This window comes from Carya illinoinensis, chromosome 1 (assembly GCF_018687715.1).
Source record: "Carya illinoinensis cultivar Pawnee chromosome 1, C.illinoinensisPawnee_v1, whole genome shotgun sequence".
In the NCBI taxonomy this organism is placed as follows: Eukaryota; Viridiplantae; Streptophyta; class Magnoliopsida; order Fagales; family Juglandaceae; genus Carya; species Carya illinoinensis.
In genome coordinates this window covers 47,044,295-47,186,365 of record NC_056752.1, presented here as the reverse complement: position 1 = coordinate 47,186,365, position 142,071 = coordinate 47,044,295, and the positions used below count along the sequence as shown (strand labels likewise).

Sequence of the window (142,071 nt, the reverse complement as noted above, 5' to 3'; positions counted from 1 at the left end):
CATGAGCAATGAAGATTGGAGTTTCCTTGATAGACAAGTGTTGGGAGTCATTCGACTAACACTGTCAAGATCAGTTGCACACAATGTGGGAAAGGAAAAGATCACAGCGGATTTGATGAAAGCTCTATCAGACATGTACGAGCAGCCATCAGTCAATAACAAAGTGTATTTGATGTACAAGCTATTCTACTTGAGAATGGCAGAAGGAACTCCAGTTATTCAGCATCTGAATGAGTTCAACACCATCATCAATCAATTAGCTTCAGTGGGGATTGAATTTGATAATGAAGTACGTGCACTGATTGCTCTGGCTCAATTTTCAAAAAGCTGGGAGGCCATGAGAACAGCTGTTAGCAATTCTCATGGCAAAACAAAGATGAAGTATCAAGATATCCGGGACCATATTCTTAGCAAGGAAGTTCGCAGAAGAGATACAGGAGAAGCATCAACTTCCAGTTTTGCCTTAAACCTCGAGACGAGAGGTAGAGGAGCTAGTAGAAGTTCAAATCGGGGCAGGTCAAAGTCCCGAAGAGGCAGAAGTAAATCTAGATCCAGAAAACAAGTACAGTGCTGGAATTGTGGCAAAATTGGTCACTTCAAAAATAATTGTAAGGAAGCAAAGAAGAAGAATGAGCATGACTCTGCTAATGCCATAACAGAAGATCTCCAAGATGCCTTACTCCTTTCAGTCGACAACCAAATTGAATCTTGGGTGTTAGATTCAGGAGCCTCATTCCACACTACAGCACACCGAGAAATCATGCAGAATTATGTCACTGGTGATTTCGGGAAGGTGTACTTAACAGATGGTGAAGCGTTGGAAATCGAAGGCATGGGAGATGTACCAATCAATCTGTCCAATGGAAGTGCATGGTTACTACAGAAAGTGCGACATGTTCCCAAGCTCATGAGGAACCTGATTTCTGTAGGACAACTTGATGCTGATGGGCATTCAGTACTATTTACCGGTGGCACGTGAAAGATAACAAAAGGAGTTATGGTAGTAGCTCGAGGCACAAAAACAGGTACTCTATACATGACTTCAAGCATTAGAGATACTGTTGCAATTGCTGACGCAAATGCCAACCTATGGCATCAAAGGCTTGGTCACATGAGTGAGAAAGGAATGAAAGTACTATTATCCAAGGGGAAGTTACCAAAGTTGGAATCAACTGATTTCGACATGTGTGAAGGTTGCATTTTTGGGAATCAGAAAAAGGTTAGTTTCTTAAAAAATGGCAGAACTCCAAAATCTACAAAGTTGGAGTTGGTGCACACATATTTGTGAGGGCCATCCCCAGTCGCTTCTCTTGGAGGATCGCGATACTATGTTTCCTTTATTGATGACTCAAGTAAGAAAGTATGGGTTTATTTTTTTAAAAAAAAATCTGACACATTTGATACTTTCAAGAAGTGGAGAACCATGGTTGAAAATGAAACAGGCTTGAAGTTAAAATGTCTGAGGTCAGACAATGCAGAGAGTACATCGACAGAGGGTTCAAAGAATTCTGTGCTGCAAATGGGATTAGATTTCAGAAGACTATTCCCGGGACACCGCAGTAGAATGGCGTAGCTGAACGCATGAATAGAACTCTCAACGAACGTGCCAGAAGCATGAGGCTGAATTCAGGATTGCCTGAATGTTTTTGGGCTGATGCAGTTAACACTGCAGCTTATTTGATTAATCGGGGACCTTCAGTTCCCTTAAAGTTCGATCTACCAGAGGAAGTCTGGAGCGGAAAGAAGGTAAATCTTTCCCATTTGAAAGTTTTTGGCTGTGTATCATATGTTCACATAGATTCTACTGATCGTAACAAGTTAGAAGCCAAATCTAGAAAATATTTTTTCATCAGTTATGGTGATGAAGACTTTGGCTATCGATTTTGGGATGATAAAAGTCGCAAAATCATCAGAAGTAGAAATGTGATATTTAATGAGCAGATTCTGTACAAAACTAAGTCACAAGCTGAACCTGAGGAGTAGCCAAAGAAACCTGAGGTTGTTGACTTTGATGTTACTCGAGTCAAGATTGATCAGAACGAGGATCAAGAAAATGATGATACACAGATCGAACAACGTACACCACTCACTGTTATTCGAAGATCTTCAAGGACAATCAGGCCACCATAGCGGTTCTCACCATCTCTATACTACATCTTGCTAACAGATAGTGGTGAACCGGAAAGTTATGATAAAACTCTACGAATTGAAGATTCGATCAAGTGGGAGAAAGCCATGCAAGATGAGATGGAGTCACTGATGTCAAATCAAACATGGGAGCTAACTAAGTTTCCAAAAGGCAATAAGGCTTTGCACAACAAATGGGTGTACAGAATTAAGGAAGAGTACAATGGTAGCAAGCGCTACAAAGCCAGAATGGTCGTGAAGGGGTTTCAACAAAAGGAAGGTGTCGACTATACAGACATTTTCTTTCCAGTTATAAAATTGACCACGATCAGGCTAGTGTTGGCAATTGTGACTGCAGAGAATCTACATCTTGAGCAGTTAGATGTGAAGACTGCATTCCTTCATGGTGATTTGGAGGAAGACATCTATATGCACCAACCACAAGGATTCTCAGTAAAGGGAAAAGAGAATCTAGTTTGCAAACTGAAGAAGAGCTTGTATGGCCTAAAACAAGCTCCACGACAATGGTACCGAAAGTTTGATAATTTCATGTGCAGTAATGGATTTACAAGACTGCAGGCTGACCATTGTTGCTATATGAAGAGCTTTGACAACTCTTATATTATCCTACTATTGTATGTGGATGATATGCTCGTTGCAGGGTCAAGCATCGAGGAGATCAATAAACTGAAGAAGCAGTTGTCAAAGCGGTTTGAGATGAAGGATTTGGGTGCTGCAAAACAAATCCTTGGTATGAGAATTATTAGAGACATGTCTAATGATACTCTTAAGCTCTCGCAAGAGGAGTATGTGAAAAAGGTGCTCAGAAGGTTTAACATGGACAAGGCGAAACCAGTGAGCACACCCTTAGCTAGTCACTTTCGACTAACTAAGGATCAGTCGCCAAAGACGGAGGAAGAGCAAGAATGCATGAACAAAATACCTTATGCATTTGCTATTGGTAGTCTTATGTACGCCATGGTCTGTACAAGACCAGATATTGCATAAGCAGTGGGAGCTGTGAGTAGGTACATGAGTAATCCAGGAAAGCAGCATTGGGAAGCAGTCAAGTGGATTTTAAGATATTTACAAGGCTCTTCAGATACGTCACTATGCTTTACAAAAGCAGGTTTAAAACTACAGGGATATGTAGATGCTGATTTAGCAGGTGACGTTGACAGCAGAAAAAGTACTACTGGATTTGTGTATACGCTGGGTGGTACAGCTGTATCGTGGGCTTCTAAGTTACAGAAGATTGTTGCTCTCTCAACTACAGAAGCGGAATACGTTGCTATAACTGAAGCAGAGAAGGAAATGGTTTAGTTGCAGTCATTCTTGGAAGAATTGGAAAAGAAGAATGAAAAAGGTATTCTGCACAGTGATAGTCAGAGTGCTATTTTTCTTGCAAAGAATCCAGTCTTTCATTCCAGAACAAAACACATACAGTTGCGATACCATTTTATCCGATCTCTTCTCGATAGTGGACAGCTGATACTTGAAAAGATTCGAGGAACAGAGAACCCAGCAGACATGTTCATAAAAGTAGTTACTGCTGACAAACTGAAACTGTGTGTAGCTTCAGTTGGCCTTCGTACTTAAAGGCATGACTTGAAGTTGCTGTGATGGTTGCTATGAAGATATGTAGACTCATTTGTCTCTAAGTGAGAGATTGTTGTGAATGGAGACAAGAGTGGTGGGTCATGCATTGCGTGTGCTCGTTTAATGCACCGAAAGACACCGAATGCACCGAATTCAAAAGGTGTGGCTGCACCTTCTCTCAATTGCACCTTCTCATCGACGACTCCCCATCAGTATTATAAATAGAAGTGTTGTGATGAGGTGAGTGTGTGTGTGTGCAGACAAGTGTAGAGAAGATAGAAAGAGAGTTGGTGAGTAGAGAGAGTTTACAAGAGAGGTTTTTGTAAAAATTATTTCATAGTGAAATTACAGCACCTGTGGACGTAGGTAATTGCCGAACCACGTTAAATTTCGTCTTTCCTTTATTTATAATCATCTCTGTCTCCGACCAGCTCTCAACAGTGATCAACCAATTTTAATATCTATCCATCATCTTCATGAGACGCATGATGATCTGCCGATATATTCCCAGTAAACAATCAGATCTTACGTACTAACCTAGTTAGTGTGGTCGCTCACCTAGATCATGAGCATTCTTCGAAACTGCATCCTGAGTCGTTTTACCCTGCATGCCCAACAGATCTAGTTATCAAATTTATATAAATCATCGAAGAAGGCATTCGATTATATATATATATATATATATTAATTTTGAAACATTTTAGGGTGGATATTCCATCTGTGCATGCAAACTTGAGAACACTTCAGGTAGCTAGCGGGGATATATATTTTCAAATCAAAGCTAACTGAGTGTGGAAAAATAGTTAAGCAGAACACAAACTTTGTTTTATTTATATGCATAGTACTCATGATCATCATCCGCATGATACAAAAGTACTTCACTCCATAAGGTTGCTTACAAACTTTAATTAACACAGCGCCTCACTTGCGCATCCATCTCTGCTATCTTAGGTTATTATGACATCATTACATAACAAAACATCAAAGCATTGCTCTCCATGATCTTCTTCGCATGATATGGATTTGGAACATACTTGCTAGCAAGCTACTTAGAAGAAACCTGCAAAGTCCAAAATTGATGCCAATGGGTGGTCTCTCCCTTGGCCACGTCGGCTCTGCCTTTCCATGGGCACAAAATAAGATTCCACCTGTCTTTCAAATATCTCTTCTATCTCTTCTCGTGGCATGTTGAACGACAGCTCCTTTGCTTCTCTCTCTAACTGGTTAATTATGTTGTTTTGCCCTGCATATATAACAAATAACAAACAATATTATTAAGTCTTCTAAATTATATAGATGTAGCATGCATGCATGTAATTCATGAGCTTCTATTTGTGTTGCTTTCAAAAGCTGACACTCACCGGCAAGGAAGTTTCTCTGGTTGTTCTTGCCATTAATGCCGAAGCCGACTAGGCGCAGATTCTCATTCTGAGAAGCAGTTATCGCAATCGGATGCCCTGCCGGGATTACAAATATATCTCCACGTGCCAAACGAGCTGTTACCTTCTGGAATTGCCCAGTACTGCTCTCTTCCTCCTCTTGTTCTCTTCTCCCTTTGTATTCGTAGCTCTGGCTTGAAACATCATGTGGGCAGGCCATTTCAAAGCGTCCAGTCCCTTCTACCACATACACTACAACTGTGGCTTTAGAATTGTAGTGGGGCACCATCATAGCTCCCTGCATAAACAACCAAGAATTTTTCTCGAGTATCAGGGTAAAGAAAGCGGAGAATAACTACCGGTACCATGTTATTTAAGGTCTTTTGCCTTACTCGTTTGATTTCGGCGTAATTGACAAGGACATCCATCTCTTGCAGTTGCCTGTGCTCCTCGGGGCAAGCCTCGAAGAACTGCCCGAACTGATTCGAGTAGGACGACCTTTGGCTTTTTAGACTGATAGGACCCCCAGAGGAGCGGCGGCCCCATGGCCTCTGGCCGGCAGACATGGCGTGTTGGCTCAATGCCCTTAGCTTCTCTTGTGAGGCTCTGATGATTACTCCTTCCCTCTGCTCCTGCTGGTCGAAGAACCTCTCTAGCCTGTCCCTTGGAGTCTGTCAAGATCACGACGTCCAATTTTAGTAGGTTAACCAAGTTTTTTCTCTGTTTTTTTTTTTTTTGGTTTGGGTCTATTGAATGAAAAAGAAGAAGCCTACATTTAAAGCTGCCACGAGAATATCATTGCTGAATACCCTGAGATATGATTCAGTACTTTGAGCACCAGCTGCATAGTATTCCTGCAGTACAACAAATTCAAACTTGAGTACCAAAAATGATTAAAGGAATTGTGAGAAGACCAAGAGGAGCAGAAATAAGGAGTAGAAAATATGCTAGTAAATACCCTAAATTGGCCAGGATTGTTGACGGGCTGGAGGAGTTTCACCATCTCTAGCCTCTCGTTACTGTCTTGGTTAATCACATACTCGGTAGCACCCGCTGGAACCCTAATAACATCTCCATACTCGAGGTTGAATGACTCTCTTCTCTCTTGAGATACAAAGGTGAGGGTCGCCCTTCCTGTATTTTTTTATTTATTTTCCAAAAACATGCAATTCAAATGTCTCCAAATTGAAGAATTATAATATATCGTCACTACAAGTATAAAAAATCATTATATCCTAAACATTACGATGTATCCGTATCCTTTTTAACTCTGAAAATGCAACAAAAAACAAAACTATATATTAAAGATCAGTAAATTAACAAAACTATATAGTAAAGATTAGTAAGTTCAATGATCTATTTAATACTTACGTCGTTTTCATATTAATAAGTAAGATATATGGTAAGAGATTTTTTTTACCTCTTGTGACCACGATAACCGATTCCGCATCTTTGTGATATGGAAGCACAAAGGTGTTAGGATTTGCTTCCAAGATGACCACACGGTAATTCTCAATGCCACGAAGGAGCTCGGTTCTCTCCGTGAACCTCTCAAGATATTTAACTTCACCTTCCCCGGACTCATGTCTCGACCTGAGTCCCTGGGAGTGAAAGTAGTAGGGATTGTGCCTCTGTTGCTCCTCTTCCCGGCCTCTGCTTTCTCTTCGCGGGCTTGCCTGATCTGGTCCCCATTCTCTGCCTTGCTGCTCCTTGTATTGTCGTTCGCATCGTTGCTGGCATTGCCTTTGCCTTTCCGGGCTTTGCTCTTGTGTCTGGCATCGGCGTTGGCATCTGTGGTACTGTTGTTGGGGATCTTGTCGGTCTCTCCCGCGTTGGCGCTCTCTTTCTTCTTGCTGTCTCTGTTGCTCACACCTTCTCCGGCATAGTTGTTGCTCCTGACCCCTTCGTTGCCTTTCACACTGTTGCTGACACTGCTCATACCGCTGTTCTGGGTCTCGCGGATTCTGGTCGTCTTCGTCTCTGCCGCGTCGGCGCTCCCTTTCTTCTTGCTTTCTTTGCTCCTCTTCTAACCGCTCCTCGCACCTGCTTTGGCATTGCTGCTGTTGACGCTGTCCTTGCCCTTGCCTCCGGCAGTGCTCCTGGCATTGGCGATACTGTTCTCGTGGGTCACGCGGATTCTCCTCGTCATCGTTGTCTCTGCCGCGTCGGCGCTCCCTTTCTTCTTGCCTTCTTTGCTCCTCTTCGAAGCGCTCCTCGCACCTGCTTTGGCATTGCTGCTGTTGACGCTGTCCTTGCCCTTGCCTCCGGCAGTGCTCTTCGCATTGGCGATACTGTTCTCGTGGGTCTCGCGGATTCTCCTTGTCATCGTCGTCTCTGCCGCGTCGTCGCTCCCTTCTTTCTCGTTCTTGTTGTTCTTGAAATTGCCGCTCGCATCTTCTCTCGCATTGTGGCTGTTGTCGAGGGTCCTGCTTCTCGCAGGTTTCCCGGCACTGCTCATATTGTTTTCGTGGTTCCCGTGGGTCGACAATCTCCTCACGCTCCCTTTCCCTTTCACGCTCCCTCAATTGCTCCTCGCAGCGCCGCTGACACTGTTGCGCCTGTCTCTGTCCACGCTCTTCATGTTGGCACCGCTCCTGGCACTGCTGGAACTCCCACCTATGGCTTTCAGGGTCATGATGAGGGTTGAGTTCATTACTTAGGTCCTCAGTCTCGAGAGCGAGAGACGAGCATACTAAGGCGAGGAAAAGAGCTGAAAGGAACAGGAACAAAGGAATCTTGGCTTTGGTCACCATGATAGTTCTGGTTTTAGCTTCCTTCAATGGTATAGATGGCAGAGACGGGGATCACGTATTTATACTGCTACGGCTTAGACATGCAAGGGCATTTGGCTTGGCACGTTAATTTACATGCAAAGTGACCAGTGTCCTACGTGACAAATCGACGTGGCCCGCTAGCTACTACTTCAAACACCCGCGTCACGAGTCACGACGTACGTATCAGTCCCTAGCCTCTGTTCGATCTGTTCATCACGTGGTACGAAAATACGGAGCAAAAATCAGTGCCAGCTAGCTCGAAATCAATGGCATTGTTCTGCATGCATGCTAATTGATTATATATGCAGCGGATAGAAATCTGTGAAGTACTTCGGAGTCCAGATATTGCTGGGTGAAATTGATCTCTCCATGAAAACTGTAGAAGGAAATCATCTGTCGGACTCAGCAATGAGGGCCCTGCCCGAGGTCCACCTCAAGGTGTTTACGTGTTTGTGTGCATGCGAGGTTTCGTCCAGCTAGGGCATGCGTTTTGGTTAGTGGACGCGGCGATGCTCATCCGGGAAGTAAAATATAGACAAGCACGCGACGCAGAAAGACACAGCGAATTTGGAGTTTTGTTCATGCAAGCTAGCTACGAAAGGATCAAAAGTTTGTAGCATGTTTATTGTTTAAAGTAATAAATTTAATGATCTATTACAACTATATATATATATATAAAAGAATTAGAATACTATATATTGTTTAACGACACAGATCTACACATTTTCCTATATCACTAATATATATATCTTAATATATTAAAATATAATATTATAAATAGCTTTTTTTTTTAGAAAGATTACGACACAAAAGAGTATTTAATTAGGATCTTTTTTTATAAATTAGTTTGCCTTAATTAATAAAGCTCATAAAAAATTAAAAACTTTGGAGACTTCTTCAAACTTGGGCTGAAGCCCCAAAGTTATATCTAGTGAGATATTAAATAATTGATAAATGAGTAAAAAATAACTAATGATCATTAAGAGGTTATAATTAGTTAAAATGATAATAAATAATATTATTTTTATATTTTAACATTTTTAAGGATTGTAATAAGTCAAACAATAAATTGTGTTTTTATCCATTAGGGCGGTTGGTTTGAAATTTGGAAGATACTGAAATTAATTTAATTCAGTTTAATTTTAAATTGATCGACATATGTGTGCGCTGACATCCTCAAGCCCACTTATTCTAAACTAACAAAATAAGTTATTTTAATGAAATGAATAAGTTCAAAACCTTCAATAACAATAGGTCCAAATCGTGTCTTCCATAGCTTAGTTCAAGTGGATCAAAATTGATTCTCTTTCTTTCAAGCCCATCATGAGTGTCGGGCTCTTGCTAGTTTCATCCCAATTGAATTGTACCAATTCTTGTATTGCTCCCGAGTTTAACATCCAAACACCCAACTCCTAAATCACTACATCACACAACTCAAAATCTCTTTATATGTAGGACTCACAATCTTTTTTAACTTCCCATAAATATATCTAAATTCATCTTAACATCTAAATACATTTAAAACTCATTTTAGGTAAGCTCTACAAAATTTATTTTATCATCTCAACTCATTGCTATTTATAAATAACTCAACTCATTTCAACTTAGTTCAGCATTCAAATAAGGTTAACCGCATACATAAAAAATGTACTTACTGTTGCATTCTCAATAATTTTTTAGGAAAATATTGTTAGTATGATTCTCAAATATTTTGTCCATTTTGTTAGATTCCTTTGAAACTAATTGAAAAATAACATGCAAAGAATTTAGAAGATCATAAATTCATACGTGGGCAGCAAATTGCGGTAGACTTGGTGCATGGCAACCGGCGATCAAGTCCTTTGCCAAAAGGCTGGCCGTACGTGCTAATTCTTGTTTGGATGGCAAAATCCCCCAACTTATCACATTTAATCTTAATATCTAAATATTACAAACATAAATAATTTTAAATTTTAAATTTTAAATTTTTTAAATTTTCATTTAATCATTACCTAATCTATCATTATAATTTTTCTAAAATTTTAAACAAAATATAAAAAAATAATTCAATTTTTTCAAATCTCAAAATAAAAATAATATTATAATAATATTTTAATTTTATAATATTTTTATTCAATTTTTTTTCTAAATTTCCAAAACTACTCTATAAAATATATTAACTTGAACCATATTACTACTATTCATAAATCATATATCTATCTTATTTTACTTTACAAATCATGCCTAAATGGGCTTCTACGGACTTTTTTGGTTAAATAAAAAAGAAATTTGAGGAAATTACATTTTTAATTTATCTCTCTAAATTAGCATGCACCCATTTTATAATTTAATATGATCGTTAAACTACCATACTTGAAATTTACCTCTTCATTAATATGTCTATATTAATTACCCGATCGACTATATATATATATATACACACTACTGCATATCGAACTGCGTTCTTGTTGCTTATACAGCCCCAGGAAGCCGCTCTTCCCCCGTTTTTCATTTCGCATCGTTTCCACAACAACAACAAGAGCGCATACCCTGAAAACGTCCGCTCCAAAACCCTAACTCTTTTCATGCACCTATCATGCCATCCAAACGCTCTCGCAATGCTCGCATCGTTCGGCCTTCGAGCCAGGGAGACACCGGGCTGCTCGGCCATGTCCAGCCCATCGAATCCTCTGAGGATCTCTGCCTGAAGAAGCGCGCCATCAACGGTCGTCCGAAGCCGGCTCCAAACCCTGTAGCCAAGAAGTCGAACTCGCGTCCTCTTCTGAAACAGAAGCAAGTACAACCTTGTTGAATCAACCCAAGTATGAAGGGCTGCACATGTGCACCGTTTCTTCCTTTGTTGTATTAGGCACCGTAATTCTGCAGCAAATGTGGACCAAGAGAGCTCTTGATCAAGCTGCACCGAAATACACCTCCCTCTTGGTCAAGAAACGTGGGAGCTTTGTCCCCCATAATTTCTCCTATAAAAGGAGATGAATTCTGAAGAGAAACCCATCCTCACTGCGGTGAGAGATCAAGGGCAGTGGGTGAGGAAAGGAAGAGGGACGTGAGAGAGAGAAATAGAATTTTGTAGATTTTCTGAAAATCTTGTACAAATTCTATAAAAGAGGCTCCAGTGGACGTAAGCATTTTGTTGAACCACTTTAAAATTGTTTTGTGTGATTTTCGGACAGGTTAGAGGTTCAACAAGTGGTATCAGAGCTCTGGTTCGATCTGTCCGAAAATTCAAGTTGCTCAAAATCAATTTTTGATCACACCACAATGTTCCTCTCATCAAGACGAATCCGTAGCCGCAAACGGCGTCGAAAACGGATGTCGGAGGTGCCCGTACGCGCCCCTGGAAGTCGGAGAGTGCGATGCACGCGCCTCAGTCGCACTGGAGGAAGAAGACGAAGTGGGATACACGCGCCACGCGCTCCCACGCGCGGCTGGAGGTTGAAGACGCGTGAGGGACACGCGCTCACGCGCCCCCACGCGCCCTACAGAGGCTCGGCGCGTGACCGCCACGCGCCTCACGCGCTCCACACGCGCACAAGCTGCTGCGGCGCGTGTACAACACGCGCCAGACGCCCTACTGCGGCGCGTGTACCACACGCGCCAGAGAGATCTGGACCGTCCGATTTTCAGATCTTTGTTGAGCTAGATCTAAGCCATCCGGAGTCCGATTTCAACGATCAAATAGTGCTTTCCAACTATTTTGATTATTCCGGACTCATCCGTACGGTTAGAATATTGAGATTCACTATCGGTACTGTCGATCTGAACTATCGAGGTGTTGCAGATCATTTTGGGCTAGATCTACGCCAGTTGGAGTTCCATCGCGATGATCAAATAGTGGTGGCAAACTATTTGGATCATTCCGGACTCATCTGTACGGTGGGAATGTTGAGATTCGCCATCGGTACAGTCGATCTGAACTGTCGAGGTGTTGCAGATCATTTTGGGCTTGATCATAGCCAGTTGGAGTTCTATCGCGATGATCAAATAGTGGTGGTAAACTATTTGGATCATTCCGGACTCATCGGTACGGTGGGAATGTTGAGATTCGCCATCAGTACATTTGATCTGAACCGTCCACGTGTTGCAGATCAGTTGTGGGCTTGATCGTAGCCAGTTGGAGTCATGATGGACTCATTGGTTTTGGGATTAATTTAAGCCAATTGGGATCGTGAAATTTGATAGAGCAAATTTCAGATCATTGGACAATGCTGATTAACTTGTTATATCAGCAGGTTTTGGCAGTCATACAACTCATGGAGCATATTGTTATTAAGAGGAGAACCGCATCGGATCTCGTTGTGGCTTTCTTTGAAAAGCCAGTTGCAAATAACAAAGTGCAGATGAAGCTTTGGTGTGGTAGTGTGGATACGTACAGTCTAAGGAGGTTCTGTCTAGGAGATTGGAAATTTTAAGTGTGTCCATTGTGACCCTCCAATCTTTCCTGGGAACTGACTTAATGAGGTACTATTCATTTCTACGGTAAATTCATTAAAGCAATGTCAGGAAGTAAGGTTTCAAATCTTGTCAGATTTGAGGTGGAGAAACGGTTCAATTTCAGATAAGGCAGAAGGTACTATTGTTGCCCAATAGCATTTGGCGTTGTGGTCAAAAGGTTGGGAGGTCATGAGAATGATTATGAGTAATTCTGCAAAGAAGTCAAAGTTGAAGTTTCTCAATGTAAGAGATCTTATCCTGGATGAGGAAGTGCTGGCAAGATTTCGAGTTGTTGGTCCTGAATGTTGATTGTAAGGACAGAGGCAAGTCAAGATCTGGACAACAGATGACTCGCTAGAAATTGTGGCAAGATAGGCCACAAGAGACTGCTAAAATCAGGAGAAAATTAAGAATGATGCTGTGAATATGGTGACTGAAGAAATACATGGCGTTGCATTTCTTGCAGTGCACAATGCTATTAAAGACAGCCTGAAGACAGCAGTCATTCAGTAGTGTTTTCTCAAAGGCGTTGAAGGGCAAATCAATTCCTGAAGTCAACAGTGATACTAGCGACTGGTGAAACGGCTAGTACAAGGAGCAGTTTCGGCAAGTGACTCCAAGTCAGTAAATGGAGATACTGGTATTGATGCTAATGTTGTGTCTCTCTCCATGAAAAAAGAGACATGTATATCCTCATGGCATGAGTTGCCATGATAGAGGATGTGTTAATGTTAGCAGGTCCACAAGTTTACACATAGGCATTGGTTTGGCATTAATGCAGGGTGTGTGGTGGAAATTCATGTCGATGGCTGATGAACTTCCAGGAGAGCCAAACGTGGAAGTTACACCATAGTTTTCAGCAAGGTTATTTTCGACATGGGCCGAAGTGAAATGCTTGGAATTAGTTTATTCTGAGTGGATAGGCTTTTATGGTGAAGCATGATAGCGGGAGCTGGTAAATCTCCTCTGAAGAAAATCCCTTGCAAGCTCCGTGGATGTAGACTATGCTGATGCATTTGAAGATGCATTTGGAGAGGCATCTGGATATCCATTTGAAGACGTACCTGAAGATGCATGTGATAGCGGATCTCTCATGGCTGACAAGCATTCAAAGAAAGAGGTGAATTCATTTGAATAATGAATCAGTTTACAAGCAGCCTGGTATGGCATACTTGGGTGGAGGGGGTGATTGTTGAATCAACCCAAGTATGAAGGGCTGCACATGTGCACCGTTTCTTCCTTTGTTGTATTAGGCACCGTAATTCTGCAGCAAATGTGGACCAAGAGAGCTCTTGATCAAGCTGCACCGAAATACACCTCCCTCTTGGTCAAGAAACGTGGGAGCTTTGTCCCCCATAATTTCTCCTATAAAAGGAGATGAATTCTGAAGAGAAACCCATCCTCACTGCGGTGAGAGATCAAGGGCAGTGGGTGAGGAAAGGAAGAGGGACGTGAGAGAGAGAAATAGAATTTTGTAGATTTTCTGAAAATCTTGTACAAATTCTATAAAAGAGGCTCCAGTGGACGTAAGCATTTTGTTGAACCACTTTAAAATTGTTTTGTGTGATTTTCGGACAGGTTAGAGGCTCAACACAACCTCTCAAGAGTGTTTTAACGCTGGGGTCGCCGACGATTTGTGATGACGAAGGATCCAAGAACAAGAAGCCCGCTGATGAAGGATTCGGGGATTTTCTTAAAGCTTGTTCTCTATGCAAGAAGAAGCTCCTGGTGGAGAAGGATGTGTACATGTATGGGTACGTACGCAAGTCGTGATTTCTTGAATTTCGTTTTCTCTTCGCCTAATCAACGTCTTATAAAGAGACAAATGAAAGGTTAATTACAATGATCTCTCTCCGTTCTTCGACGTTCAGTACTACTCGATCAGTTTTTTTTTGAGTTGGAAATTAATTAAGATCATCCATCCATCTTTGATAACGTGAACGCGGTTCATTTTATTGACTACTTCATGTGTCAGTACTGCATATATATAAATATATATATGTATATATATATATATATATATATTTGCACGTATATACATGTTTATTTATATATATGCATGAGAATTTTATGTAACCGGTTTGGATGATTAACTAAATCCATTTTCTTTTCTTTGCTTTGTGTCTTAATTAAATCTATTTTAATTTAGAATTGATCTAATTATTTATACATTCTAATTTGAAAGAATGTATAAATTAGAATCTGATCTATATCTATAATTATAATAAATAAGTAATATTGTAATGTAGAATAAGATTCTAATCGAATTAGAATTATTAGATTCTTTTTAGAGTATTAATCTTTATATTCTGTAATTTATTGTACATGATTAATCATGAATTAGTGGCTATATATGTATGTGCATGCATCTTAGGTAACGTAGCTTAAGTTACGTGCGTATTGTTTCTCTTTCTTTCGCTAGCTGTACATGCATATAGAATCATTTGTGAATTTATTAGTACCTGTGTGGTATATATGGAATTACATTAACATTGATGGTTCAGATACCTAAATGCATTTTGCTCCGCTGAATGCCGAGACTATCGGATTGCTTTGGATGGATTTGAGAAACAAGTTTCTTTGGAATCAACAAAGTTAATTGATGACGGGACGATGGGAAAGACACGCTCCTCCGGCCGGGGTTTGTCTCTAAAGGCTAAGCCAAATGCTGCTATAGTAGTTAACTTGCCAAATATTGCAGATCGATTAGGTGCACATGCAGCTGTATAATTTTTGCAGTCAGCTGCTTGCATTTTTGTATACATACGCGCGATTGTTGATGGATCTTGTGCGGTTCCAGTTTTGAATTGATTCTGAGAATTAACAACGGTTTTGTTTCATGTTTTACTTCTCACTAATTTTTTTTTTTTAACTTCTCACTAACTTGCAAGCTCAAAGCTGGCATGTAAGACCAGATATTGACTTGACTTCAATTAATGCAGCCTCAATTTTCAAAGAATATGGTTAGATATATACCTTCATATTTCGATCATCGAATGGTCTAATTAATGTAAAAAGATCATGTGAGGTTTCCAGTACTATACCAAAATTTAATAGAGAAAACCTTAAGACCGACCGGTTGGACTTATAACCACAAAAAACAAAAGAAAAAAGAAGAAGACGATGATGATGGTGATCTCCTGGAAAATTGATCAATTTCTCTGTTTCTATTTTGATGGATTGAAGTATTAGGGTTTATGTTGGAGGTATGAAGGTTGGCTGTTTGTTTCAAGGAAAAGGATGATGGAAATGTAGAAGATCTGCTGCGATGGATATCGTAGTGTGCATACAAGATGTTTGCTAAAATGTGGAAGAGAAAATCACAAGTGTATTGTATTGCGCGCTAAGAGAACTGGAAATGCCATCGATTATCTTCCCCTTCCAATATCACAAGTGTAGAAGCAAGACTTGGTCTTCTCTTCCCATTCCAATATCAGTCCCATCGATTATCTTTTCCTTTTACAGATGATGTAAATGCAAGTTCACAAAGAAGAAAATGAAGCAAAAACAGAACACAGAAGATGGAAAGGAAGTCGTCATGATTTTAAAGGAGAAGGAGACCGAGTCTCGTACAAAAAGGCTTCAACCTGAACTACAAAATCACATAAATTTGTGAAGGGCTTTGTGTGGGTGCATCCATTCTCTATTTTGTGTGATGTCTAATGTGGCAACTGATAACAGGTGGGCTGCTTCTATAGGAAAACCAGCCGGATCGCTTAGAAGCGGTTCTGAATTTAATATGCACATCATAAAATATAGCTAATAAGGGGTGTCAGGCTAAGGTAATGGCCTTGAATACGTATCAGTAATTTAGGAAGCAAAGCACCAGCCATCATACTTATTTACTTATTAATCTGCATTAGATATTTAGAATAAGAGGGGATCGAACACCAATTATCTGTGCAAAAGGAAAAGCGTCTAAATAACGACTTCCCAGTAAAAGTACTGCCAGATCTGTAAAAGGGTAAGACAAACAACCCTTTTCAGATGAATCATTGGCTAAAAAACAAAAAACTTGAATTGTTTGCTAAAAAACGAAAAGTTTCAGGCTTCCATTATCATAAATTCTTCCAGGGTCGATCGTCATAACTTTCAAAATGAATTACTTCATCGATCAGTAATGATGAACACCTAAGTAATAAAAAATCTTATCTACTCCATCTTCTAATTTTGGTCTTATAACTAAAAATTACTCAAATGATTATGTTTGCCACCTTCGGTCTTCTTTCAGTCTATCTTTTATACCTTTTATTTTCTTTTTCTTCAGCGCGCACACAAAAGCAAAAATTCACTTTTCAAAGTAAACCTTCTCCGCCCGTTTGGAACTGCTTGATTAGTTCATCAGGGTTCATATATCCTTGAAAACATAAATATTTCTTTTCAATATTGAAATGATCAGCAAGAGTTCACTAACAATTAGATAATTAGTTAGTAGGACAGATAAGGTTCGTTTTTCTCTCTCTGCATAGCATTTCTCTTCCGTGTCTACATCGCCCCCACCTAGAAAGTTTTTTCGTTCACCAAGTGGAGGGGGGTTGGTGCTTTGCTCCACCCACCTCCCCTCCTCGCCAGCCACGCCTTTATTTCCATTTATTTTTATTTTTTCTTTTGCTTTTTCAGTTTTTTTTTTTTTTGTAGGATCACTCAACTTTGCTGATCTGCTGTTTTCTGCCAACCTAGGGTGGTCACAGGTCCCTTTTTAAGCTTCTCCAAGTGCCGATTGTCAAGTTGCGGAAGAAATTAACCCATCCGTGCGGTGCATTCTCCTCACTCGCAGCGTCGCCGCCGCGCCTCGAAAGGCTCTTTGCCACCACGCGCGGCAATTTTGGGATCTACGGCATCAGGTCTTCCATATCAGACTGGTCTCCTCTCTCCAAATGTGGCGCGTGGCCTGCCCGCGCTGTCACCGCTAATAACACTCTATCTCCTGCGATTCATCACAATTTTCGGATTCTATATTATGTTTCTGTTGTTCCTAATCAATGATCAAGTGAAAAGTGGATGTGATAATTCCTTTCGGCCAATCTAGACCAACACGTTACAGCACAACCCTTTGTACTGCCGCTTCTAGTTACAGTTTAATAATTTGTTTATTATACTATTTAAAAACTGTCACCAAACAGTCTTTCCTTGTAGGAATCAGGTGGGAGTCAATCTTTTGGCTCCGATCACGCTTTTTATTTTTTTACTTTTGTGTTGTAATGTGTGTTGGTTTTGGAAAGACAGTAAGGAACTCCTACCCCATTAAACTTATATATTGTAACTCTAGTTTATATATAAATGTCCTATTTGAAGAAAAAAAAAATTAGATAATTAGTTGCATCAGCAATTAATAGATCAGGAACATCACCCACTTATTATGTGCAGAACTGCAAATGTAAAGATCAACTTAATTATAAAGTTGTCCCTCAAATTGGTATTCTACAGGCATTTTAAGATTACCTTGACAGAATCTGTGGACTTGAGGTCATACAAAGTTCACGCTCCACTCTTCAGGGGTTTGACTCTCCAAGTCCGAGGTGGTTCCTGCATCTGCTCGGCCAGCTGCATCCACATTTGGAAAAAGCTAGAGAAATTATGAAGTAAGCCTTACAATCATTCTATACTGGCATCCACGCCCACGCCATGCGTGCAGAATCCTCGATGATAAACAAAAACAAAAAATCATGCTTTAGTATCTTCAAAAGCATATAAAAAGAAAAAGTTGACAAAATTCTTAAAGGGGTCTATTTCTCATGGTATATAGCGACTGGCGAGGATACCGACTAGCTAGAGCTTCTTTTTCCATTTTCTGAAAGTACACATGTAAATTGTCTTCAATTATAGATAATGGCAGTTCGAGCATTAACTTGTACGTAGGTGATTCAAAATACCAAGTCGCAGAGTTAATTGACAAAAATACAATGTTCGTCGAGAACAATATCCCTCTTAGAAGCTTTCAGCTCAGATACTTGATCATTACAAATTATAAATTTTCAGGTATCATCATGAATCATGTCAATGAGAGCTGGTAAGGTTTAAAAAAGAAAAGAAAAGAAAAGAAATTGTGACGTACTGATTCTTCTGACGCCCTTGTAACATAATGAGATCAGAAAAAGGTCGGATTAAGCCGGACACCATCTAATGATGTTATAATGTCGTGCAGACCGTAGCAGACCCCTTTGAGTATAAATAAAGTAAAATACAAGCAGGTCATTAACATCGGCATCCCAAAAAAAACAAAGGTCAGAATGTTTCCCATGCTCCTGTTCCTGCGTGGAAATGCAGGGAGAAGCCAGAGGGAATGCGCATGCGTTAACAAATAGAGCAGCTGACAAGCCGTACCTCCCAACATTTTACAGTTTTTGAAGGCTAAGCCAGTCCTGCGTCCACTTATACTGCGCCTTTTTCTTAGTTTTTACCATATTGTATTATTGCCTTCGCTGTTTTCGTGGGTATCTTAAAGTGAAAGAAATTATTGCGCGTACAGTTTAGAGCAAACAGCAAAAGACAAACGTGGAGTAAGAAGACTCTCTTGAAGAGCAGTCTCTAAATCATAGCTTCTGGTACTGCCAAAGCTGTAAATCTGTCTTGTGCTTTTCTGGTTTGTCATTTTCCTCAAGAGTGAAAAGAAAAAGCCAAAAGAAGTGGAGATGGGACAGTATCAAGAAAACGAACTTTTGCGTTAGAATCATTGACAAGAGCAGAGATTGCAAGAGGCTCCAGATTTCTATCATCAACTTCATTTCTTTTTTCCTTTACATTTTGTACATTGCTTTAGCATTGAGTATCCGTCAGATCTTTCTTTACTTCTTTGTGCATTTAAAGTTAGCACCCAAATGATTATTTTGACGATCTTTCACCTACATTAATCAGCCATCTATATATATTCCCTGAACAAACTAAAGAATCAAGAATAAAAAAATTGTCATCTACCCACATGGCACTTCTTTTTAGGTTGAGTTCATCATCCTGCAGAAACAAAAGTTTCGATCATAAGCACATGGACAACTTATTTTAGTTAAGTATAGAAGTAAGCACCAGGTAACACATATATAGTACCTGATCATTATGCATGACTTTGAGATGCCCGAAAGGTGGGTGCTTGTCAATCAGGTAATGGAAAATGCATCGTACTGGGACTGTTACGTAGTTAGCTAACAAGAAATGATGATCAAAGCTACAATATGTTGGCGAAAGAACTACAGAACTAACACCTGCCAGGAGAAAGTAAAGGTAAAATTAGACAAACAACTGTGAACTTCAGCAAAACCAATAAAAGTTAGGGAAAAAAAAAAGGTAGAGGGAGACCAACCTTTCTCGGTTTGTGGGCAACGGAATGTCTCCATCACCAGTCAAGGATGAATTCTTCAAAGTGATTCCCGCCTGCAACTGGGGACCAAATGCTAAGTAAGAATAGGAACAAGTAAGAGATCTACTACTCCACAAAACTTCCAAAAGAAAAGAGAGAATGTAAATGTTAAAACACTTTCAAATCATGCAAAGTGAATGTTCTCGGAAATAGGCATGATTCGGCTCCTCGTGGGATATCAACCAAAGTATATCCTCCAGGCTTATTATACATGCGCTGGGTTGCAGAAGCCTGGGAACTTGCTGTCATCAGTATTATAAGACTTACATACCAAGACATTTCTGTACTTCCAGGATGCTTTAAGGAAAATATAAATCAGAGACAGAGAGAAAGAACTGAAAGAAGGGTATCCACCTGATTGACTGAGGATGCGAATACTCGATATGCAGAAACAAGTGATATTCTTCAACAGGTTATTGGCCATGGTAATCTCTCAATCGTGGGCAAGAGGAAAGATCTGCGATTATATAGATTAATATATCTCCTCTTCAGGTAGATGTCAGGATGACTAGGGTAAGTGCAGTCCAAGGACAAGTGTCTGCTATAAAAACAGGTAAAATAGTTGGTGTGGGCATGTGTGTGTGTGAGAGAGAGAGAGAGAGAGAGAGAGAGAGCATACTTGAGCACAGATTAATGTAGATCCTAATTATTCTTCTTTCCTTCAGAAAAAATTTAGTTCAGTATATCCACGTGAGTTAGGCAGAAGCTCCTCCACTTCAATCTTGGAACTAGAGCAACTCATGCTTTTCCTCAGCCGGCTATGGCTTGACTCAACCTCCGCCCAAAATATGCCATAAACCGGTCTATGATCCGAAAATCTAGATTCTCCACGGACATAAGATAATTGCTGGAGACCTTCTCCATACCACAAAATTCGATCACACCTTCACACAAAATTAACTAAATCAACACCATGCCCAGGGGGAAGAGAAGAACCACCAGAACCCACATTCTATTCTTTATATTATTAGTCTACAATTCATACGAGAAAGAAAAAAAAAAAAAAAATACTTTTTGGTATATTTTCCATCTCTTCAATATCTCTATATTGCATTTGGGCTACGATTATGCATACTTTTTACCCACAAGGTATAGGAGGGATCATGTTACCAAGCAGGTGTTCTACGTTTCTCCTTTGGATGCATATCATCCCCTGCATATCTGTCTGAATTAGTTGAGTACTTGTAAGTTGGTGGAAAATAAATCCTCCCTTCGTTCCACCCCACAAAGACACGACCATGTCTCTGCTCTCTACGTAACTGCCAAGAAAACCATCAATACTTTAGACTAGAAAGCTTCTTCATATAAGTAATATAACAGACAAAAAAAATAACAAAGAAAAGAAATAGATAGAAGGACTCTGGCAGAGAGAACATGCCTGGTCATTCTCTAACAGTGCCCTCCAGTTTTGCATCTCCACAAGTGCCGTGGCAGAGCGGTAAGAGAGGGCAATACGATAATTCAAATCCCCAAGCCAAATAATTCGACTGGATCAAGAAAAAGAGATACGTAATTAGAATCCTCAAGAAAATTTTTTATAGAACAATAACAATTATATAGGGTTGTGAGCCACCAAGAAACAGAAGCTTTGTCCATATGATCTGCATACAAGTTGATGTAATTCCTCGGGTTTCAAGAGGGGGAAGCTTAGGTGAAAAAAGGAAGACTTAATTTGAATTATACCAGAATACTATTGGTATACTTGCTTTTAGAAAAAATGATCGGTCTCTATAAAATATAATACATAAATTGAAATTCCAATGGGACCAAGCAGTCAAATTTTTCATATTTTTTTCCCCACTTGTCTGCATGTTCCCTTAATACCCCCTACAATATCTGTTCACGGTACAACAATAGATAGATCGTAGCTAATAGATAGAGAATGAGTAAGGATCTTACTCATGCTCAAGGATGGTTTCTGGGGACTTCTCATCGCCAGAGCCATGAACTCGGGGAAATCTTGTCTTCCTAAGGATCTCCATGACATCAGAGTTCCTTCTTAGCTCATCACCCTCCTTCTGTCCTGAGGTCAAATGGCTACAGATGAAACAGAATGTTGTTTGGTGTAAAGACATACTGACTGAAATTGATCCCTGCAAATAAAAGCAAAATAGTACTCGTTTTTCAGTTAATACTGACGGAGTTCCTTCTTAGCAAGTAACAAGCATATTTACATGCTAACTAACACCATTAGCTAATGAGATACCTTATTTCCAAGGTAACCCATCAATCCTCGGCCAACACAAGAAACTTTCATGTTCCGGACATGATCCCTCAATTCACTTCTCACCCATATTGTGAGAAATATGCCAACCATCTGTTTACTTGCAACTAAGCAGTATCTTGAATGCCCTGGCATTCTATATCCATCTTCATTAGATGCCAATCCACCATGGGCTATTGGTGAATGTAATACAGTACTTGGTGAATCCCCTGGCACATTATCATCATCTGATGAACCCCATCTAGAATAGTCGCTAGGCCTGGAATAGTCACTGGCCCTGGAATAGTCACTCGGTCTGGAATAATCACTCGGCCTGTGACCCCATCTGAAACTGGGGTCATAGTCACTTGGCCGATGGCCAAAGATTACTCTATCACAAACACTGAATCGACGATCAAGTCTTGGATGTGGAATCGAAGGTTCATTGTCAACTCTCCAGCTGTGGGTTGTCTGGAATGATCGACGATGGAAGAAAGATGAGTTCTTCTGCCTTGCAGATCCCTCGAAATCGGCATTTATTTCTACAATTGGCTCCGGAATGGGAGACGGTGTATAGCATCCACCCCCTCCACTGGTCCCGGGAAGATTGTTGAGACTCTTTCGAATGAGAGCCAACCACTTTTTGGCAGGGCCGTTGTCTTCTGCACCCAGAACATTGCCGGCATTCAATGGCACAATTTCTTGAAATCTGATGTGCAAGGAAGAGAATGGCGTCCATTAGCAATGGCTAATTTCATAGTACCCAAAGCATACCCAAGAACACATATGGTGAAAATATGCGGTACCCAAAACATACCCAAGAACATAAATGTCAGCAGGAGGTGAGGCATGCAGCCAGGCATCTAGATTCAAATTACTTGTTGGGGATCTTCCAGCCACATTCCATGTAGTCACGAATATGCTGCCCCAAAATTAAAAAGACAAGCTCTCAAAATCAATACAATAACAATCGTAATAAGAAGTAAAAGAGTAAGTAAAGGAAAGAAATCGATACCTATAGTTCTGCACATCTATTATTCGAGGATGGTCGAGATTCATTCTTCTTCGCCGAACCTGCTCTGTGTTCCGGCAAAACTTTTCTGCGCATTGAAGTGAGAAAAAGAATTAAGGAAAGATAACAGCTTACAAATTGAATATGAAGTCTCGAATGTGTTCTGATTAAACTAAACCTGTTTTGCTTTTTTTGATCGTGCATGGCTCCCTCTCTGAGAAGCTGGTCCTATATTCCGTATCACCCCCTGAAAGAGGAATCATTGTTAATGCATCGAACCTACTTTTAAAACAAATTGGATGCAGATAATAAAAATATATATATATATTAGATGCAGATATAAAAACAAGAATGTCTTAAATCGGTATTAGATGCAGATAATATATATATATATATATTCCATTGACTGGTCAAAATAAAAAAGAATTAATGCTTTGTTTGGTTGCTGAGAATACGAAGAAAGAGATACGGAATTTATAATTTTTATTCATAGGTATAATTTAGCACCTCGAGATCATTCATTTACTTATGATGCGGGAAACAGAAGCCTCCATCCAATTGAGCCTAGTTCAATATTTGGCCAAGTTCTAAAAACCACGAGGATATTAAAGTTCAAACTACATATTCGTTCCTTTCTTCAACTTTCTTAGTAACCAACCAGCAGGCGAGAATTATGTAATAGATTCTATACTAGGGGAGGAAAAAGCATGTTCTTTTTCTATTATATCATTGAGGTTATGAGTAACTCCCAAAATCCAAAAAAAAAAAATCAACTAATAATCCAGAGAGAACAAAGATACCTACCACGGCAATTAACATCATCTGCCTGAAAATCCTCAGTTTTGCTCTTGATATTGAACCACTTCCTGACCATTTTCTTTGACCACGAGAGCTTCAACAAACAAAAAACAGAGAATCAGCTGACATCGTCCAATGATTAGAAATGAAAGGGATGCCAGAAACAAATTTTATATAATTTTCTCAAACATTGATTTCTTTTCTGGCAGAAGAAAGTGAAAAACCTTGCTTTTCTTGGAATTACCATCTCTCATTGTTTCACTACCACTTCATACAGCTCTCCTAGTATTCTCTGCTATTCTGGATATCTGGGTTTTACTTAGAATCGACCAAAGATGTCAGGAATACAAGGAATGGGACCTTAGTACCGGAGATTCTCCTTCCCCAGTTCCCGGGTTTTCTCTATTTTGAGCTTTGAAACGAGAACAAGCGCAGTTGAACCTCAGTAGACTGTGTGGTTCCCAGAACTACCAAAACAAGCTCAAGAGCTCAAGCAAAAAGACCAAGCAACAAAAGGGTTTTATGGTTTCCTTCTTATGGCTCTATTAACTGCACCATATGAAAGTTTTATGGCGCAAAGAAGCAAAAACAGGGGCAATACGAAATCACCTCGACTGGAAAGAGAGAGAACGAGAGACAACGCTTTAATGCGTGGGAGTGAGATGAGATTCTGAAGCATAACAAGACAATGCGGCAGAGAGAGAGAGTAAGGGATAGAAGTATAGCCCGAGGCTCTCTTTCTCTCTCTCCTTGAAAGGATCTCGGTCTGAGTTACAACAGCGAAGTATCGCATTTGAACAGAATAAAGTGCAGAAGAGAGAGGGAGAGAGAATTCAGCGGACTTTTTAGTTTTTAGTTTTGATTATTTTTGTTAGATTATTAATTTTACTCCAAAGCACAAGAGATGCCAACGCATGAACGGGCAACGGGCAGGCTGTTTGGCTATTAACTTCTGCACCTGGCAGGCTGTTTGGCTATTAACTTCTGCACCTAAAACGACTCGGGCAGCCGGACAAAGACTGCCCTTGGTCAGCAAAGTGGAGGTAAGGATGAGATCTGTAGCAGACCGACCCTATTACTGTGCACCTGTGTCCTCCCTCCTTCCTCCCGTTTAGTCTTCCTTCAAAGTAAAAGCAGTTTAAAGAGAGGAAAAGAGAGAGAGAGAGAGAGAGAGAGAGAGAGAGAGAGAGAGAGAGAGAGAGAGAGAGAGAGATATATAAAAGGGAATGTATGTGTGTGTTGTAGTACAAGATTTTATTTTTATTTCTCCTTTTATTTTGTTTCTTCTTCCGTTGGACAAAGAATGTTTGCAGGAGAGGGTACAGTGTTGGGTTTTGTGAGGCTTTAACTTGTTATGTTCTTTGGGATTTTGCATTTTCGTGGAGTTTTTCTTTTTTAATCTTTAGTAGTCATGAATAATTCATATACATTATATGGCTCAAGATCTTCATTTTTGTCATTTTTTTCCCCTCTACCAACTTAGGTATTGTGAAGCAATGTGTATGTCTCTTCTATAGATTAGGCAAACTTTTGTATATGTTTAGTGAATGACAAAAAAATAATGAGCTGACGGCGGAGTTGTCCAAGTTGGGGCCAGGGCACCACAATAAAATATAAATACATGTTAATTCATGATCTTAATATCTAAATACATCGAAATTCATTTTAAGTAGATTTTATAAAACTCACTGCACTATCTCAACTCATTACTATTTATAAATAACTCAACTTAACTCAACATTTAATATATGAATAATATCACCACAAACATAGGGAGTTACTATTCACATCCTAAACCTATACCTTAAAATATAGAATTAGATGGAGTGTCGATTGTATCAAAAAGTTAACTTGACTCTCTAAATTATAGAGATAACAGTATTTTAAGGCATCAGATGACAATGCTCTAAATGGGGCATAAATTGACATCTTTGCTAACCACTAACGAGTGTATGTCTTGCAATTTTTATTTTTGGCTAGTTGGTCCCAATTAGAAATGATTGAGATTTTCTCAAATCTCTTTTGATTTTATCCCGTTATATTTAAAATAATAAGAAAAAAAATACAGCGGTTGGCTGGTTTTACTGTCTTTTTCTAATATAAAAACTCACATGTGTTACGAGTAGGTCAAATTATCTGAAAGTTAAAATGCTAGCACTTTTTTATATTAATTGACAGTGGTGATGTATTGATCCTAAAAATTTTTATTATGGAATTCAAGGCTTTCTGAAAAATACCACTTGGTAGACAGGATCATATTGCACATGATGTACGTATAGATAAGTGTTGAGAAAAAATCTTTGGAGAATATCCTTTGGAGGTGACAACTCGCTCGTTCAGAAAATGTCTGTACGCCTGCATATTGGTATATTCTCCATGGTCATGGGGGGTTGAACTACATACACAGAGGACAAGATCATCAGCTAAGGATATGGGAGACCGATTAAAATGCTTTGCCTCGTGTCTATTTTCTGTACATGTATAGTGATCAGTGGACTTCCATGATCTTTTTGATCAAATCAACCCTATCTAATCAGCATCAAACGATTTTCCTTGAGAAAAAAAAAAATATATATATATTATTGTTTGGTCACGACGATGTCGTTTTCCCTTTTTGTTATTATAAAAAATTTATTTATTTGTTATCAGTTATTTTTTATAAAAAATAACTATATTCTATTAAAATAATCAATTTATTTTTATAGTAAATAGTTATTCTCGTCACAAATAATCCTTCACAAATTCTCTTTTCTGTTTACTTATAAGGACGAGTAGATGGCTACATTTAAATTTGCTTCATCTAATGTGGGTCGACTTTGGGAATGATTTGAAGCAATAAAGGCCAAATAAAATATAAAGTGAACATTGAATAATACAAAGAAACTTGTAAAGTTGGGAATTGTAGCATGTACTACCAAAGACTAAAGAGGTAGCAAGAGGAAATAATGGGGGGGCCCTATTGGTATATTTGGATATAATCTAAAGGGCACAGAGATGTGGACCTACACATGATCTTGGAAATTAATATAATTTATTTTTTTCTCTCTCCCAACCTCTTTTGACAACCTTGATGCAGTATTTCATGGATGGCATTAGAATGTGTTTGGATTCAACGAGTTCATGATGAAGAAAGGATGTTTGGATGCGCATCTTGATCTTCTTGATCAAGTGTCTGTCAATATTGTAAGGAGGGGGGGAGAATCTGTCAGAAGAGAATGTTTGTGCCCTTTGTGCCCTCTTGATTAATTTGGTTTGGCTGTATGCATATAAATAAAAATGAAATAATTTATATAAGTTTTAAATAGATAAGTCTCGACTAAATCTTTATAAAAAAGTGAATCACAAATTAAAAAAATGAAAAAAAAAATAATATTATTTATTAGTGGAACCCATTGTTTTAAGTTTTCTAATTAACACGACATATGTGTTTATTGTTATGGAATTATATCATGATGTGTAAATTAATAAAAACATATAAAACTCAATTATTAAAAATCTAATGGATTCTGAAAAAAATAGAATTTAAAATAAGTTTTGATATTTAGGGAAAAAAATGTAAGTTATATTGAGTTAGATAAAAAAATTAAAAAAAAAATAATTTTTGAAAAATGGAAAGTTCTTTCAAATCTAGAGGGTGATGGGGTCCGTTTGAGAAATGAATATGACTTGATCCAAATTGCAAGGGTTGCAAAGAGGGAAGAGCCACCTTGAATTGAAAACTGATGAATTTTCAACGGAACATTAGTAGTCCGATATCAGAGTGGGTATCAAAGGGAACACCGCCGGCCATGGATTCAACCAATCCATTATGAGTTTTGGAATCTAATTATTTTCAGTAAGAAAAAAAAAAGATTTAAATGGTATCTAGCTAGAATTTACCACCGTCTATCCTCCTTGTCTTTACAAGTTGACTATCAATATATATACACATATCACATACTCTTTGGAACGGAAGCTTCGCTCTCATGCATTTAACGGTCATAAATAAACTAATAACACATCAGCAATCCATATAGAAGTCACATAAGCGGCATCACATGATAGTAAAATCAAAACTAAAGAAACTCGTGTGATCTATTTTCTTCTGAAAACAAACAGCTCGCTCATCCACTCTACCCACACCTCCACAAGCCTTTCGACCTTCATACCCACACAGGAGCTCTAAACTAGGGCACCCCTACAGACCATTGCACTTCCGGACCAAGAGATCTCTTCAGACCATCAGTCTCATAAACACCATCCAGATTCAATGCATTGTTGCCCTCCAGACCGCCACACACCATCATCCGTTGTCCTCCTTGTTCATCGACGTCTTCGTATCTACAATTTATATGATTTGTATAAAGATAAGGCACATAGTACTGAATTAAGGTATGGTCGGAACTCCGGCCCGAATGCACTCTATTCATCATAGCAATTCCAAAGGTCTCCCTAAAGTGAAATATTCAACTATTTCTCTCTCCCATAGATGCCATAGGCGATTAAGGTTTTTAATCTCAATCTGTGACTAGGGGTATAAAAAAAGGGGTAAATCAGACCGAATCGAACCAAACATGTGGGATCGGTCCAGTCCCGAGTTTGGTTCAGTCTGATACCAGCTTTATTTTTTTTTAAAACCAGTCAAAATCGGTTCAGTTCTTATTTTTCTTTTTCTAAAACCGGACCAGACCAAACCGATTTATGTATATTTTTTAGTTTTTTTCTATTGTATATAATATTTATATATAATATATAACTATATTAAAAATAGTTTTGTATCATATGATAAATTACTAATTAATATAATATTAAATTTTAAAATCTTATATCATTTTATTTATTGATTAATAGTTATATTGATACTATATCACTATATATTATAATATATCATTATATTATATTATATTATATCATTATAGTCTATAATACAATTATAATATACTATAATATATTATCACTATAGTATTATATATTATAATATACTATATATATTATAATATAGTACATTAAAACCAGAAAATTGAACCGAACTGAACCAGAAACCGATAAAATTGGAGTACCAGTTTAGGAAAATAATATGTACGTAATCAGTTTTGAAAAATATAAAACTGGTGCATATCGATTCGATCCTAAATTTTATCTAAAACCGAACTGAACCAGACCGGATATACCCTTATCTGCGACCAACAAATAAGAATGATAATACACGTAACATTATAACTGAAAGTGATCACTTGAAAACCTTGGAGAAAACTGAAAATTGAAGGAAAACACTCATTAACCGAAAAAAGAAGAAGAAAGAATTGGACATACCTTGGGAAGGGAAGCGATTGGGATGCGACAACGAGGGTTGTGCAATGGAGGAAACAATCAAGGTTTGACTGCATTGATACTTTCTCACAGACCATGGTTTTGTACACGGATTAGAGAGAATTGGATACAGAAAAGGAGAGCGAAGGTGTTCTCTCCCCGGCCCTAACCCTGCAAACGGAGGAAACACAAAAAATAGAGAGAGAAAATGAGGAGAGAGGGGGGGGGGGGGGGGTGACAAAAATTTTTGTCCCTCTACAGTGTGGTCATGATACGGTTGCTAATACGTGGTCTTTAATTACGTGGCACGTACACCTCCATTAGAAGCTGTTATTGATTGGGGGAAGATCGATCGCTTCAATCGGCTATAAGTTATTCTCCATATATATATAAATCTATACTCAATCTACAAAAAAATAATTATAAATTAATGTGACTCATTTTAAGTAAGTTTATATATCGATTGACGACTTAATTCAAATGTTGTTTAAAACACGATACATTATTTGACTCAGACTAGATCAAGATGAAGATTCAACATTTCTCTTATTTCAAAATATAAACACTTTTCTTGCCCTCTCAAAGACAATGCCAAACAAGCATGCAGTAGTACTTATTCCCTGAGAATGAGTTCAAATTACATAATATTCCGGAAAAGCATCAAGCTGCATGGATTCTTGTCTTTTAAAGATCCTAACCACAGCTGTAATGTTTCAGCACAAGTACTAGTGCTACTGGATGACTAATTAAGATCGCGTGATTAATGAAGGTACACATGAATCATGGACCATTAATGGGTCATCTTTCACAGAATAAGAGACAAACTCGTCATGATTAATTAATTAAGTAGGTCAAAAACATAAAAGAACTCCCAAGAAGATTTGTTTGTCGCTTTTACTTTTTCTTCCCCCCGAAACCAGCCACCTTTGGTGAATCCAATAGGGCAAGCTAACGCCTAAACATGATTTAGGAGGCATGCAGTCAAAGGAAACAGCAAGCCAGCCAACTGCAATTTTTTTTTTTTTTTTCATTTTTTTTTTCTCTCAGATACTTTATTGCCAGCTTTTTCCGGCTTGGAGAGACCCCATTGTTTGATCTTTTTCTTTACAGAGGTATTGTATCTGTTTCAAGGCATGGTTTTGGGTCCTTTGGTTTTTCAAAATGCGACAAAAGCTTTGCTCACTTGTCCTTCTCTTTAGCATCTACCACAGTAAAGTGAATTATATATGTGCCTATCTATTGATGTGGACCACTCTCTCACATGCACATATACATCTGCTAATATTTCTTCTAGGGTTTGTGTGTTTTTATTTTTTTCCACAGAATCATGCATGCTGAACCCTAAATATTTGATATGCATGCATCGATCCCACAAAGACCGGATCATTAAATTATAGAACTAAATGATCAAATTAAAAGAGTCAAGAAAGCTTGGCTGTGAGTTTTGGTAGCAATATAATAAATATATATATATATATATATAGGTTTTACCATGCATGACGATGACCATGTTGTTGTGCTTGAGCTTAGGGATGACGACCAAGGTGAAAAAGGTTGTTATAACTAGTAGAACATTTTGAAGTAAATGATGTTGTTGTAATGTTTGCTTGAATATGAAAAACAAGCTGGGAATTCTCAACTGAGATTATATCCGATCTGCTATCATTACTGTACATAATTTGATGATGATGATCATGTTGGAATTTTTTATGTCATTTTTTTTCCTTAATATTTCTCCCAAAGTTTTAAGGAGGGAATATCTTTTATGTGATATTGTAGGACGGACATGTCATGACCCAACTATATATTATGGGGGAATTAAGCACAACCAACGATCGAGCAAGAATTGTGGGTGAAAATGATTTGAGTACTCTATTATATATTTTGAATTATGAACTTTTATTTGATTTGGTTGGATGAGAGTGATTTGAGCATTATTTTCTTGTTTAGTGATTTGAGCATTATTTTCTTGTTTATCAGTATATATGCTCTTTTAGATCTTAGTCATTTTTAGAAGAGTACATCTCTTACATACAGTTAGCACTTTTTATATTTTTTTTACGTATTTTACTGATATGATTAGTTAAAATAATTATTTTATATTAAAAAAATGATACAGATAATTACATTAACAAAATGTATAAAAAATACGTAAAAATAACTACTAATAGAATATATTTTTGTTTTCTCAGAATTTACTTCTTTGACTCGTTGACTCAGGACTGATTGCCTAATAAATTACAGGGTCTCTAGTGGAATATTTTAAGGTCTAGATCAAGGTTTTAAAAGTTGCTAACTGTCGTTTATATGTTATAGCTCAATAAAATAAAAATAAAAACAAAAGTCAAATAATTGCTAAAAAATCGAAGAAATAAGGTGTCGATTCCCACATAATCGACCTTGATTCATGTTGGGTATATTTAATTTCCAAGTATATTTGGATGATCACTTGTCGTGATCAGAGATGGTTTATGCTCCGGATTCAAGCCGGCCATGACTGTACGTGAGGGCCACATGAATTTTTTTTACTTTTTAAAAAGAAAATTGGGATTGAAGAAAAAGATTTTGACCCGATGCTCCCTTTTGATTGAGAAATAAAATTTTATGACAGGGACTTCAAGGAATTTTTTGAACCAATATTATTGCAACCTGTCCCCATTAAGAGGAGAATAATTTGGAATAATTTAAAAAAAAAAAATCAAAATCTCAATAATTTTTTAACGATGCGATGAATTTGTCAATAAATAGACTTATAAATTGATTTTTTTCATTAATATTGGAAGGAATCTCCTTTTTCCCCATGATATCCCTTGATTTGAACTCATTGGATTCACCTGATCATAATTATCACCAAAGCAATTCAACCAAGTATATATAGGTCAGATTCTCCTACTGAGTTCATGATGGGTGGATCAATTTAACATGAAATGGGATAAAACTTTATATTTATATTGAATGATTTTATTCTCATGAATACTACCTACAATGAATTCAAGTTCTAAAATTACCTAGTTTTTTAGACTCTAGCTACAAATCAACATCAGATCAAAGTCCCTTATTGAGAAAAGGATGGATGGATGGATGGATGGATGGTTGGTTGAGTGTTGAATTGGCAAAGCCTAGCTCTTGCTGCTGGATACAAACCTAGCCAGAAAGGCTAGAATCGAATAATCTTAATTACATAAAACAGACAAGGATTAATTCAAAGAATAAAATCTCATGTTAACTGTGAGAATATTAGAAAAACCACCACACTTTGAGTGGTGAGAGTTTTGCATATATATATATTCAATTACAGATTGTATATAATAATTACAATAAAGAGTGATTACAAAATAAATGGAAAGAATGAGCTAAACAAGCTCCTATAATTGAGGGTCAATGGTTACAAATGGAAAGCCATAGATTAGGATAAAGGATCCTCAACACCCCCCCGCAAGCTAAGCGTCGGATTGGAACAGACGTGTAGCTTGGATCGAAAAAATTGAAAGAGGGGCCGAGAGACACTTTTGGTGAAGAGATCAGCAATCTGCAAGTGTGAGGGTACATACTGTGTCCGAAGTTTACCAGCAACAACAAGTTCGCGAAGAAAGTGGTAGTCTAATTCAACATGCTTGGCCCGCTTATGAGAAACAGGATTGGAGCTCAAAAAAATTGCACTTTTGTTGTCGCATAATAGAAGAGGCCGCTGTGGAAGAGAAACTTTGAGATCACGAAGGAGATGTGTGAGCCAAAGAAGTTCTGCGGCAGTGAGAGCAAGGGCACGATACTCAGACTCACAGCTGGAGCGAGAAACTGTAGGTTGCTTCTTGGCACTCCAGGAAACCAAGTTGCCACCAAGAAAAATGGAATAACCAGAGGTAGAGCGACGCGTGTCAGGACAGCCCGCCCAATCAGCATCAGAATAAGCAACCAAAGTACCAGGAGCAGCAGATGGACGAAAGGAGAGACCAAAATGTAGAGTACCCTTGACATAGCGAAGAATGCGCTTGACAGCAAGAAAGTGGTCATCAGTCGGAGAGTGTAGAAACTGACTGACGGAGTTGACAGCATGAGCAATATCAGGTCGCGTGATGGTCAAATACTGAAGAGCACCAACAAGAGATCGGTAGAGAGTGGGATCTGAAAATAAAGAACCATCAGAAGACAGATGCTGAGAAACAACCATCGGCGTGTGAACAGGCTTGCTGTCAAGTAATTGAGCACGAGCGAGAATATCACGTGCATATTTCAACTGACTGAGAAAAAGACCATCAGTGGTTGGTGTAGCTTCAAGACCAAGAAAGTAACTGAGAGAACCCAAATCCTTAGTAGCAAACTCAGAGTGAAGCTTACGAGTGAAGCTGTCAAGAAGAGAGGAGTTGTTGCCTGTAATAATAATGTCATCAACATAAAGAAGCAAATAAATAATGTCAGATTGCTTGTGAAAGACAAAGAGCGAGGTGTCCGCACGACTGCAATAAAAACCAAGATGAATGAGAAAAGAGCTAAATCGCTCAAACCAGGCACGGGGTGCTTGTTTGAGGCCATAAAGAGCCTTCTTCAACTGACAAACATGATTAGGAAAGCGAGGATCGATGTACCCAGGATGTTGTTCCATATAGACTTGTTCAGTAAGATGTCCATTGAGAAAGGCATTTTTGACATCAAGTTGGCGAAGAGGCCATCGATTAGTCACAGCAAGAGAGAGGACAACACGGACAGTGGTAGCCTTGATGACAGGGCTAAAGGTATCTGTGTAGTCAAGACCAGGTACCTGTGTATATCCCTTAGCAACGAGGCGGGCTTTGAGGCGTTCGATAGATCCATCAGGCAAATATTTGGTGCGAAACACCCATTTGGAGCCCACAATGTTGGTATTGGCAGGACGAGGGACCAAAATCCAGGTACGATTGGTTTGCAGAGCTTGTAATTCTTCATCCATGGCAGCAAGCCAAGCAGGATTCTTGGCAGCAGATTTGAACCCTTTGGGCTCAGTGGAAGCCAAAAGAGCATAAAGAAGACCAGAGGATCCCAAAAAAGCAAGATTCGCCGGATGACGAGGTTTGAAAATACCAGCCTTGGCTCGTGTGAGCATAGGATGAGAACCCATCTGAATGGCAGTAATAGGAGTAGCAGAGGGCAGCTCAGTGGGCGCAATAGAAGATGAACCAGAATCTGAGAGCTGGAGAGATGGACCTACAAGAGAATCATCCGCCTGCAAAGACTCATCCACGGGATCAGTACAAAGAACACACGGACGGGATCCAGATTGAGCAATGTGCCGGGAATGGGGCGCAGGGGAAGATGGGGTTATGGAGGTGGAAGGTAGACTTGGCTCCAAAAAATTTGAAAAGTGGAGCGAGGGTAACGGTTGGGCCTGAGAGGTACTCATGGAGGGAAAGTAAGTCTCATCAAACTGAGCATGTCGGGTGATATATAGCCTAGAGGTAGTGGGATCAAGACAACGAAAACCTTTATAAGATGAGTGGTATCCCATGAAAATGCAAGGAATACTACGAGGGGAAAATTTATTAGGCATATAATCACGCAAACATGGATAAACACGACAACCAAAAGGATGAAAATTTTCATAATTTGGAGGGGAACCATATAGAAGCTCAAAAGGGGACTTACCTCCGAGAAGTGGTGTGGGCAAGCGGTTGATGATGTAAGCCGCAGTGCTAAAGGCGTCAACCCAGAAGCGAGGAGAAGTGTGAGAATGGAAAAGTAGAGCCAAACCAGTTTCAGTCACATGACGGTGTTTTCGTTCGGCGCGACCGTTTTGGGCAGGAGTATATGGACAAGATAGTTGATGATGAATGCCAGAAGTACGAAGGTGATCTTTAAAGCAATTGCTAGTAAATTCGGCACCACCGTCACTTTGAAAAATTTTGATACGAGCAGAATGTTGGTTTTCCACAAATTTTTGAAATTGAATAAAGATATCATAGAAATCAGATTTCAATTTCAATGGATAAAGCCAAGTGAAACGAGAATAATCATCGATAAACAAAACATAGTAAATAAAACCCAAATTGGATTTTACTGGTGAAGGACCCCATATATCGCAGTGAATAAGATCTAACACATTAGACGACCTACATTCATTACGAGAATAAGGCAAACGATGACTTTTCGCAAGTTGGCATGTATCACATAATTTAGGAGATGACAATAAAGAGGTAAGATAAAGCTGTCCTTTTTTATTTAATAAAGAAATAACAGAATGGTTGACATGTCCCAAACGAGCATGTCATAAATCATACGAAGCATGAAGAGATTTATTTTTAAGGACAGAAATAAAAGCGGAATTGCCACGCTCTAGCACATATAAGCCACCATCACGTTTACCGGTTGCCACCACCTTTCCCGTTTGGCGATTCTGAACAGTGAAAAAATTATTAGTAAACGTAACGGATAAAGGAAAATCATTCGTTAATTTACTAATAGACAAAAGATTTTTAGTGAGATGGGGAACAACTAAAACGTCTAGCAATTGAAGGTCGGGGGAAGGGGAAATTTTACCGGTGTGGGTAATAGGTAGGGATGCACCATTCCCTACAATTACACAATCCTTACCCGTGTAGGTGGAAGACTGATCCAAAGTGGAGTGGGCTGGAGTCATGTGGGCCGAAGCCCCTGTGTCCAAGAACCAATCGGAAGCTTCTTGGTCAGATATGGTGCACGAAGAGGTCAAAGCCTCTGCAAGCTGTGCCGTGGGTTCAGACCGAGCATACCGCTGCCTACACCGATCAGCATAGTGGCCTTCCTGCCGGCAAATCTGGCAGCGTGGTGGACGGCGTCCATGGTTGGAGTTGGCACGGCCCTGTCCGTGACTGGAATCACTGCGGTGGCCATTGCCACGGCCACGTTGTTGGCGAGAAGGAGCACCTCCACGATGAGAAGAGCTCCAGTTAGCAGTAAACGCAGCAGCTGAGGACGCCGGAGTCTCTAGAGATTTTTGAAAAATTTCAAAACTCTCTGCTTTAGACACAAGATCAGAAAAACAGGGGAGGATGGTTTGTGCCATCTGAGCAGTGGAGAAGCTGGAGAAATCGGGACCAAGCCCACGAAGAAACCAGTGGACTTTGTCAGTTCCATCAACCGGACGACCGATTGCATGAAGTTGATCACACAAGGTCTTGAACGCACGGGCATAGGCAGTGACTGAACGAGTGCCGCGTTTCATCAATTGAAGGTCATCTTTGAGCCGAAGTTCACGGGCTTTGGAGCGGTGGCTGAAGGTGTTTTCGAGGGCAGTCCAGACTTCACGAGATGTAGAGAGACCGACGGCTTCAGCCATTGCTTCCTCGGTAAGGGAGGAGAGGAGAAGGCTAAGGAGGCGTTGGTCGGTTGCCTTCCATGCCAGGTGTTTGCTGTTTGGTGTCTGAGAGGTGGGGGGATCGAACAGAGGTGGTGGCACAAGGGTGCCATCTACGTGACCCAGCAAACCTTGGCTTTCAAGGAGAGGAAGGAGTTGACTCTTCCATAGGAGATAGTTGGAGGAGGAGAGCTTGATAGTAACCATGTGAATCATGGTGTTGAAGGGGAGGATGGTGGGAGAAGAATCGGAAGAGGAATCAGCCATGGAGGATCGTGGGATGCTAATCCGGGTAGGCTCTTGATACCATGAGAATATTAGAAAAACCATCACACTTTGAGTGGTGAGAGTTTTGCATATATATATTCAATTACAGATTGTATATAATAATTACAATAAAGAGTGATTACAAAATAAATGGAAAGAATGAGCTAAACAAGCTCCTATAATCGAGAGTCAATAGTTACAAATAGAAAGCCATAGATTAGGATAAAGGATCCTCAACAAACTGCAAGTTTGGAAAGCTTATACATATAGGAGGGCCAGCATCATGGATCTGTCTGCAGTGAAACGAGAAGGAAGTTTCTTGTCAGAATGGATTCATTTATGATGTGAGTAAATGCTGGATGTAGACATGGCCGAGGGATGTTTGGTACAGAAAACCTTCCACCATTCATTTCAAAAACATATTATTTTTCTGTGGAAGTGATGATTTTCAAATTCAAGGCATTTTATACAATCACCTTCCATATTGCCTTTCAAATCATGAGGTGTCTATCTGTTTCAGTGTCTTGTCCTCCATGAGAGCTCATGAGTTAGCATTAAAGTAGAGGTGGGGCCAAAGGTCATGGTGGATATGACGAAGGTTTTGCTTTGTAACTTATTTCAAACATAATGTCACTGTCATATTCTATTGATCGGTACAACCAACCAGTGAAAGTTGCATTAAATGAAATACAACCCCATGCTGTCTAATCTAATTAGCCCAACCCATGTAATCATTGTGGCTTAATTGTGTTTATAATGGCCTCAGAATTTGGTTTGTTCTGAAGCTAGCTCCACACCGGCCAGCAGATCAAATATGTACATATATTTGCAGGATACACTTTTATAAAACGAAGAGTAATGTTATGAACTATATTTTTATTTTATTTTTATTTTATTATATAAGATATGATATATTTATTATCGTTTAATGATAAAAAATTATTCAATAAAAGATCATTTAATAGTAATAAATGTGTCACATTTTACATAGTATAATAAAAATATTATAAAAATAATATAGTGTATAGAATTTTCTTAAAAATAAAGCATTTTCATGTCTACATTAAAATGAAATTGGAAAACAAACCACACAAGTTGCTGCACAATTTCCTTAACATAGGAGATATTTAAGAAGAAGATATACTTGGCATTCTTATATCTATCAAGAGTTTTGCATTTTACACTTTAATTTACTAAAAATGATATATTGCACCATCCAACTATTAAAAATGAACACTTTTCACTCTCAAAATGTCGATTTTTAATAATTTGAGGATGTAATGTGTCAATTTTGATAAATTAAGGTGTAAAATTTAAAATTCATAATAGTTTGATACAACTATTTAATAAACAAAATTAGTTGTCCTTTGAAAATTGTAATACCTTGAAATTGGGATACTAGGCCTAGCGAAGAGGTCATCGTGTAGAACAGGCCTTGCTGCCTTCTCAATTGGGCCATCTTGTTTCGATGGAGTGTAATTTGAGTGGGCTGGACTTGAGACCAGCCCAAACTGGGAAATTATTTATTCTCTAAACAACTCGTAGCACGGTTCTTCGGTTTTCGACTCCCCTCCGTCCCTACCCTCTCCGACTGTTTCCCCCGAAATATGGCGCCAGAAGCGAAGTCTACGAACCCTGAGAGAGCGGAGTGAGGGGGCACCGCATGTTTCCCTTCGAGCACGATGTCTTACATTAACCCCTATTTCTCGTACTTGGGTTCCCTCTGAAATTATTGTCTCCAAAAAAGAAAGAAAAAAACTTGAAATTATTGTTTCAAGTCCAGAAACAATGGCCTCGTTTTTACTTCGTCGAAGAGTTTTGTCTCTGGGCATTTCGCGCACTCTCAGCGGTTCGTCCTCTAGAAACTCTCTTTATTTTCCTTGATATATCTTCTGTTTGTGTTAAATTCTTTTTAGTTTGTTTTGGTTAAGAGGTGAAGAAGTCCAGGAAATTGATAATCGTGAGCTTTGTTGAGCGTAGCTTATTGCTTTTAGAGCTTACTGCTACATGGATTCAGCTGGAGAAGGGGGGGGGGGGTATTGAATGTATGGTTGTTCTATCCTCGAAAAAGTAAAAGCATTTAGTTTCAAGAAATGAATGGAGATTGGGAATTGAATCTCCCATAATCATTTGGATCCGGTGGCTTGACTTTTTGAAGTAAAAGATAAAGAAAGCATAGATTTCAAAATTTTGTTCTTTTAAGGCTGTATAGGTTCTTTACCATTCCCTTATTTTGTAATAGGTATAAATAACAAACATACACCGAACATGTGAACTATCCATAAAATTGCCCCAATCATCTATGTTTTACTTTCGTAAGTTTTCTTGTAAATGGAAATTGGAAGATGACTTGTCCGAGTATATGCTCATTTAATCTATCTCTGTGCATTAATTAGTTAGAGATATTCAATGTTTCATCAGGTGGCGCATGTAAGGTGCATAATTTCTCTGTTTTGCTCATGACATGTTGGTTGCTTTTTGGATGATACTTGTGCTATTTGTTCGTATGAGAATTCGTCACTCTTCGTGTTGATATCACTATCAATTAAAGGGTTTCAATGGATACATTGGAGTTTTTAGTTGTGGGCTTCGAATTAATTGTATTATTTTGGTGTTCTCTCACTCCCTTTTTTCCCCAATGTTTAGCAGGAAATATGGAGCCCATTTGGCTGCCCATGGAATTGAGGATTGCAGCTTTAGCTACCATTTCTGACACAATGAGAAAGTACAGCGGTTGCACTGGTACCACAAAGTTTGACTTTACAGATCTCACGTAAGAAATGTCTCACAGTTACTGAAGTAGTGTTGTCTTCATCTGGTGAAAATTGCATTGACTGAAACTACATAATTCACGTCTGGATGCTTGGATATTGTGACCTTTTCTTTTGTTTTAGCATTAGCATACCTTTTCTTTTGATTTACTTTTACATTATTGAAGTAGAATTGTCATGTTTCTTGGTAGGGCTAACTATTCTATTTTTAGTTTTTGGTTTATATTTTGGTTATATGGATAGAAATTATGGGGCTTGAAACTATAATGGACTTGCAACTATCTGGTCTTTTAAATCTCTTGATAAATCTGACATTCTTCAGAGTTAGTTAGTCATGTTATAGAATTTAAACCACTGAAATCAAAACTGTGAATTTAACAAAAGTAAGCTCCTTGCTCTGGTATCAGCTTGCATTGAACTTTATTATAAAATATTTTCAGCTAGACAAAATGACCGAACATCCTCTGTTTGTGTGTGTGTCCTCACGTATGTGTTTGTGAATACATGTGCAGATGGTTTTTGAGTATCTCTTTTTCGTTCTTTGGGGTGGTGGCAGGGGGGAAGCTTTCTGTTGAAAGTGAATCAATCTGTTACTTGGTGTATTCACTCCTTATTAGTTTGGACTTGATCAGCATTTGTCTAATTTTCCATCAAGTGTCACTCATCAAAAATGAAAAAAAATCCAGCAAGCATATTGCTCCCATGCTCAAATTCTTAGGATCTTGGATGATTCTTGCTGTAATGCTTATGCTAATTGTGAATGCCATAGTTTCTTTTACCACTTCTTAGAACCCTCACCACAGATGCTTTTTTATTTATTTCAGTCATCCTCATACATGGTACCCAAATGCTCGAAGGAAATGTCGCAAGGTTATCCTGCATATGGGTCCCACAAATAGTGGTAAAACATACCATGCTTTGAAGCAACTTGAGTCAAGTTCGTCTGGTAAATTTCTTATTTTAAATCCTCTTAGTCAAAGGAGGGGAGAATTATTGCTGGGAGTAGAAATTGTTTTTAAGTATTTATCGTTACTCCAGGCATATACTGTGGTCCATTGAGATTGTTGGCATGGGAGGTGGCAAAACGGTTGAACAAGGCAAAAGTTCCTTGTGATCTCATTACAGGACAAGAGAGAGAGGAAGTTGATGGTGCAAAGCACAAGGCTGTGACAGTTGAGATGGCTGATGTAACCTCAGACTACCATTGTGCTGTTATTGATGAAATTCAGGCATGCCATTGTTTGTATGGGGACTTTCATTCTGCATATTTGGAAATCTCATAAGAATGTTTTCTGTTTATTAAACTGAGATAATCATATAATATATTAATATGAAATTAGTTACCGATAAAAAAATTGATGTGAAATTAGTGAATGTGCCACTGAATGCATATGATTTAGATTCTATACCATGTAGATGGGAATCAGCCAATTGTGGGATGGTTGGGGTCTGGCCTAAGGTTGCACGACATGGATTTAAAGTATGTATAATGCCATTTAAAAGCAACTTAACCATCTTTTTTAACGAAAGTGATTTTTTTCTGGAACAAAAAAGGACCCTTGTTTTCATGTTTTATAAGAAAAAATTCTTTGCTTATTTTACTATATTCCTTGAATATCATGATGGCCAATCACATGCTTGAATACGAGACCAAGATGGAGCTTATTGGTTCATACAACCCCAAGCTGTTGGATGATCGTATTTATCGATGTTTTATATTCCCAAGCTAATGGCATTTCTTTATGCAATAGACTTCTTTTTTAAGCTGGGTACTTGATATTTCTTTTTGTAAGCTATGCAGTTCATATATTCCTGTAGTGATTGATTTTTTTGTTATGATTATATGCATATCGTTGTTATCCCCCCTCTCATGAATTCATTTGCAGTACAGATGTTGGGGTGTAGGACAAGGGGTTTTTCATTTACTCGTGCTCTATTAGGAATCTCTGCTGATGAGCTTCACCTTTGTGGAGATGCAGCCTCTATTCCTCTTATTCAGAAAATACTGAAAGTGACTGGTGATGAGGTTGAGGTAATTTCTGTGTAATTTTGAATCAAGTTATTCTTGTTTTAGTTCATAAAGAATATACTAATGGTACTTTACTTCTCCAGTACATGGATGGGATCTTTTTATTTATTGAGTTTGAAATATCTTATTCTAGGTGGCGTTTTTAGTGAATTGTTCTACTGTATCATGCCGGTATGAGATTCACTTTGTTTCATGATTTGAAAGAGTAATGAAAATTGAAAAAAAAAAAAAAAATGCAACATGACTTTGTTCCCCCACCCAAAAAAAAAAAAATCTTTATTTCTATTTTATCTTTTCTGTTAATTGACCACAAAGCTGCTATCTTGCAAATTTTCTGAACCTTTGTGGATGACCTTCTATGGACTGAAGGGTTATTTCTTTTTATGATAAGTTTAACTGGAAGTTTGTTGTTTTTGTTATGGAATTTCTTTTCTCAATTTTATATGGATTCCTTTTGAACTGTATTGGACTAATTTTTTTTTTTTTTAATCGGTAATCAAGGTATTTTATTCGTAAGAGTAGGCAAAGTCCAAGTATGCAAGGAGTATACATGAGAAATACCTGACTAGAGTTTACAACTGATAGTAAAAAGTCATAGACATTTGGTCCATTGCATACAATGGCCCCCACCCATGAGAACAATGTTTTAAAAAAAAAAAACTTTCAGCTCCTCCATTGTCTTCTCACAGTTTTCAAAGCTTCTATCATTTCGTTCCCGCCATATACACCAACACATGCAAATAGGGACCATTTTCCAGAGTGCAACGACTTGTGAATTACCGCGGAGACCTCTCCAGCCAGCTAGAAAATCCACCAAACTAAAAGGCATGACCCATGATAAATTGAGTCCTATGAAGAAGTAATCCCACATGTTCCTTGCCACCTCACAATGTAGAAATAGATGATCTACCGATTCTCCATTTTTCTTGCACATGCAACACCAATCCAACACTATTATCCAACGTTTCTTTAAGTTATCTATGGTGAGAATTCTGCCTAATGCTGTTGTTCAGACAAAAAAACAGCTTTTGAAGGAGCTTTTGCCTGCCAAATGCTCTTCCATGGAAATGTGTGCATGCTTGGGCTATTAAAACTTTGTGAAATGATTTGATAGTGAACTTGCCTTTCTTAGATGGACTCCAAATCATCCTATCGATGGTACCCTCAGTCATACGTAAAGAATATAGTGCCGCATAGAACTCTGTGATCATCTCCAACTCCCAATCTTGGGCTGCCCTAATGAGATCAACATTCCATTGAGGGGAGCCACCAGAAAACAACAAGAGGTCTGTTATTGCTGCATCCTTCACTCGTGCAAGCTCAAATATGGCAGGAAAAGTATCTTTGATGCTTCATTCACCATACCAGTTTTCATACCAAAATATGACACGAGAGCCATCACCCGCTACAAAATATGTATGTCTCCTGAACATCTCCCAACCCTTCCTAATGTGTTTCCACAAACCAGCCCCATATGGGCCACGTACCTTATTCAAACACCAACCACCCCATGTCTCCCCAACCTGCACATCTATAACAGACTTCCATAGCGCCCCCCTTTCATGTTGATACCGCCACATCCATTTACCCAATAGAGTTTGGTTGAACTTCATCAAGTTACAAATTCCCAATCCACCCCCTAAAGTTGGAGTACAAACCATTGAGCAATTAACCAGATGGAATTTGAACTCATCCCCCAAACCACTACACAAAAAGTCGCATTGTAGCTTTTCAAGACGGTTTGCAACCTTTGCTGGTCACGGGAGCAGGGACAAAAAATAAGTGGGTAAGTTGGATAGTGTACTTTTAATCCAGGTGAGCCGACCACCTTTAGACAAAATACAACCTCTTCCAAGATGCTAGTCTGCGTTCCACCTTCTTAATCACTACATTCCAAATCTGCTTTGATTTAAAGGAAGTGCCCAAGTGTAAGCCAAGATACTTCAGGGGTAGAGAAGATACCTTAAATCCCAAGAGCAATAGAGAGAGCGGATCCCCCTATCTCAAGCCACGGGATGAGCTGAAAAAACCCACTGGTGAACCATTCACCAAGACAGAAAAACGGACAGTTGAGATGTAGAATTCTACCCAATTCAACCATTTCTCTCTAAGACCACATCTTGCAAGTAGATAAAGCAAGAAGTTCCAATTTACATGATCATAGGCTTTTTCCATATCTAGTCTGCAAAGTAACTCCGGTTCTCAAGATTTGAGTCATCCATCCAACACTTCATTAGCGATTAAAACCCAGAATCTGTTTACCTATAACAAATGCGTTTTGTGGCTTCAAGATTAGCTTGTCCATCACCGTACTCAATCGGTTCGCTATCACCTTGGACTAAAATGATCCTGAAAGTTCATCTGCAACAAAGTTTAGGGACTAACACCTTTTGGTTTACCTAGTTGCTTTTCTTGAACGAGTTGCAATTGCTGTAAATTGTATTTGTGTAACTAATATCCCCAGAACTTTATGTTTTGGCTTACAAATACTAATACAGCAATTATTATTCTGAATTTTATTGTCTGATTCATAATGGATGTACCCAATCCACGCAGAAAGAAATGAAGAAAAAATATGGTAATTTGTTATTCAAGCCTGCCATCATGTGGTTCTCAGTTCTATGCTAATTTTGTTGTCTGTATGATGTCACTGATTATTCTGTGGAAAGCCATTTTAATAGGTTGAATTTTATGAGAGACTTTCACCTCTAGTTCCGTCTAAGGTTCCTCTTGGATCCTTCTCTCAAATACAAACAGGCGATTGTATTGTAACCTTTTCACGTAAAGAGATATACAAACTAAAGGTCAGTAATTGCTTCTTCACTGTTTGTTTAGTAAATTAACCAGCCTAAGTGTATATGTATCTTCTCTGCAACTGTAGAGGAAAATTGAAAATGGGGGAAAGCATCTTTGTTCTGTAGTTTATGGCTCACTGCCACCAGAGACTCGAACTAGACAGGTATGCCTTACTCTCTGCATCTTAAAAGCTCTATCTTGTCTCATTATACCTATGCCTAGTTCGTTGCAACAGATGTATTCTCTCAATTGATGTCACTTGCATTTCCTTTTTTTTTTATTCTATTTTTCTTCTGCTGTTAAAAAAGATATCCCTTATGTGTATTATGCTTTTTCCATATACAGACGAAAATTTTCATTTGACAATGGTCAGTTCTTTTAGTGGGTGTGATTTTTCCTATTGCTTTTTAAAGGGTTTTCCCCCCTTTTTAAACCCGTCCTCTCTCTCTCTCTCTCTCTCTCTCTCTCTCTCTCTCTCTCTCTCTCTGTGCACACACAAACCTTCTACTTTATTTTGAATATCAATCTATATTATCTTTCACTTCTCTGTCAATTTGTTTCTTCTCTCCTGCAATTTAAATGTTCTTTAGATCTGCAGGCAACAATGTTCAATGATGCAAGCAGTGACTTTGATGTTCTTGTGGCTAGTGATGCCATTGGGATGGGTCTCAATCTGAACATTTCCAGGATCATATTTTCAACTATGAAGAAGTTTGATGGTTTTGAAATGCGGGATCTTACTGTATCTGAAATCAAGCAAATTGCAGGTAGCAAGTAAACCTTTTAACTTTTTATTAGGATAAATATTAATGTGAAAAGTTGGGAGGAAAACCTTCGGGGAAAGGATTTTCTTTTGTCTTTTGGTGATTCTGTAACGTTTTGGCATCAGTGTCATACCAGACTTTTGCCTTTCTTTTAATTATTAGCTCTCGTATGTATGTGGGTAGATAGTTTTGAAACCCACAATTTGAAAGGAGCTCACAGTATGCAGAGCTTGAGATCATTTAGACGGTAGGCCTGCTATGTTATATAAGATGTACTATATACAAGTTGGATTCTTTCTTTTACACTTATCATATGTTCTTCTCACTGGAAGTTTGGAATTAGCGTGTGGATTGCCTTTGAAGTGAGCCATTAGGTGAGGTTAGAGAGGAAATGAGCGGTTTGGGTGAGTCTAGAGGGGCTTACCGAATGGTCACTTTACCTATTTGTATGCTATAGTTATCACCTGTATCGCCACAATGGTAATTTTTTTTTTCTTACCTTGGATATGATCTGTGCATTGGGTCCTCCATGAATGCTTTGGATTGCTAATTTGATTTTCTTGTAGGAAGAGCTGGCCGGTATGGATCAAGATTTCCTGTTGGTGAAGTGACTTGTATAGATGCAGAGGATCTACCCTTACTTCATTCTTCACTCGAATCCCCTTCGCCCACTCTAGAGGTTATTCAACCATCTTGGTGAAATGGCTACTGCACATCTTTTGCAATCTACCACTACGTTGTTTGCAGTATAGTTATGTGATTTAGTTTCATTTTATATGTTGCATCCTTTACTTCCTTAATTAAAGAATCTCTTGGGATGCAGCGTGCTGGATTATTCCCTACCTTCGATCTCATGTTTATGTATTCACGTGTATGCCAGACAAATGGTCTCCATCAGATATTGGTAGGTTTCCAATGACCATTTCTGTTCCTATGTATCTTCTATAGTCATCTATTTATTTGTTTCTTTTGTATTAATCATGTTGTCTGTTTATTTATTGAAGAATACAATTTCTAGAATTATTAAATATGTTTGTCTCAATGATGCGAAGGATTATTGATGGTATCTATCAACGACGAATATTTTACTCCCAAGAAAACTTTATTCTGCTTCAAGAACCCCCAATTTATTTTCCATTGCCCTGATTGTTTAAATTTGGAAAATCTTGTTGAAATTCAAATTTTTTTCTGCATTATGGTATTAATTTATTCCCAACTATGATACTTAAAGGCCTTTTTGGCAGGAGCATTTTCTGGACAACGCAAAATTATCTGAAAATTATTTTATTGCTGATTGTGAAGAGACATTGGTAAGTGTTTATCCTGAAAATCATGTTGTTCTTGGCAACTAAAATACTCAAATATCATGGTCATTTTACTTTCGTAAATATGTATATATCTTGTATCAAATTTTACTTAGATATTAATTACACAATTTTATATCAGAAAGTTGCTGCTGTTCTTGATGAGTTACCCCTGGGGTTGCATGATAAGTATCTGTTTTGCATCAGGTATTATCTTTGGCACATGTTAAAAGGTCCAAATGTTTTTCAATTTTAGTGTGCCCCTAATATTTTAGAATATGTTTACCTAACTTTGTGGACTTATCCTTGAACTATAAACTTGTGGGACTGAGCAAGTTAGTAGTTATATTTTGTTGCTAGTCACTCAGTTTCAGTTCCATAACTTTGTTTTGTGCAGTCCAGTTGACATGGCTGATGATATTTCATCTCAAGGCCTTACACAGGTAAGATAAAATATTAAAAATCGTATTAGTCTTTTTAAACTATGAATAACTCCGATCTGCCATGATGCACCAGTTTGCCCAAAATTATGCAAACAAAGGCATAGTTCGGCTGCGAGAAATATTTACACCAGGAACACTGAGAGTGCCAAAAACACAAACTGCTCTCAAGGAGCTTGAATCCATACACAAGGTAATTTTTGTTTTTTGAATATCATTATGGTCCTGGGTAGGAAATCTTGTTTCATTTCCATATTTCATTGTTCGAGAAATCCCAATCATTGATGAAATCTTCTTTTCTTTATCAATAAACCAAAATTGATGGAATCTTCTTAATTGTAGCATGTTGTGAAAATAGTAAATAATTTTTTTGATAAATAAAATAGAATAGCAGATTTGGGACTGAGGGTCCTCAGGAAAAGAATAATAATGCCTAGTAGACATCACAAATGATCTGGAATTTCATTAACTTTGCAAATGCCTATATCTTCTTAAATAGGCATTGCTTGTTTTTATGGTCACCACTTCTAATGAACCCAAAGAATAGAGAATAGTTGCAATATTAAAATCCCAAATTTCAGTCCTGGTAATTAATAATTTTAGAATCCAAAACGTACCTAAATTTTATTGGGAAACAGAATCATTGGAGTTGATTGTGATTTCACACATTGCACGACAGAAAAAAAGGTGGGACACATCTTGTCTGTCTGGAAATAATCAGATAATATAGGGACTGCTATTATCAAGTATTTCCTATTTTCGAGGCATATAAGCTCTAGATCTTAGCGGCATATAATTTGATCAAGATGTGATTCTTGTTCGATGATGCTTTGTGTTAGAATGAAGTAAGAATGAGGGGTATTCCCCGCTTTGTCTAATGTGGAGCATTTGGAATGAATGGTAGATTTTTTTAGGGTGTTGAGACGTTGATTCCTAAGACAGTTTTTCAATGAATGCTATTCTTCTGACTTTCAAGTAATTGATTCCTCTTTATCTCGCTTGGAATTTATGATCTATTAATTTGTAGGATCCGATCACTTTAGCTAGTTAGTAGCTAATGTATAATTTGGATCACTGTAGGATCTGATCCACAACAAAATTTGATCCTAGTTTCTAGTTGGAAATAAATCCAAGTGTCAGAGGTTTAAAAATGAGGAAATTTTTTTTACTATATGGTCATTTTGTTCGTAATTTTTTAATTGAATTCTTATGTCAAACTCAGAAGCTGAACATATAGGTTTTGTCACTTTAGCTTCTTCAAAGAAGATACGTTACTGAAGTCAATTTTTCTTATTATTATATAAGGTGGGTTTGCTACTGAAATTTCTTTTTTGGTACCAAAAAAAAAAAAAAAACTGAAGGTGTTGGATCTCTATGTTTGGTTGAGCTTCCGATTGGAGGATTCATTCCCAGATCGTGATGTGGCATCATCACAGAAGGCCATTTGCAGTCTGTGAGTTTTATTGATTTTTACGTGTTAATTATCATTTTGCTCTTTTATCTTATTGGTCTGCATTGAATTTTTAGGTTGATCGAGGAGTTCCTGGAAAGACTAGGGTGGCAGGAGCCAACGGCAAGGAGGTTACCGTCACGTAGAAGCTTAGGTTCTCTGTTATCCAAAGACATCAGGCCATACTTGTGAGACAGTTCTGATTTTCTCCATACAACCATTCCTTCTCTTAGATCTTCGACAGCTTTTAGGGTAAAGAAGTTAAAACAGTTGAAAACTCCAGCTTTTCAAGAAAGTTCCTTTACTTCATTATATGTTCTTTAATTCAATCAATTGCTCTGTCAATCATTATACTATTTTTCAACAGTATTATTTTTTAGAGGAAATGAGATTTTTTAGATGAAAATTGAAAGTTGAATAATATAGTGTTATAATATTATTATTGTTTTGGAATTTGAAAAAGCTGAATTATTTATTATATTTTGTATAAGAATTTGAAAAAATAGTAATGATCAGATGAGATGAGATAATAATGTTTCTCAATCCAAACTCTAAATGTAAAAATCTGGTGAGAGTAATGTGATATAAATTGATGGAATTGTTATTTCCTTTACAAAAACGACATGTTGCGGGAAGTATACTGATTTTGACTGGCCAAAAATATGGTAGAAGATCCAGTGGACCAGTAGAACTTGCAACTATAATTTTTTTTTCTCCACAATTAGGAAGTTTGCAAGGAGAATATGCAATCTACTTGGTTTGCATACTAATTAGCATGAGCAGTGGTTTAAGTTTGCTTGGTCATGGGAATTAAATGGCCTCATCTTCTGGAAGGCTAATGTGTTCACAAGACGAGGCTATATGAATGTAAAGTCGTGCAACGTACGTCAAAGTCACGCTAAAAGTGGAATTGGACGAAGTAAAACATAATTTTGAAAAGCTTATACGGTCAGCTGTCATTTGCTTCCTGAAAACAATTATAGGAGCTCAAATCTTCCAATTGTGCAGCTCAAAAATCTTGGATACACAATTATGTTGCTTGTTTTGCTCTTTCATATAAAACTTCTTGTTGTTTTGGTGCCTTTCATCTTGGAAGGCACATGCTTGGAATATGGTAATAAAAACGTGACAGACAATTCGTTGAACACACTAATCCCATTAACCATTTCTGTTAATGTTGTGTTTCACACCTGGGTCGAAATGTTTCTACTTGTAACCATAAAGACAAAGGGGGGCTCGGTGGTAGTCCGAGGAGCTTCCGATGCTAAAATCAATATTTTGTTTAGGAGAATTGTAGGAAAATAATAGGGTTTAATTCGTACCTAAAGCATTGCTTTTATACAAGGTTTTGTAGGACATTCTCTTACCTTATGTCAAGGGTCTGCATCACTCCCACAATTGCCCCGGTCATGGCCTTTAATTTGGTATGGCATCTAAGGTAGTATCATTAATGCGGCGTGACTCCTCGGGTAGCATCTCAAAGGTAGGCGATCAATGCAATCACTTCTTGTTCCCATCGTTAGAAAATGGAGGGTTGCTCGTACTTTCCATTCACTTGCGAGCATAGGTATTTCAATGCTAGGTGTTGTAGGCAAGTGTTAAGGTCGGTGCATCCCATCTGTCCCTTTTGACTTGTTTCTTGCGCGATGCATTTCCTTTCTGCTAATATAGTTTGCGAGGCCAGGCTCTTTTGGTGATTCCTGAGTCATGAGAGGGTAGAACCTAGTCCTAGATAGGTCTCAATCAATGTTTTGAATACCGTATCGGATGGTGTACCGGTCAAGGCACTGGAACGAAATATTTCGATACCGGTACCGTTTCGTGTACCGTTTCGAGATAGTCGATATATAAATAAATTATATATATAAATATATATATAAATTATATTTCAAAATAATAATCTATAAATGAATAAATTATACATGAATACATATGTATATATGTAATTATAAATAGTCTGATATGAATTGGGGTCAAAATATGAGATTATAACTTAAAAAAATGAAAAAAAAAAAAAAAACATAAAGGCCGAAATACAGGCCGGTACGGCCGGTATTTCAGCCGGTACGAAACAAGTACCTTACCTGTACCGGCCGGGTGACCAGTACGGTACGGTACCAAAAACACTGGTCTCAATATCTAGCTTAGGCCCAATCCACTGGGTTGAGAGGGGAATATCCCTTCCAATTTCTATCTGAGGAGTAAGATTTGTAAATTTCAACAACAATTGAATTGGTAATTTGTCGTCCAAGGTTTCTTGAAAACTGGATATTAGAAAGCTAATTTCCACCATGAAAAGCAAGCATTCTCAAAGTCGAATTAAACCCACATCACATTTATGAGGATTTATTTACTTATTAGGACAGAACGATTTATTGCTCATCTGCCCGAAATTTGTACAATTGGTCGCATCCATCATCTAAGAGTGAGTTAATAAAACAATTACTTTCATTGTAAAATCTGTTGAGAGGTGTCTTGATTTCTATTGAAAAAGTACATCTACATATTGTTCGCACGAACGATGTCTCTGCTGCTTGAGCAAAACTTCAGGCAGTAAGTTTGCTTATTAGTTGCTTGACAGTTAGATACTGGACCCAACCAAAGAGTTCGCTCAACATCTGCTCAACAGTCAGTTCGAGCATGATGCCAACTTAAGAGTTCGATCTACACTCACTCGACACTTACCTTAAGCGAGCACCTACCCCAATGTTTGCTAGAGCAAATGTTCATTTTAAGGACTTCGTAAAAATTTGCGCAGAGAGAGAGAGAGAGAGGTCCTCTTGTTAGTATTTCAAGAGCCTATTAGGACTTTGGGATTAATGATTTTATAATTGATTTCTTGTACTCCATCTTTGTTGATAATAAATTTATTGAGACTGACCGTGCTAGTGGGCATAGGCTCACATTAAGCCGAACCACTTAAATCTTAGTATTCTGTGTGTAATTGTTGAATTTTTCTTTTGTTTGCTTCCACTATTTCACTACTTAGTGTGTTTTTTTTTTTTTTTTAATAATCAGTTAATCCTTTTTTTTTTTTATATAACCAGTTAATCCCAACAAAATTGATGGAAAAAAACTAGATGGGATGAGAGGTCCTACACTGATGGAGATGTATTCAAAACTTACACACAACATCGTATAGAATAGCTGAACCAATTTATCCTGAGCTGAACAATCATTACAGAAAGATTTGCTAAATGTTTCTTTCCTCTTTTGCCTTTGACATCAACTTTTCATAGTGTTCCATTGGTTTTGTCATCTTCTTGCCCTCAAGTTCTTTCATCAGCATCTTGCATGTGCAGTCCTTCGGAACCATTCCCTTTGACACCATCTCTTCAAAGAACAAGCAAGCCTGTTCAAGTTTCCCGCTCTTACATAACTCGCTCACCAGAAGCGAGTAAGTCCCTACTTCTATGCTAATGTCATTTCTGAACATGTGATCTAGCAAGAAGTATAGCAGCTTCATTCTTTTCTTTCTGCAGCACATCTTCAATAGAGGAGCATAGGTCTTAAGATCTGGCTTGCAAGAATCCTCTTCCATTTTCTGAAGCAACTTCAAAGCTGTCTCTTCTTGCGAATGCATGCAAGAACAAGAAATCAAGGTATTGTACGTCAAGACATCCCGACTAACTCCCTGCTTCTTCATGTCCTCGAATAATTCGTGTGCATCTTTCAGCCTACCGGCCTTACCAAGAATGAATATCAAAGAGCTATAAAATGAGGCATCAGGAACACAGTCATTCCTCTTCATCTTCTCATAAACCTCCAAAGCTTCACTCACCTGACTTGCCTTCCCAAGAGCATGCATCACAATGGTGTAAGTCACTACATTAGGCATGCACCCATTCTCTTTCATTTCATCAAGAATTCCATCCACTTTGCGAAAATTCTTTTCTCGACCATATGCTTCGACAAAACAATTATAGGAGAACACATCAGGCCGAAACCCGTGTTTCTCCATATCCTCCATAGCCTTTTTGGCATGGTCAAGTTTCCTAGCTTTGCACCATCCATGTATCAAAATATTGAAAGATTGAGAATTTACCGGTATCGCATCCTTGAACTCCAAGAAAACATCACGGGCATGCTCAACACTATTCTCTTTCGCCAATGCATCCATTAGTACATCCATGGCTGTGGTATCTTTGTTCACACCAAACCGCACCATATTCCTAAATGCCTCAACCGCCTCGTTGTACCTTCCAGCCCTTGCAAGCCTTCTCATGACCTTACTCATTGTGACCAATGTGACATAACCTCCTAACTGATTCATTTCCTCTACCAACTCCCACATATAATGGAACTTCTTCGATTTTCCTAAGATGTCGACCATGAAGTCATATAGTTCTGGAGAATGCCTATATTCTGTTTGCGATTTTGCCCATTTGAAAACTCCAAAGGCAGCGATCCAATCATTACAAAACCTCTTCAGAAGCTGTTCAACCAAACTGCTAGACGCAATAAAACCAGAACCACTTAGAGCTTGAGCTACATTATCAGGCGATGGGTACCGATTCTGGAGAATTTTGCTGTTTTTTTCTACGTCGGTTTCGGCAGCTTCGCTTAGCATTCGCTTAACAATTTTGCCGTGATCATGAAGCCTGTGATTCTCAACCCAGTGAGCAAGTGAAGGAACCACAAAATCCTCATCCGAATCTGCGGTGGCGGAGCTCTGGGTCAAGCCGAACTTAACCCAGCTTGGAAGCTCGGGTGACTCGGTGACTTGGGTTGAGTCAATCCTGGTGCAGAAATGGTTGCATAAGAAGTTGCAAGGGACCACATTGATGCCGACTTTTCTTTGGCTGAGTGAATACGAGAGAAGCTTGGAAATTTGTAACTCTGAGAACATTTTGGGCATGGACGATGGATGGATCGATGGAAGATTGTTCGGACGCAAGAAGACGGTGATGCCCCAAGTATTCGGAGATCAAGGGTTGCCTCGCGTTTTTATGCCTGTTTGTTAACTTTGGTTCCATTTATTGTAAACTTGTGAATTTCCAGCATCCATCCATTTCACTCTCAATTTAAAGACTAAAATTCAACAGAATTTTGAGAATTTTGTATCGTACAGTGAAATAATTCTGATTTTTCAAGAGAAAATGAAAACAATAAACATACCAGTTTGAGTAATATATAACAAAAGAATAGGGTAATAATTCATTTTTTCAAATAGAATTTATAATCATTTTCAAATCAAACATGATAAAGTAGAAATTCTTTTTCATGAAACACATCGAATTGTTACGAATGTCTCGCACACATTGCAAAAAAATTCCCAGAGCCCATCCATTCACACAATTGTCGTAAAACCTAGATGAGTATTGGTACTCAATCCAATTACAATTTTGACACAATTCAAAATTAAAATATTATTACTTTTTAAATTTAAACAACCCATCAAAATAAAACAAAATTCAAACAACTTTAAAGTAAATTAATATTTTAAATGATAAACTAATTAAACCCATCTTGGATTGAAGCCTAAAATTGCAGTCTCCTTTCTTTGGGAATAATTGGAATATAATCGACATGATATAGCTTGATTGATATCAAATGATATAATGAATGAATAAATTTGTAATTAAAAATGAAGGCTTCACTTTTCCTTTATCAGTTTAATATTTGTACTACCAATAATCACAACAAGAACAATTCCCCTGCCGGAAAAAGTGGAACCTGTTATTATCTCGAACTATAATTTCCCTTTCATATATTCTTGACACTAGTTTGGTAAACGAGTGGCAATCAGTGCACATACGGAGATTCTTAACAACACGAATTGGCGTGCCTTGAGCTGTACTGATAAGGCCAAAAGCTATGGCTAATTTCTCACTATGTTGGCTGAGCAAGTAATCTTTCTCCTGCTCATCAACATCAAGCATAATATTTGTTAAATCAGGAACATGGCCTTCATCTCTGACTCTGTAGTTTATTTCTTGTAGCATTGATGAGATGTGGGTCTTTTGTGGGTGTGAGTCGTCACAAGAGGTAAACTCATGGATTATTCCATTAATGATTGTTGAGCTCGATCCCGGTACTTTGTGGACACCTTTCTCCTTCAATCGTAGCCTCACTTTTGCAACTTCAGTCCAATTCCCAGTAGATGCATATATGTTTGACAGAAGAACATGAATGCCAGTCCTCTCAGGAGCCAGTTCAGTTATCCTTTCAGCTACATATGCTGCCACTTCGACCCTCTTATGTATCCGGCAAGCAGCTAAGAGAGATCCCCATATCACATCGTTAGGTTCCATTGGCATGCTCCTAATGAGATCAAGAGCTTCTTCCAACAACCCAGCTCGGCTGAGTAAATCAACCATGCACCCATAGTGGACAATTTGAGGGGAGATTCCATGGATTTCCTTCATTGACCTGAAAAGATGCCGCCCTTGATCCACAGACCCGCCATGACTGCATGCTGTCAATAGCGCCACAAAGACTACTTCATCAGGTTTTACCCCTAGCCCAAGCATCTCATTGAAAAGATCCACAGCTCGTTCCCCATTTCCCTCCATGGCCATTGCTCCAATGGCTGCAGTCCAAGCAGAAACATCTCTCTTAGGCATTTTCCTGAAAATTTGCATTGCACTTTCAGGTTCACCACACCTAGCAAACATGTCAACCAGGGCTGTACCAAGCCGCATGTCACAATGAATATCATTCTTTTCAATGTAGGTAAGGACCCACTTAGCAAGATCAAGAGCTCCTAAATACCCACAGGCAGATGCAACACCCATCATTGTCACCCTATCTGCTTTAATCCCTTCATTTTGCATCAACCTGAAAAGTTCAATTGCTTCCTCAAACATGCTCTCTTGGACCAAAGCAGTGATCATCGTGTTCCAAGACACAAGATCACTATCTGGCATTTCATTGAAAATCTCCCAGGCTGACTCTACATCGCCATTTCTAATTAAACCTGAAATCAATGAGTTCCACGACACCACATTCTTCTTTGACATACAGTCAAAAACTCTGCGGGCCATTTGTTGTTTCCCGCACTTCATGTACATGTCTATCATGGCATTAGATATGTTATCCCAACCTCCTAACCCATTCCTCAAAACATAACCATGGCACTGCTTTCCAAAGAGAAGATCACCTAATTGTGCACACGCGGAGATTGCAGATAACATGGTAACTCTGTCAGGTTGTGGTCCCCGTTGCAGCATATCACCTAACACAGCAAGAGATTCTCTCACCAGCCCCTGGCGCACATAGTTTGACATGATAGTATTGCATAGAACCAGATTTCTATCAACACATTCATTAAAAAGCCTCTTTGCAGTATCAATAGCTCCGCATTTCATGTACATATCAACAAGCGAATTCATCATAAGAGTGTTAAGCTTCACCCCTGCCTCACCCATATAAGCACTTACCTTCTCGCCCAATTCATGATCCTTCAACTTTGCACAAGCTGAAATGACACACACCATTGTGACAGAATTGGGTCTAATACCTGCCTCCACCATTTCAAAAAACAAAAAAACTGCCTCCTCCGGATGACCCGTCCTAGCATAACCACAAATCAAACTAGTCCATGACACAACATTTCTATCAAGCATCGCATCAAACACCTTTAGTGCACAATCCATCTTCCCACACTCTGCATAGAAATGAACCAACGAATTCCCAATAAACACATCCCCCTCTAAACCCATCTTAACGACCACTCCATGAGCTTGAACTCCCTCACAAAACCCCACAACCTTCGCGCAACCGCTCAGCATAAACGGAAAGGTGAACTTGTCGGGTACAATGCCCGCAACCAACATTTCTACAAAAAGAAAGATGGCTTCATCACCAAGCCCAGCAGAAGAGTAACCTCTAATCAAAGAATTGTACATGTACAAAGAACAAGTAGTTCCCTCGTCATCATTATACAATTCGAATGCCTTTCTAGCATAATCTAAGCTTTCTGGGGTGCCCATTTCGGAGCACGCGGCAATAAGCTTGGCCACAGAAGATGGACTGTGACCGAGGCCCTTCTTTGTGATGCGACAGTGCTTTTGCTTGAGTTCTTTTATTGTTTTGCAGTTTTTAAAATCCCCAGTTGGGGTGGAGTCCTTGGCAGTGGTCTTCTGCTCATCTTCGTTAGTGGGAATTATGGAGCTTGGGGTGGAAGAGACCAGAGGATATAGAGGAAGGGTTACAGCCATTGGGGTCATCACAGTGTCGTCTGAGGATTGAGACCGACGACTTCAATAGGGAAAAGCGGGATAATATCACGAGGCGGTGATGGCCTCACTTTATTCCTTCTATTGCTTTCCAAATAATAGCGAAATTAAATTTTAAATTTATGTTAGGTTTTTTTTTTTTTTTTATAAAAAAAATCAAGGTTATATTTTCATTTTAAAAAACAAAAGTAATATGCATTTAATTTTTAAACCATACCCTTCAGTATCTGATAATTTTTCAACTTCGTGTAAAAGCGAACCGAAAATAATAAAAAAGTAAGTGTAATTGTTGTCGTATTTATTTATGAGTAACGTTATATATAGCTATTTTTACGTGTTTTTTATATATTTTATTAATATAATTGATTTGATTAATTTTTTTAATATATAATTAATTATATCATAAAATAAAAATAACTGTAAATAAAATTTTTATTTATTTATACGTGACATATCACTTCTCTAATATATTAAATAAGAGATTTCATTTTGTGAGTTTATTTATATATATATATTTTAATAACTATATCATCTCTCTTTCTCCATTCATAGTCTCACGAGACAAGGATATAACAGGTTGCATAAAAAACAAAACACTTCCAGGCTGCTTATTGTCAATACATCTCAGCCTCGAAAATTTAGGGTCAACACAAGTATGAATCGTATGATGTCCAAGCTCGATGTTGTTCATATTTTGCGCTACTTAACTGCATCGATCATTAATTTTTATCAGAGACAGAGAGCGCCCTGGATATGCCTCTAATGGTTTTAGGAGTAGTCCTGCAGCACCCTCCGAAAAGAGAAGCCCCAGCCTCCCTCCACTTCCCTATGTACGTCACAAAATCCTCATCTACACTAACATCCCCACTTGATTTCTGTGGAAAAAAATGGACAACTTAGAACTTCAAACATTATCACAGCTTGCCATTTTTGGAACTTAAGCCTTGCAGCAGAATTTAGAGTACCAGAGCAGAAAACTCACCACCCATTGCTTTGTCTGTCCATCGTACATCTCTCCACTGTTGGGATATATCAGCACTGGTTTACTTGTTAGCTGTCAATTGGAAACATCACGTTAAAAACTCAAAGGGATGTTTGTTCAGTTGACTGCTCATTTGAAGAGGAATTATATCAGCTAGCTGTGTTGTACGTAATGAAGAATGATTGGTCCAAGAATGTGATAAATCGGGAAAATCCACTGAACTTGAGGGTTGTGAGGTTTGCAATTTGCAGGGGATATTAGATAAGTTGCAATGATCCAATAATATAGGACTTAAATCTCGTAATGACTATTAACCTGAAATAGTATACCTTCCGTATTGATGTAATCAGTCCATGGATATATCTGGGAGGGGTACAGTTTATTCCGACGGCAACAACCTGCTTGCATGAATCTGCAATAGAGACACACTCTGCAATAGGATCACCGCTAACAACATTAGTTCCATCCTTGGAATTGAAAGAAAACCATGCAGGGATTTCTATGCCCTCTTCCTCAAGAAGCTCAGCATATGCCTGCATTAAATAAAAGAAGCAACAAAAATGTTCAGCCAGACCCAGAGGCCATACTGAAACTGGCGCCATTAAAGTCTCGGTACTTAAGATGATGAAGTCCACTTTTGACATTTCTTGTTTACAAAAAACTATACATGCATGCATTGCACATGATACAGTTGATCAATAATGGAAAATCGGAATTCAAATTGTAAGCATGATACCTTTGCTTCTAGCTTATTTGGAATTGTTTCAAACGCAATTAGATCAGCCCCCGAGTTTGCCAGAATCTGCACCCTTCTTCTGTGAAACTCCTTCAACGTGTCTAAAGTAACTGCATCACCGTAGTTCCCGCTGTGAAGAGGAAAAAAATCATACAGAGATATATAGGTGAATCACGATAAGATCGTACTATTAAAGCCGAACTGAAAGGAAAATGAGCCACAATGCGTGGCCAACGAGCCTGGCCACATATGATAGACATCATACTTCCTTAAGGACAATCAAGATGGGCATAACCATTTGCAACTGTCCAATTTGATCGCATGGTCATGTACATGTCACATGTGCAGGGGTCACCTCAACCTTAAATTCCAATTGCATGATTTGATTCAAAGCAAGCATTCAAGTAAGAAATGACACATGATGCATGCCTCGGTTAATTATCAATGAAAACCAACTTGAGAAATTACTCCATATTGGACATGACCAAGTTCACATACCTATACTCAGAACCATCCGCTAAATAAGCTCCATAGCTTCCCACAGAAGCTGCAACTAAAATTGGACGTCTCAAATTCCTTCCACCTTCCATGAAATCCCAAGAATCCTTTGTGCACCGGTCATAGTAAATTTCTCGTGCCTCGCACGCAATTTCTACACTTTTTCTAAGCAAAGCTTCAGCTTCTTCCTTAGAGAAGCCTTTAGCCTCAAATCCTTGAATGGTGGCCTGTGTCAAATGAAAGACATATTATATGGTTAATCTGATTATCGACAAAAAAAAGTACCATGCATGGGGGAAAACAGAGGAAGATAAAAGGCGGGTGTTAAAAAAGAACCTACCTGATAAGATGCTGTCGATATAATGTTTGCACCGGCATCAAGATAATCTTGGTGAACCTATTCAACGAAGCAAGAAAAGTCACAAAAATATGCATCAATTAGACATGCTTCGTTTTATGTGTAAATAATAGAACAATCAGTGAGCTAGCTAGGGTTGTGATTGTTGTATTTTAGCCACTCAAATTTAAAAAATTAAGGAAAATGCTACTCTTCCTACGGATGGCTCCCGTTGGAATTTATTATTAATTTTTGTTTTACTTAATGATTAAATAAATATTTTTTTAATAATGTTGTTATTTTTAAAATATATATATATTTTAAAATATTAAAAAAATACATATAATAAAACACAAATAATAACTAGCGGCAGCTCCAATAGAGCCACCCAAAAATTAAACGGTACTGAATTAATTTAGGATAATTTAAAGTTGATACGATCTATATATCCAGCTGATTATTGACATTTTGATGTCGTACGTTCAGCTGTGCGCACATGCACTGGCTTTCAGAATGAAAATACTCTGACCACTTTCACTTCCATCTCTCCATCTCTCTCTCTCTGTCTCTCCCTCTCTATCTCTCTCACTCTCGCATGGAAGAGGCAATCTTATGTCAAACACCTGCTTTTGTTTTAAGTGGCTTTTATCGCATGAAAGAGACCTTTAATGACTCGACGCACTCGTGCACGGGAAAACTTTAGCCACGAATGGCAAAAAAATAATTTTCATACGTGTGTGCGCGTGTATATATATAATGGGTGTTACTCAACCTGGCTCGCGGCTCGTAGATTTGCTCCGTTAAAATTATTACTAATGCAAATTATATTTTTTATTATTTTTTTTCAAATGTTTTTTAAACATACTTTATCGATAATCCACGCTAGCTAATATTGTTTTTCATATATAATACACGTGTATTTGTTTTCTATTGCCACTTACTGGGAATATTCTTGATTATCCTTCTTTACAACCAACTGTACGTTCACTTGTATGATTGATCTAGATTCGTGAGAATCAAATTTAAACTTTACATGCATATATATATATATATTGCTCTTATATATTTATAATATATTAATATTGTAATAATATTCTTGTGTCAGGAAGTCGATGTCATGATCAGGAACAACTTCTATGTTTTTCTTTTGTTTTAAAGCAAATTAAAAATATTAATCAATATAATTCAATAACTAAGTTATCATAATGAAAAATATATCCAATCAAACTCACCAAAACTAGATGAATCATGGAAGGGATGATAAAAAGAAGATAACATGCTATAATCATAAACACTTGATCTTCTTCCTTCATGTTTTAATTTACAGTACACAGAAAAGGAATCCATTTTACATTCTTCTCATAATATATCCCAAGCACCAAAGGGAAAAACGAGAGAGAGAGAGAGAGAGAGAGAGAGAGAGAGTACCCTTCTGACAAGATGAGGAGAATCAATAAGGCACTTGGCGCTCCAGAGAGGGTCGTTGAGGTCAGCCCCATGTCGTTCGAGCTCCGTAGCAAAGCCGCCGTCTAAGATAACATATCCACCGCACTTTTGAATGAAACCGGACATAAACGACGATGTTTCCTCCGCACCACCTAAACCCATGTCTTAGATTAATCCCAAAAATGAAAGAAGTTCGATCGGGGAGGTTTCAGGGAAAGAATGCATGCAGCAAGTTTCGTGGCGGTTTCTAGTGATGAAACAGTAACGACTGAGGCAGCTAGCAGAGGTACGTGGTTACTTCGCCAGGCCGCTTGAAACTAATATATAGAGGGAACTAAGGCCGGAAGAGATTTTTGTTTGGACAGCGGGGTAAAATAGATGATTTTATATAGAAGTTTGAAGTTAAATAAAATATTATTTTTTTATAATATTATTATTATTTTAAAATTAAATAAAATGAGAATATTTCTCCATTCAACAGCCTAAAACCACGATTATGCCTCTACGTTGAGGTCGAGGTCGAACAAAGAGATTCTCACGCCAACTGTAATTATCCTTAAACCAATGAAATTAACTGTTACATTGGCAATCTAAATATTCGTTTAGAAAATATTTTATCTAAGTAATTGTATTTCTAACGTTGGGTCGATGATGATGTTGCAGTAGTTTAAGAATATTGTCTATGATCGATCTCTCTCGTGATGTTCGGAATATCGAGATCTTATACCCTATGAATCCCTTTGCAAAGACAAAACAAAACATATCATTTATCGGGTCACATTAAGGGCCACATTCTTTGGAAATTAAGGAAAAGAAAAAGAGCCTTTTGAAATTTCTAATGAAAAAGGATCAGACGTAGTACCATAACGTCGGCATTTTCAATTGTTCTTTTCTTTCTTTGCATTTATTCTCTTACGTTTATCTTGTTTTGCCTTTGCTTTTAGTCCATATGTAGGTACGTAAGGGGCGGCTAAAGAGATCAAATGGCAAGGAAAATGACAGAAATGAGTGACAAGGACACCGCTACTTCCAAATCTGATAAGGCTTTGTTAAATTATAATAAACGAAAGCGTGCAAATCAATAAATGCCATTTGGGCAAATTAAGAGAGTTTATGGTGAATCTTGATTAATGCCTTTTGCAACATCAAGAAAAGGCAATCAAGATGAAAGGTCCTTTGAATAATTTAACAAAGGAAAACGAAAGAGATAAGGTTTTGTGTGTCTGCCATTAATAGAGTACTGTGGGATAAGATTTTAAAACAGAGAGGGAATGCAGCTTTTGGTAACCGTTCATTTTGCTTACGTACCAGCTTGCCATTAGATGGGATAAGATTGAAAATATATCAGGTAAGACTGCCTACCTTCACGTACGTCATTACGTGTACGTTTTTATACTCCACTGATCCTTACGTGGCAAAGCTGTCTCAAGTCCAACAAGCTAGCGCATGCACCGAGCAGGATATATCATGTCCAGATCAACGTGCACTCTGAGCTTAGGATTTTGTCGTTTCATATGGCTATCTTCATCTTCATCAAAATCTTACTCGAGCAAATTAATTCCATTTCTTGTATGGATCATTTCCATTGATCAACGTCATGGCATGCATTTTGTCATAATGATATCGTAACAGTCATGGAGTTTGTCATAATTAAAGAGAGGCGATCTTGTTTATAAGGTTATTACGGTATATATATATATTAAAGAATATGTAAATATTAGATCGTCTAGCTCAAATATTATTTCCAACAATTTAACCAATTTCTAATAATTAAAGCAAGCAAACCGTATTGTTTTCCCTCTGATTATGATTATTTATTATTTTGTTTTTCTGACGTATTTCTTCCCCGCCACACTGTCCAAAAGTCGAACCAAAAGATTTTCCGTACCGGAGACGCCAACCTGTACAGCATATTTCGGTCCCACCCCCAACAAAACCGGGAAACTGGAAGACATGTCACGTCGCACTTCTCCCGCCAATTTGATTTTAGTTTTATTGTATATAAATAAAATTGTGTATTAATTTATATATTAATATTATTTTTTTATATTTAAAATTTAATTTAATATTATTTTTAATCAAATTTATTTTTTAATTAATTAAATTAAATTAATACGTAGTTATACTTAAAAGACAAAATTTTTCATTTGATTTTAGTCCGACTACAAATCCACTTCTCGAAGCTATTTGGACTTTGGAGGAACTTACGTTACGTAGCAAATGAACAAAAATATATTTTCAATGTCTTAAATGATTTTTTTTCCTTCCTTGCATATATTTGGATAATAAGTTAAATTGAGATAAAAATTAAAAATTATTAAAAAATTATTTTTTAATATTATTATTATTTTAATATTTACAAATATTAAGTTATTTATTATATTTTATATAAAAAATTTTAAAAAATTATAATAATTTTATAAGATGAGATGAAATTTTTTTTATATCTAAATGGGACTTAATGGGTTTCATCGCTCCATGGATAGCCAAGTAAATGCACTACAATTGTTCTATAGCAAGGGTTAGGAGTTGTTAAAAAGTAATAAAATAAGTTATTTTGTTATTACATATTAAAGTATTTTTAAATTTCAAATAAGTTAAAAAATACATTTTTGAAAAATCATCATTTGGATATTTTCTCTCAAATTTACTTTTCTAGATAAGACAAAATGTAGTTTCAATTTTTTAAAAAAAAAAAACTATATAACTTCTAAACTTTTAAAGATATGGTCATAATTTTTTAAAAAAAAAATTAAATAATCTTTTATGTCATTTATATATAAAAAATACTTTTTAAATTTGTTATTTCCAAACAATTATAATATATTTAAAAATTATTTAAATATATAATTATTAAATAATAAATAATTTTTAATAGTAATACTATAAATTATCAATTTTAAAATTATAAATTATATTTTTATTGTATTCCCAAACATACACTAAAATATACTACAGATGTTCAGCTACCAAATCCAACATATATGACGAGCCCAATCATGAGAAAGAGGAAGAAGATTCTTTGGGCCCTTTTTCAAGAGCGAATGCACTTGGGCACCAAGTCTTTTACAGCTTTAGGGCCGTTTCTTCGATTCTTAATTATTGAAAAGGACATCGAACCCATTCAGTCGCTGGGTTCAGTGTTATTCGGGCTAAAAAAAAAATACACCCAACTACGCAACTCTTCACCCAATTCTATTTAAATAAATAAACATTTTAATAAAATAATATTATTTTATTAAAATACCCTCAATTTAAAATATAATTCTAGAAATTTAAAACATGCATATTAATATGATATTGCCCTTGGCCACGATTAGGTGTCATAGTTTCACCTTATACCCATACTTCAAAAATATCATTATACTCTTAAAAGATAATTTATTTTAAGATCCAACAGTCAAAAGCATGTCACTTATTATATTTTATACATCTAGGAAAGAATTTTGATAGTTCGATTTTCCATATTAATACAAAAATAAGAGTATTTGAGAAGGTAAAGGGTTTTCCCGAACATTATTATTCTTTTGTGTCTATACAAGTTATAAATGTTGGTTTCCTAGAGGACTACTACCCCCTACAGACCACCATCCTCCACCCAGATGCATGAGTGACGACCATTAGATGTAGCATGACTCAATCACCAAGAGCAAACCCATAGCACAAAACAAGATCTGACTGGGAAGTACTATTTGATTCATATTTCCATAAACGTTTCGGTGCATGCACTACCGATTCCAAATCTTGAACAAAATTCCTAAGAGCGATAAATCAGATGGACAGCACCATCAATTTCTACGTCTTCCCGTCATCATTAATGCAACAATGCATGCAAATAGAGAATAAACATTCCTCAGGGACCACGAGCTGGGGTAAAACAGAAACAGCCCGAGGCCTGATCTTCTGGTATCATCCCTCCTCCTTTGCTGGTATCAATTGCTTCCAACATTCTCACCACCTCATCCATTTCGGGGCGTTTATCCGCATTGGCATCCCAGCATTTGCGCATGACATTTGCTAATGCACTTGGACAGCATCGGGGGATCTCTGGTCGTAGGTTCTGCCAATAAAACCATGCAGTATGAAATACCCTTGAATGTTTGGATGTCAAATGTTCGTGGTATACAAAAAGTATATTATTAGAAGGGAGTTACCACAAAGGTCATCAAACAAATAGATTCATAAAAATTCATTTGCCATTCTAGATTTTAAGCATTAAACAATAGTATATAAGCGTGCCAACTTCATGTAACCAGACATCATATGAAAGACAGACAATGGATTGTTTCATTCCAAACTCAAAACAATAGATATGGGGCAGATGGTGATCCTTGTCCCTTATATGTTACACATAGTTGGCTGCTAGACTCCTTTTCTCATGTGTTAGTTTTGCTGTCGGGCTCAAAAATGTTTTTTCTAATATAAAACCAAATATCAATGTTTTACATACTCTCAGCTAACAACTGTAATAGCTTTCTTGATATGTTAAAACCAAAAGGAGGCTTGAGGGCGTACTTCAAAAGATTTTGAACTGAAAACTTGCATTAGTCATATCATGTCTACAGGATCTTTCACTTAAAGGTAAATCATATGACTCCTCACTGATGTCAGTAGCATTAAAAGGCACGAGTACATATTTGAGTTTACAGGATGATCCTCCACAATACACATGTTGAAAGCACCCCTACATCAACTAATATTGATAATCTAGCATTAGTTCCATTGCTTAGAAGGGTACCATTCATCCTCTGAAACCCACTAACTACACACTGGAAATTACTAAAAGCTTCATCAAGCAACACTAGTGCATAAAAAAAACACAAAACAAAATAGAGAAAAGGCAGAATTTTTGTGGGGACATATAATTATTGTCCAAATGAACTGACCTGTCGCACAACAGCAGACGACACATCGGCGAAGCTAAGATCTGGGTAAGGCATATCACAGCAATAAATTTCCCATAAGCATATGCCAAAGCTGTACACATCACATCTTCTGTTATAAGGTTTACCATCAAGAACCTACACAAAGATCTCGTTAGTTTTAGAGCTTTCCATGAGAATCTAGACAATCTCCTGAATTCTTAACTAGATATCTGGCTGTGTGTCTCCATGTGTATGAGGGAGAGGTAAACAGCCAGATAGGCAATAAGAGAACACATAATTCAACTGGAGCTAACAACATGAATCCATATACTTTATTTTCTTTTCTTTTTTTCTGTGATACCCCACAGTGTGTGTGATGAATGTAGGTGGTCTATAAGATCCCACATTACTTGGAAGGGATAAGTTTTTGCTACTTATAATAATTATAATGTGGCTCCAATTGTACCATTGATTAGTCATTTTGTAACATTGGCCAAGATGTGGCTTGTAATATAGGGCCAAGTATGAATTGTTGACTAGTTATGCCTCACAAAAGATTTAAGTTAACAAATACCTCAGGGGCCATGTATCCAAGGGTACCAGTTTCGCCAGTCATGTCCCTTGGATTCTGTGCTTCAACACGGGCAACACCAAAATCAGCAATTTTTAAAGTTCTGTGAGCATCAAGTAACATATTTTCTGTTTTTACATCGCGATGCACAATCTTCTCTGAATGTAGATAGTTAAGACTGCATACCAGGAAAGATATATATAAAAAAAAAAAAAAAAAAAAAAAAAAAAAAAAAAAAGATGAATATTACTGATTAGTTTGTCAACTTAATTTACTTGTATCACCAATCAAAAAGAGAAATGGTCATGAAAATCTGGAGCTCACCCTCTAGAGAGGTCCAAAGCAAGTTGGATCACAACCTTAAAGGCAAGTTTCTTTCGCCTATTTCTTATCAAGAACTGTTTTAGTGTCCCACCAGGGAGATACTCCACAACCACACAACATGCCCTAGGAGGAAGGGAATTGTGACCATCAATTGAAGGGTTTTTAGAAGGAATCTTAAGATTTGAAGTTCCCATTGAAGCTCCAACAAACTGTAATCAAAATGTTAAAAAGAAAAAAATATATCATAAGTGAACATTTAGAACAACGGTGAACTACAAGTTTAAGTTATACCATATTCAGAAACTAAGATGAAACAATTGCATTGCAGCTCACAAAGAAGTAGGTAAGATAAACATGATAGAGATCATAATGTAAATATTTTATAATACGAAGTAGAAATAGTGGAGTTTGGAACAACCCCTTGATAAATAATGCTATTCATCATCATTGTAATGTCAATTGAACATTAGAAGTTGAAGAGTATGGTTTTACTTTTGTAACATTAGAATGGTCAAGCTTGTGCCAAACAGCAACCTCTTGCTGAAATGATGTTCGCAGAGCAGCCGTTTCAGCAGATGTGGCAATCCCATCCTCACCCCAGTCCAACAGCTTCACTATAATATCAAACATGAAAGTGCTGTCAGAATTTGAATAAAGTGTTATACGGCTAGTGTCACCCGAAGTGCTGGCTAATGAAAACAAGAGAAACAGCATAATTAGAAATCAAAATCATTAGTGTTCCTTCAGGTGAGCAACATTTAACCATCCACATGCAAATGTCATCAGCCCAAAGTTCACACAATTTATTGCATAAACTCCCAACATCATCAGATATACTCGGTACACCATATATGTAACAGATGTTGCAACATAAACCTTCTTCATCCAACCCCAACTAAACCATAAAAAAGAAACATGATCGAAATTCCTTCCTAACCATTTTAACAGCATAATAACTTGTCCACAAGTTTATCATGAATTCCTAAAATCTTAAGAACCATTTTATTTACTTCCAAGTTCAAGATTGTCCAATGCATGCTAACTTGTGACGTGATTAATGGATAACTGGATACAGAGAGTAATTAACTCAAGCCAAATTATTTTGGCATCCAAATGTAAAATGCAGTGAATAAAATTGTCTCTGAGCACGGGTTAATGTCCGTGCAATGACAAAAAAGAAAACTATTCTCTATAACAGACAAACATGTCAGTCCCCAAAAGGTTATCAAATCTGTATTGGTAGACGCTGCATATGATTTATATACTGGAATCTAACATAACATGCTCAACCATGTGTTCTCAAAGCTAGGAAACTATGCACAAGCATGAACATAAAATATATGACAGACATGCACGCACACATTATCTTACACAGAAAAGCAAAAATCCAATTTCTTTGAAAGAGAATATTCTCCTAATAAGTAAGATGATTCTATTAAAATCCAGGGTGCAACTTAAGGGCCAACTATCAAATTAGAACTTATGATGTCATATCCATAACTTTATAACAAGAGTTACGTAGTGGGGTGTCCTGCAAACTCCCAAACTTTTCCGCTACTCGTGCATCAAGAGCTAGACCATATTATATGGCAACAGGGAATCATAGCAAGATGTTCGGGCCCCAAAAGAATACAATCTTTCTCATTGGTCAAAAAGGATGATAAAAGCCTTGGAACTTCACAAAAATCTTAACAAGCTAAAAGTCTCAAACACCCTATTCTTAGCCACGTCTTCTCGGCAACCAAGCAAAAGCAAAACAAATCAGGAGAAAAGAAAATTGACATAGATTACCTGCAACGTCTTGGCTATCATAAGTACCCCTGTATACAGTGCCATATGTCCCTTGAGCTATAATATATCTGATATCCAATTTAGACAAATCGATCTCCCATTCTTCTTTAGGCCTTTGAATATCGATGTTTCTCGACCAAACCCGACTCAAGTGCTTCTCGAGCTGAATATCCAAGCTTTTCAAATCAATTTGATCTGCTCTGAACATCATATCTTTGCTACTAACACTTCCTGTAGCCTTTACCGTAGAATTCATGCCCGATTCATTATTGCCCACCTTTTTTGGTGTCTTAATACCTCCACCATCCTCACTCGTCATCAAATCCATCAGAAATAACCCAACTAGGAAACCTCAACTATCCAATAAGAAGCCTTAAATTCCAAAGGGAAAAGAAAGAAAAGGGCAACCCAGATAAAATCTTTTCTTTTCTGTTTTCATAAGAAAACATAATCAAAATAAATGTAAATTGTTCGTCATCATCAAAACGACAAAGCTCAAACACGAAAAATATGTTAGCCCTCTTTCAGTCAAAAATATATTATTCAGCAACGAAGGTTTCCAGATGAATGAAATTGAGAAAAAAAAAATGACACAATTGACTCCCAATTACTACGACCCAATTCTCATTCCAACTCCTATCAATATTGAACTGACGAACCAGAGATCAAGATTTGTAGAGAGCCCTCCAATAGGAGAAGATAAACGATAAAGGATAAGAAAGAAAAGCACCCTAATTAGACATGAGAAAACAAAAAACACCCTAAATACTATTATCTGGAAAAACTAGCCCTGTCTAGTTCAAATTCCCCTAAATTCCCCGTCACCAACCATATTTTATTTTTTCCCAAATAAACTTCTTATGTGCATGTGTATTTATGTCAAAAGTAAACTCTAGGAAAGCGACCCAATTCCCACCATTCTACGACCAATGCCAACGACTTGCAATTTAAAAATTATTTAAAAAAAAAAAGATTCAGTACAATCCGAACCACAAATAATGATCACCCCAACAAGCACGAGTACAAAACCCAGAAACCAAAAAAGCCACGCAAACGTAAAGCGTAAAAAAAATACAGAGAGAGAGAGAGAGACGAAAAGGCTGACTTTGAACGTTATAAAATCGAATAATTAGTAGAACGAATAGTCGGTGGGAAAAATAGATTTTTGGGAAGAGTCAAAGGCAAAAGCATTGAAAGCAAGGAAGAAAGTCGTCAGGGTCCCACGACTTCATCACCGCCATCATCAGCGATTCAGCAGCAGCAGCCGCTATCTCTGGAAAATCGAATGAGAACTTTTCAAAGAAGTTCTGCCCAGAAAATGAAAATGAGTACTAGGGTTTTGTGGGAGAGGGGAGGAGAGGAAAGCGCGCGGGTTGCCTAGAATATATAAGGGTTTTTGGAAGATGAGAGACAGACAGATAGACAGACTGTCATGAAATATGAGGAGGAGAAAGCAGCGTACAAAAGAGCAAAACATAATGAGGTGTTTTCCTCGCCCTGTCTTTTTAACGAATTTACCTGAATATTTCGTATGGACCGCTCTCCCTTTCCTATTTAATTAAATTCTTATCCTATATTAAATAACAAAAAAAATATTTTTTTAAAGCAATTGTATTTTTTTTTATCTTCAATTATAAAAATATTTAGTTTTAAGTGATTTATGAAATAAATATTTTTTCAATAAAATAATAAGAAACGATTATTCAGCTTAAACCCGTTTAAGTGTAAAATATAAGTTCGTATCATCCTTTATTCTTGATTGCTTCCGAGGTTTTGAAGTTAATATCAACAACGATTCTTAAAGAGCAAAGACACTAAAGGATGCTATCTATATAGGCTGGGCCCCATCAACCTCGACGAGGCCCAAAGCCCAGATGTTGCTAGCCTATCTAATGGCGTAGAAGAAGAAGAAAGTCTAGGCCAACACAAGAATATGGCAAGCCATGCCACCTTAAGCGATACGATATGAGTCGCAAAAAAATGATCTCGGCGGGAGATATTGTCCCTAACAAGGGCTGGTGCATTAAATGCGACAACTTGCCGCCTGGAATAGGAGGCGGCACCCCAAATAAAGAGAAAACAGAGACCCAACCGGAAAATAAGGGTGTAAAAGTATTGATATAGATACAATTTAGACTCCTGTACTATCACAAACTTTCTCTCAAAAGATAAAATTAACGTAGACATCATAAGTCTCATTTTCCAAATAGTTCTGCTACGTCCACCGATTCTTGAGAATCCTCACCAAACATGTAATTTTCTTTTCTTTTTTCTTTTTTCTTTTTTTTTTTTTGCTTTTTTTCCCATACATTTTTTAAATCCTTTAATTAGACATTTAAAAAAAATTCACAAAGCTATTAAAAAATATTTTCTTAATTATTAAGTAAAAAAATATATAATGGGTATCCACTCTTGATGGGTATTTTCAATAAGAATAGTTTTTTTTTTTTTTTATCAAAATCTAATAAAAATATTAAGTCAAACTATTTCATTACTATTCATAAATTATCTCATTATTATTTACGTATTTTTCATCATATTCATCTCATCTACCTATTCAAATAATAGGACTAAATCCTGGCTAATTTGCAGACTTGTAATTGCTGGCAATGAAGCTGAGACCATATATTTGAACTGTCATTGAGTCAATGTCCAATTTCACCGCAGCAGGAAAGTACAATTTGTTTTTTTTAATTTTCCAAAGTTATCAAGCGATTTTGCATTAATTTTAACCTAAAATTACAAATGATAAAAACTAATATATACTTTACTAAAACCAAATGATAGCAGCCCTCAAGGTTTTCGTGGAATAACAGCTGAGAACGTTTACTTCAGTACCTATTTATACTTTTCGGGTAGATCACTTTTGGATAAGGATTGATTTGTTATTAAACCTCCACTTCGGCCATGTTTGGTCAGATTTTTCCGAAGTTTTTGGTAACCAAACATGACCTTAGATTTAACCAATCATTTTGGATCCCATGTATACAATTTCAACCAATCGGTTTTAGGAATGGCTTGTTTACCAAACATTTGGATCGAGTGACCTTTTCACTCACCAAACATTTGCATCCTAAGCTTTACACCACCTTCTTTCATTGATCCCTTTCCTGTTTTTTCTTTTCTTTTATTTTCTTCCTTAATTTCTCACGTTGTAATGGTTGGTTTGGAGTGTTTCTAGGATACCTGTCTCCTCCTTTTGCATCCTACTTATATAATTTACTCAAAAGTTTTAAGTACCCCCCTTCCCCTCTCAAAAAAAACTTGAGCATGATAGAACACAGCCACGAAGAAATCAAATCCTCTTTGTGAAACCTCTACTCAGATTTATATGGGAAAAAATGGGTTTATTTCTTATTGCTGAAGTTGGTTGGAATCATGTTTCTAGGATATATCCTGTCCTTTCATGATATGGGCCGATTCTCTTATATGTGGTGATTGCGGCTATATGGAGCTTAGCCCTACTCTCTCTGCAATTTGAGTCAAACTAACAAACAAAAAAGGGGCTCGAAAATGGCATCCATCCTTGTATTTGACCGCGCGCCAAGGCTCCCAATTCATCCATATATTAATACTCGAAAACCTGGCTCTATGTGATTATATAAAAAAAAGGGGAAATGGATGGCCTTACATTGTTTGTAACTCTCAAGAAAGATCCATTGAGAAACTAAACACAGAGTAAAACAAGAACCTTGGCAAACCCCAGGAGCTAGAACATTACCAAGCCACAAAAAAACTCCGGAAGAAACATACTAGCTAACTCTGACCCAGCAGTACCACTGCAGAGCATATAACTACAAGAAGATTGGCCATATACATACATATATATATATAAATATATATATATATATATATATATCTGCATGTGTAATCTGCACCGTTCTACTTTCGTGATTAAAGTCCGGCCTTTCATCTTTTGATCACTTCCAAGTTGCAAGAGCATCATCCTGAACTGAGTATTAAATTCCCAACCAGTTTGTCAACTGCTATTTTTATTATATATTCATCTGCAATCTGACATGCACAAAAGGTCTCGAAGACTTTACTCTTTTCTAAACTCCACATACTGACATGCGATAATTATATATAAACATCAAGCTCCGTTGGTCTTAAACCAACCATACTTTAACTCCCATGACACCGTATGTTTCGGTTAACCTTTAAATTTGTCAGATAATTATGCTAAAACAAAGAAACTACGTACTCTTTGTTGCAGAAAGGTAAAACTGTCATGTGGCACGTGATAAAGTACGCATGTAGTAGACAGTATGATTAAGCATGAACTTTCCTATCCTTGCCATGAGAATGCATGCATGTAGGACCGGAGTTGGGAAAGAACAAAAACGAGTCATTATTTTGTGAAGGTGCATGCTGCTTGGCAGCTAGCTTGCTTGCAGGGTTTTTTTAATTTACAACTGAGGTGGGTGAGTCACATGACATTTGCCTTTATGCGCAAGGGACCACACAACCCAATTGGCCCCAGTAAAAGGCCACGATGGTACTACTTCTGCAGCCTTCCAACTTTGGAAAAGTGAACAAGTTCAGAGGTTATAAATAGGAGGTTTTAGATCAAGCTGCCCACCGGCCACCATCCTAATTTTCGTGCAAGTAACTTACGACCGGAGCATTAGTACTGTTAGAGAAGTGATCAATGCTCTACTTGATCACGAATATTATAAAAGGAATCTTATAAATTGATGCGTTTGGATATATATATCACATGTGATATGTAGATCTAATACTTCTCTTAATGTAATTAATCCGGCCAAAACAATTATATGAGTTGATGTTTTGAAGGCGACCCAACATATAAAAAATTATTAAATATTTTTGAAATATAGATGACCTAATAATTATTTTCATATCAAATTTTATATCATTATAATTATCTATAAGAATACTAATTAATTCTAACATTATTATTGTGATATATATTATTTAAAATAGAACTGTTATAGACACAAACAAATTATATAAAAATAAATCTACAAATTGACGTGTATTCATATGATTCGTTAGATCTACTTTACAATAAAATTAATTTTACAATTTGACTTATCATATCAAACCATATCAATTTATGATTTATTTTTTTGGTTAAAGTATTCCTCAATCAGAAAACTACTCTACACACATCGTGATGACTAATCAATGGATATCAATACATGATAGGTGGGTTCAAGCTAAGAGGATTTATAGCTTTGATGTGAAGGCCGGTCGATACTATTATTGAGGAGAAATACTTTTTGCAGTAGGCAGGTGCAGTCGGCTGTAAAAAAGTGAATTAATACGGGACCTACATGAAAAAAAAAATTATTTTTATAACTTTTTTTATTCATGTAGGTTCCCCTGAATATAAAAAAAAATTTTATAATTTTTTTTATTCATTTCGTACAGCCGACTACACGCCGACTGCATTTGCCGACTATATGTAGCAAAGCCCATTACTGAGATGAGAAGGAAGAAGAAACAACTTTGATGTGAAGTTAAGGGCAATTGCAAGCCCCATACTAAAAACAGTTATTGCCATTGCTGGATCTCATGAAACCTAGCTAGCTTAGAATTTTCTTTTCGAAAAAAAGCCAGCGCGCCAAAACTACAGACCTCCTTTGTCATTATAATTTATGTCGCTCACATGAAAAGTGCAATCGGTAGTTAATATATATATATATATATATATAATATTATACACAGGAATAAACTTATTAAAGCCGGAAAAAGAAAAATATAAAGAGAAAAAGAAAAAGTAGTACTATTACTGCACGAGACGTGATTCTCTAATCAGCCCTTGTAATTTATATATATATATATATATATAGTTTAATTTCTTGCTCACGTTCTCCTTGTTTTGTGGCATGTAAGATATGGTAACTATTTTCACGCTACTATGCATAATGTATCATCCAAATTGGCGCCATTAATGCCATTGGCACGTAACGATCAGTGCAAGTTAGGGTTTTATTCTCAACCTCATATATATTATTTCTCCAATTTTTTTAGTATTATTGTCGGTGAGTATATCATGTGATCGATGGAAATATCAGCCATACTAGCTAGATAATATATATATATATATATATATATATATCTTTTTCATCAACAAAAATTTTCTTGACAAAAGCTTGATGGCCTAATGATATATAGTCTGGTTCTCTAAATAGAAAATTTGAATTAGAGACCCCTTACCCCTTAAAAGAAAAAGAAAAAAAAAAAAAACAGAGACTTCATTCCTTGTTTCAACCCACCTACAAAATAGGGTTTGAAGAAATTCCTCCAAATTAACTAATTTAATCGTGGTTTGCATGTTCAAAGGATACATAATGAAAATTTAATCTAGATTAATGCAAAAGAAAATTTATTAATTTCACGTTTAAATGTACATGATTTAAACATGTTTTATTGCTTTTGACATAGAGTAGAGTGGATTCCATATTTATGATCATCAATCTGATCTATAATTCTCTAATGAATATAAATTTTTTATGTGATATATGGTGTTTTCATTTTTTCAAGAACATAAAAAAGGAAAGAATTTGTCTTAATCTGTTAATAGAAAGAAGAAAACTAATCATTTACACCAAATGAATATATAATGTCCTTTTAATTAATATTAATTATCATGCAATTAATGAATTTGTCTGGGAACTCATGATCACTTTTAGGCGATTGCCAATTGATGTTTAGAGACGTTATGTGAGTCTAATTACTTTCCATCGATCATATCATCAATCTGAAAATCTAGGATTGATCAACATTACCTTGCTTGACAATTTTAGCAAGTTTTGCGATATCAGTTATATATGGATAATAAAAGCTCCACAATTTGCAATCTAATCGTCTTTGTTGTTTCCAATTTCCATTCATTTTTATTTTTTTGGGATAAAAGGGTACATGTTTGTCATTTTTGGAAGTTAATTGCAGCCGGTAGAGCATTTTAATTACATTAGAAAGTTGCTCATTATTGTATATCACATTATTGCAATCTTAGCAGCTGTACGTCTTAAGAAGAAATCTGCGAAAAATCAATCGAGGTTGAATAAGGTACTGGTCCCAAGACTAGGCTCCAAAGGGTGGAATATTTAGCCGATGAAATGCCCAACAAAGCTCCAAGATTTCAACTTTTTATGCAGGGTAATAATTTTTATTTTATTGGTTATGTCGACACTAGTTGATTATTATACAGTTGACTGTGGCATTTGTGCAGATGACTGCAAAATGAAGAGGGTTTGTTTGGAAAAAGGAAAAGGAAAAGGAAAGTTGCAGGAAAGAGGAGAGGGGTCAGCATTTCGACTTTGGTTTTTTGTTTTTTTTACAGTAATTAAAACAATACGAACTATTTACTACACAAAAAGACATACACATTCCTGTAAGTAAAATATAATAGAAGAGCTGTGGGAGCCTTGTGTTGGGGTGTGGGGCTGGGTATTTGGTGGCGGTAGGGTCCGGGTTATCCCCACGAGAAAATCTACTCCCACTCCCGCCTTCCCGCTTCTTCTTGAATCTCACCTGCTAGAAAGTCACTGTGGGAGAAGGAAAGTGACAGAGTAGAGAGAGAGAAAGAGAAGAAGAGGTATGTGGAGGAGCTTCTTCTCTGGACATGGACACTCCAGAGAGGAACCAGATCGGGACACCCATCTCTAAATTCGAGGTGAGATGCAGTGACCCATTTGGTTTTTGTTTCTGGTACTTCCGAGTGGTTTATTGTGTTGTTTTTTGTTTTGTGGGTTTCTTGGTGATAACAAGCTTGTCCATTTTTTAGGAGGTTCACTTGGTTTCTTTATGTGCATGAGCTTGGTTTGGTTTCTGAGTGGGTTGATCTTGGATTTTCAGTGGGACTGGGAATTATGTTGGCGAATGGGATGTTATTCTTTTATCTTGAAGTGACGAAGTCGATACTTTTGTTTCTAAAGTTAATTCTTCACCTTTTTTTTGAGTTGTGGTTTTCGGAAATACTTGTTTTGTATTTCTTTTCAACTGGATTAGATCTCCAAGTTCAGTTAAATTTTTGCAATTCTGATGGTTATATGCCTGCTTCTTGTTTCTGGGTTTCATCCGGGTTACTTTATCTGCTAACCCAAAAAAGAAGTTTTGTGTATATTATTGTGAGGAAAAGTACTTGGCTCTGGTTGGATTCTGCAAGTGTCTTGAAAGATAATTTACTCGTAAAACTGTTTTTCTTTTTGCAATTTTAGTTTACGCTATTTATTTATCATGATTTTACTTGCTTATCCTGTGTATTTAGGTTAGTTCTCTCTTTTTTTTTTTTAAATAAAAATATTATTTTCAAGAAGGATTTAGGGTTATACGAGGGAAATATTTGCTGGCATTGCAGTTTTGGAGAAATTTCGTCCATTTGTATCTTGCAGTATTCATGGAAAGTTCTGATGTTTATGCGAGGTTTGATTTAGATCAAAAGATGTTTTGTTGGTAACAACAGTTGATGCTTGAGAATATTTGAATGTCCGTTTTTCAAAATGTTCGTGATTCCTTTTTTATGTTTACTTCGTATCATGCTCTTAGAAATGTTCTTTACCACTGCAAGCAGGATTCACCTGTCTTCAACTATATCAACAGTCTTTCTCCTATCAAGCCAGTTAAGTCCACACATATTACTCAGGCATTCAACCCGCTTAATTTCGCATCTCTTCCCTCTGTTTTCACTTCACCCCATGTCAATTCTCACAAGGAATCTAGGTTCCTGAAAAGGTAAGGGATTTTTTCTCTCATCTTTCATTTTTGGCCTAAAGTTACAATATTCACTGATTTCTTTATTTTAAAAATTCTTATTTTCAGGCATAACTGTTTGGATCCGTCAAAACCTGAGTCTTCGTCTGGAAATGGGGATAAAATAGGCACAAATGAAAGAACTGGTGTCGATGCGGCTCAGTTGCAAGATAACTCGGCTGAGCTACAAGAAAACTTTGATTCAGAGGTTTCACTTAAAGAAGCTTCTGTTCAGCCATCAAGTGAACATTCAAAGTTTGTGATTGAGCTTCCATGTACCTTAAAATATGATTGTGGCAGTCCTGACTGTGGCGTAACACTTAATTGTGATTTCGAGGTTGGTTGTATGTCGGAATTGGTGAGCAAGTCAGCATCACTTATTCAATATGGCCAAGAGGCCTCTGGAAATGGTTCATCTGAAGGTGAAGTGCATCTATCTGAGATGTGCCGAATTGGCCAAAAGAAAGAAGGGATGGAATGTGATTGGGAGAGTTTAATTTCTGATGCCACTGGTCTATTAATCTTTAATTCTCCTAATAACTCAGAAGCTTTTAAAGGGTCAATTCAGAAGTCAACGGACCCACGAATAAGATTTTCTACTTCTCTTATGCCACAACTCCATCAAAATGACATTAAAAACTTGCAGACAATGCAAATTATTGATCCAATTGGTTCTGGTGAGCAATATGAAACAGATAATCCTTCTGCTGAAACTGGAGAAGGCAATGAGCTTCAGGAAATAGAGCAGACACAGGACAATGCTGCTGAGAGTAATCTGAGTAAGGGTATGTCTAGCCATATGAGGGAGCAAGTGGAGAGTGAGGTAAATGACACAACTAGGGTCTGTTGCAAACTTCTGCAGCATTAGTTGTAGCTGCAGAATGTATGTAGTATCCTAACTTTGGATATATTTTTTGTACGAGTTTCCCTCAACTTTACCTTCTGATTTGAAAATCTGCAGATTTTGAAGTTGTAATATAAGTGATATATCATACACAGTTTACAAAAAATAATCATATGCTACAGAAATTGTAAATGTGATAATTTCCATATGTCATATCTACAGTTTTTGTTGCGTGTGTAATTATTAAATGTCATATTAACTTAAGATAACCTATTTACACTAATGTAGACTAGGTTTATTTACTGATAGATTGTTTTTTTAATTATAGACATTCATTTTTCATAACACATATTTGTGTTGTCTTTGTATAGGACGTCTCTAATTTGCACCGTGGAATGCGAAGGCGCTGCCTAGATTTTGAGATGGCAGGAGCTCGTAGGAAGGCCTTAGGCGATGCTTCAAATTTTGGTTCTTCAATGCTATCACAACCCGATGAGAAGATTAGCTGTTATGATAAGCAGCTGGTTGCAATTAAACGCAGTGGAGATTCCTCTCGGTGCATTCTACCTGGAATTGGTTTGCACTTAAATGCTCTTGCAACAACTTCAAAGGATCACAAAAATATAAAGCTTGAAAGTTTATCCTCTGGAATACAATTATATTTACCGAGCTCCACTGCTTCATTGCACTCCCCTACAAACAGCCAAGAACCACTTCATAAATCCTTGACCTCAGTCTCTGCTGAGAGAGACACAGATCTTGCTGAAAATGGGGTTTCTCATGTGGAAGATGCATCTCAGGCATCGGCATATTTAGTTAGTGAAGAGCTCAATCAGAATAGCCCCAAAAAGAAGAGGCATGTGCAACTATGTATATTGTAATTATTCTCATTTTGTATTTTGTTTAGTAGATGTTTTCTACCTATCAAAAGGTCTGTTTTTTTTTTAATACTCTTCTTCCTTTGTCATTTGATAGTTTGAATTGGATTTTCAGGCGCAGGTTGGAACATGCTGGAGAAAGTGAGTCCTGCAAGCGTTGCAACTGTAAGAAATCAAAGTGTTTGAAACTGTAAGTTTTAACAGTCCTCTCTTAAGTCAACCTGGAATGTAGAAGTTACCATGCTTGCTGATCGGTCTTAACTTTTTTAAAACCAAGTGTCTCTGATTGACTGAATCTTGTTTCTTTGTTGAGTCTCAAGGTGAGAGTTACTGTCTAAATACATAATATTTCAATACCATCATGCCCTTGATGATGGAATTATTTGCACGTACAACCTCAAATGAGTTGTTATGACCTTTGAGGGGCTGCCCTGTTCACACTTCACAGGAAGCAATAGCCTTGACATCTGCCCAGGTAGTCAGCTTCAAAATTGGGCTACAAAGTCCACAGGGGATCCCCAGAAGGGCATAGTGATGGTTTAATATGCTTGGAAGAAGTTGTTTACTTTTGGAAAAGAGGGTTGAGTACGAAGAAAATGAAGGAGTTGACTAATAAGACAAAGTGATGGAGGCAAAGGGTTCTTTTTCAACAATAATTTCATAAAAACAGAATTAAAGATTTTGTCATACTTGATAAAGTAACTTGAGCATTTCAATGATTCTCTTCCACTAGTGTGAGCATTTACCATGTGCCCGGCTGACCAACATGTCGTGGGAGTTTGGGAAGCCGATGGCCTACTTGCTTGCCCCCACCCCTAACCCCCACAAAAAAAAAAAAAAAAAAAGTTTGCTGGAGATTGCATGCCTGAGGCAAGCCTTCAAAAAGCTCGAGCTTGTTACAGTTTGTGTATTTTTTTTCATTTCCATATTTTATGATACTGTTATATTGGAAAATATTCGGTCCTGTTATCCAACTTTTCTCAAGTCCCTGTAGCCACTTCCTTCCACCTTGATCTTCTATTTCTAGTAATGTTGCTTAGATCTTGCATTACTGGTACTTATAAAAAAAATCTTGCATTACTGGTAGAGGATGTGTCATAAAGGTTTGGGTTGCAAATTAAATGGTTTCTTAATTTTTTGCACGTAGCTTATTATTTTGCTCATACTTTTTCCATCCAGTTATTGTGAATGTTTTGCGGCTGGTGTATACTGCATAGAGCCATGTTCGTGTCAAGAGTGCTTCAACAAGCCTATTCATGAAGATACTGTTCTTGCAACTCGCAAACAGATTGAGTCCCGCAACCCTCTTGCATTTGCTCCAAAAGTGATTCGGAGCTCCGAATCTGTAACTGAAGTCGGGGTTAGATAATAAGACTGCCCTTACTCTGTACTCAATATGCAAGTTGGACTGCAATTTAACCTTCAAATTTTTCTCTTGCAGGATGAATCCAGCAAAACCCCTGCTTCAGCTCGGCATAAAAGGGGATGCAACTGCAAGAAATCAAATTGCCTTAAGAAATACTGCGAATGCTATCAGGTTTTCCCTTTGGCAGAGTCTGTGCACTTTTGATTTCCTATATAATCTAATTTCAGAAATGGTTGTTTTCTTTGTAGGGTGGAGTCGGATGCTCTATTAGCTGCAGATGTGAAGGGTGTAAGAATGCATTTGGTAGAAAGGATGGTGAGTCTGAACCCTGATGCATATTGCTGCTCGCAACCATCAAATTACCTTCCCCCCCCTTTCTCTTCTTTCTTAATGGTTATCTTTCCTGTTAGTATTTCTAGCAAAATTATGCATACTGCTGCTGTTTGAGTATTGTATGTTCCAGTCCTTAGTTGTTTTTGCTTCTTCTTTGTTTTTTTTTTTTTTTTTTTTTTTTAAATACAGGATGTGCTCCAATAGTTACAGAAACTGATATAGAAGAAGAAACAGATGCATGTGAAATGGAAAAGGCTATACAGAAATCTGACATTCAGAACAATGAAGAGCAGAATCCAGCTACCACTCTTCCTACAACTCCACTACGTCTAAGCAGGTTCATTGGTCATACTTTTTGTTAGCTAATAAGTTCATATTCAATTTATTAGATTTTAAGTAATAAATTTTTGTTTCAGACCGTTGGTTCCTCTGCCATTTTCATCAAATGGCAAACTGTCAAGATCTTCTTTTCTTACTGTGGGGTCCTCTTCTGGATTATACACCTGCCAAAAACTTGGAAAGCCAAATATTCTGCGATCCTTGCCCAAGTTAGAAAGGCGTTTCCAAACAGTTCCAGAAGATGAAATGCCTGAGATTCTGTGTGGCAACAGCTCTCCTAGTACTGGCATCAAGTCTGCTTCTCCAAACAGTAAGAGGGTCTCTCCTCCTCATGGCGACTTTGGGTCATCTCCTAGTCGCCGGAGTGGCCGGAAGCTGATATTACAATCTATTCCTTCGTTTCCTTCTCTCACTCCCCAGCACTGAAAATGATTATTTCACTATAAAATCTTTTTTTTTTTTCTCGAATCGTCCTTATGTGGAAAAATATCTTGTTTAGCTCTTGTCATCTTAGCATGCCTCGAGCACCTGTGTAATAATATGGTATCTTTTCCCCATAATGTATACTTCTCTTGTATAATATGTTATCGAAGTTCAGTGCTTTAGTTTTTCCAATCTTAACCTTGTAGATTTTGTCAAGTCTCTCACCATCTTTTTTGAATCTTGCTCAAATGTTTCTTCGCGTCAATCCGTCAATTAGAATAGCCTGCAAACTTGCAGTTGATGCATGCCACCTTTCAAAATTTGAAAGTATATCATCCAGGTCCTGAACTACCCTCGCTTTAGTGAAAAGTTTTCCAGCTACTTAGTGGGAATTTCCCTTAAAAGTCTTTCAGAGAGATTACTTGGTTTGGTAATGGATCGTGTTGGAGGTCACCTTGAGTTCATGGGTTTTGTAGGAACAAGTGAAACCATGACGATGGATGGCTTAAGATGTGTTTATTACAAAGAATGGCGAGAGTTCTTTTGAACATATAAAGCAGAGGATAGCACAGGTTTGGTTATTTTACAAATTAAAAGATGATGGGAGTCCGAGTCATAACCCATCAACCAAGTGAGAGGCAACTCGTGCGTTTTAGATAGTCTAAGCAAAATGGTAATTCCAATAAATTCAGGGACATGACTATAATTTTGCATCTGGAAATATAAGAGTTTTGCTACTTATCATTCCACACATCATACCTTTTTTTTTATTACTCATGCTAAATTAATTAAATTCTTCTACTTACCATCTATATACCATATAATTGCTAAAGAGGAAAAAAATAAAAAGATAAAAAATTATTAGTGGTGTGTGGTGTAAAGATGGTGAGTAAAATTTTTTGCGTATATAAAATGTTAAAAGAGAATGGGAAATAGTTTAGCCATAAAGAGATTTTATAAAAATAAACTCACAAATTGACGTGATTTGATGTGATACATTAAATTATAAAATTTTATTATTATAAAATAGATTTAACATATCATATTAACTGTAGCATATTTCAATTCAAAGAGAATTACTGTAGGAGTGTCCCAAAAGTTATTTTATATGTTGATCAATCTTCTTATGAGTTGAATTTTTTAATAAACATTATGTTTACTCAACGTGTTGTAAGTTAGTGTAGTGACTCAAGCGGGCTAGAATTGAGCAAGGCTTCTCTTTCTCGAGAAATGGATGGCTTCCTCGGATCTTCCGAGTCCGATAATTACTAGAAAGCAAAACCAACTAAGCTAAGGCCCAAAACAAAATGAGACCAAGTGAGGTAAGACCCAAAACAAAAGTACTGATTTTGATAACATTAACGTTAAGAGAGATAAATAAGTTATATAAATAACATTTTAAAGGTCATAAAAGTAGTGATAGCCTTGCAACCTTTTCACAATTTATATATGATTTTAAATATAATAATATTTGTTAAATTTAAACCCATCAAATCATAATTAAGAGTAAAAAAAAATTTAAATAATATTATTTTAATACATAGTTGTAAACAAATTGTTATACAAAATTAAGTCTACAATTTCTCTCGTTATAATGTCTCTCTCTCAATCGCGCCCAAGTGACCAAAATTTACAAATACGTGTGAACCTTTTACTACCTCTATTTTGCCCATCTTTTTGTGGCCGAAGTGTCAAGAACACGTTCTGCCTGAGGTCGTTTAGCAATGCTACTTGGCCATCTAAAAATTTTCGTTTAGATGATCATGTGATATATTCAAACCAAAAAGACATCTGAAAATATAAAAAAATAGAGATTGAAATTATAGATTCTTTCCATCAATTTTATGTTTGTATTTTTAATTTTTTTTAATAAGTTACGTGACATCACGTGGTGGTAACAAGTCAAAAATATCCTCCATTTGATTTCTATCTACAATCACAATAAATAAATGATTGAATAGGCTTAATTGAACTACAGTTCCAGAACCACCCAGTGTGGTCCAGGACTTCATACTCTTCGCACCGGTAAGTAATAGTATTGCCTCCTCCTACGTGCAGGCATTACCCGATGGCCCATACTCCGATCATATATAGCCTATAGGCAACAAAATCCTGGTAGGCAAGGCACCAACATTATGGCCAAGGTCCAACCAAACTCTCGGATTAATAGTCTTTAATGACCTTTAAAATGTTATTTATGTAACTTATTTTTCTCCAGATTAAACATCTAAATTCTTGTATTAAGCCACAATAACCCAAATGCTGTAACATTGCCAGACATACATACCCCACATACACATTCGCCAAAACCTGCCACCAGTCCTTGGTAGCCATGTGGAATAAAGTAAATAAATAACCCCCACATGGGTGAGATATGGAGAGCCATCCATGTCTTTCCCTTTTTCAGCTTGGCTGTTTATGGGGGGCAAAACATCTTACCATTTTGATTCTTCATTTTTTCACTTTTTAACGAAAAGAAAAAAACATAGTAAAATCTATGGTAGCCATGCATGTGATTCAGCTTTTCAGGAGCATTGACTGGAAGCTGGTGGTGGCATAGCTGGATAGACACTAAAAAACGAAAACACAATCTGGATTCTATCTTTTGGTTGGGTCCATACTCCTTTGGATCTACTCTAATATTTCTCCCTATCTCGATCTCTCTCCACATTACTTTTTGGACTTTTGAAGACAAAGTGTAATTGTGGTTGTTGGGAGGTAGATATAATTATATATCCAGAGATCATTAGTTTCCAAAGTGTGAATTAAGGGAGGTAGATATGGGGCTAGCTAGCTAGCTTAGGTGTTCCACAGCATCAGCTCTCGTTTGGCTTTGCTTTTATGAAGACAGACAGATAGACATAGATTTAAAATAGTGAGGTGAGGAAGACAGAGATCACATCATATGGGTTGGTGAGGTACAGCTATAGTGTCTTCAAAGCATTTAGGGTTTGGTAGGTGCTATAACATACATCAAATCCCCCGTAAACAGCTTCTTGCAAAAAAGTTACAGGATCATGAGGGTTACACTTAACCACAAAGGTTGGCTTTTGCCTTGGCCGTCTTGCGGAATTAATTAAGCTTGTTGAGGTTGCGGCTTGTTGTTAGGTTCTGTGTCTTTTCGCAACATTGGACACCGTTGTATATCGGTATATATACAGCCTGCAGAATACGGTGCAAACGACGAAACTACTGTATATATGCACGCAGCATGTTTTCGAATAGAGAGACAAAGGCTGAAAAACCAGAACAATATACACACAGTAAAAAGCTTTTAAAGATACTGCCCGTACGTACACAACGGTCTGTGTATTATCCGTACGTAGATGTATAATGGCAAGGGAGATTTCAAAACATTAACATTGCCTGCTTTGCAGGGCATGCAAAGAGAAATGACAGACTCACGTACCGTTATACAATTTGATTATAATTATGTAATAAAATAATATTATTTTAAATTTATTTTGACTTTTGCTTTTGATTTGATGGGTCTAAATTAAATTAAAAACTATTATAATATTTAAAATTATCTATAAATTAGAATAGGTAGGTGGTAACCCAATCACTACTCTACATGCAAAACTTGATCACAAGATCAGGATAGACGGGTCGTCGCCTTTCATTGGATTAGTTTTACAAACGAGTAATATTATTTTAAGGTTTATGCATCATATACTATCAAATGGTATAATTAAATTTTAAAATTTAAATCCTATCATTTAAGTGATCGTATATATAGTATACTGTAGTATAAGTGTCTTATAATAACATTATTCTCTACAATATGCTGAGTTTTTGGGTTTAAATTTAGGTTTACTACCATATATTTAAAACATTCACGATCATCCAAGCAAAAACAATGAAATACACGTTCCTTGTATATACATAACTTTCATAGTAATTGAGTACCGTCCTCTGTCACTTTCAGTCTTTGTTAATGCAACCAAATCCTCCAAAATATGTTATAGATCAGGCTTCTCATGATCCCATTATTCATAACAAAAGAAAGGGTAATTCTCCCATTTTATATCTCTACAAAACGACATTATTGTACAACGATTAATACTATGTTTCTCGGTATGTACAATGTACATTCCTCTTTAACAGACCCATATACGATATATATCCATTTGTGCTAATCTAGATCTGTCGTGTTCCCTGGGCCATAAAACCATTTTGCATGCTTTTATTTATACCAAGCAAGAAGATCAGGAAAAGACTTGCTTTATGTTCCTAGCGAGGTACCCACAAAATCTGGCTTTTAACAACCAAAAAAACAAAAAAAGTATCCCAAAAAACTATATAAAAAAAAAAGGTATCACTCATAGATTTCCTTCTCATGACTTCCACCATGCATGCATGCACCATGCACGTTTCTCCTATCATGAATTTAATCATTTAATGGTATTTTAAACTAATACTCATTATATTGTTCCTCAAACTTAGCACTCTATTAATGTCACATACTCCCAATACAACTAAGACCTTAATGTAAACTGAAATATGTGTAATAAAGAGCTAGGGTCGAACTAAAGTCGGGATTCAGATTAACTGTTTGAACATTTTAATTATAAATTACTACTAATTAATCACCTACAAAACATAAACATTCTGTAGAAACGTCCCAAAAAAGTGTATGCCCCCAGCCGGGCATCCCACCCCACGGATTGATGGAAAGGACTAGTACTGACTTGTCAGGACAGTCCCATTGTGATAGACTGTTTATGCCGACAGATGCATTCACATTGACTTGGCCAACATTCACCCACGTGGATAGGGGACCCTCATTAATGGTTTCATATTTCAAACATCTACTGCGTTGCATGTGCGCATCATTTAAATCCACCTTTTGCTGATGTAGCATCGACCTATATCAATATCTACGTGACCACTCAAAAAATAAGCAAAAAAGTAAAATAAAATTTATCTCGGCTATGTGCCCTAATTAAGCTGCCAAACAAACTAGTATTTCCACCGAGTGCAAATTAGATAGCCTCGTTTATCGTACACCCATCCAAAGTGAACTGAGAACAAAAATCGTACAATTATTATCATCATTATCTAAAAACAAGTAAAGTTATATACAATTTTAGTTTTATTAATAAATAAATTCGAGATTGTCTGTGAATAAGATTTTAGATATATTTGTAAAGTTATAATAAATCTTTATTTTTGAATCGATTTTATAAAATGAGTTATATCCATAAATTTTTTTATGATATTAGAATCTGTTATAGAATGAATGGAAGCTCACACTACTTATTCCGTAACAAGGATCAGATTAAAAAATAATGACTTGTACGTAAGAGATGGTGTTGATGAATAAATCTTACATTATTTGTAGATAAAGTTTTAAATATGTTTATAAGATTAGAACAAACCTCTCTATTTAAATTGATTTTATGAGATGACCATGAATTTTTTCGGTACATATCATATGGTTATTTTAAAAAATGTAAAATTTATTATTAAAAAGATATTTTTATATAATTTTATATTTATTAAATTTTTTTAAGAAAATAAGTGAAATTTACACCATCCTAAATATTATTTTTTTATTAACAAATTTTAAAAAAAGTACTGACGTACACGACAATAATAAGAGACATCCTCAGCTGTCCTAAACTAAGGAAAGCTCTTGGTTCGTTTCTCACAACAATGATTTTGATTTTTCATTATTATCATGTTAAGTATCTAATAATTATCATTATCATCATGAAAGACAATAAACTTTGGGATCCCGCATGCGCCATTGCTCCATATAATTAGGAAAAGAATTAGATGGTGATCGTGGTAACTTTATATAAGTGATGGTGAGAAAAAATTAATGTATGGATCTCCTTTAGATTTGTCCATTCCCGTAATTATTTAGCCTAAAAGAAGAAAGTACCGTTTGTATTTTTGCAAATCTCTAAACTTTCTCGCCCGCAATCATCATGTTACCCTTTTCCCTGTTGGTAAGGATTCTGTCCCACACCTCCTTTGGGACATCAAGCCAATCAGACAAGAATGTTTAATTTCTTAATTTATATTTCTCAAATATTTCTATTGTTTTACCCTTTTTTCAAAACAAGTAGTAGCAGACAAAAACGTGGATTAATCTATGCCACTTCTCCAAACAGGTCCCAATAAAAGTATCATCAAGTTGCGGTAATAACTAACAAGAAAGAAAGAGAGTTTTTGAGGCCAGAATTCTCTTATTGATGAAGTGACATTACCTGTAAGGATGCATGCAGGCTCCACCGTCCCACGGGCCGACCTTTAAAAAGGTCTTCATCCACTCTAAAAGGGTACTTCCTCGTGTTATTATTGTAAGGTGCGAAAAATGATTTGTATAAATTTTATATATGAAAAATGATATTTGTAGTTGTAGTTATACGATATTATAGTCTTTTTTAAAACAATTGAATTAATATGAGACTTATATGAAATAAAAATTAACTTTTTAATCGTGAACATCACTTTTTTTCAAAACAATTGTACAGTATTTACACATTCTACGACTGCATATAGCATTACTTTTTATATATGTATAAGTCTCGTGTAGTTATAAAAGATATGTGCAGAATATGTCTATTTGAGATTTATATTTAAGATTACTCTGTTTTTAAAGACCGTGTTTGAACGTATATATAAATTTCTACCATGCAATCTCAATTATGTCTAAAGTTTCACAAATGCAATTAACATGTCACCCTAATAATGTGAACATGCATGCACGAGAATAAAATATATATGGACGGATGCACTACTAGACTGCATGGAATATTGTGGATTGAATTGCATGTGGATTTTGCTTAGAAATAAATTAAGATATCATATTTTATTCGTTTTGTTTATTTTAGGTCTCTTGTCTCTTTAAACGAACAAACTTTTAATCAATAAGGTGGATGAAGAACACCGGCAATCATTGATTTTGAGTTAATGTATGTCTCTAAGCACAAGCTTGGGAGATATATGATCAAATTGGAATCAAACAACTAAATTTAAACCATTTGTTGAATTTCTATTGTGTCTTTGAAACAATGCAATAGTACTCATCATCAGCTTGTCTTACTACACTTATTCCCTTTTTTTGGTCAAACAATTGACGTCATCACACAGTTGACTGGTAAGTGTTTTTTTTATTACAAAACTAGACAGTAATTTACTGATCATGACATAATCAATGACATTATCGAGGGTAAGGATGATCTTGTGTCCACTTACATCAACGACAAAAGGATTCCTTTCAAAAGTGAAGTCAGATAAGTTAAAAAAAATATGAAATAGTTTATGAAAATAATTTGAGTTAATATATTTTATAGCGTTTTAAAAAATAAGAGAAAAAATATTTAATAAAAATATTATAAAATTAAAATATTATTAGAGTATAATTTTTTAATATATTTTTATTTTAAAATTTAAAAAATTATTATTATTTATTGTATTTTCTTTAAAAAATTTTGGAAAAGTCATAATTATTAAATAATAATTAGATGAAAAAAATTAAAAAATACTTGTATTTATGATAAGAAAATTACGATAAGTTTTGAAATGATATGAAATTATTTTCTAAATAAACCCTAATTGTTTCATTGCATTTCTTAATATACTAACTAGAAAAATGCTAGATAGGGTAAGCAAGTCAAGTAATATATGCAAGTCTAGCATATTTATTTAAAAAAAAAAAAGAGTCTATAATTAGAAAAATTATTTTAAAAAAATTATATAGCATTTATGTATTCTATAACTACAAATATGATTTAGATTCTTGTTTTCAAACTCTTTTGTATCTTATAGATTTATACAGAATTTTCCTCCAAGTTAAGGGGGCTGTGATTTGAAATCCCATTAAAGCCGCATTTGGAGTTCTTTTAAGGGAAAAAGATCCTAATTGAGGGTGCTCTGGTCATTTGAGTTCCCGTGACAACGCTCCACCCACCAAAATCTACACTTGCAAGCAACGACAAAAGACAGCTATAACCTAAAGAAAATGACGGTTTACTAAATCCCATATAGTTAAAACTTAACTACGATATCAGGGATTCCAGAGCCAGAGATAGTCTTTTGACTTGGATGCAAATACGCAAACCAAACATATGTAGGCGTTATGAGTGATAAAGTCTTACGTTTCATTTTCTTTCGTTAATATATTTAAAAATATATATATATATTTTTATAAAATATAAGAAAGAATATACTTTTTTAAAATTTTAATTTAATAATAATATTAAAAAAAATAATTTTTAATTTTTAACTTTTATTTAAAATTATATATTCTTGTCTTTTCATCCAAACAATTGGAATCCTCCCCGGTAATTATTAAAAAAAAAAAATTAATATAGAAAAATTTAATATATATTAAAAAATAAATTTTATTAAAAATAATATTAATTTAAAATTTAAATTTAAAATAATGAATATTGATATAGTAAATAATTTTTCGTAACAAAACTATTTCAATATTCAATACTTTTCAGTACTTTTTTTACGGTCTTCGTCCTCCTTTACAGTTGCTGCGTCGTCAAACAGTGATAGTGCCAAACCTTAGAATATAATCAAAGGACCCATTGGAGAGAGAGAGAGAGAGGCTGTGAACTCAGAGAAAGAAAATGGGGTGAGAAGAGTGATAGGCAGCTGGAGTTTTGGCATCACAGCTGCTGGCCAAAACCCCATCACCAATTTTCATTCTTCTGGTGTGTACTTGATCCAAATGGGTTTCTAAATGATCATTTTCCCAGTATTGGTTGGATTTTTTTTTTTTGAAGTTTGTGATTTTCTGTTCCATTGGATGGTAGCTTTGCTTGCTGCATCCGAGATTCCGAACCCAGCACTATATTTCATGCATTTCGTAAGTTGTTGATTTCATGGTCCATAAAGGTTCAGTTTTTTTTTTGCAGTTTCTGTTAGACCCATCTGTTCAGAATGATTTCTCTATGTCATTTTGAATTCTAGTTTCGCTTGCAGACCATAAACGATCAGTGGAATGCATATTTTACATTTTCATCGAGATCCGTTTGCATATATGTGCTCCTTTCAGCACTTGTAAAAAAAAATATGTGTGCTCATGTTCCTTTTCGCTATCGCATTGATCAATGACCGTACTTTTTGCTGTTAATTTGGGGCCCCTTACTGTTAAATTATACGTGTATTTGTGTGTCTCAGAATACAAACATCTTTAATTTTTTTATTGTTATTTTTATAGGTACAAACATCTTTAATTATGGGGTAACTGTTGGTTTTGGGGGTTTTTTTTACTGTGTTGGGGGAAAGAGGGGGGGGGGGGGGGGGAGTGCTATTCATTTACGGTTTTAATTTTTTGGTTCCTACTTTATGGGATTTACTTTACCTGATGATGTTATAATGTTTATTTTGTCTTTTTTCCTTGCCCTGTGGATCGGTTGATTTCTTAGTTTGAAGGCAATTGAAGCAAGGAGTAGCAGTACTTACTCAAATATTGGACTTATGTAGAATTGAGCAGGTATTCTAACGAGTTTCCTATTATTCATCCTGATCCTTTATTTTGAATATGCTTATATGAACTTTAAGAGTTTATTTTGTCTTTTTTCCTTGTCTGGATCGATTGATTTCTTAGTTTGAAGGCTATTGACGCAAGGAGTAGCAGTACTTACTCAAATATTGGACTTATGTAGAATTGAGCAGGTATTCTGACGAGTTTCCTATTATTCATCCTGATCCTTTATTGTGAATATGCTTATATGAACTTTAAGAGATTTTGAAGATCAAACTCCAAAAGTTTCTTACAGTCATATTTTCCTTTGTTGATATTTGTGTCTAGGTGCAAGGAGTGAGAAATATAGAGATGTAAACTGCCATCTGGACAGTAATTTGGATGTGCGTTATAATATATTGATATTCTGGCCTGGATACAGTACCTGGGTTTTCACTACTGGTACAAGGACCAGGCTTTTGCCAAGTCAATACCAGTTGCGCTATTGTTCCTTGCTGGAGTCATGGCAACTTTATCACATTCCGATTCCAGACGCTTATACTCTTGGTGGTGGGACAGCCACATTAGCCCAAAGAATTCAAAATGGCTTCAGGAAAATCTTACAGGTGATGATTTTCTCCTTATGACTTAATCTCCAATTGTCATGTTCTCAAAATTTTGTTTCTTGCTCGGATATGTTTTTTTACATTTATCGTTGATGTCGGTTGTTTTCTAATTACTACAACTGATTACTGCTCTGGGGTTTGAAATCAACTTAGCAAATATGAGGCAAGGATCTTCCAAAAGAGCGTTCCCCCTGAACTTAACCATGTGATGGGGAACACTGCTTGAACAGTGCTTTATGAGAATACACTGCCTTCAATTTTGTTGCCATTTTGAATAGATTGTTGATTTCTGTTGGTACGTTCTTCTATATTGTCCTTTCATTTTTGTTACTTTACTCATAAACCGGTGCTACTTTTTTTAAAGATAATGCTGGCACTAGTTGAAGCTAACTTGAATGACCATCTTTTTACCTGGAACTAAAGTGATTTACTTGCATGGTTATGTGATTGGTCTAGTATTGGTATATTCAAAACTTTGTAATAAACTGGATTTTTTTTTAATAGGTAAACTGGATGTTGCCATATCATGATGTCTGTCATACACTGCACCTATACACACAAAATAGATCTGAATAACCCAATGAATAATCACCCTCAAGTTGTGAATAATAGGAATTATAGACAGTTAAATTTTATAATTTTTGAGACATAGTAGTAATGGTGGTTCTTCAAGAACCATAATCTAGGAACGATGGATCGCATTGTTGACCATAAGTAAAATTAAATGTTGCTGAACAAGTGGATGTGCTGCTGTGCCTGTTTGTGCACATTTTTGTGTGTGTGTTTGTAATGCACATATGACATCTCCATGATATTTTAGATAACATTCTCAACTGATCCTGAATCTGTTGCTATAGACATGGATGCCAAAGTCAAAGCGATGATCAAGCTCATTGAAGAAGATGCAGATTCTTTTGCAAGGAGGGCAGAAATGTACTACAAGAAACGCCCAGAGCTTATGAAACTTGTAGAGGAGTTCTACCGAGCTTACCGTGCATTAGCTGAGAGGTACGATCATGCAACAGTGGAGCTTCGCCAGGCCCATCGAACCATGGCAGAGGCATTCCCCAGTCAAGTGCCTTATGAGCTGGCTGATAATTCACCATCAGGTTCTTCAGGCCCTGGGGCTGAACCTCATACACCCGAAATGCCACATCCAATTCGTGCATTAGTAGACCCGGATGACTTGTGTAAGGATGCACTAGGGGTCTCTTCAACCAGCTTACATGCTACGAAGAGGGGTGGAGGGAATTCAGAATGTGAATCTGCAATAAGCAAAAGGGGTCTTAAACAGTTCACTGAGCTGTTTGTTTCAAGAGAAGCAGTGCTGCAAAATTCAGATGTTGCTGAAGGAAGGATGAAGAAAGGCATGAATGTTTATGATGCCAAAGAGAATGAACAATATTTGCTAGATGGGTTCTCTCAGATGTCATGTGAGAACCAGAAACTCAAGAGCCAGTTCCTTTCTGAGTCTCAGCGTGCAGGGAAAGCTGAAAATGATGTTCAGGAATTAAAGAAAGCCCTAGCAGAGATTCAATGCGAAAAGGAAGCTGTCCATCTTCGATACAAGCAGAGTTTGGAAAATTTATCACATTTGGAGAGAGAACTTGATCATGCACAGAAGGATGCTGCTGGACTTGATGAGCAAGTGAGAAAAGCTGAAACTGAAATTAAAATACTGAAGGAAGTCCTCACCAAGTTAGAAGCTGAGAGGGATGCTGGTCTTCTTCAATTCAATCAGTGTTTAGAGAGGATATCTAGTCTGGAGAATTTGTTATCTGTTGCCCATGAGGAAGCAAAAGAGCTAAACGAGAAAGCTATTAAAGCAGAAAATGGGCACCAACATCTCAAGAGTGAACTTTCTAGATTAGAGGCTGAAAAGGAGTCAGCTCTTCTCCAGAACAGACAATGTCTTGAGAAGATATCTGTGCTGGAGACTAAAATCTCACTTGCTGAGGTAAATGCTCGATTTTTAAATGAGCAAATTGAAAGAGCAGAAACTGAAGTTAAAGCACTGAAGAAAGCTTTCACGGAATTAAATGAAGAGAAAGAAGCTGCAGCACTTCAGTATAAGCAGTGCTTAGAGAAACTAGCTAAGATGGAAAGTGAACTTTTTCAAGCCCAAGAAGATGCCAAACAGCTGTATAGCGAAATTCTTCGGGGAGCTGCAAAATTGAAGAGTGCAGAAGAACAATGTCTTATGTTGGAGAGTTCAAATCAATCTTTGAAATTAGAGGCGAACAATCTGGTGCAGAAGATTGCAGTGAAGGATCATGAACTTTCAGAAAAGCATTATGAGTTGGAAAAATTACAAACTCTAATGCAAGAGGAGTGCTCAAGGTTTGAGCAAATTGAATCCAGTCTCCAAGCTTTACAGAAATTACACTACCAATCTCAAGAGGAGCAGAGAGGTCTGACATTGGAGCTCAAAAATGGGCTTCAGATGTTGAAAGACTTAGGGATCTGCAAACATGGTATGGAAGAACAACTTCAAAGGGTTGAGGAAGAAAACAGGAGCCTGAATGAAGTGAAGTTTTCTTCTGCTATTTCCATAAACAATCTGCAAAATGAAGTCTTTAACTTGAAGGCAATGAAAGAGAAACTTGAAGTGGACGTTGCACTAAAAACAGACCAAAGTGATACCCTCCAGCAGGAGATTTACCATTTGAAGGAGGAAATCAAGGGCTTGAATGGAAGATACCGGGCCATTATGGAGCAAGTGGAGTCAGTAGGTTTGAGTCCTGGATGCATTGAGTCATACGTGAAGGACTTGCAAGTTGAGAACTCAAACTTGAAAGAGGTCTGCAAAAAGGGAAGAGACGAGAAAGAAGCTATTAATGAGAAGTTGAAGCATATGGATAATCTTTCTATAGAGAATGTTGCTCTGGAGAATTCCCTCTCGAGATTGAATGGTGAGTTGGAGGGAATGAGAGAGAATGCTAAGAACTTGCAGCAGTCCTGTCAGTTTCTCCATGAAGACAAAGCCACACTCGTTGCAGAAAAAGCTGCTCTACTTTCACAGTTGCAAATTATCACCGAGAACATGCAGAAGCTCATGGATAAGAACACCTTGCTGGAGAATTCACTCTCTTGTGCTAATCTCGAGCTTGAAGGTTTGAGGGCCAAGTCTAAAAGCTTAGAAGAATTATGCCAGTTGCTCAGTAATGAGAAGTCCAATCTTTTGAGTGAGAGATGCAGCCTGGTATCTCACTTGGAAAACGTTGAACAGAGACTCGGAAACCTGGAAAAGAGGTTTACAAAACTAGAAGAAAAATATTCAGATCTGGAGAAGGAGAAAGAATTCACACTTTCTCAAGTAGTAGAACTGCAGGGTTCCCTCTTTATAGAAAAACAAGAGCGCACAAGTTTTGTGCAGTCAAGTCAGGCTCGACTGGCAGGTTTGGAAAATCAAGTCCATATCATGCAACAAGAAAGTAGGTTGGGGAAGAAGGGCTTTGAAGAAGAGCTAGACAGAGCAGTTGTTGCTCAGGTCGAGATTTTCATCCTGCAGAGGTTCATAGAAGATCTGGAAGAAAAGAATCTATCTCTAGCAATTGAATGTCAAAAACAGGTTGAAACATCCAAGTTTTCAGATAAACTGATTACAGAGTTGGAGTGTGAGAATCTAGAGCAGCAGGTAGAAGCAGAATTCTTATTAGATGAAATCCAAAAGCTGAGGATGGTAATTCATAAGGTGTTCAGGGCTATTCAAATTGATCCACATCGTGGGCATGTAGATAAGATTGTGCAGGAGCATATACCTGTATTGGATATTTTTGATGGTATCGAGGATTTAAAAAGTTCTCTATTGAAAATCTGGGATGAGAAGCAGCAGCTGCTGGTTGAGAACTCAGTGCTCTTAACTTTACTTGGGCAACTGAGATTAGAGGGTGCTGAGCTCGAGTCAGAGAAAAAGTTCATTGCGCATGAGTTTGAGTTCATGACAGAGCAATGTGCTATGCTGCAAAAGAACAAGCAGGAGCTTCAAGAGATGAACAGGAATTTGCAGTTGGAAATGGAGGAGAGCGATCAATGGGAGGATGCTTTAAATGTTGAATTGGAAGCCCTACATGTGAAGCTGATAAATTTGGAGGGTGCTTACCTTGCATTGCAGGAAGAGAATTCCCTGTTGCTTGAAGAGAAGAAATCTTTGCTCAGGAAATTTTCAGACCTGAATGAGGAAAAGTGTATCCTTGAAGAAGAAAACAGTGTTATTCTCCATGAAACGCTAGCTCTCAGCAACCTATCTGTTGTTTTTGAGAGCTTCGCAAGTGAGAAGTCTGTGGAAATAGAAGAACTTGCTGACAATATCAGCAGTCTCCATTTGGTCAACGGTGATCTGAAGGAGGAGGTTGGAATGTTGGGGAAGAAGATGGAAATGAAAGAATCAGAAATTCAACATCTGAATGAGTCAGTAGAGAAGTTGGGGAGGGAGCTGAATGAGGCCAAGGACTTAAATGACCAATTATGCAATCAAATTTCTATTGGAGAGGATTTTCTGAGACAGACGGCAACAGAACTTTCAGAAGCAGAACAGATACTTAAAGCTACCGAGAATGTAAATGTTGAATTGTGCAAGACTGTTAAGGAACTGAAGATGGAATGTAAAGAATCAAAACAGATTAAAGAAAATCTAGAGAAACAGATTCTTGAAGTGCTGGAAGATAGCACAACTCAGAAAAAAGAAATTGAATGCCTTCGTGAAGTGAGTGCAAATATGGAATCTGAAGTAGAAATACTACGTACAGAAATTGAAGGACACAGGATTAGAGAAGAGAATTTGAGTTCAGAGTTGCAAGAGAAGAGAGATGAATTTGAACTCTGGGAGGCTGAGGCTGCTACATTTTATTTTGATCTCCATATTTCTGCCATTCGTGAAGTTCTACTTGAAAATAAGGTTCAAGAACTTACTGGAGTTTGTGAGATTCTTGAAGATGAAACTGCTGCAAAAAGTAAGGAGATTAAACAGATGAAGGAAAAAGTTAGCTTCTTAGAAAGTGAAAATGGGGGAGTGAAGGCCCAGTTGTCTGCATATGTTCCTGTCATAGCTTCACTGAGAGATGATATAGCCTCTCTTGAGCATAATTCCCCCCTTCATACAAAGCCTTCCATGGCAGGGAATCGAGAAGAAAAGGTAACTCTTTCCTCTTTTAGAAAGCATCTAGTGTCAGCCACATACTGTCGTAGTTAAGCTATATGGTTGCTGTACATAAAAATATTAGTTTTTGGCATTCTCTCCTTAAAGAAAAAGTGTCTTGGCATATTTATGGCTTAAATTCCTAATTTTCTTGGCAAAATTGCCAACAATTATTTTCTTCACTCGTGTATTAGTCACATAGCAAACCATTAGTTACTTTTTAGACTATGCTGAATTTTAATTGTCGTGATATTCAAAACTTGTGCCTATAATCATGGTTTTTTCAATCTGAATTCTACTACATGTGGGTGATGGAATCGACCTGTTTACATTTTGTACAGGAATTTATATGCTTTTAATAAATGCCGGTTTTACATTTTGTACGAGCATTTATTGTGTCTTATACATGAGAAGATGAGAATAAATTTGTAATGTTGGTGGCTCTGGAGTGACAGTATTAAGGCGTTGCTGAATCCCAATATCCTTAAGTTTGTAGTGTTGATATTTGCAGAGTACATCTTTATGATATTTTTAAACTGATTTGAAAATCAAATTCTATGCAGTAACTTGAATGGATGAGATACAGTTAAAGTCAGCTTAATCTTATAATAGACAGAATTGTTTCTTGTCATAAACTTGTAGTTGCACCTACCCGATATGCTGTATGAATATTAAAATCTCATTGATTTATGTGTTATGTTTTTCTAAATACAATTTTTTTAATAAATGTGTGTGTGAAACCAATCCAACGTTGCTATTTAGATATCACGTGTATAAATGGTCTTTTGCTGAATCTCACGGTTATTTGACATGCATGTCTTTAGGATGAGGAGATGGCAATTCATCTTCATGAAGAGAGCCGTCAAGTGCTTATAGAAGATCAAAGTACTGTGATACAGGATGGAATTGCAGATTTGCTGAAATTGCAGACAAGGATTAAAGCAGTGCAAAGGGCAGTGGTGGGAGAAAAGGAAAGGCGTGCAACTCAAGAAAGCATACACACTAACATCAAAGTCGAACATGTACTAAAAGAGACTGAAGAGTTGGGATTGGAAGGCACATTACATCAAGTTAAAGACATAAGAAAGGAAGAGATGAAACTGGGGAATGATCTCGCCAATGACCTGGAGTTACAGAAGACTAAACCAGAAAATGGAACTTTGATGAAAGATATTCCACTTGATCAAGTCTCGGATAGTTCATTCTATGCAAGAAGCAGGAGACATAAGGGTGGAGTTGATGATCAGATGCTTGAGTTATGGGAAACTGCAGATAGGGACTGCAGCGAAGATCCAATGATCAATGAGACACAAAAGCAGGCTTCTGAAGACGAGGAGAAGGGTCTGTATATCTCTTCAGAATTACAGATCGAGAAGGAGTTGGGCATTGACAAGCTAGAGGTATTGACGAGTGTTAGACAGCCAAATCAAGATACCTCTAAGGGAAAGTTCCTGGAGAGACTGGCTTCCGATGCTCAGAAATTGACGAGTGTTCAGACAACTTTGCAAAATCTGAAAAAGAAAATGGAAATGAACAAGAGAAGCAAGAAGGCCAATGGGATCGAATATGAAACAGTCAAAAGAAGGTTACAAGAAGTTGAGGAGGCTGTTTCGCAGCTAGTGGATATCAATGATAAATTGACTAAGGAGGTCGATCATAGCCCCCAATCTTTGAATGGGAAACCTTTAGAAGAGTTGGAGGATGCTGGAAATGTCTCCAGAAAGAGAGTAATAGAACAGGCACGAAATGGGTCTGAAAAGATTGGACGTTTGCAAATTGAGTTACAGAACATCGAGTATGTACTGCTGAAATTGGAGGATGAAAAGAAAAGCAAAGCAAAGTACAGATTTTCCAAAAGTAGAACAGGCACTCTCTTGAGGGACTTCATTCACAGCAGTGGGACGAGTAGTGCAAGACGGAAGAAGGCTTGTTTTTGTGGCTGTGCAAGAACTTCAACTAATGGAGATTAATGGGATCATGGAGAAGGAAGCATTTTCTCGTTGGCTCCACTCCAGGAGATGCCCCCTAATTTATGTTTAGAGGGTCATTTCTTTATTTAGTTCAGGGAAAATCTTGCCTCTTTAGCTTACCAGGACTGTAGAAATTTAGGACAAATCTAATTATAATAAGCTGCTGCTTCCAGCACTTTCGTCTTCTGATTTCGCCAGACTATGAATGATAATTAGTGCAGCACCTCAGTATTTTTATTTATACCTAGTGATTTTGCCAACATGAATTGAATTGTAATGCGATGGCTGAATTACATCTTACATTCCCCAAGTCTGGCTGGAGGAAGTTTGGAAAGCAACACTTGCTTTTCATATCACACGAAACTGAAAATAGCGTGAGAGATTGGCTGCCTGGTGGGTACGTCCTCTTCGGCAACCGCCTGGCTTCTCTAATTTTCCTCCACTGCCTTCTCATCTTCATGGTAGGAGACAACCCAATCTACCCTCTCCACCTTGCCCAAGTTAAACCCTGTTAGACAAGAATCTTAAAAATAAAAGATAAAAAATTATTGCCCCGTGCTCAGAACGAGGATTTGTGAGCACTCCAATGATTCTTTTTTTCTATTCTTTAAAATATATTATCAAATCTCACTTTTTTTATTTTACATCTTGACTTTGTCAATATACTATAAATCAGCCTATCTATTTTTTTCTATATCATTTAAATCTTATATTTTTAAAATTTTTTATTCATTTCAAATATTTCTTTTAACTATCAATAATATTCTCTCATCTTTGATATTTACAATATGCCTCCTTTTACAATGTCGATAATTATGTCCTATAGTTGACGGGCAGAAATATCAAGTGCAGTCTTTTGAGTTTATGACATACATTAATACAAGTCAGGAAAAGGAGTTATTCTATTATATAAAATCCCATAATTTTCTATTTTATTTTGCTTTTTGAGAATTTTACCAGAAACTAAACAGAGCTACAAGATTGGAGTTTTGTAAAGAGATAGAAAGCAAGAAGGCATACCTAAAACAAACACACTGGATGATAACACTATCGGAAAATAGAGTGCTCGATGGCAGCATGAACAACAGTTCTCCTCAGAAAAGCATGGCGCCAAACACATTGCGTTTGGAAGTAAACAGAAGAAAAAGAAGTAGAGGAAGAAGAGGCCACCGACTTGAAGAAGAAGCCTTTGATCATAGCACTGCAATCGCCGTCACTGGACAGTGATAACAAAGCTGGAGAAGGAACATGGGAGATGGAATGGCGCGAAACGAGAGGGCTGAAGTGAAAATAACGAGAGTAAAAAGGAAACGAGGATGAAAAGATAAATAAATAATTGTTTAGATGTATGAACAGTAACAGTACCCGTTACATGTAGCTGGTTTACTGTAGATAACTTGAAAATGCAACTGAGATACATTGATCTGTTGGACGTTGTTTTTGGACAAATATTTACATATTTACTGTTTTTATGTATTTTACAAATTCCATTAGGAATGTGCTCATAAGAAGGGGATTGAATTTGATCTCATCTCTACTTATGGGGTGAGAGAGAGATGGGATCCCTCGGTCTCATCCCAAAAGAATTTTTGAATCAGTCTCAACTTCCACAGCAACAGAGAGTTGAAGTTAACTGATTCAAAAAGGCTTGCAAACTGGTGGAATGGAGCGGGTGAGGTCCGTTAGGCAATAAAAGAAGATTGGGGAAGAATCCTGCTAACATCAAGCAGTTTGGTCATTTCAGTACATCGCATTTTCAGGCAGATTAATGAAGCTGCAGACTTACTAGCAATATATGGGGTTGACGAAATCTTGGAAGTTTTCAAGAGGCTCTAAAAGACTTCAGAGATATACTCAAATTTTCAGGAAAAAAAAAATATATATAATATATATTTTATAAAAATTATTGATGTCACTTAATAATTTAAGGCATATTAGAGAAAATAAAAAAATTAGTTCAAAATATCATATAATCCAATACATGTTTATAACATCTATAATTTTAGCAAAGATGTATGCGAAAAATTTAATAAAAGTCTAACACAAACGGTAGTTCAAGATATGTGTCGTTTGATGTTTGTATTATAATTCATCAATTTATGTCATCCTGTAGACAATCAATAGAGACAACATTGAAATTCTTATTTTGCTGTTGGTTGAGTTGATCAGGGACAACACAAAGTTAAAACATAATCTTTTTATAAAATTTGTGGTATAATATTTTCTATATATAACATATATATAAATCATAAAATATATTTTGAAATTGTTGGCCGAATTTACTCTTTCTTGATTAGCTCAAAGATCACGGCCTTTGTCACGTGCCTATCATAGCAAGCCTATGTATGGAATATGACTTAGCGGAAGCTACGTCCTACTACCATGGGGAAAAAAAAATACTTGATTAAACACACTTGTATTATATATTATATGAGATTTTTAAATTTGGAATACTCAATAATCTGAATTAATGAAACGTATAATATATGTATATTATATTTAGGGATTCACGTCTTATGCACCTAATACACGTGTATATGTTAAGGAGAAAGAGAAAAATATAATAACTAATCTTTAATTACTTATTATTATATAAACTATTAAGTATTATAATTATTGAGATTAATAAATCATATAACAACATTGAATGCTATCTCTCTCAACATTTATGTCTTCATTTTATGTGCCAAACCGTTAAAACAAACGGTGTTAACTTTAACGGAAAAACAAGAAAAATCGTTAAAACAAGATTTTCCGTTTCATACACACTTTTTATATATAGAAGATATATACTGCGAATATATAAAACATGTCAATCCGTTATATGGTGTAAATGAGTTGGTCCTTTCGTAGTTGGCAGTTTGCACAATTTTTCATATATGGTTTTACACTATTGTCTTTGTGAAGTGTTGAAAAGTTGCATTTGGCTTTATATATTACATAAGAAATAATAATTACAGTTATAAGTACACAAACGTCTTTGAAAAAAATAAATAAATATAAAACTCACATAAAATAAAATAATTTTTTTGATAATGGATCTTAATCTTTTTCAAAATAATTACACAATACTTATATACTATACGACTGTATATAACATTACTCTATGTGAGCAACCCAAACATCAAACAGGGCAGAAACAGAAACTTCACTAATGAAGTAAACGCTTTGCCCACTTCTTGGTCACGATCGTTTGACATTTCATTCGTGTTCATTTTCGTATGAATAGAGAACCAAGCACCAGTCTGTTATCTTCCCCTTCCCTCCCGGCCCTTTCGTTACTCTATCATGCACAAGTTAATGGTTCTTCTTAGTGGGCCATCCGTCATTGCAATCAAAGCAAATACTTGTGTGCATCTAAAACGAACTTCGCACTAAATCAACCTTACTTTATAATAAAACACATTTCATGTGCGTTCAGATGGATGGCTGGGATGGGTAAGTAACAGAATGTCTACATAATTAGACGACCAATAATTTTTTCCATCGTCGAAACTACTTTAAATATCACAGCAAGAAAAAAAATAGGCAGAACCAACTTCTTAATTTAACAAAAATGGAGCAACACAATTCTCATTCCATAAAAATAAAAGGCAACTAAAATGCAACTTCATTATCCTTTATTTAGGCTCCAACTGGTTCAGCAGGCACCTCTGCCATGGTCTCATCAGCAGGCCTCTCCACCTTGACACCAACATCATCTGAATAGTCACCATGAACCTACATACACATCATAACAGACAAGTTAACATGCTAACTTCCATTGGTCAAAAAAATTGTATGTGAGAGAGAGAGTTACCTCCATCAGCTTTCCGAGATCAAATTTTGGAGCTTTCAAGATCTTAACTTTCCGAATAAACACATTCTGCAAAGGATAGATGCCCGACGTTGCCTTCTCAATCTCTTTTCCAATTGACTCAGGAATGAACTTACGAACCAACTCCTTTAGATCACAAGATGATGCCTGATTTATCATTATCTCCCTCATCTTGCGACGGATCTACCAAAAACAAAGAAACGTGACTTGTTTTATGCAGAAAAATCAACTTTAAAAAGATTCAGACAACCAAACAATAATATAACATCCGTATGGAGTTAACCATTATTTTTTATGAGTTCACAACCAATTCTAATGAATAGAAAACAAGCAAAGACAGATTACACAGGATGTCAGGCAGGGATAAACCATCATTTGGCTCAATTTACTTCAATACCTATATTCTCTGTTATCTCTGTTATCCCCTTAATCAAACACTTCAATAACAAATCACACCACTCAAGCCACTAGTGTTAGAGAACATTTTACTGGAAAATTCCAACAAACTACCTCAAAAATAAATATATAGCAAAAAGTAGAAGTCACACAAGATACCACATTTGCTCCAGTGGCTGATAAATGGCTCTATAACTATTCAGCAAACCAAGATGAAACTATACTCAGTAGCAGCACCTGTCTAATTTGGCTGGACTGGGCATAACAGGTCCTCTTGACCTGGTTTTGACGTCTCTTAGTAAACCCAATGCAGAACATTCTCAAAGTGTAACTGTCAGTTGTCTTCACATCAACATGAGCTTCAATCATCGTTTGCCATTTCCTTACCAAAGACCTCAACTTGTCTGTTGTAAAATCCATTCCCTGAAATGATTAAAAAATAAAACACGGGCGGTGTTAATTCTTCATAAGATATATGGCACAAACAATGTTGGATCCAAATGAAACCATATAATTCAATCATACCCAGAAGTTTGTAAGCACATTCCTCCCCTGGACATCCTCAGCTCTCAATCTGATCTTTCTGTAAGCATGATCCTCATCATCCTGAAGGTCAGCCATTGATACCTCAAAGACTCTATGTTTGAGCCCTTCAGAAGCAATCTGGAAAAGAAATAACAGAGGTCATATGTGTGCACACGAAGATAAACGAATTTATTAAGCACAATAAAACCTTGTAGTTGTGGAAGATCATAAACATGCTTATCATCAACAGGCATAGTGAAGACGACAAAATAATAAATGGCAAAATCACATTATGGAGGAGAAGTAATTACAGTCAAGGATGCCATTCAGAATCAAAGCCAGAGACAACACAATTTTGGAGTAAAGTTAAAGCAGGAAAACAGAAGAAATAATAAAGGTGACAAAAACCATTGACAGAAAGGGCGGAAAATTCTTGAAATAAAATAATACGTAGGCTATGACCAAGCATTCTTGCAGCGACGAGTTGGTAACTTAAATAAAAGGTAGTCCACAATCAAACATTCTTGCCATGGCAGATTGGCAAGTATAAAAAACATCAGAATTTCTCAAAGGAGGAGAAATGGTGTTGCAAAATTGAGACCTTGTCACAGATTTGAATAGTTCAGGAACAGATATATATATATATATATATATATTGCAGTCTACCCCAACATTAGTTGGTACAAGGACTCGCAGGTGAAATGCACGTCCCAAAACTAGTTTTTCCCCCTTGAAATAAACAAGAATGCCTTCAGTTGTTGTGATAGCAGGTACAAATATGTTGAAAGTTGATCTCAAGAGTTTCCCCTTGGATCAAACAACAATATATTCCCGTGTCTTTGACCGCAAAAAGAAAAACTATCTAAACTAAAATCTAACACAATCAATCAAACCAAGCCATGTTATCAATAAATCAACTAATTAACGATCAAAATATAAACCAATACGCTAACCAGTTAAGCATATAAATTAATCCAAAAAATGCATCTTTAGCACAGGTAGGTCTTAAAAGGATAAAATAGAGATAACTCAGATCCAAATTTAAATTTATCCCTTAACATTTTCTCGGAAACCAAACAGGAAAACTGAATAGAGAATATAAAATTAAATAAATGACTGAATAAATACCTTAGTACCCTGAGTGCGAGTAACGAGGGTTTTTCCCACGTTTTTGACAGCGAACACTGAAGGTGCCTTGATATCGTACCAGTCCTTCTTCGCAAAAGGATCAGCCCTACAAATATATACATCTGTAGATCAAGCAAATACTAGAAAAGAAATTAAAAGCGAGGAAACAAAAAATGAATGAAAATCAATCAGGAAGATAATACTCACGCCTTCTTCTTGCCTCCCTTCTTTCCCTTGGAAATCCTCTTGTTCTTTCCCACGGCCATGTTAGGAGGAGGTGGAAGGAATTTAGGGGGTAGAGCAAAGTGAGTGAGAGCAGGCGACGAGGCTAGAGAATAGAGAAACCACAAAACCCTAGTTCGGTAGTACCATTATAAAAAGACTATCTGCCCATAACAGTAATTTTATTTTGATTTAACGTAGTAACCATTTTACCTTCAAGTACATAGGGGGTAAACGAAACGAACTTAAACGAGCAAACCGAGCTCGAACTTCCACTATGATCACGAACAACTTATTATTCGGAATAATTATAGTTTTATTACTATTTTACCATCATTTTATCATTTTTTTTTAATTTTTTAATTTTTTTACTTAATAATTAAGAAAATAATTATTAATAAAATTATATATTTTTTAAAATTTTTTAATGATTAAATATATTAAAAAATACCTAAAAGAAAATAAAGAAAAAATAAATACATTACAAGTGGTAAAGTAGTGGTAGAATAATAGTAATTCTATCATTACCCTATTATTTGAACCAATTCGAATTTTATTCAAGACGTTGTTTTATTTTAATATAAAAAATTATTATTTTTATTTCTTTATTTACTAATTTTAATAAACAAAATTTGATTTTTTAATTAATATTTATAGATATATATTTATATATCTATAATCATATTTATAAAATATAATTATAGATTCAAGTAACATCATCATCATGTAGTGTCATTCACACGCCACTACAGCCTCCATGTGCATTGTATTTTTAATTTTTTTGTATATTTCAATTTATAGTAATTTTGTTTTGTTCAGTTGTTTGTGTTAGGTAAAATAAAATAAATAGGTTATCGGGTTTTGACCATAATAGGAGAACTCTCTCCTCCTTTAGAGGATGGAGGATGGTTTCCCCCTCCTCTTTTAGAGGATGAGGGATGGATTTCCCTCTCCTCATTTGAAGATTGGAAGATGGTTATCTATATTTTTACATAATGTTATTGTTATCTCAAACAAATTAGAATGGACATCTTTGTTTTTACAAAGTCTTATATATCAGAAGATTTATCAGTAGAGAGCTAATGAAGTTAAGACCAATGTCCCAAATAAACTTGTGTGTGGGGAAGCCCAATGGGTGATTAGTTTGGTTTGTAATTTGAATTTTTCTTAATATTTATAAGTTATAACTGTAACTTCGATTTTATGAATCAAATGAAGTCTATTTTTTATTTTTTGTTTTGAAAAACAATTCTAGATGTATTGGATAAAACTTGTGTTGGGGTAAGAAATTTGTAAGACATATAACTCATCTACATTTGCCTTTTTGAGTAATGATACACACAACACTTTTCACAATACATAATGTAAAATGAGGGCAATTTTATAAAGTGGTATTATTTGTATATGGTATTTTACAATAATACCCTCATTTTAAAACATGATTGTGAAATATGTTGTGAAAAGTATTGTGTGTTTATTAATTTTCATTTGTAAAACTCAAATTCAATATTAGCTTCATGCGTTGTGCCTATGCTTCAAGGTAACCCATATCTGGAACTCTGGATGTAGTCAATTGTTTCCTTTCTTATCTACTGCTACTTGCTTGCTTTGATGGATTAGTGTGAACTATTATGGAAGATGATATATGTCTTTGATTTCATCATTTATTACTATTCTTTGGAGTGTGTGGAAATTGAAAAATCAATTAAAGCTCATTTGAGACAACTACCGAGTCACTTGAGGCATGTATTGATATTTGTACATCTTGAGTACGTGGCAAATCTCAATTTTACCAAGCAGTCTAGAAAAGTGTTGAGAAAAGAAAGGATCCAGTTATGGAAACTCAACCAGTTTGTTGTCTTTAATTGAATTTTGATAGGCTCATTTAGGGAGATTGGAGCTATGCAGCCGGTGCATTAATTGTTAGAGATGATAAAGGGGCTGTTTTGTTTGCTTTAAGTAGGAAGAAAGTTAGAGATTTTTCAGTGGATGATATTAAAGCCTTGGCAGCATTAAGAGATATACAAATGATTTTACACTTGTGATATTCAATGTTACAATTGGAAGGTGATTTTTTGACTGTTGTTGAAGCTATAAATTCCTAGGATAGAAATTTTACATCTTAGAGGCCTTTGATCATGGAGATCCATTGTATTCTTCATTGTTTTAAAATGTTTGATTTCATTCACTTGGAAAAACAGGGTAATGAGGCGACAGATATTTTAGTTCAACATGCCAAATGGATTTGATGATACGAATCAACGGTGGCACTCTTACCCGAATTTTATTTCTTGTAGGGTGTTTTTAGATGCTGATTTGATATTGTAATTATTAGTTGGCTACTCAGATTTGGGATGGAGTATGAGTCATTGCGGTACCACTCCCAACCCACTACTGATTCCGTTGAAAATAAATATTTGCCCCTTTCATACCACTTCTCGTTCCATTAAGTAGATATTGACATTGTAATGTTTCTAATGGGATTAATACAAATTGAGGTGACACACTAACAATGAACCACATCTCATTTAAAAAAAAATGAAAAAAAGTAGACATTGATATGCCTGTTATATAATTCATAAATAAATAATAATTGATTTGACGATTTTCACATCAATAATAATACTGAAGGTATTAAGATTTTCTATCATTTTCTCGCCCATTTTTAATAAGAAACATATGATATATAAATAAATTTTATAAAAATATATATATAAATTAATGTGATTTGATATAATATTATATTGTAAAATATTTATTATTGTAATTTTTTTTTAATATATTACATTAAATCACGTTAGACTTATAATTTTATTTATTTATTTATTTTTTGTAAATCCAGCATTTCTATACTTAATTTATAGTGCATGCTACAAACATATATTCGGCGACTTGTAATAGAATTGTCCTAAGAAATATAAATGCTCCTCGTACTCATCTCTCTGTGTGGGGCTGTACTTTTTCATGGGTGTGCGGCGCATTCAAGTAGCTCATGTGGCATGCCCTCTGATCCCAACCCTCGCTCTAATCATTCCCTGTGCGGCGGCTTTGCTATTATGCATATGAAATCGATCGATGATCAGCCGTATTACTACTGTAGAACGTCGGTTCAGTAAGTTCAAAGATAGCTACGATTTTTTCTCAAAAAAAAAAAAAAAAGATAGCTACGATTTGATGTAAGAACAACCTATGAAGGGCTACCCAAAAAGTTGGTCAAGTTACAAAGAGTTGTTGTGGTTGGGTTCTTTTTTTCTTTTAAAAACGAAGAAAATAGCAGAGAAGCAAAAGAGTTGGCTGCAAAGGATGGACGCCAGCAGCTATTTGGAAAGACAAGATGGGCTTTCACACGCGACTTTATGGGATTCCACGTCATGTCAACAATTAGCAGAGAATTAAACGACAACTTGCTTAATTGTTCACGTACATATACATTGCTTCTTCTATGAAGTACTGTACGTGAATAAAAGAAATTGCAAGAAATTCTCTATCCTCCATGATTGACTAGTTTGTATTTGCAGACATTGACAAACGACAGATTAACCAATTTATTGGGGAGGATGTGATGAACTCTTGTTTTGCCAGGAGTGCTTTTTAGACCTTCATGAGGAGGGGACCAAACCCAATAAAGGGGAAGATCAGAAAAATTCTTTGCGAATATCATATATTATGTTTTTGGAAGATAATTAAATTGAAAAAAATTTAGTTAGAAGTGATTATGCATATTAATATATGTATCAATTATTAATCAAAAAGTAAATTTTATTAAAAATAGTATCAATTTAAATTTTGAATATGAAGGTATTAATATTAATACATAAATTAATATACAAATTTACTTGTATGTTACAAAACTCGTTAAATTACGTTATGTTAAATTTTTTCAAGCTTGGCCGAGTCTTTGCTAGCTCTCCCTAGATTATTGATATATATTAAGGCTAAAGCTGACTATCATCCAAATCAGCGAAATCACAGTCTGTGCACAGAAAGACATCTACCTCAGCAGAGAATATTCAAGAGGAGTGCACTGAATGATTCTTCCAGAATAATCTTGTAACAGAATACTCAATACATGTCTCATTGTAAATGGCCTTAGGTTGTTATACGATTATGCCTTTATAAGAGAATGCCGTCTGTATCAGTGAAATCAATGAGAAATAATTACTTTATCGTGCCATTATTCCCTCTGTTCTCTCTATGGCATTTACACAAACACTTTGTGTGTGTCCTCCCCTTCAATGTTTCAACAATATACAATAATCCAGAAGTTTGAACTCATGTTTGCTTGGATCTTTTGAAACACCAATATCACCCTTAACTCCTTAAGTCTAAGGACAGATGATAAGCATCCCAATATTAATACCTAGTGATGCGAGTGTCAACATTTGTATACACAAAATAGAAAAAAAATGTGAAAATATTTTTTTTGATAAGTAAATGTGAAAATATCTAGTGAACAGAATCATGTTGCAAGTTGGAATTCACGATTTAATATCACGATGGCAAAACGTGTAAAATTTCAATCAAGATGGACGACAGTCAACATGATCGACGCACCACCAACTTTCTCCAGTGTTATTAATTATACGTGGCTTGATCCCTTTATTGTCTTAAATTTCTAAAGAAAATGATCATGACAGTCCAATTAAGTTGGTAATAAATCATATTGATGTGAACCAGAACTGCTACTAAATTAAGGCGCCGGCAGGCCATTGCACATATATACTACTGTGTAACTCCAACATATATTGATCGATCATGCAGGAAGAAGAGATCAAAATGAAAATGAAAAGAAGAAAACGAGAATTCTTGTTGATCAGGAAACATATATGTATGAAAATGAAACTTATATCTATGGACGATTATTATATATGTCAATGCTGGTCGAGGACGATTAATTATGATGCGGCGCTGGCGGCGGCGGTAGAGGCCAGTTGTGCCACTGTTTTGGCGGTGGCGGCGGCTGACATTTTGGTGGTGGGGGTGGTGGTGGAGGTGGAGGTGGAGGTGGGGGTGGAGGTGGGGGTGGGGGTGGAGGTGGAGGTGGAGGAGGAGGCGGAGGCGGACGTCTGGCCGAGCAGCCAAAGGCACCACAATCAACTGGATGCGCATAGAAAGAAGCACATTCCTCATGTGGCCTCTGCAACGGCCTATCCGGAATGCAATTCTTCATGTCATTGTTCTCCGGCAGCTTCAGGCACACCGGAGGTTCACCACAGAAATAGTTATATGAATACGTGAAGTTCTCCAGTTTAGGCAAGGAGCATATACTCGCGGGAATCTCACCGGACAATTTGTTGTGCGCCACATTCAACTGCTCCAAACTCTTCATCTTCCCCATTGATTCCGGCAAAGGACCAACCAACCTGTTGAAGCTCACATCAAACACTGTCACCCTGTTTAAAAGTCCTATTTCTGAGGGTAGACACCCTGTCAATCCACTATTCATTAGGATAATCTCATTCAAGGTGTCCTTCAGGTTCAAGAAACTCGAAGGCAGGCAACCTTTAAGATCGTTATTCGCCAAAACGAGTACCGAAACCGTGGAGTTACCAATGTTTTTGGGGAATGATGACTGAAACTTGTTGTTGTTAATGAACAAAGCGTCGAGTTTCAAGTCGAAAAGGCGGGCGGGAATGTCGCCGTGGTATTGATTGAATCGGATATCAAGGTATTTGAGGGAAGGCAGGCAAAGAACAACAGAAGGGAATGACCCAGAAAATTGGTTATTACTAATATCAAGTTCATGGAGAAGACGAAGGCTGCTAAAGCTGTTAGGGATAGTTCCACAGAAGCGATTGGAGTTAATATGAAAGAGGGCAAGGTCGGCCAAGAGGCCAAGCTCTTCAGGCAGTGAACCGGCTATGTCGGCGTGGTTTAGGTCTATTCCAGCCACCGTTAGGGTGTGAGGGTCGTCGGGGGCTGGTGCACAGTAGACGCCAGTGTAGTTGCAGACGTTTGGGCCACACCAGTCTGAGGTAAAGTTCTTGGGATCAGAAGTGATAAGGTGTTTCCATGCCTGGAGAGCAGTATAAGCCTTTTGGAGTCTAGGGTTTGAGAGGGGTGGAGGAGATTGAGAAGCTACCTGAAAGGGCCTGGAGAAAAGCAGGATAGAGAGGATTGTCCAGAGAGCTATCCCATCAAAAGGTATCGAAGTTTTCATTCTGGGTGGTTGATGTTTGTGATGGGCAACCCCCAGAATTATATAAGGGAAATTAAAGAAGGTAGGTGCGTGGTGAAACTAGTGGGGTACGTTCATGGCATATAAGATAATGTGTAAGTTAAAAAACCAATTAATCAAACCTTGACTATATCTAAGGGTCTAATTTCTTTAAAAGAAAAAAAACATTATTTTAGAGTGTAAAGAGTGGAAATGTGATTAATTGAGTAGTACAGACGACGTAGACGTAGTACTGTGTTTTATATTTGAACTTGACTTCTGGTGAGAGGAATGTTCTCACTTGCCTTTTGCACATTTTAAAGGTTTTTCTTCTCTCTCGTAGTTCATGGCAAACCCACCGGCACGGTAAAGACGGTACCATTGAGGTTTCTTGTGGAAGGTTTAATTGGAATGGAATTTGGTAGCTGATCTTACCAAAATTAAACATGGTTATATTTTCCCCCTCCTATATTCTGTTTATTATAACTAATATAGGTTCAAGGCACATATGCAGATAGCGACGGCTTAACAAATAATGATATATTTTTACAATACTTCTAAATTGTAATTTTCCAAGTGGGATTACTAAACAGAGAAATTGGCTGGCAAAGAGGATTACAAGTACTACATTAAATAGTTTCCACGGGACCAAAGTCATGAAGACTGGGCACGGGCGCCAGGTATCATAAATAAATTTTGACCGGTCATCGTTATTCAAATATGAATAATGTTACCTATAATTGTAGGATAAATAAGCATCGTGTAAATTTTTTTGTTTTTATTTTTATTTTTTTAAAATTACGTAACGTTTACGAAATACACGGAAACAAATACCATTTTTCAACAATGAATTGATGAGAAATTAATGGATTTTCGGTTGATTTTTCAGTACGCATTAATTGAATGTATATTCAGTATTTTGGTCATGGGACCCTCAGCTATCCTAGGCCTAGCTAGGGAATCTGTCAAAGGGTCATGGGATGGTTATCCACAAGGTGTTAGTTTACCATCATATATATGATTTGTGCATATCATCAAAGAATAATTTCATGCATATTGGTGGTTGGAACTTGGAAATAAATCGATCGATGTTGAGATTATGATCCTGCAACCGAAACGAGCTTTTAGTTTATGGTATTTGGTATGCCCAATTAATACATTTTTGATGTCATGTTATATGTTACACAGATTGACAAAGTAAATGATTCTGAAGATTTCGGAAGAGCATTAATTTTATAGTGCAACTTGGAGTTGTTTATTCAGTAACGTATTCGATTAAGCCCCATGCAAGAAAAAGCCACAGAGAGAGAGAGAGAGAGAGAGAGAGAGAGAGAGAGAGAGAGAGAAGTGTTTTGAATCTCTATGAAAAATAACCCACCGTCATTGACTTCAAGGAGCAGGTCACCAGCTTCGTTAACTCGTGGCTGATTCGTGCAGCTAGACCCAAAATTAACCACCATTCATTAATCAAATTGATCATCAACAGGGAATGGAAGGTACTAACTACTACGTACGTAGGGCCATTGGCTTCGTCGCCATGTAGATAGCGGCGGCCGGCCTGCATGCATATATATATCTGAGGAACCTCCGACGTTTTTATTTCGGGGGTTAGGATCATCTCATGATCGATTTGTTCCCAAATAATTAACCTAGAGTCTCCACGTACGTACTGCATGATTAAATTAATTATGGAATATGTATATGCCATTTTTCAACGCATTTGATCGAACATGTGCAAGCATATATATACCTACTACAAGAAAAAATAATCTTTTGCGTCGTCTAGATTCATCATAAAAAACACAAAATGCATTGTGATTATTTATTAACAATGCATTTTTTATTTTTTGTGATTAATTTAAGTGATGTAAAAAATTATTTTTCTTGTAATATATATAATTAATATATATATATATATATATATATATATATATATATAGTAGCAGATGATGATGATGATCCTCCATCTTAATTAATGTTTTGATTTCTCAAGATTACGGACTAAAAAGTCTAGTATCAGAGCATCATGACCAAAAGGATTAATAGCAGCATGCAATTGCATGGTCCAATATTCAATCATGCAGGCAGCTTCAAATTAATAATTATATATTCCCGTTCTTTTCTTGTGATGTGAAATTCAATTAATTTAATCCCAATTGCGAATGATCAAACATTAGTCACACAGAGAGAGAGAGAGAGAGAGAGAGAGAGAGTCGATGAGAAAGAATTTAAATGAGGCAAGAAAGCTGCATAAAAGCTGCATTTGCTTTTAAATATCTGCACTTCTAAACAAGCTTTTATAAAAATTTATAATTTCAACATTTTATTTTATTTTTCCAATAAATACAAACTTTTACTTAAAAGAGAATTATGATATGATTTTTCTTAAAAAATCTTTCATATAGGCATTTATTAAAAAGTTGTTATCCGAATTTCTAGATTTTTAAAATTCAGATTCATTCGAATTCTAACATGAGTCATAACTTCAATTAACTTGATCTGGGTTTTGACTTAGGTTTGAAATTCAGTTCCGGGGGAGTTACTCACCAAATCCAAAATTCAGGTGGACAGTTCTACAATGTATAAAAATAAAGAATTAATGTTAGGCCTAAATTATTTATATAGATGCAGAAAAAGATGAAGCTTTACAGGCCTAGAGTTCGTAGAAACATAACATATACGTACACCCAGGACAAGATAGAGACACTAATAAATAAATCTAAAAGATCATAATTATAATATTAGAAAATTGGACAATATGTAAGTACGTATAAGTTCTAGAATGTCATCTACCTAAAGTCAATAGTACCAAACCCTTTAGACCAAATCACTGCAATAAGAAAGTGTTTATAAGCCATCATAGAAGTTGAAAACGTCGGGCTAAAAATAATGAAATTTGATGTACTTTTAGAAAAATGAGGTAATGATAAATATTGGAAACTCAATGGTACCAGCGAACTTGACTATGTCTATGATTGTCGCATTTGGGAGATTAGGGCACTAAATGCATAGGGTACTTTAGTGTAGGTTGTCCTTCTCCACATTTTCTTCCTTTCATTTATTTATTTGGGTGTTGATCAACACATGGAGGAAAACAAACCGGAAACGAGAAGGAGCGAACAAATGGAGCAAAGTTGAAAAGCTAAGAATCCCTTAATCATTTGTCACTTGATGGAATTGATTAGTTTAGTATAGGTAGAGATAGACATAATTTTAAATATTCGCGTAGAACTTCAATTGTCCAAAATTCTATATAAAAAATATAAAATATTTTAAATATATATTTATCTATTTTCATAATCAAACCATCAAATTCAATCAAGTAATTAGAAAGAATCTGTGTTGTGTCCAACCAAAAGTGTTTATTTTGTAAGCTTAAATAAATTATAATGGAAAGGGTTGGTATTACAAAAGCTCCATCCTAAATTGTTATAGCATCCTTATTATCACGTAGGTGTAATATCTCTTTTTGACCGCTAATGCGGTCAAGATTTAGAGCATGTTTGGGATTGTAGTAGTAGTTCTAAAAGTATTTAAATAGTCTTAAAAATCTTTAATAAAAAAATTAAGTTATTTTGATGTTATATATTAAAATATTTTTAATCTTTTAAAATGTGTCTTTTTAGATAATACAGAAAGTAATTTGAATTTTAAAAAACTTGTCAATGGAGGAAAATATCTATACAACTTTTAACTAATTACAACTTTCAAACATTTAAGTATATGATTATAATTTTTGAAAATTTAAATAATTTTTATTTCTATATCGTAAGCAATTTTTGAATTTGTTTCCAAATAGAGGTAATGTTTTTATAGTGTTTTAAATATATGGTTACTAAACAATAAATAATTTTTTTGATAGTATAACTTATTACTTAAGTTATAACTTTTAAGCTATAAAATTATAAGCTATATTTTCCAATTCCTACCATAATTCCAAATATACACTCAGGGTTGTTGGGTAAAATGCTTGTTTTCAAGTATTTTTAAATATTTCATTTTCAAACACTATTTAAATATATAACATTTTTTAATTTCAAATATTTAATTTTGTTATTTAATTATTACAACTTTTCTAATATTTCAAACAAAACACAAAAAATAATAATATTTTTTTTAAATTTTAAAATAAAAATAATATTAATCAATTATATTCAAATAATTTTTTAATTTTACAATATTTTCATGCAATCTTCTCTATCTCATTTCTTAAAACACAATAAAATATTTTAATTCAAACAATTTCATTATTATTCACAGATATATTAGAATATTCTAAATATCTAAATGAGTCCATACATTCCTTTGCTAGTTAATATTTACAAGCTACCTTAACGTGTAACACATAATTTATTATAAAAATTTTATGTACAGTCATTTTTACATATTCTTTCATACATTTTATTGATGTGATTGGTTGTGTATTAAAAAAAATTAATGCAGTCAATTATATCAGTAAAATGTATAGAAAGTATGCAAAAATAACTATATGTAATATTACTTTATTTATTATTGAAAATCAAGGTAGAGAACATGTATTTTACACCATTAACATGGTAGATTCTGATTTAGAAGAGAAGTTTAAAAATCAAATGTATGGGAAATCAAATTATTTATCAAAATATATATATATATATATATATATATGGTAAATCAAATTACGCCATATTAGCAATACATATGGTATATTTTCCACGTCGGCTTGTTATTTGTTAATAGAAGGATTCACTCTAAAAACATCAAAGTAACTTTAAATTAATTCGACATACTCTTAGGCTTCGTTTGGACAGTAAAAATCTTCAAATCTCATATCATCTAATCCTAATATACAAACACCATATATACAAACTCTTTTTAATTTCAAATTTTAACTTTTTCATTTAATCATTATAAATTTTTTAAATTTTTAAATAAAATATAAAAAAGTAATTCAATTTTTTTATATTTTAATTATTTAAATATTATTTACAGGTGATCTCATTATCCATGCTGGCCTTAATTTTCACCAAAATGCACCGTATCAGTCCCTTGGTTCCTTCAACATCAAGGCCTTAAATCAAATGGGAGAGCTGCTTATTAATATGAAGCCTTCTACAGCCACCGGTTGGAGCTCCTCTATGCTTAGAAGGGTTTTTTTTTTTTTTTCATATTATTTTTTAAATATTTTTAACCATTTAAAAAAAATAAAAAAATAATATTAAACAAAATTTTCTTAATCATTAAGAAAAAGAAAAAAAAAAACAAAAACAAAAACAAAAAATAATATTAAACGATTTCTTAATCATTAGGGATCTAGCATTTTCCTATTAATATTAGTTCAGTGAATGGCTCGCATTTTTGGCACAAGCTATAAACCCTAGTAATACAACCCTGAACCCCCTAACCAGAAAAGAGCCAAAGCGATTGCTTGCCAGCACAATCTTCTCCTTCGAAGTTAAATTCGAATAGCAACAATGACGGAAGCAGCGGAGGCAAAATCAGGTGCGGCGGCCTCATCGGAAGGTGGTGGTGGGACTGGGGTGAACATCTCTCTGAAAGATAAAGGAAACGAATTTTTCAAAGCAGGGAATTACCTCAAAGCTGCTGCTCTCTACACCCAGGCCATCAAGCTTGACCCCTCCAACCCCACTCTTTACAGGTAACCAAAAAAATAGCCTTTTTAAAAAAAAGAAAAATTAGCATTAGGTATTGAAGATCGTCTACTTCTTCAAAATGTGATTTTAATTTGTCAGTTGCACACTAAATTTGATCGTTTCGGACCGGTACTTACTGCTTTAAGTTTGATAACTTTGATATTAGGTGCTTTAGGTATGCTCACAATTTATTTTAAATGAGGTTTTGTTTGTGTTTCTCATGTATCTACGCGTTTGAACTCTATAAGGAGATATTGCGGATTTTGAGTTTGCGCTATGTTTGTCATTGGTTGTGACGCGGTATAACATTCTGGTAGATCCTTTTTAGCTGTTGATGAATTTTCAAAGTCTTCCATTAAGTGATGCCTGTAGACTTGGTAGTTACACGGGAGCTGGGACGCAAGTATTTTTCAATAACGGGGAATTAGTTGATTGTGGTTCCATGTTTTTCGAGCGTGGGCACCCTTTCATTATATTCTTTCATTCCCGTTTGAAATACTGAGTTTTCCTTGGTTGCGTTTATGCGTTTAAGGAGCACCCATGTAAAAGTTGTAGGAGGAAGCGAATGGTAGCTAAGATTAGAGTCTAGAGGGGTAGTCATTACGGCTACTTAAAAATGGGACAGAAATATGCTTGAGCATGCCACTGTTGAGATGGCAGGTTGTCGATGATACGTGGCATGGGAGAACATAGCCCCTAACTTTCATTGTGTTGAAGGAATTGGCGATCAAATGTTCCATATGAATTTGTTTGTGAACGTAGGTTCATCGATAATTATGTGTTTTGAGCCAATATTGCTTTAGTGCGAGTTTCACTTAGAACATTTGTTCCTGTCTGCTTGACAAGAGTCTGTATATATTGGTCAGAAATATTTTTATTTATAATTTTCCATGATTGATTCTTGGCCAGCAACCGTGCTGCTGCATTTCTGCAATTGGTCAAGCTTAACAAGGCTCTTGCTGATGCTGAAACAACAATCGCACTGAATCCACAGTGGGAAAAGGTACATATAATGTATATCAATTTTAATTGTTCTTGATGTCTTAATCTATGCGTTAAATAGAACTGTTTTGATGCACCTTCAGGGATATTTCAGGAAAGGATGCATACTAGAAGCTATGGAGCAATATGACGATGTACGTCCTAAAGTTACTTTTTCTTTATGATAACGAACCTTCTGGACAAGAGCACGCGATTATACTATTCCATTGCAAATGTTCATTGTAGGCCTCAGCTGCCTTCCAAACAGCTTTGCAATACAATCCACAAAGTTCTGAAGTATCAAGGAAGATTAAGAGGATTTCCCAGCTGATGAAAGACAAAAAGAGAGCTCAAGAAGTTGAGAAGAAGAGATTGAATATTGATATGGCAAAGCACTTGGACCCGTTGAAATCTGAAATGGTGAGTGTATTTTGTTGGTGATATACCCTGAATTTTTCTGTTTTATTCGATCTTTGTTTGCTTTATTTTATTTTATTTTTTATTTTTATTTTTTTTAATCTTTTCCCACCTTCTCCCTTGTATTGCAGTTTTATTAATTTTCTAAACCATGCAATGCAGTTTTATTAATTCCTCAGAAACTTCTGTAGAGACAGCCAGAGGACCCTCTGGGTTAGGATTTGTTTTCAATATTCCCAAATAAGGAGGATTAAATTGGTTTTCTCTTTGCAGTCTGCACAGTATGGATCTGAGGAATGCTGGAAAGAAGTTTTTTCTTTCCTTGTTGAGACAATTGAGACAGCTGTGAAATTGTGGCATGAAAGTTCTAAAGTGGATCCAAGAGTCTACTTCCTTCTTGATAAGGAAAAGACCCAGACTGATAAATATGCTCCAACTGTGAATATAGATAAGGTATTAAACCCTATGTCAATGCGGTAAATTTCCTGATGTTCTTAAATGTTTAAATGTGTAGACTCAACTTCATTGAATAGTTAGCTCTTACTGCATGTTAATTTGGTCCATCATTTGCAGATTGTATTTGTAAATTTAACCATCCAGCTCTTGCCTCTTACCTATTTTCATCCATTGCTTTTATCTTGTCTATTTTCCAGGCCTTTGAATCACCTGAGACGCACAGCAGTTGTTTTTCATTTCTTAGGCAGTATGCAGAGGATTCTTTCTCTAGAGCCGCCTGCTTGGTGACTCCCAAAAGTATCATATCTTACCCACAGGTATTTTTTAACATCAGGACATGAATTTTTGAGAGTACAGGGATGTTCATCGTGTGACAAGCTGGATCCTACCTTGTGTTCCGAATGCATTTAATTTCTTATAATTGCCCAATGGGGAAAAACCAAATAGGATTTTATGATGCAGTTTGCAATCTCTCTCTCTCTCTCTCTCTCTCTCTCTCTCTATTTCTTAGCAGTTTACAATTTTATAGAAGGTGGCCAACAATTCCAAGTAAAATTACTATTGAAAGATCAGGCAAGCACTTGTGAATCCATTGGAGTTGACACAGTGTCCACCTCAACTATAAAGTTGTAGCTGTGAGCTAGCTCTATCTTTTTTAGCCTTATCTGAAACTGAGAACTCTTTTTTACAGGTCTGGAGAGGTCAAGGATCGAGAAAGTGGAAATATGGGCAACACGATGGTTTCTTTGTTCAATTTGAGTCACCTTCCCTGCGAAATTTATGGTTTATTCCTAGCTCTAACGAAATGGGACAAACATTGTGCAGGTTTCTCTCTCTCTATCTCTCATGTGTGCAATGATATGCATGACAAGTGTAGTTGATGTGAGTTTTCCAAGAATTTTATGCTTTTTTCAAAAGTTTGAGAAGTCGCTGAATGCCAATTTTATTGCCCTCGTACCTGAGATAGCCAGTGCTTTTGAATTGAAAGATTTATGTCCCATCAGTTTGGTAAGTGGGATTTATAAGATAATTTCTAAGGTGTTAGCTAATCGAATGAGTAAGGTGATGGATAAGATTATTTCTAACCCCAAAATGCTTTTGTTCGGGGTCTCCAAATCCTTGACTCAGTGTTGATCGCGAATGAATGTTTAGATAGTTGGATGCGGGAAGGTGTTCCGGGAGTTCTTTGCAAGCTAAACATGGAAAAGGTGTGATTGGGATTTTCTTTTCTACATGCCCTCGTACCTGAGATAGCCGGTGCTTCTGAATTGAAAGATTTATGTCCCATCAGTTTGGTAAGTGGGATTTATAAGATAATTTCTAAGTTGTTAGCTAATCGAATGAGTAAGGTGATGGATAAGATTATTTCTAACCCCAAAATGCTTTTGTTCGGGGTCTCCAAATCCTTGACTCAGTGTTGATCGCGAATGAATGTTTAGATAGTTGGATGTGGGAAGGTGTTCTGGGAGTTCTTTGCAAGCTAAACATGGAAAAGGTGTGATTGGGATTTTCTTTTCTACATGCTCAAAAGATGTGGTTTTGGGGATAGGTGGTGTGGTTGGATTAGACACAGCATCTCGACTGCCCGGTTTTCGGTGTTATTTAATGTGCAGTCTTGTGGTTTCTTTTAGAGTTCAAGAGGCTTGAGACAGGGGGATCCGTTATCTCCTTTTTTATTTGTTATCATTATGGAGGTTTTGAGTCGTATGGTGGAGGCTGTGGTAGGAGGGGGTTTTCTTTCCGGTTTTTCGGTGGGAAATGCAAATAATGGCTTTATTTCAATTTCCCATTTAGTCTTTGATGATGATACTCTTATCTTTTGTGATGCTGATGGTGATTAGATTCAAGTTTTGAGGGCTGTATTGTTATGTTTTGAAACTGTCTCGGGTCTTAAGGTGAATTTGGGTAAGTCGAATATGGTTCCTGTGGGGATGTGCATAATCTTAATAGCTTGGCGGAACTTTTGGGGTGTAGAATTGCTTCTTTTCCTATGAAATATCTGGGTCTCCCGTTGGGGGCGTCGTTCAAGGCCAAGAATATTTGGGATGGGGTGGTAGAGAAGATTGAGAAAAGATTGGCAGGTTGGAAGCAGCTATACTCATCAAAAGGGGCTAGAATTACCCTTATCAAAAGCACCATTTCCACTTCCCACTTACTTTCTTTCATTATTCCCATTACCGGTAGGTGTGGCAAATCATAATGAGAAGTTATTTAGAGCATTTTTGTGCGGTTGGTATGGGAGAGGAAAATAAGTTCCATCTAGTGAGTTGGAATAGAGTCTGTTGTCCAATTGTTAATGGAGGTTTGGGGGTTAGTAATTTGAGTAGTTTTAATAAGGCGTTGGGAAAGTGGTTGGAGATGGTTCAAGAATTCGTTTCTGGTTGGATGATTGGTGTGGTTAGCGTGCTCTTTTTAGACTTTTTCTGGTAATTTTTGGAGTGGCTGTTAATCAGCAGGCTTCCGAATTTGTTGATCCGGTCTAATGGAGTTGTGCATTGGGATGTTAGTTTTATTAGAGCTGTCCAGGATTGGGAACTTGAAGAGGTTGCAGATTTTTTCAGCTTGTTGCATTCTCTGGATATTGAAGGAAATGAGAGTTACAGCGAGTAAAAAGTTTTCTGTTAGATCATACTATAAGTTGTTGACTGTTCAGCATCATTTCTCTTTTCCTTGGAAGAGTATTTGGAGGGCTCATGTGCCATCAAAGGTAGCATTTTTTATTTGGACAGCATCTCTTGGGAAGCTTCAGACAATTGATAATTTGAGAAAGCGTGGCATGATTGTTATGGAGTGGTGCTTCATGTGTAAGAAATATGGTGAATTGGTGGACCATTTACTCTTACATTGTGAGGTGGCTAAGTTGTTATGGGATGGTGTGTTCAGTAGAGCAGCGTTCGTTTGGGCAATGCCTAAAACAGTGGTGGATCTACTTGCATATTGGAATAGGCTTCATAGTTGTTCTCAAGTGGTAGCTGCATGGAAGATGATTCATTTGTGCATTATGTGGAGTAGTTTGATGGAAATGAATGAGTGGTGTTTTAATAACAGGGAGTGTACTGCAGAGGAAATCTGGAAATTTTTTATGTTTACCTTGCTTCAATGGGTTTCAGCTATTTTACTTAATGGAGGGACTGGTTATGAGTTTTTGTTTTCATTTCCTAATCTTAGAATGTAATTAGGTGTATCTTTTGTATACTTCCTGTATACATGGGCTTTGCCTATTGCATTCGATGAATAAAATTTTATTACTTATAAAAAAAAAAAAAAAAAAAAACTGGAGTTGATACTGAATATAGGTTGAAGCTGAATGCCAACTTATTTAAATGGCTGAAATTAGTTTAGCAGTTTAAGAAGTGAACAAATTTATTGATTTTTTTTTTTTATATATATTGTTTGCCCTACTAGAAGATTGATACTTTTATTTTTATCTTTATCTTTTTAATTTCATTTTTATTTCAAGTTCAAAGATTTTTCATAGTCTCGGGGATTGGCTTCTTTCTTAGTGTCAGGATTTCAGCTGCTGGAAACAGGGCACTGGCCTTGTCCTGCCCTTTTATTATCATAATCATCCATCATTTAGAACTTTTCTGCCAAACCTATCATTGCCTGAACTTATATATATAAAAAATCAATGCCTAATTAATTATTATTGATACACTCCCTTCTGGACCTTTATTCTTGTTGAAACAAATGGAACCTAAACGTTCAGGGCTTTTGCAGGGAGCCAGAGGTTCTTGACATCAGTGCCCATGAAGTGCTTCCACGCCTATTCAAGGAAAAGCTGCTCAATGCTTGAGTCTTTCTAACCTTAACCCGGTTTTCATAATAGAAATTTGCGAGGTCTGCTAAATTGGGAGGGCTTTATTTTGAAAGAAAGACACATTGATGCATGCGGCCTCCCCCCCTTTTCCCTTCATTTGGATGGAAGCTCCTGCTCTGCTTTGACATGGCAATTGCTTCTGAGAAGGTGCTTTCCTTTGTCGTACCATGTGTGTATACAGTTTAAAAACTCTTTCTGAAAATCTGAAGGCTTTTATGTGTGGCTTCAATTTACCGAGATTTTTGTTATACGATTGGTTTTCCTCCTGTACTCTGGTTATAAAGATGGCCACATTATAAGGATGGGTTTGGTTCTTGATGGTGGGTCACTTAGGACGCTGATTCCATATTAATAACACTAATTTCTGGAACTCTTGGATGCAATTAGCAAAAAACTGTGGAAAATGGCTGTCATATAAATGATGCTAAGACAGGTATTCTAGACCTCCATTTATGTAATTCTTTGCGAGCCAATTCTCTATTTTTGTTAGTTTATTCAGATAACTTATGCACCGCTGTTTTTTTTTTTTTTTTTTTTCCTGTATTTCTGCTCAAAAGAATAGATGAAGTTAGGGGCCCGCCTCTTTCATTTTCATGCTTATATGTCTTGCATCATTGTTCTAATTGGAGACCTTCACAGGAAAAGGAGAAAAAAAAAGGTGTTTATTTTTTATTTTTTATTTTTTGGTTTTGTGGTGGTTGTTGTTTGTTGTTGTTGGGGGGGGGGGGGGGGGGGGGACGTGTTGGGGGCGCTGTGTGTGTGTGTGTGTCAGAGGGATGGACGATTACAAGGAAAATAAATGGGGGTTAACAGTGCTTGCAATCTCGGTCCTGATTCCTTTATGAACCAAATCCGAGTCTGTTTGAGCTTTTACCAGTTAACTTGAGGAGTTTGAAACAGAGGACTTGAACTCATGGTTCATTCACTGAGAAGTAATGTTTTAAGATGAGTGCTACACCTATAAAAGAATTACATAAAAGTAATCTTATAAATTGACATGACTTCATGTAAGTCGTCAAATTTGTATTACAATAAAAGTAACTTTATAATCTAACAAATAACATCATGACACATAAGTTTGTGGAATTACTTTTGAATAATCATTCGGTAAGTATGGTATTTATCATGGTTTAAACACGATGCACTAAGCAAGTTTGCCGTGAGCGACTTGATTTTGTAAAAAAGCCTGAGGGAAGGCCTACCTAAAATGATAGCTTTTGAGATTGTACAAGAGGACAGCCTAGATACGAGTTCGAGGTAAATGAAGCTCCAAATTACTGGTGTAAATGGAAACGAGATGATGTAGCCAACTCAAACAATATACATGACGATTTTATGCGCTGCACTTAATAAAGACTGCTGCTGGTGGTGAAAGTTATTAGAAATAAAATTTACCGTGCAAAGTTACCGACTATTTACCTTAGATGTGCTGCTGGAATTCAACGCTTTCTTGGATTGACTTCCAATATTTGTCAAAAATCTTGTTGGGAAGGTGATCTGTTAGAATTTTTCTAAAATATTTTGTTGAGATACGCATGCTCAGGAGTACATCAGTAGTGATATTCTTTCTGCAAAGCATCATACAAGGAACTGATGCAAACAGACAAATACAAGGACAAATATCAATACTTGAAAGAAAAACCCGAAACGAAAGCAACCCATCATGAGTATATGTAAGGTTGTTTCTTGCACTTTATGGAGTGCTTCTCTCCTTTGGATCCACTCCGGTGGGTGATGGTGGCGATGGCCTTGGTCTGTCATTTTCTTTCCCATTTACCTTTAGCTGATCTGTATCCCTTTCCAACCTGTTAAACCTGTAAGCACTGCACGGTTTTGATGGTTTTGTAGATTCACGTCAATTTGGACCTGTATCATTCCATAAAAAAAAAAAAAGTAGTGTCAATGATCTCTGTAATACGTACCTGCCAAGAGTTAGTGGAGACAAGAGAATGACTACGAAAAGCACTCGGATCAGTACAGAGGATATCTTCATTTTCTTTGTCATCAACTGCGCCAATGGCCGGGCAATGGCGGGGATTAATCTGAGAGACCCTTCATCTTGTTCTGTTTTGAGTCAAGAGTCTGAGTCTTTACTGTATCAGTGTATTGTATAGGGATTATTTGACCAAATCCAATGCCGTGTACGTAGTTGATGAGTTATTTTGACACTGAATTTGCTTTGGAGATCCTTTGTTCAGGCCGACGTTCCTGTCAATATTATTCAAAGTCGTCTGTTGAATATCAAAGTTTCAATTGCACAATAATACTTTTTTAGGGAAATTTACATAAATCCCCTTTAACTACCACTTAATTTTCAATTATTCCTGACTATACTCTTAATTATTCTATTTATAAAAATATTTTTGCTTATTTATTTTTATTTTATATCGGCTTTTTCTTTAAGAAATTAAGGGGATTTTGTCTTTTTTAGAGTTTTAGGGGAGAATATTGTCTTTTCAAGGGGAAATGGGGGTAAATTGAAATATTTTGATAGTTTTGGGTTGGGGCACATTTACTTTCCCGTAATACTTACAAGTAAAGCTGCAAACGAATCGAATCGAGTTGAATTCGAGCAGGGGGTTAAGAGCTCGTTTAGCATATATATCCGTTCGAACTCGAAAAATATTGAAAATTTCTGATCGAGCTCGGCTCGTATAAAATAAATGATGATCAAACTCGACTCGAACTCGAGTACAAAAAATATACGAGTTTATACGAGTTCGAGTAGCTTGACTCGAGCTCGGTTAAAATTTGATCCATAATTTTATTTTATTTTTGGTTGGCTGAAGCACAAATGAGATTTTTTTTTTTTTTTTTTATAAATAAATGAGATTATTTCTTTTAATCAATTTTAACTAGATATCAATGTAACATTGATTCATTGTCACTTTTCAATACATATGGCATCAAGAATGCCTAATACATTAAAGTCATTTAAAAAATTACATAATTAAACTATTAATTTAATATTAAATATTCGATTATCATTGATATAGTATTAAATATGGCCAAATAATCAAAATATGATTAGTTAAGAAAGTGTCGCTATCAATTAGAGTTGTTTATTTTTATAAAATTTTTATATTTGACTCAATAATTCTTTTATGAACTAGATAAATTATTATTGTAAAATAATAAAACATGTTACTTATACATAAACTTAAAATAACAATATATATTATTTTTTATATATATTTCTTATACAAAGTATAAAAAATAATATACATAGCATATAAAATATATATAATAAAAGAATACATGTAAGTATATTTGTAAATATATATATATATATATAAATATCACGAGTATTGTGACGAGTTCAAAACGAGTCGAGTCGAGTTTATACGAATATTGTTCACGAGCCTAAACCGAATCGAGTCGAGATTATACGAGTTTTGCTCGTTTAATATTCGAATCAATATTAATGTTCACGAACAACTCATTTATTAAATGAACTGAGTCTGAGTCGAGTTTATACGAGTCGATCTCGAATTGTTCACGAGCGGCTCTGTTCATTTGTAACCCTACTTACAAGCGGTCTTTACCTCATTCTAATTAAGATCGTTTTGGTACGGTATGACTTTGTAAGCATAATTGTACACTAATCTGTGTATTAATATAATGTGATTGGTTAAAAAGTAGATTTTATTAAAAATAATGTTAATTTAAATTTTAAATATGAATAAATCAGTATTGATACACAGATTAGTGCGCAAGTATGTTTGTATATAACAAAACTCTTTTCTACAAGAAGTCGCAAAGGCCATCCCATAAACGTCATTACGTCGACGTTAAAATGTCTCCTTTTCGGTTAACACTTAGCGCGCAAAGCTATCCCATAAAATTCATGTTCAAAACTAATCAAATTTTAATTGGGTTTTCTTTTTTTTGAAGGAAACAAAGTAGTACCTCTTCGTGGATGCTTTATCAAGAAAACAGCTTGTAGGTTCTCAAAACCAAACAAATACTTAAAACCAATAATGATTCTTATTGATGATTAATAACACAATATTAATTCTATTTACAAGAATAATAAATCCTAAACCTCCCAAAAGATTGAAATACCTTTAAGTAATCTTAAATTGATCAAATGGACGTTTCATTACTTACTGCATTTACAATAGAGTAATGGTACAAGATCTAAATAGACAAGTCACGTAAAAGTCATTTGTAAAAAGTGTATCCCACTAATAAAGAATAGGTTTTTCTTTTTTTTAAATGAAGTCTACATTTTTGCAAAAACTTGCATGATACTTATCTAATTAAAGATTCTACGAATGATTTCTCGACATTACCACAGTATCTAATGAAAATAATCTTCTTCTTCTTCTTGATCCTGTTAGCTCTCTACGTCAATTAGGTATAGTTTAGATAATGAGGTAAGATGAAGTGATTTTAGATAAAAGTTAAAAGTTGAATAAAATATTATTAGATTATTATTTTTTAATATTATTATTGTTTTAAAATTTAAAAAAATTAAATTATTTATTATATTTTATGTAAAAATTTAAAAAAATTATAACGATGAAATGGAATAATATAAAATGAGACGAAACTCCTAAGCCTTAGCGCGCTAGTTTGGTTCAAAGTCAAGCTTTCGAATTGTTGGCCGGTCCTGTCAATGGTCCTGCTCACATCCTTAATTGTTATTATATTCAGTACGTTTGTCTAATGTTGTTTCTTGTTGATAGTTGTGGCTCGCTTAAGCTTCAAGCATTATTTTCATACAAATTGCCTCTAAAGTCAAATTAGTTTTGTCGATATATATTATTACTGTTAGCAGGTCAATTCCAAGGAAGGAAACATCATTTTCAAACTTTCAAAAGAGCACCCACCCATGCCAGTACTGTAATTAATGCGCGCGCCATGATGATCATGATCATGTTCATGTAGTGCCAATTTCTTAGATTGAAATTAAGCAGAATCTAAATTAATATATCACTGTTGATGCATCAGCATGCACGTGATCATCACCCCAACCGTGTGACCAAAGATTGAAAAGTCGATTATTTATATATAATTTGGAGAGATTAATACATGATCACGAAGATACCCATTTTATCAAACAACTTAGCTCGGGACTTGATCTACTCATGATTACGTTCACATCTCTGATCACTTTCATTTTTACGTACAGTACACATGAAGAATTCAGAAGCACCCCAAAACTTAGAAATTCTCTCCCAGTTACTTAGGTAATATGCATTCTTCCTCATTAGCGGACAGCTTTGGCCTCTGGTTACGGCTGCATCCACTAATTACGTATCAACATTTTGATTATCTCACTAATTAAGTCGATCATGGCGAAATTGTTAGACATTGTTTTCTGGCGCATGTAATTCAGCGGCGGCCGGGTTTGGCTTGCACGAGTGTAACATGAAGTTGCATGCTGCCACGGCCTCTCCTACTGTTAGATAAATCCATTCTTGGCCGATGTTTTCGATGAATTTGGACTTGTCTAGCTTCTTAATCACCTCGCTTCTTGGGTTGGCTAGCACAAGCTAAATTCAAAACAAACAAACATAATATATAAACTAATCATGATTCAAATAAAGGCGATTTTTTGGAATATAATAACAGTTTGATACTGATTATATATGAAATCTGAGACGAGAAACGACAATAAAGTTTCTTACCTTGAGACCCTTTCTATCGGCATTCTTCTTGACCTCTTCAAGCATGCTAATCCCACTCGTATCAATACTGCCCACAGCTGCAATCATATGAACGCATCTTATTAATTATTTAGCACTGAGCGAGAATATTTACTAACTAGTTGCTTTATGATCTTTAAAACAGACTGTTTGCGTTTTGACAACTTACCGCTGATGTCTAATATAATATAATGCAAGCTTGTTTCTCCCGAAGCTTTTAATTTTTCTTCCTCCTCGTAGATCCACCTTGAAATCCTGAGAACAAATTAGAAATTTTCAAACCAGATCAGTAAATATGGAGCTTATTTTCATGCTCACTTATTAATACGCGTGTTCACATACATTATACACAAAATTGCATGCTTGTTTATAATATATAATGTACCTTTCTCTCAAGTAGTTTGCATTGGCAAAGTAAATGGGTGCATCAATTTGGAGAATGAGAACTCCGGGAACATTGTTGGCAGTTGGGTATTGATCAACGCTTCTGAACACCTTGGAGTTGGGAATATTGCCCAAGATAAAAGTCCGTGGCCTTGCTACAAATAGCAAAACCCTTAACAACGATAGCGTAACCTGCAAATATTGCACATACAAAACCTTATATATATCAACAACTTAAGTAAACAGAAACAAAAAGTCTTCGTACGTGTTTATTTAGGATAACGATGATCGATGATGTGGTACTTCGTGATCATTAATGCAATAGTACTACTTACCGCGATGACTAAGCCAATCTCAACACTTCCAAAGACCACACCAAGATAAGCACCCATGCACACCAGGAAATCGAATTTGTCGATCTTCCAGAGGTGGATGGCAGCTTCATAGTCAATAAGGCCAAGCATGGCTGCCATGATTATGGAAGAGAGCACCACAAGGGGTGTATAGAAGAACAGCGGAGTAAGGAATAGCAACGTGATCATCACCGCTGTTGCCATGACTATGTTCGACACTGCCGTCTTACATCCTGCATTGAAATTCACCGCACTTCGAGAAAAGGGTCCTGCAATCACAATATCGGACATATATATGTCTGGTTAAGAATTAGCAGTTGGCGAAGATGTTGTTAGTGATGTGGTAGTGTTTCTTGCCCAGTTCTTGAAAGGCAGAGCATTTATTTGAAGTAATATCGTGTTGGGGCAGTGCTCAATTGAGCTAGTGCATGGGTTGACCAATCGGCCCAAAGGAGTCCCAACCCAGGCATAGATTGGGATTTGGGTTTTGGTTGGATTGGGTGGTGGGCTTTGACCTGACCCAGTTTCAACCCTAATAGTTTAGAGTTGGGAAAAGATCTAGATGTATGGTACCTGCGGTCAAGTAGCATGAAGTGCAAGAGCCAGCAATATTCATCATCCCAAAAGCGATCATCTCTTTGTTCCCATCAATGTGGTAGTTCTTGAATATGGCAAAGCTTCTCCCCACTGCTACTCCTTCCTGTTTCACACCCACCAGTACTTAGCGTTCTTAATCCGGGCATAGGGGGGCTGTTCATGAAATTACTTGGGTTTCTATATACTAAATAACTACTTGTTATTTAGTATATATTAGTTGCTGATTTATAGTAATATGAAAAAAAAAGTCCTTGTTCTACTATACTAACTCCATTAAACTTAGATTTTTAGGACCTCCGATTCTTTTTTTAATAATATTATAAATAGCAATTTAAATTTTAAGCACCATAACAAGCTAGCTTTCGTGACTTACTGCAAGGGCTATGACGCCAGTGATGATTCCAGTTTTGATGGCGGTCATCAGATATGGAGACCCAAAAGCCAAATCAGATACCGAAGGTGGATTTAAGCCTTTCTTCAGGTGCCCAATCTGGGAGGAACAACAAACAAAGAAAGTAATGGTTACCCCCCATGCAGTTGTAATTAATATACTTTTTGAAATTATATGTACGTACGTACAAGTAGCGTTATTTTGATTTGCATGTACGTGTTTGTGATCAAAGAATCCGTGTGATAATTGGAAGTTTGAATGTGGATCGAGGGCCCCAATATTTCATTGTAACAGACATTGAGACTCCATGGATTCTAATCGATCGGTCTTATATATATATATACACTCATGGCCGCTAGAGGTTGATACACTGTACCAGTACTGGGGGCCGGTACTATAGCAGCTGTAGCCAGTATAGGAGGCCAGGGAAGAGAGAGAGAGAGAGAGGTTACCACTTGAACACCGTGTTTTTCAGCGTGGGTCAGATAAACGAGGACGCTTCCCAAGATAACAGACGTCAGAGGTGCCATCGCATTTATCCAAAAGAAGGCGGCCTTTTTCTTGCTCTAGTACCCATCAATAGCATCAAATAAATAAATTAAGTTAGTTTATCTATTTTATATATCGAATAATGTAACCTTCTACGGCCACCGTTGGAGCTTCCATTAGTTTTCGAAAAAAGTTTTTTTTTGTTTTTTTGTTTTTTTTTTGTTTTTGTTTTTTTTACATCATTTATTAATACTTTTAAATATTTAAAAAATAAAAAAATTCATAATTATATTAAACAAAATTTTCTTAATCATTAAAAAAATAAATAAATAAAATACTGGGAGCGATAGCTGCCAGCGGGAAATCTAATATTTTCCTTAAATAATTTAGATTTCAGAAAGAGTAGAGTACTATATATGATCATAACCTACGAAATAATAATATATATACTCACAAAAAAGGTATACACGAATTAATAATCGATTTATTTTTAATATTTTCTCTCTAACTATTAAACATCATTTTCTGATTATTTTCTTTTAACATGAATTTGATTTCATTAAAAATGAGAACATAAAAATAATTAACGTTTATCTTTTTAGGTAGGGTCATGATAAATATGTAGTAGCCTTTCTCTTAAAGAAAAACCCTTTTCATGATAAGTTAAAGTAATTATTGTTTTTGGTGGTGTTATGGATGATTTAGCTATATATATAATTATATTGAAAACAACAGCTAGCTGGGTGGGTAAACAACATGCAAGTTTTGCTTAGTAATATGGTTAATTCTTTTACACACTTTGAGCCTTAATTTTTAAATCATATATAGTACTAGTACTAGAAGCTTAGAAAAGAATTAATATCAATGCGATCGACGAGGAACGACTACTTACAAAGTATTTTGTGAGGAGGAGGAAGAATAGGAAACAGCAGCCCAAAACACCACTTTCCCATCTCCACTGCAAAAACAACCACCAACAATAAATGAAAAAGGTATGAAAAAATATTAAGCATTTAAAAAATTAGAAAGTTAATTAATATAATTATTACCTGGTGTGTTTGGGAAAATACAGAGCGCATGACCGAGGAAAGATCAGTCTCATGAGTGAAATTAACCAGCCCAAGTAGCCCTTTAAGTTGCTGAAGACAAACAACCGTGGCTGCTCCACCCATGAACCCCACTATCGTCGCATGAGACAGAAAGTCCACGATAAAGCCAAGTCTGCAGTTTAATTTATTCAAGTCATTTCAAAAAGATTATAGTTAAATCTTTGTCCGTATCAAACCTATACTCGTTAGTCATGCCCTAAAACAGGAACGCATCAGGCATAAAGCCCTAGAGATCAGAGAAGCAGACCTTAAGAAGCCCAGAGAAGCTTGAAAGAGTCCAGCAAAGAACGTAGCCGTGAGAGCCAGTTGAAGATAAAGTTTTGGGTTCTCATTAGGGTTAACTTCCTTCCCCAGCAAAGAAGATATGAGAAGGGATGCCACAGCCACAGTGCCCACCGCCAGATCTCTAGAGCTCCCCAACATGGCATACACTAATGGTGGGACAAAGCTGGAATCTGCATTAATTATCAGCACAATTAGTTTTCTCGTTAATTTCTAGCGAAATAGATTCATAACAAGCATATGTAAAAGTCTTGATACCAAAATCTGAGACAGTACTTACATAATCCGAAAATTGGTGGTAAGTTAGCCAAACTTGCATAGCTTATCCCTTGAGGGACTGCTAGACTGGCAATAGTGATTCCAGCAATAAGATCGGATTTGAAGAACTCAAAAGTGTAACGAGGAGCCCATTCCAGGATTGGTACAAAGTATTGCAGGCCAAGGACAACCTTCTTAGAAAGAGGCTGGTTCTTGAAAGGCCGGAAGGGGTCATCAGGAAAGAAAGTCTCTTTGAGAGACGATTCCAAGGACTTGAATAGAGGTTTGGATGCAGGGATTGCAACAGGGTGTGGGCATTCATAGTCTGCGTTACCCATTGGAAGCCTATGTCAGATTTTTGAGACACTGCTGCAAGCTAGCTAAGATATATATGTTTGAGTTGGCCGGCCTTATATATAATTCTCGTGCTATATATACGCGTTTATATATATAGCTGCTGATGCAATGAGAGTAGTGAACAACGGTATGTATATATTCCAGAGAGAGAGAGATCAGAGAATGAATTTGATCAATATGGGTTAGAGGCAAGGGCTAGGCTGTGGGATGCACAATGGTAAGAAGGGCGTCTATTTAAAGTGGCGAGGGATCGGGAGTGGAGGATCTTCAAGTGCTCTAAGGGACCTACAGCTATTATTTAACACGTGGCAAATTGCCAAACCTTTGACCTGAGATAGACCTGCAATGTTTTGCTACGCGACTAGCCGACTACCCACCTTCATTGTATGCGGCTTCCCCGGATCATAATAATATGACATGATCTTTAACAGGCCAGTGATGATAATGGCGTCTCACTACCTCCATGATCAATGTAGTAGTAAACGCGGTGCATTCCTATTGGATGGAGGGATTACGCACCACATGTCATACTGGCGATGGCCGGGTATTTCGGGCCCCCGCGGACCAATGAAGTTGGGAAGGGATTTGGGGAAGATTTGATCCCAATATATTGGCATTGATCGTACTCATGCTAGCACTACTTGTTAATTAATCAGTAGATCATGTGTTAGCTAGTGATATGTTTAAGTCAAGTCATGACAATTATGAGGCCATACCAAATTGTCATTAATTAGTATGTAAGCTAGTGGGAAGTAGTTGTTAATTTGCCGATGATCCATATATGTATTATTATTATAATTTTCAATTATGCTAAGGCTAGGTATATAATTTGTACCAAACAACACCTACCGACGTTGATATTCCTTGGAAACAACGTATATATTATAAATATGTAGTTGAGACAGTAGTACTGGAAATGCCCCCGTTAATCCTCTGCAAGATTCTTCACATTAATATAGTACGTACCACTGTTATATATATACACCATGCATGATGGAGCTAGGCCGGGTACGTAGTACTATATATATTAATTTATTGGTTAATTTTCGTATTGGAGGCTGGGGGATCGAACATATATATATATGATATATTAATTATTAAGAAAAATAAGTTAATTAATTTTAGATATTTATAATCCGTAGCAAATTAATGGTCGGGCAATTAGGAGTACTGAATTATGTTACATCATACATGCATTATTAATTATATGAATATCGTTTAATTAAGCTTAATTGGTCTATATATAATATTAATTGTGAGTGTCTTCAGATGATCATCACCATTTGTTTCTGATTCCATGTGATGCAGCTGATCGCCATTTATATAAATTTACATGATAAATGTAGAAGATATAAGTAATATGGTAAATCAGAAGGAACGTTTCAGGCCAAATTAAGCCTCTAATTAATGAAAAGTATACACTATATAGTGTATATATATATATAAATATATATGGTTGTGCTTCAATTTTCTTAATTAAGAGAAAACAAATAAACAGATAAAAACCGATCGATCAGTTTGGATGATGACGATGATGTGACTTTTGAACTCTACGTCGAAGCTCGACGCTAGCTTTAATTTGATCCCATTAATATGGTTGACATGTGGTCAAAATCAATCGTAGCTAGCTACCTAGCTACTTCCACCTCATCCAATTAAAATGGAAAAGTTGACCCAATTATAGAATATTCTGGAACTAATTTTTAATGGGATGAATTTAAGTATTCTGAAAGTTAAAAAAGCTCGATCAGCGGTCCAAAAATCATTCAAACAAAAAAGTTAAAAATTTGAAGTGTTTAATAATGTTAGATGAAACTTTCTTAAAAAAGAAACAAGCTAGGTTGGTGTGGCGAAGTCAATAATAGCCTAGCCACCAACAATATCCATCCATCGGTATATTATATAAGGACAATGCTAGAGATTTTGTTGGAGGATTCCGTTCACTTATTTCATTGTATTTTTATTTTGAAAATTTTTTTATAGAAAAATTAAGAAAATTATATTTAATTATATTGTAAATTTTATTCATTTTTTTTAAAAATATTTAAAAGTGTTAAAAAATGATATAAAAAACAAAAAAAATACTTTTAAATATTTTTTTAAATCATTTTTTAACACTTTTAAATATTTTTAAAAAATGAATAAAATTCACAATATAATTAAATAATATTTTCTTAATCTTTCTGTAAAAAAAATTTCAAAAGAAAAAAAAAAAGAGTGCAGCGGGACAAATGAATGCAGGGATCCCAGCGGGATCCTTATCATTTCCCATTATATAATCTCTATGTATGTACGTTTTAATTTGCTGGCTTATAATAATTAATTAGGCTGCGCTATTTATATATATTTGATCTCGATCCATCTCCTTAACTTTCAGTACTGCTACTGCCTTCATTGCTTTTATCAAAACTACGTGAATGATCGATCAGCACGAATAATATATACTTTAAGCATATATGGTTTATTTATTTATTATAATATATAGTACTGCATGTATATATATATCTCGGGTTATAGATTGGAATATATATATATATATATATAAGCAGGTCAGCTCTAAACTAAAGTCACTACAAGAGAATGATCATTTATAACAAATTATATGTAATGATATTTGCAATAAAATAGATTCATTTTAATAGAAAATAGTTATTTTCACAAAAAATAACTGGTCATATATTAATTTGTGAGTCATGCACAGCTCCAAGCTAGAGTACTACTGGCATGGATTCAAATCAAGCCCCCTCAGCATGACTGATGATCATGATCCATTGAAATCAAAATGTGTGCGCGCGATAGAGAGAAAAACATACGTACGCCCACATTATACACGTTTATATAGAATATTGCTATTTATTAATTTAAATGTGAAGCTTCCTTCGGGCAGTTGTAGTACTACTCATGTTCCATGGACTTTGATCAAATTGTGGCTTTGTGTGTTTCACGACATATAAATATATATATATATATATATATATATATATATTTACTGATGAATGCATGATGATGGCAAAAAAAGTGTGTGTATATATATATAAGGAATAATGTTTGCAGCTTTTAGATATGCAAGTTCTGCACAGTATTCAATTTTAAAAAAGTAGATAAATTTGAGAAGATTCGCATGAAAAAAATTATTTTTTAATAATATATCTCACTTAATTTTTTTAAGACACTAGTGCCCATGATTTACACACTCTAAAACTAGTTATATCTAGCATTACTTATCTATATATAAATATATATAATATCCCTTTGATCCATTTCATAGGCGGAAGGTGGGAATCTCCTTCTTTCATTGCATTTTCCCCTCTATAATGATCATAACGAGAAAGGGTGATAGTGATAACCATTTAATTTACAGCTCCCTCTACTCACTTTTGCTATCTAATTGAAAATCTCATTGGTTACACGAACGAATTAATGCTAATTTTCATATTTAATAAGTACGTGGAATATTGATCAATTTGCTGGTCATCAAGATCAGATCAGATGGCACAATTTTAAATAATTACTTTTTCCTTCAAGAAAATAATTGAAATAATAAATATATAGAATATTAATTTCGAGCTGATATGGTCCACACAATGTCTAATGATACATTAACAAGCTCTACATATTATCACGCATCAATCTTAACGTACATGCAATCAACTTTGACTCCAGGCGGCCAGGATAAGAATATCGTCATGCATGATGTATATATACATGGAGTTTAAAGGAATTCTATGTACACCAAAAACTTTTTTACCACCAAAAAGGCAAAAACGTACAATTTGATCTCCCAAAGAGCATTTTCCTCCAATAATTATTGTCGAGCGGTCATTTTTTACGAAGAAAATTAGGACTAATGGATAATGCTATGTCATCATTAATACATATATATAGAGAGACAACATGCAGTAAGATCATATGAATGTAGTATCTAGAATAATTCACATGTACACGACCCCTCCATTTTCACAAATTATTAACACTCAGAAAAATTAATATAAATTTAATCAAGAAACGTATTTCTATGTGCATAACCAATATATTTTATGAATATGAATAAAATTTTTTATATTAGGAGATCGTGAATTAAGCTATATATTTAGGGAATTAATACGTACTAGGGATCGAATTAACAAAATAGTTTAACTACCCTCACCTAAGTATTGCCCACACAATCCCCCACCCTATCGTTCTCTCTCTTTCTCCCCCTCTCACCAACACCAAATGTTTGCTCTCTCTCTCTCTCTCTCTCTCTCTCTCTCCCCTCAAGTCTAAAGCTCAAACCATGACTTGCAAAACAAGAACTCTTGGGTTTGGTTTGACGCCATCATTTATAAGAGAAAAATAGAGCAAGTTCTCTTTCTCTTTAATAATATATTTTGAAGTTCTTCCACTGAACTTCAAAACAAGCTAATCATTTCTTGATTTGGATCTAGTAAACTAGACAATATTTATTCTTTTTCAATTGTGCATGCTCAAATGAGAATTTCAATATTTAATTCTGAAAACTAAGCAAAAATGTTAGAGCTTGTACTTGCTAGACTAGGTGGATAGATAGGTCTTTTAGCCTCTGGTTATTTTTCTAGATGTGAGTTGGATCTTATTAACTTGGATAGTCGTTATGTATCAAATGCTCTGCCAGGTGGGGCACTTGAGCAACTTAATTACTAAGGTCCGGATACCACTTATAAGTGGTAACAATGAATTCCCCCCCACTTGATGCAGACGTGTTGAAGCCGTTCTACCCAATGCCCAGGTGCACATTGTAATCGATGACATGAACTAATTCTAACTATAGAAGAGTAGGATAGTTGAACAATTGTTAATGAATGTGGAGATTTTCAATTAATGTTTAGGAGCAAGAAATGAGATCTATATATTTAGTAGTTTGTAAGTACTGTAGGTTTTGCAAGTAGAAATTGGTCCACCCCAATGTATATAGCCCATAATTACATTAATGTGAATTTTTCACTAGGTTTAGATGAATAAATGTGTTTGATTTATTATATTCAATGAAAAATGTTTTTTCCTCTAATGAAAGTAACGAAAGAATTTTCCTCTATGTTTCGTATTTCTAAATTGGGTGTTGTCAAAACTATAAGTGTTATATAGCAATAGAATTGAATTGGCCATAGGATTATGTGTGAATAGTTCATGTAGTATCATTAAACTTGTGGTGATGCCAATGAAATTATGTAATTAATTTTGTTAATTAACAACAATTAAATTACTTAAATTAAGTGAAGTTTAAGATATTAAGAAAAAGTTAATTGATTATTTCAGGCTAGGCAATAAATTGATTAAATATGTGAACATCACTAAATAGTTCATTATATTTCCTACAAAGTTTGAAAAATATGATTATATATATATAACCAACGTAACAGGCGAGATAACAAGCCAAAAAAAAAAAAAAAATACACCAAAAAATTAATAGCAGCGCTTTTCAGAGCATTTGCAACAATACTAAATGCTACAATTATACTTTAACAACGATTTTTCAGGCATGAACTTCCCAAATTTGCAACAGTTTTTCCTTTTTCCAGCATTTTTATTACGCTGCATATTATTATTTGCAACAATTTTTAAATAAATTGCTGTAATTAGTTACCTCTATTCCAGCGATTTTGAGCAATTTACAGCGATCCCAAATACTGTAATTACACTTTAACAACAATTTTATCTACAGTATTATCTCTTTTTCCAGTGCTTTTAGCGTATTTTTCAGCTTTTTTATTGCACTGAAAAATCTTATTTCCAACAATTTCAAAATAACTTGCTGGAATTGAGTTCCTTAATAACAGCGATTTTATAGCAATTTCAGCGATTTTAGAGACTGCAATTATGCTTTAACAACGATTTCCCATATAGCTATGGACACATCTGTAACAGTTTTACCTATTTGCAGCGTTTTTTGTTGTATTTTCAGCATTTAATATACGCTGTAAAAGATAGTTTGCAAAAATTACTATAAAAATCACTGCTATTAAAAACTTTAATTCCAGCGCTTTAAAATGCTGCAATTACACATTAACAGTGATTTTCCAGACATGCATAATCATATTTGCAACAGTTTTTTCATAATTGCAGCACTTTTGGGCTCATTTTCAACATCTAAATTATGCTAAAAATAACCATTTCTAACCATTTTTATATAAATCGCTGTATTACTTACTTAATTGCAACGCTTTTCAGAGTAATTACAATGATTTCCAATGCTGGAATTACTCATCTGCAATGATTTTTCAGACAACATAAGCACATTTGCAACAGTTTTTGATCTAATTGCAACGGTTTTGGTTGCATTTGCAGCATCTGTGTTACACTGAAAATAAGTATTTGCAACAATTTTGAAGATATTCGCTGTAAATACCCTACATCAATTATAGCAATTTAGAAGGTATTTGTAAGGATTTACAATGTTGTAATTAAGATTTCTCAGCGATATATATATCTTTATATGCTTGCGGGCAGTTACAGTGATGTTTGTAGGTTTAGCAAGGAAAAAAAATCGTTGCTAAAAGTTTTAAAAGCAGTGAATTTTTCTTTTTCGCTGCTTTGGAAAAAAAGACGCAATAATAGCGGCGACTGTGCAAGAAATTTAAAAGCGTTGGAAATGACCATATGCAGCAATTTATAGGCTTTTTTGCAATGATTTTGTGCGCTGCAAACGACCTGATTTCTTGTAGTGTTAACTAAGGGCCGAGAGAAAGTGATGGATGATGGATTGGAGAGAGAGAGAGAGAGAGAGAGAGAGAGAGAGAGAGAGAGAGAGAGAGAGAGAGAGAGAGAGAGAGAGAGAGAGAGCAACAAGGTGGGAGATTGTGTATGTGGGTTCTATTTACATGGAGGCGGTTCTATTTTGAAATGTAAACATGTCAACGTATTATTGGAAATTCCTTCTATTCACATGACTGGCTCCTAGCCTCTCCCTTAACAAAATAGCATCAGCTTAAATCAGTTTTATGTTTATTAACTGTATTAAGGAACAGATGATGATCTAATCATACTTATGGTCAGGACCTAATTGATTCATTCTATTAAAAAATAATAATAAACCTTAATTAGTGGTAAAATTAGCAACAGTGGCAACGTCATTAATTAATAACGATAATGATGATGATGACGGTGCTGATCATCAATATCGGTCTGCATTGGATAGGATATATTGATCCTATCCTTAATATATGCATATATTAATAATGATCATCTATTTCATTGAGAATAAAACCACAAAATAATACTTTACATTATATTAATGGTACTATATATGTATATATATATATATCCAGCCTCGTGCATTCAACTGAAAATTAACTACCCGTAATTAGTCGTACCAAGAAAATATTAATTAGTATTTGGATGACAGAATTTCCCTAAGAGTACTTTAGTTTTCTAAGATAATGCAGACATATGGATCGATGACATAAGCTAATTAATTAGCTGGAGCCTATGTCATGATTCGTGATCATAATTTTTTTTGTTTTGTTTTGCTAATGATCCACAAAGTTGCAGTAAGTAATTAAAAAGTATATATAAATAAAGAAGATAGTGAATGGCAACATTATTGAAGAGATCATGCTCATGACATGATTGAACATATGTTCCCTAGTAGTACTATTAGAGTGGAAAGGACAATTTGCAACAGCTTTCTTGATCCTCTTTTCGAAGCACGGTTGAAGATTTTGTACATCATGTGTGTATTAATAATGACCAAGGTAATAATTACAAACTAACAACTAATGTGGAATGTTAATATTCCTGATCAGCTCCTTACAATATTCCTCCATTAATTAGTGAACAACCTCCCCAGATATAGCCTACCCCTGATACTATATATTCCCACTTATCCATCCATTACCTTAAGCTTATTGCACTGATCTTTCAAGGATTGAGAATCTCTTCAAAGAAGCAACATCGACTTTTAGGTATAGAGAATGTCAAATTTGAACAGAATTCCCTAGCTAGATATGCCAAATCACACATGCACGGTCACCAAAGAGGTCATGAATCATGATCGATCGGAGGAAACATTTACATATATAGCTAGAGAGAGAGAGATTATTGTCGATGAAGTATTCGACATGCACAAGACTTATTGGCAGTTCGACTAATAATTACGTGCATGTTAATTTATAAAGTGCTGCAATTATATAACCCGCCTCATGTCGTATTCTAGCTAGCTAGTTGATCGAGTGACATCTTCTTCTTGGTAATAATATCGCAGCTTCCTTGATCCCAAACCCGACCCCCTTTATTATTAATACAATGCTTTGTATAAATCTCCATACACGAACTCTAATTGGTTTGTAATGACTGATCTTTTTTTAATATAATGGAGTTTATTAAGAGAAAGAGAGAGGGAGAGAGGGTGAGTGATCTTTTCATGAGTAACCTTTTTGAATTAAGCATGCATCTCGGTAAAGGTTTATCTGTGATCGATTTTCTAGTCGTTGGAGGAAATCTAATTAAAGTTTAGTTAACGTACGTGTTTGGTCATGTGACTCATGCATCATGCAGCCTGATGAATGCTGAAGAGGAAGCTCATGCAAGGTTCCAGCATGCAGTCAACTATAATTACAAGATATATCTTAAAGAGAAGAACGTACAAAATATTCGACCAAACATTAGGCTATAATTGAGTGATATATATAAAATTAAGAGTTCTTACAGCTTATTGGCATCACGCATTCTGGACATGCATGGCACTGTGCTTGGGGTCTGATCAGAAATATTTGAAGTTGGGTAAGGTTTAGAGTAGAATAAGGTATTTGGATCTCCTAGAATTTTTTACCAAATTTTAGGGTCTAATTAAAGTACTGGAAGACAGATAAACACGTGAATTAGATCTCATACTGTTTAGCACTTTCTGAATAAATTTCTCGGATAGTATTAAATATTCAATAAATCTTATATATATGTATGTATTTCTCCCACTCTTAAGTTTTCAATTTCGGTAAAAAGCACCCAAAAAAAAAAACAAAAACTCTATATATGAGATCACTATCCGAGAGAATAAGATATTCCTTTTGACCAATATTGCATGGTTAGTTAACTGGACCATAAAGTACGTACACTACCATGCAACGCAGAATAATGCACAGTCGACATTAATCGCCATTGTGGTGAGAAACTAAAGGCCATAGATCAGGACACTCTAATAAAGTACTGCAATTAACGAGCTAGCTAGGCATGATAGGCTCTCTAAATTGAAGCTAGCTGAGCCACATAAAATTAATCATGTTATTCCTTTTTACAGGATAACAAGTTGTGTGGTACTTAGACACTGCATGGACATCAGCTGGTTCCGTTCCTCAGCATTGGCATTAATTTGTAAGGGTTTGGAGGAACCCACCGAGATCGATCGATGATTGTAATATTAGCTATACATACAGTTTGAGTGAGACCAATAATTGTGATATTCAACTATATAGGCCATAAGTTATAAGTTGACAGTCCATGTGGAAGAAAATCCCATTAAATTTGTGGGAAGCACTGTACGTTAAAAACATGACCACCAATCGATTGATAACCAAGGGTCCTATGAAATTATGAAGCTTTGAAGTTTATTTTTTGGGGGATCTTCATAAGTACGAATTCCTATATATATATTGATACTTGGTATTTACTCATGATCATGATGTGGAACCCTGAATGAAAGAGAGCCATGAGAATGATTTGAGGTTGTAGATTGCTCCCGTGGTATATGCGAAATCACAGTTTGGAGATACTACGTACTTGATCAACTTTTAAGAAATTAAAGCTCACAATAACGTCTAAATGTCTTTCAAGATTAAGGTACAAATATTAATGCTATTTTTTATTTTAAATTTTTTCATTTATATCTATTCATATATCATGATGTTAACGTGACACATTTATAAATTAGTAAATAGAATGAAATTGGAGATTATAAAATCTAAGAGGAATAATAGAGTCTATCCTCCTTCAAAGAGCCTAGCTCACAGAGGTTGAATTATGACCTATATGTAAGCCTCAAGTATTGATCATAAGAGGAAAGAATTTTTACTATATATATATATATATATATATATAGGCTTCTGAAATATAGCACACCATGGACCGGAAGACATGCATTTCATGTGGTGCTCAAGCTTTTCTTCTGACAGTCGGCAATGGTACCACATGGACTAGTACTGGTCTCGCACCCCACCTATATACGTACGTACGTACGTAAATGGAATTACACTACTTAATTAATTAATTGGTACCACTTTCAATAATAACATACATTTTGTGAGTGATATATATATATATATATATATATAATGTCGGGAAAATAGATATTAATTGTAGACTAATATCTACTAAGATATATACTAAGATTCGTTTTGAATATTAATCTTATACAAACATCTATTGCATGGAAATAAAAACCTCCTCAATAAAATATTAAGTACAAGAAGATCGATCATCGATAATCATAGTAATATCGAGTCTCCCTAAACATTAATCCATAGTCCTAATAATGCACATGATATTTTACTATCTTGCATACAGAAGCTAATTAAAGGAATCAAAAGCGGTTATTACGTAGTTGATTATAGCATATATTATAAGCAAACTTTTAATTACTAGTCTCCATTAACCTCTCCAAAGTTTCTCTTTTCTTTGTGCATAAGAGGCCAATAACTTGGGCTAGAGTCCCAATATTGCTTGTTAATTTTCTTAGCACTCCTAATCCTTTGATCTATCTGCTTGGATAATAATGTAAATAAATTACTCCACTCTCCGATTCCC

The 142,071-nt window shown here is 36.1% G+C and overlaps 13 protein-coding genes and 2 long non-coding RNA genes across 26 annotated transcripts; 4 read left to right on the top strand and 11 right to left on the bottom strand.

Moving 5' to 3' along the window:
• Positions 1-4,529: 4,529 nt before the first annotated feature.
• Positions 4,530-7,901, bottom strand: LOC122278424 (vicilin Car i 2.0101). The gene is made up of 6 exons (XM_043088616.1): positions 6,526-7,901; positions 6,064-6,239; positions 5,879-5,959; positions 5,498-5,776; positions 5,088-5,403; positions 4,530-4,969 (listed from the first exon to the last, which is right to left on the bottom strand). The coding sequence occupies exons 1-6, from the start codon at positions 7,856-7,858 to the stop codon at positions 4,776-4,778; spliced, it is 2,379 nt and encodes a 792-aa protein (XP_042944550.1). The 5' UTR covers positions 7,859-7,901; the 3' UTR covers positions 4,530-4,775.
• An 11,096-nt stretch (positions 7,902-18,997) lies between these two features.
• On the bottom strand, positions 18,998-24,591 carry LOC122278391 (type IV inositol polyphosphate 5-phosphatase 7-like). 7 transcript variants are annotated; one of them, XM_043088593.1, is made up of 14 exons: positions 23,902-24,591; positions 23,684-23,771; positions 23,058-23,126; positions 22,883-22,967; positions 22,685-22,789; positions 21,871-22,576; positions 21,564-21,757; positions 21,043-21,151; positions 20,775-20,923; positions 20,284-20,548; positions 20,019-20,205; positions 19,608-19,684; positions 19,355-19,509; positions 18,998-19,264 (listed from the first exon to the last, which is right to left on the bottom strand). In XM_043088593.1, the coding sequence occupies exons 1-10, from the start codon at positions 23,929-23,931 to the stop codon at positions 20,326-20,328; spliced, it is 1,758 nt and encodes a 585-aa protein (XP_042944527.1). In that variant the 5' UTR covers positions 23,932-24,591; the 3' UTR covers positions 18,998-19,264; positions 19,355-19,509; positions 19,608-19,684; positions 20,019-20,205; positions 20,284-20,325. The 7 variants fall into 7 exon arrangements, with proteins under 7 accessions (XP_042944527.1, XP_042944524.1, XP_042944530.1 ...); XM_043088590.1 differs by having other exon boundaries at positions 20,019-20,202; XM_043088596.1 differs by having other exon boundaries at positions 19,608-19,698; positions 20,019-20,121; positions 23,902-24,585.
• A 2,951-nt stretch (positions 24,592-27,542) lies between these two features.
• Positions 27,543-29,339, bottom strand: LOC122303145. Its single transcript, XR_006240629.1, has 2 exons — positions 28,970-29,339; positions 27,543-27,997 (listed from the first exon to the last, which is right to left on the bottom strand). It is a non-coding gene; the product is annotated as an uncharacterized LOC122303145 (long non-coding RNA).
• Positions 29,340-38,081: 8,742 nt separating this feature from the next.
• LOC122278372 (ATP-dependent RNA helicase SUV3, mitochondrial) lies at positions 38,082-48,543 on the top strand. 3 transcript variants are annotated; one of them, XM_043088573.1, is made up of 16 exons: positions 38,082-38,385; positions 39,186-39,309; positions 40,132-40,253; positions 40,346-40,536; positions 41,199-41,339; positions 44,018-44,140; positions 44,218-44,295; positions 44,731-44,899; positions 45,463-45,575; positions 45,720-45,800; positions 46,141-46,206; positions 46,343-46,407; positions 46,598-46,643; positions 46,717-46,833; positions 48,002-48,093; positions 48,168-48,543. In XM_043088573.1, the coding sequence occupies exons 1-16, from the start codon at positions 38,325-38,327 to the stop codon at positions 48,280-48,282; spliced, it is 1,704 nt and encodes a 567-aa protein (XP_042944507.1). In that variant the 5' UTR covers positions 38,082-38,324; the 3' UTR covers positions 48,283-48,543. The 3 variants fall into 3 exon arrangements, with proteins under 3 accessions (XP_042944507.1, XP_042944513.1, XP_042944502.1); XM_043088579.1 differs by having other exon boundaries at positions 39,183-39,309; positions 40,346-40,494; XM_043088568.1 differs by having other exon boundaries at positions 39,183-39,309.
• A 2,659-nt stretch (positions 48,544-51,202) lies between these two features.
• Positions 51,203-53,355, bottom strand: LOC122278363 (pentatricopeptide repeat-containing protein At3g22670, mitochondrial). The gene has a single exon (XM_043088560.1). It carries the CDS (start codon positions 52,946-52,948, stop codon positions 51,284-51,286), a length of 1,665 nt encoding a protein of 554 aa, XP_042944494.1. The 5' UTR covers positions 52,949-53,355; the 3' UTR covers positions 51,203-51,283.
• Positions 53,356-53,690: 335 nt separating this feature from the next.
• On the bottom strand, positions 53,691-56,539 carry LOC122278358 (pentatricopeptide repeat-containing protein At3g22690). Its single transcript, XM_043088554.1, has one exon. The coding sequence runs from the start codon at positions 56,259-56,261 to the stop codon at positions 53,718-53,720; it is 2,544 nt and encodes an 847-aa protein (XP_042944488.1). The 5' UTR covers positions 56,262-56,539; the 3' UTR covers positions 53,691-53,717.
• Positions 56,540-56,757: 218 nt separating this feature from the next.
• Positions 56,758-60,634, bottom strand: LOC122278353 (homocysteine S-methyltransferase 3-like). The gene is made up of 7 exons (XM_043088551.1): positions 60,252-60,634; positions 58,827-58,883; positions 58,487-58,713; positions 57,989-58,118; positions 57,582-57,785; positions 57,253-57,324; positions 56,758-57,145 (listed from the first exon to the last, which is right to left on the bottom strand). Exons 1-7 carry the CDS (start codon positions 60,429-60,431, stop codon positions 56,990-56,992), a joined length of 1,026 nt encoding a protein of 341 aa, XP_042944485.1. The 5' UTR covers positions 60,432-60,634; the 3' UTR covers positions 56,758-56,989.
• A 3,122-nt stretch (positions 60,635-63,756) lies between these two features.
• Positions 63,757-69,264, bottom strand: LOC122278347 (serine/threonine-protein kinase STY13-like). Its single transcript, XM_043088546.1, has 6 exons — positions 67,821-69,264; positions 66,522-66,643; positions 66,030-66,238; positions 65,709-65,883; positions 65,156-65,290; positions 63,757-64,329 (listed from the first exon to the last, which is right to left on the bottom strand). The coding sequence occupies exons 1-6, from the start codon at positions 68,146-68,148 to the stop codon at positions 64,123-64,125; spliced, it is 1,176 nt and encodes a 391-aa protein (XP_042944480.1). The 5' UTR covers positions 68,149-69,264; the 3' UTR covers positions 63,757-64,122.
• Positions 69,265-75,200: 5,936 nt separating this feature from the next.
• On the top strand, positions 75,201-80,919 carry LOC122278335 (protein tesmin/TSO1-like CXC 3). Of its 2 annotated transcripts, none has more exons than XM_043088529.1 (10): positions 75,201-75,468; positions 76,366-76,526; positions 76,614-77,367; positions 77,760-78,265; positions 78,382-78,456; positions 79,446-79,626; positions 79,708-79,803; positions 79,881-79,947; positions 80,155-80,302; positions 80,382-80,919. In XM_043088529.1, the coding sequence occupies exons 1-10, from the start codon at positions 75,418-75,420 to the stop codon at positions 80,728-80,730; spliced, it is 2,388 nt and encodes a 795-aa protein (XP_042944463.1). In that variant the 5' UTR covers positions 75,201-75,417; the 3' UTR covers positions 80,731-80,919. The 2 variants fall into 2 exon arrangements, with proteins under 2 accessions (XP_042944463.1, XP_042944472.1); XM_043088538.1 differs by having other exon boundaries at positions 75,202-75,468; positions 77,760-78,244.
• Positions 80,920-89,232: 8,313 nt separating this feature from the next.
• LOC122278313 (protein NETWORKED 1A-like) lies at positions 89,233-98,134 on the top strand. Of its 3 annotated transcripts, XM_043088511.1 has the most exons (7): positions 89,233-89,405; positions 89,508-89,560; positions 90,123-90,190; positions 90,305-90,372; positions 90,509-90,786; positions 91,644-95,920; positions 96,748-98,134. In XM_043088511.1, the coding sequence occupies exons 5-7, from the start codon at positions 90,684-90,686 to the stop codon at positions 97,891-97,893; spliced, it is 5,526 nt and encodes a 1,841-aa protein (XP_042944445.1). In that variant the 5' UTR covers positions 89,233-89,405; positions 89,508-89,560; positions 90,123-90,190; positions 90,305-90,372; positions 90,509-90,683; the 3' UTR covers positions 97,894-98,134. The 3 variants fall into 3 exon arrangements, with proteins under 3 accessions (XP_042944445.1, XP_042944439.1, XP_042944450.1); XM_043088505.1 differs by lacking the exon at positions 89,508-89,560; XM_043088516.1 differs by lacking the exons at positions 89,508-89,560; positions 90,305-90,372.
• Positions 98,135-101,261: 3,127 nt separating this feature from the next.
• Positions 101,262-104,129, bottom strand: LOC122278304 (40S ribosomal protein S3a-like). The gene is made up of 6 exons (XM_043088495.1): positions 103,967-104,129; positions 103,760-103,865; positions 102,632-102,769; positions 102,344-102,529; positions 101,693-101,893; positions 101,262-101,613 (listed from the first exon to the last, which is right to left on the bottom strand). Exons 1-6 carry the CDS (start codon positions 104,023-104,025, stop codon positions 101,518-101,520), a joined length of 786 nt encoding a protein of 261 aa, XP_042944429.1. The 5' UTR covers positions 104,026-104,129; the 3' UTR covers positions 101,262-101,517.
• Positions 104,130-108,758: 4,629 nt separating this feature from the next.
• LOC122278279 (leucine-rich repeat extensin-like protein 6) lies at positions 108,759-110,173 on the bottom strand. The gene has a single exon (XM_043088465.1). It carries the CDS (start codon positions 110,139-110,141, stop codon positions 108,873-108,875), a length of 1,269 nt encoding a protein of 422 aa, XP_042944399.1. The 5' UTR covers positions 110,142-110,173; the 3' UTR covers positions 108,759-108,872.
• Positions 110,174-115,444: 5,271 nt separating this feature from the next.
• On the top strand, positions 115,445-121,903 carry LOC122278288 (U-box domain-containing protein 70). Its single transcript, XM_043088477.1, has 8 exons — positions 115,445-115,776; positions 116,681-116,774; positions 116,857-116,907; positions 116,999-117,172; positions 117,443-117,622; positions 117,823-117,942; positions 118,317-118,450; positions 121,346-121,903. Exons 1-8 carry the CDS (start codon positions 115,592-115,594, stop codon positions 121,419-121,421), a joined length of 1,014 nt encoding a protein of 337 aa, XP_042944411.1. The 5' UTR covers positions 115,445-115,591; the 3' UTR covers positions 121,422-121,903.
• A 1,040-nt stretch (positions 121,904-122,943) lies between these two features.
• Positions 122,944-123,655, bottom strand: LOC122278298. The gene is made up of 2 exons (XR_006229321.1): positions 123,368-123,655; positions 122,944-123,268 (listed from the first exon to the last, which is right to left on the bottom strand). It is a non-coding gene; the product is annotated as an uncharacterized LOC122278298 (long non-coding RNA).
• Positions 123,656-126,439: 2,784 nt separating this feature from the next.
• Positions 126,440-131,528, bottom strand: LOC122278276 (sulfate transporter 3.1-like). Its single transcript, XM_043088452.1, has 12 exons — positions 130,985-131,528; positions 130,670-130,877; positions 130,363-130,534; positions 130,206-130,271; positions 129,277-129,390; positions 128,807-128,923; positions 128,410-128,536; positions 127,819-128,105; positions 127,485-127,675; positions 127,269-127,354; positions 127,082-127,158; positions 126,440-126,946 (listed from the first exon to the last, which is right to left on the bottom strand). Exons 1-12 carry the CDS (start codon positions 131,298-131,300, stop codon positions 126,758-126,760), a joined length of 1,950 nt encoding a protein of 649 aa, XP_042944386.1. The 5' UTR covers positions 131,301-131,528; the 3' UTR covers positions 126,440-126,757.
• Between the last annotated feature and the right edge of the window lie 10,543 nt (positions 131,529-142,071).

Excerpts from the sequence above, each read along its gene's own strand:
- LOC122278391 (XM_043088593.1), bottom strand. The coding sequence starts at position 23,931 with ATGAGAGATGGTAATTCCAAGAAAAGCAAG. Across the intron at positions 22,968-23,057 it reads GATCAAAAAAAGCAAAACAG|AAAAGTTTTGCCGGAACACA; the intron begins GTTTAGTTTAAT and ends TTCAATGCGCAG. Across the intron at positions 22,790-22,882 it reads ATAGATGTGCAGAACTATAG|CATATTCGTGACTACATGGA; the intron begins GTATCGATTTCT and ends ATTTTGGGGCAG.
- LOC122278353 (XM_043088551.1), bottom strand. The coding sequence starts at position 60,431 with ATGGGTTTAGGTGGTGCGGAGGAAACATCGTCGTTTATGTCCGGTTTC. Across the intron at positions 58,884-60,251 it reads CTCCTCATCTTGTCAGAAGG|GTTCACCAAGATTATCTTGA; the intron begins GTACTCTCTCTC and ends TTCGTTGAATAG. Across the intron at positions 58,119-58,486 it reads GCGGATGGTTCTGAGTATAG|CGGGAACTACGGTGATGCAG; the intron begins GTATGTGAACTT and ends TCCTCTTCACAG.
- LOC122278304 (XM_043088495.1), bottom strand. The coding sequence starts at position 104,025 with ATGGCCGTGGGAAAGAACAAGAGGATTTCCAAGGGAAAGAAGGGAGGC. Across the intron at positions 102,770-103,759 it reads CTCGCACTCAGGGTACTAAG|ATTGCTTCTGAAGGGCTCAA; the intron begins GTATTTATTCAG and ends TTTCTTTTCCAG. Across the intron at positions 102,530-102,631 it reads ATGTGCTTACAAACTTCTGG|GGAATGGATTTTACAACAGA; the intron begins GTATGATTGAAT and ends TAATCATTTCAG.
- LOC122278347 (XM_043088546.1), bottom strand. The coding sequence starts at position 68,148 with ATGGATTTGATGACGAGTGAGGATGGTGGAGGTATTAAGACACCAAAA. Across the intron at positions 66,644-67,820 it reads TGATAGCCAAGACGTTGCAG|TGAAGCTGTTGGACTGGGGT; the intron begins GTAATCTATGTC and ends TTGATATTATAG. Across the intron at positions 65,884-66,029 it reads GCTTTGGACCTCTCTAGAGG|TCTTAACTATCTACATTCAG; the intron begins GTGAGCTCCAGA and ends CCTGGTATGCAG.
- LOC122278363 (XM_043088560.1), bottom strand. The coding sequence starts at position 52,948 with ATGCCCAAAATGTTCTCAGAGTTACAAATTTCCAAGCTTCTCTCGTAT.
- LOC122278372 (XM_043088568.1), top strand. The coding sequence starts at position 38,325 with ATGGCCTCGTTTTTACTTCGTCGAAGAGTTTTGTCTCTGGGCATTTCG. Across the intron at positions 40,537-41,198 it reads CTGTTATTGATGAAATTCAG|ATGTTGGGGTGTAGGACAAG; the intron begins GCATGCCATTGT and ends TTTGCAGTACAG. Across the intron at positions 45,576-45,719 it reads CCCCTTCGCCCACTCTAGAG|CGTGCTGGATTATTCCCTAC; the intron begins GTTATTCAACCA and ends CTTGGGATGCAG.
- LOC122278313 (XM_043088516.1), top strand. The coding sequence starts at position 90,684 with ATGGCAACTTTATCACATTCCGATTCCAGACGCTTATACTCTTGGTGG. Across the intron at positions 90,787-91,643 it reads GCTTCAGGAAAATCTTACAG|ACATGGATGCCAAAGTCAAA; the intron begins GTGATGATTTTC and ends CTGTTGCTATAG. Across the intron at positions 95,921-96,747 it reads CAGGGAATCGAGAAGAAAAG|GATGAGGAGATGGCAATTCA; the intron begins GTAACTCTTTCC and ends GCATGTCTTTAG.
- LOC122278279 (XM_043088465.1), bottom strand. The coding sequence starts at position 110,141 with ATGAAAACTTCGATACCTTTTGATGGGATAGCTCTCTGGACAATCCTC.
- LOC122278358 (XM_043088554.1), bottom strand. The coding sequence starts at position 56,261 with ATGACCCCAATGGCTGTAACCCTTCCTCTATATCCTCTGGTCTCTTCC.
- LOC122278276 (XM_043088452.1), bottom strand. The coding sequence starts at position 131,300 with ATGGGTAACGCAGACTATGAATGCCCACACCCTGTTGCAATCCCTGCA. Across the intron at positions 130,535-130,669 it reads GCTTCTCTGGGCTTCTTAAG|ACTTGGCTTTATCGTGGACT; the intron begins GTCTGCTTCTCT and ends ATTAAACTGCAG. Across the intron at positions 128,106-128,409 it reads TTCATGCTACTTGACCGCAG|GACCCTTTTCTCGAAGTGCG; the intron begins GTACCATACATC and ends TTGTGATTGCAG.
- LOC122278424 (XM_043088616.1), bottom strand. The coding sequence starts at position 7,858 with ATGGTGACCAAAGCCAAGATTCCTTTGTTCCTGTTCCTTTCAGCTCTT. Across the intron at positions 5,404-5,497 it reads ATTACGCCGAAATCAAACGA|GGAGCTATGATGGTGCCCCA; the intron begins GTAAGGCAAAAG and ends TTGTTTATGCAG. Across the intron at positions 4,970-5,087 it reads CCAGAGAAACTTCCTTGCCG|GGCAAAACAACATAATTAAC; the intron begins GTGAGTGTCAGC and ends TTATATATGCAG.
- LOC122278288 (XM_043088477.1), top strand. The coding sequence starts at position 115,592 with ATGACGGAAGCAGCGGAGGCAAAATCAGGTGCGGCGGCCTCATCGGAA. Across the intron at positions 116,775-116,856 it reads TGAATCCACAGTGGGAAAAG|GGATATTTCAGGAAAGGATG; the intron begins GTACATATAATG and ends ATGCACCTTCAG. Across the intron at positions 118,451-121,345 it reads ATGGGACAAACATTGTGCAG|GGAGCCAGAGGTTCTTGACA; the intron begins GTTTCTCTCTCT and ends GGGCTTTTGCAG.
- LOC122278335 (XM_043088529.1), top strand. The coding sequence starts at position 75,418 with ATGGACACTCCAGAGAGGAACCAGATCGGGACACCCATCTCTAAATTC. Across the intron at positions 78,266-78,381 it reads CATGTGCAACTATGTATATT|GCGCAGGTTGGAACATGCTG; the intron begins GTAATTATTCTC and ends TTGGATTTTCAG. Across the intron at positions 79,948-80,154 it reads TGCATTTGGTAGAAAGGATG|GATGTGCTCCAATAGTTACA; the intron begins GTGAGTCTGAAC and ends TTTTAAATACAG.